The sequence below is a fragment of the Neopelma chrysocephalum genome, unplaced genomic scaffold (assembly GCF_003984885.1).
Source record: "Neopelma chrysocephalum unplaced genomic scaffold, ASM398488v2 Primary Assembly neopelma1_71, whole genome shotgun sequence".
NCBI lineage: Eukaryota > Metazoa > Chordata > Aves > Passeriformes > Pipridae > Neopelma > Neopelma chrysocephalum.
The window spans coordinates 14,841,944-14,954,039 of record NW_020897731.1 but is presented as its reverse complement, the minus strand read 5'-3'; the positions used below and the strand labels follow the sequence as shown (position 1 = coordinate 14,954,039).

General features: G+C 38.3%; 2 protein-coding genes across 8 annotated transcripts in view; one reads left to right on the top strand and one right to left on the bottom strand.

Moving 5' to 3' along the window:
* The first annotated feature begins 18,357 nt into the window (after positions 1 to 18,357).
* Positions 18,358 to 98,591, top strand: PDS5A (PDS5 cohesin associated factor A). 6 transcript variants are annotated; one of them, XM_027686457.1, is made up of 34 exons: positions 18,473 to 18,627; positions 19,416 to 19,586; positions 52,820 to 53,023; positions 53,431 to 53,517; positions 54,287 to 54,384; positions 54,884 to 55,010; positions 58,770 to 58,850; positions 60,307 to 60,447; positions 61,526 to 61,641; positions 62,414 to 62,508; positions 63,410 to 63,555; positions 67,590 to 67,741; positions 70,961 to 71,074; positions 71,500 to 71,581; positions 72,297 to 72,345; positions 72,471 to 72,610; positions 74,063 to 74,178; positions 74,836 to 74,941; positions 76,445 to 76,605; positions 77,762 to 77,885; positions 79,057 to 79,215; positions 79,451 to 79,519; positions 80,158 to 80,294; positions 81,006 to 81,129; positions 81,399 to 81,603; positions 82,121 to 82,235; positions 85,353 to 85,485; positions 86,118 to 86,237; positions 87,381 to 87,443; positions 91,365 to 91,504; positions 92,704 to 92,809; positions 95,299 to 95,651; positions 96,698 to 96,848; positions 97,390 to 98,591. In XM_027686457.1, exons 1-34 carry the CDS (start codon positions 18,601 to 18,603, stop codon positions 97,423 to 97,425), a joined length of 4,248 nt encoding a protein of 1,415 aa, XP_027542258.1. In that variant the 5' UTR covers positions 18,473 to 18,600; the 3' UTR covers positions 97,426 to 98,591. The 6 variants fall into 6 exon arrangements, with proteins under 6 accessions (XP_027542261.1, XP_027542258.1, XP_027542257.1 ...); XM_027686456.1 differs by lacking the exon at positions 18,473 to 18,627 and adding an exon at positions 19,149 to 19,288; XM_027686458.1 differs by lacking the exon at positions 18,473 to 18,627 and adding an exon at positions 19,329 to 19,346.
* An 8,633-nt stretch (positions 98,592 to 107,224) lies between these two features.
* The window catches only part of UBE2K (ubiquitin conjugating enzyme E2 K), a 46,645-nt gene continuing 41,773 nt past the window's right edge, over positions 107,225 to 112,096 (bottom strand). For both annotated transcript variants that reach the window (XM_027686463.1, XM_027686462.1), the window contains one exon: positions 107,225 to 112,096. This exon is cut by the window's right edge and continues 1,136 nt beyond it. The gene's annotated coding sequence lies outside the window, so the exon portion shown is untranslated.

Sequence of the window (112,096 nt, the reverse complement as noted above, 5' to 3'; positions counted from 1 at the left end):
GCTGAAGGGGCAATGGCAGTAAGCGGCAGAGGAGATGGAGAGTTTTTACGAAGTTGAGGCGTGTCTGACGGGATCTGCCATCAGTGATTGCTGTGGAAGTTAAGAGCTGTAGCAGGAGAATAGAGGAGCAACTGGTTAGGAGGAGAGGGCTTCGTTATCTCCACCAAGCAACGGACGTTTGATGAAGATGGACAATGGAAGATTATGGAAAGATGAAAGTGTGTTTGACAGACTAAGATGATGATAAGCAGCTCTTAAATTAGAACTGCTGTGAAGCCACCAGAAAGGGAATTAAGCATCTAGACAAGAGTTTTGAATTTATCAACACGTTTCTTGTGTTGATACACAAGATGCAAAAGGCTTTTAGGGCCAGAGCTCTTATAATAAAATAAAATAATAATTAAAAAACAACACTCGAGGAGGTTCTGCGAGGAGAACTTCCAGGTAGTTTTATAGAAGTTCTGAGAAATTTCACGGTCACCAAACAGGCTTTAAAATCTAGTTGGGAAATTACATATGAAGTTTACCCATTACTGATTTCTAAGAATAGGACTTCATTACATAGCCATAGGCATCCTTGTCAGCTCTGTCTCCCTGCCTGTCCCAGCAAGATAATAGGCAGGGTCTCCACTACTTCCTACTAGTACATCTGATTTTCAGACAGAGATGGGTGCCTTCCTATGCCTTATTATCTTGAGATATCTCCCTGCCATCTGTATGTGACCACCTCCCATCAAGGCACAGCGCTTCAGGAGGACATTAGCTGAAGGTGTCCCACTGCGATCCTCCTAGGGAACAGAAATATGACACTCCTGTGAAAAGGGAGAAGCATTTTCCCCAGAGGGGTGTCACAACCCATGGGTAGGATGTGTGATGTTCTTTATAAATTCTCATCAGGCTGAACAAAGACACCAGTCCTCGTGTCAGGAAACTCTTATGCTTTATTGTATCTTAACTTATTTAACTCCAGCAAATAGCCCACTATTTAGTCTCAAATGTGTTGGCAAACAAGCCCTTAACTTTTACAACAAACTTCAACAACCTCCCAACTCCCGCTGTCCCACCTCTGCAGGACCCTCCCTTCTCTTCCAGTCACAACTTTCCTGTAGCAACAGTCAGAACATTTGAGATAAAACATGCTTAAATTCTTATACCTGGTCCTTCACAAGGGGACTAAAGTTGTCTCCCAGTCCAAAGATCCCTTATATTGTGCTTCATCCCATTCAAAGGAGGGGGCACCCTGAGCCTCATTTGTCATTCATTTTCCTTCAAAGAGGGAAACGTGGAAGGCCTTCAGCAAACTGCTAAAACACTGCTTATTTAGCATCTAATCTTACATGCTTCACAAGACTGAGAAGTCACGGCCAACTTTGTGTCTGAGTCACTCATACTCCCATTGCTGCTTCCTTGGAGGCCTGGAGAGTTCTCCTTCTGCCACCAGGATGCACCTGTTTGCACTAGAAATGTAACTTTAGTTTCAATGCCAGTACTGAATAAACACATACAAAAATAATAGATAGTTCTAGGGTGAACTAAGTATGCATGAGTAGCTCACTATAGTTGTTTTATGAAAACTGTGGAACACTGCACAGAGTAATTGGTCTAGAATTGTAGGGATCAGGGTCCCAAGGTGCTGGCTATTTGGTAGTAGCAGAACGGCAAGTATGTTTTATATATAGGATTGTATACATTCCTCAATAAAAGTAGTGTTAGAAAATTAGTATTCAAAGCATTTAATGTTTTAGGAAATAAATTGATTTAGGTATTGCTAGTTTGCCCATCGCTTTGCTATTTCAGTATCTATCTTGTAGCAATATAGTGTGCAATATTTAAATAAACAAGGACAAACATTTCCATTTCTAATACAATACATAAAGCCTACACATCCACAGGATGTGCTGGTAAGCCTCAAAAAAGCTGTCTCTTGCCATGACTCACAAAAGGAAAATACATAATTATTCAACATGCTGCTATTGTGAGCATCCAAAAATCTGCAAGAAAAGCCTTGATCAGAATTTGTGTGTGTGCATGTGGTGTCAAGTGATGGTTTCATGGACGTACCAGGAACGGTTTCCTTGCCTCATGTGTTCAGTGTCTGGATAAGTATCAGAAACAAAATCGTTTTTCTTTACGGGTGTGATGCTGGTAATGTGTTAATCATACATTTGGAAAAATAGGTCATGTAAATTCCAGTGTAATGACTGTGTCTTTATATTCTTAAGGTTGCCAAAAAAGAGGAAGAGAGAGGTTTTCAGTATGCTCTAGTGTGATAGCCTTCATTAAACTGCACCTCCTGGGATGTTGCTGCTGGCACTTGATGCATGAAACTATGTTGTTCTTTGCCAGTTGTACATATTACAGTATTTGACACCGTAAAAATACCAGACTAATTTGGGTACTGGCAGATTTCTCACTACCACAGTTAAGACTTTAAATAGCAGGGATTTTGGTATCTAGAAAATGATAATCTCTGTAATAGAGTCTCTTTCTAGTATTTGTGTCCTTTTTTTTTAATTTTCACACAACTTTTTCAAACAATACAATATGTTAATCCCCTATTATTTATTTTGTTGTTGTTTTAGTTGTTTTTTTTTTAATTCCTTTCTCTCTCCTTATGTCTCCAGCTGGCTTGTTTTTACTTGGAGTAGTTTGAACATACAGCATGTAATCTGTGCTGTTTGGCTCAAGTGTTTAGTCTGGTCTTCACTGAATACTTTAAGAACAGATTTTCCATTTTACTTTCTACAATGCTGCCTTCTTAAAGTAAAAATACTTTACTATGTTCTTGCTTATGTTAGAAATCACAATAAAATACCAATGTTACGAGAGTTGGGCCATAAAAAAAGGAAATGTCAGTCCCTGTAATGTTTCTGATTATGTACAGCCTATGTCTACTCAGCAAATTGTCATTTCCTTTCTTCTATACTCAAAATGTCTTTATAGTTAAAAAAATTATTAGATTTTGATTTGCAAGAACCATTTGCAGCTAGACTTTTGGTTTGAAGAACATTCTGGTATGGCAAGAAAGACACGTTTAACTTTGTCAGTTTTAAATACTTGTTTTTACTTACAGAAACATGTTGAATATACAATAATAAATATTGTAGGAAAAGGCCTGAGAAATTAGTGGGCATTAAAAATTAATGCCTGCCTGCAGCAAATTTGAAATAAGTTATCTTTCCAGGAACTTAGGGTACAGTTTTTATAATTATTCAGAACTTTACTTTGTACATTAATATACATAATCAAAGCCCCAAATTATCATAGGTTTTTCCTTCCTTCAGAAAGGAAAGATGAAGAGCCCTCATCTAGTTCCTGCAGAAATCATTTTCATCAAAGTTAATCCAGTCCCTCCATGCGGTAACCCCTCGTCTTCTATGGAGTCTTTCATATTCTGTTGTCAGCTTTAAGTTTCATTTACCATTGCAGAAAATAAAAATGTTAGCTTTCCCCCTCTATTTTTTTAATTGATTTACCTTAAAGCTGATTTAAGATGTTTAACTTGGCTTCTTGGAATGTCTGTGTCTCCAGTTAATATTACTTTGTCCATGATCTTAGAGTTTGTGTTCCTACAAAAGATAACTCTTCCCTCTGCCAGAATTTGATTTTCGAAGTACAAATTTAATTCCCTATGGAAAAAAAAAAGAGGGGAGAATAGAAGTTTTATAAAAACAAATGTTTGCAGAATAACTCACATAAGTGTCTTGTCTCCTCCACCCCCTCTAGATTTAAGTCAAATGCATAGTGATTTTTGGTGTTTTATCTCCATAAAGGAACTCCATATCTGGCTTCTATACTTGAAATATATTGATCTTCTGTTCCATATAGCTATCGGTTCCATAGTTAACTGTAGAAACGGATTGGTATCACTGCAGTAATGTTAGTAATTTCACATAAACATTTTTTATTCCAAATAGTACAGTTTTACTGCCTTAATTCCCTTTATACAGGGTTCTATTTCAGCATTATTTTAAACAGGGAAAAACCCCTGTATTTAGAAGCAGCAGAAATCTAGATTATGAGGCACTTTTTGTCCCACTGAAGACAATCGCAAAAATTCTGCTGGTTTCAATAGGATCACATTTTTAGATGAACAGGTCACATTAATTCCAGCATTATCATAAATGAATACTAAAGAAGTTACTTAAGAAATCAGTACTTCTGTTCACATACACATCAGTAAACTATCAAAGGAGTTTATAAGGTTATCACTGAATGTTAATACTTGTAAATTTTCAAATTCTGGTTTAAAGGCGTTCTAAAGCAGCATAATACCAATCTTCATTTAAACCATTTGTACTTTAATGAGATACTCCAGATACATTCCAGAACAAAAATAGAATTTCCTTATTATTCCTGCTATGCTAAACATCTCCAGAATATATGAACTACAAAGATGCTTGGGTTTTAGGAAAGAATATGCAGAGATATGACAATAAACGCTATAATCCAAGAGTGAAAGAATTACACTTAATTGTATCTTCTCTGCAGGCATAGAATGAGGTTTTGCCTATGTAGCTGATAAAATCCTCACTGCTACAAGGACCCTCTGAATTTGGAATAAGCTCACACTTCAGATTCGATTTGTGGTTAATCTGATTCCTGTATTGGATGTTCTCTGCTATGCTGTTTTTATCAATCTGGTATGTCAAATTCAATAGATGTCAAAAATCCATCCTAACCTGTTTAAAGTGCAGAAAGGTAGACTAAACAATGCTTAATATGCTTCCTTGGCATATGATAAAAAGTAATAAGCTGACTTCCATTGTAACTGTCATGATTTTATCTGTTGCATATCACTGTCTTTATTTTTTAAAACTGCACTGATCCTATACCATGGCAAATTTAATATCAGATATCTTAGAAATCCATGTATTTAAGACATGGCCTAAGAACAAAGCTAGCAGTAAAATTGTATCTCTGTATTATTTTTAAAAATCAGATTTCATTTATATCACTGCAGTTAATAATCTAAGCTTACCAGGAAAAAATGAATAATGGTTCACACTTCTGTAATTTCTACCATCCCCAAAAATGCAAGAGCTGTTTAACTACACCATGCAGTACCACAGAGTAGATTATTAGGCAGTTACTATACATCTGAAATTGTAGGAACTCTGTAAGCAGGGCGCTGTTATCTGAACTGGAATTTGACCAGGATGTGAAAGTTTACTTACTGTTTTTAACAAAACAACTATTGTGTGCTGATTAAGAAAGAGCAGGCTTCCAAGGAACGGTATCATTGATGGCCTCCAGTCATTCGTAAAGCCAGAGTTGTAAGAACAAAACTGTCCCTGGACTGAAAATCTCCAAGTTTCCCATCTGCAAGGTATCTGCCTTCAGGCAGTTGTTAAGAGGACAGGCAGAGCTGCAGAAGAAATTGAACTGATTTTGAACTGGACTAAAATTTTCTAGGTTAAGACAGAACTAACATACTTCAAGAATTTGCAGTGACACTTCAGCATTTTATTTTCTTGGATATCTGAGCTTCTCCTGGGATATCTCACTGAGAGTCAAATCCCTAGCGTAAGTGATAGTTACTGAATCCAAACCATTCTATGTTGGACTTTGTCTTCACTAAGGAAAAATTAGGGCAGAGGTAGAAAGGAAAAGAAGTTTCTTTTAGCTAGGACAATAGCATATTATATGTGTTAGAGGGTTAAAATAGTCTTATGCTCCTACCTGTTTGCCTTCATTGAAATAGCATGTAATAACTACAAACTACCTTGCTCGTATTAGGATTTTATCACATTAAGGTACTCTGTATTTCCTAAAGTAAATGTTTTCCGTAGAGCAAGAGAGATGCATTTCCTCAAATATATTAATTCCCAAGTTTACTTAATGTGACCAAATTCATGCTGAGATGCAGAATTAAACACTTGGAAAACAAACCATTTAAAAAGTCAATTTGAAATAAAATTTTTAAAAAAGTTATCAGTTATTATTTTCTTTTGACTATATAATATTTTTAGTAAAAATTTAGCTTATATATTTTCATATTGTATGGGTTTTGTGATATTAAAGGCTATTAGTCCATTTCACCTTACTAAAATACTGGGAAAAAAACCAGTACTTTCATTCCAGGGGAAATTTTGGGATGTCTCTTGTTTGCTTCGATTCAGAAATTTTTAAATGTTAAACTATGGGACCTTGATGCAAAATGGAATTTCTAAGTAGATCTAATGATAAGTACGAGCCTGAATTTTAGGCATGTTTCAGTCATCTATTGATGTTACTTGAATGAACAAACACTTTTACCTGTCGAGACAGACTCTACTTCATTGCCCATAAAATTCATTTACCAACAGTTAATTGCTTGCCAATCATAAGTGATTTACAAACCTGTTTACCTCAGAATGACTGACCTTCAATTAATATAAGATTAAAACCATATAAAAATCTACTTTATTTCTTTCCCAAAATAATTTCATAGAGGCCTTATTTTCAAGTACAGATCCTATCCAGACCTGTGTATTTTACAACATTTTCTGATACCACAACCCAATGGCTTCAAAATTTTATGATAAATATCTTGCAGGTATCCTGCTTGGTGTCAGTTTTCCTCACTCACCATTTGTTACACAAAAGCTGCTAGTTACAGCAATCCTTACACTTCACATCTGTCACAAACATCTGCAAATTATTTCAACTGCTTGTAAAAATAAATCAGGGAACTTGTTATGGTCTAAACTCACTAGCACTCATTTATTAATTAAATTTCACTGAGTAGTTTCTAAACTTGAATAACTTGTACGCTGCACATCTTATGCTGAAACAAGAAGCCAAGGAGATGGGGGAAGGGAGCAAGGAGTGAGTGATGTGCATTTAAAAACAGCTGTATAGTCTACTTCTTTTTTTAATGGAAATCCTTTCTTTAGTATGTGATTCTTTGTAACTGTCACATGATGGAATCTAATTATTTAGATAGGAAACCGACTCCATGGCTATTTGGTTGTTGCTGAAAGGGGAACAAGGCCTTCCTTTGCTTTCCTGTAAATTCTGACCTCTTTGGGGTTTTTTTTTTTGTCTCTTTAAAATCCACCTATCGCTTCTATTTTTTAACATTTCACACCCTCTCTCATTGGAAATGGGGCCACATTCTTTCCTGGTGAATAACTCCAGCAACAAAAGAAACTCAAATTTAGAAAGCCACAGGCAGCTAAGGACCATCTTACAGTTTCAGAGACATAAAAGGACAGTCAATCCTTGTAACAGGACTGTCTATGGTTTCCAATTTATTTGAGGACTAGGCAAAAATTTGTTAGCTTGGACCTGTCAAATTCATGACAATTCCAAGTTGAAAAAACAAGAGACTCATATCTTAAGAAAGCTTTACTCCACCCTGCTCTAGCTCATGGCAGTCAGATTGGTATCTGCAACCAGATTTAGCTCGCACACACAATTCATGATGGAGCAGAGGTGGTGTCATTTGGATCTGGGCCCATCTGTAATAGACAACTTATTAAAAAAACAAACCAATAAACCCAAAATCCAAAAGAGTTGATACAACCAGCATGAAAACATGTTTAAGCCTTCTTAAAATAGATGATGAAACACTGAACTCTTTCAACTGCTTTATTCCTCTGATTACATTCCCCAAAACCTGGAGGAAAGAAGACACTAATTTAAAAGAACATTGAAATAGGAGTAATTCAGATTTTCTGTGTAGTTCTTCAGTTTCTGAGTTAGTATTTCTTTTTCTGTGCAGTGGTGGAGGTTAGGATAGAATGATGTGTACCTCAGCACTAAGTAAGAATTTTATCTTTATACCAGTTTTTATTATGAACTTGCCTATTTTCCATGTACAAAAAATAAACTATATATACTACACAGTACTGTAGAGTAGAAAATTAAAAGCAGCAGAATAAATTGCCGATTTCCCCCTAATTCATTGTGCTGATTTTGGGTAGAGTTAATCTTCTTTGCAGTGGCTGGTATGGGACTGTGTTTTGGATTTGTGCTGAAAACAGGGTTGCGAATACAACAGAGATGTTTTTGTTATTGCTGAGCAGCGCTTACACAGAGTCAAGGCATTTTCTGCTTCTCTTCTCACCCTGCCAGTGAGGAGGCTGGTGGTGTACAAGGAGTTGGGAGGGGACACAGGTGGAACAGCTGACCCCAACTGACTAAAGGTATATTCCAGACCATATAGTGTCATATATATATATAGTGTCACTTAAATCTGGGGGAAGAAGGAGGAAGGGGAGACGTTTGAAGTAAGAAGGAGGAAGGGGGGATGTTTGGAGTGGTGATGTTTGTCTTCCCAAGTCACTGTTACATGTGATGGAGCTGTGCTCTCCTGGGGATGGCTGAACACCTGCCTGCCCAGGGCAAATTGTGAATGAATTCCTTGCTTTGCTTGCGTGCACAACTTTTGCTTTACCTATTAAACTGTCTTTATCTCAATGCATGAGTTTTCTCACTTCTACTCTTCAAATTCTCTTTCTCATTTCACTATGGAGTTATTGAGCAGCTGTGTGGAACTTGCTGGCTGGCTGGGGTTAAACTATAACATCCATACAAATGTTGATAATTATTTTCCTCAGCAGCGTTATGCGGTTTGTGACTCTGATGACTCTTAGAGGCACGTTTTTGGACTTTCCTAATTGTTGCTGGTTATACTTCTACTTTTCAAATTCAGCAATTATAAAAGACACAAGTTAATCTGTATCTGGATTGTGTTTAAACCTACTATAAGAACAAAATAGAAAACAAACAGCATCTCCATAATTTAATCTTGTTTCATTTACCTTTCAAAACTCTACACTGTCAGGTTCACCCCTTTGTGGATGGAAGGTTGTGTCTCTCCCAAGTGCAACTGGAGCCACTATCACATATATGTTCTTCCCCAGGCTCAGCAAGAAGGCTAATCATGGCAGCATCAAAACAGCAAGCAGGACATATGCACACAGAAATAAAAGTTCCCAATATATTTTGATGTAGCTCTCCAGTTGACCTGAAACTCCCCTTTGTATGTAAACAGGGGGCAAAAGAAATCCACAACAATCTCCTTTCTAACTTTGAATTTTAATACTATGCTGTTTTTTAAAAATCTTCTTGCAAGTTTGTTCAGCTAGTTTCAGAAAAGATTATTTTAGTGGCTTCCAAATATGCAAAGACAAAATTGAATTTGAAAGGAGCCCTAATTTTAAGTAAATAGAACTGTAGCTATAACTAGTTTTAAGATATATAACAGAACATTTAATCATATTGTTCTCAGAATTTAGCTTCTCCAATTCAGCTTGAATTTGGCAAAACTGTACTTACAGCTCACAAATAATATTTAAAATATACTTACAATTCACTCAGTGCTATTTATTTCACTTTCTATCTCTGCATTTTTTGTTTGCTCACATGAAACTCCCTAGTGCCCAGCCAGCTTCAGATTCTCTACCACGTGTTCATCTTTGCTCCTCCCATTTCTTCTGTTCATTCATACCTTTTCTTGTGTTCCCATTTCCCACACTCAGCAACAGGCCAAGGGGCAAACTTTTCAGAAAGGAGCACAGAGACAAACACCAAAATAAGGCTTTGGTATGACAGACGAAATATTACTGCAAATTTTCTTAAATTCAGGAAACTATAAAGGCTTTGGGTTTTTCTCGCCCATAGATTATGTCAGCCTTTTTGTACTTCCTTTAGTGTTATTTCATACTTGCTATATGAAGCAGCTTCCCTAGGGGTTTAAGGATCTATTTCTTTTCTCCTCTAGAAGTAGCATTATTCTGTTCTGTCTTACAATATTCAGAATCTGATACACTTAACACATTTTTCATTTAAATCTTTTTTTACTATGAAGCTGTGAGAGAACATATTGTTACCGGTTTTGAAGCAAAAATCAAGCCTAACAGTGCATCCAGGCAATGTTAAGCTAAATGATACTGAAAATGGATGAAAAATATGGTTCACTCAAGTTTTCTTCTCCATGTGCTGGATTAGGGGTGGCTGCTGAGCAGATCTTCAAGGAGGTTTAAAAATTATCGATTAAATATAAATGAATGGCATTTCATAAACAAAAAACGAGTACATCTAAGGTAGTGACTTAAATATTCACATGCTGGCTAAAAGTCTTTGCCTGCCTTATTAAAGGACTTAGATAAATGAAGTTTAGAATTTTAGCAAGCGCTTCCCTGAAAATATAAATGATTAGGTATAAGTATGCAGTGTCTGGATGATAAAAAGCACAGAGATAGACTTAAGAAAGCAAGTGTTTATGTGCTTGATACACTGTAGTTATAGTATATTACACGAAGTACACATGAGCTGCCTTGCCAAATTCAGATAAGATATAAACAGTGGTATTAGACATTGGTGAAATTGTAAGTGGATACATATCAATCTACTTTACAAGCAGTAATCCCTCTGATGGCATTTAATATCATCACCTTCATTGATCACCATCACAGACTTTTTTATATTTCATCATGGAGAATTTTTGGCTAGAAATCTGACTATTGTGAACAGTTTTGGTATTACTAAGAACATTCATGTTTGTCAAGACAATGCTTTTCTCGTATTTCTATTTGCTATTGCCTTGTCTAGGCTACTTCTGTCTTTGTCTACTCAATGCTTGATATTCTATGCTCTCTTTAGACACCAATTCATCATCTGCTTTGTTAAACACTCTAAGTATAGGGTCAAATAACCTTAGTTAGGCTCTCCGCTGCCACATATCCAGAATTTAGGAAAATCTTCTTCCACTGATATTCAGTATTCCCTGCTGCTGGATCACTGTGTTATCAGTGTGCTACTCTGTCATGCTGGCTGATGACCTGCATGGATGCAAATGCCCAGTCCGTTAACTGAAGTAGAATTCTACAGGTGAAGTGACCAGAGGGACAAAACCCAAAGAAGTAATTTTATTTTGTAAATTCAAATGCAAATTGTCCTTTACAAGGGTTTGAAATTCCATCAGGTTCCCAAATAGCGTAGTGGTGTAACATGTTAATGATTATCTCCTCAAGCCATTCACAGGACACATTAACTGAATCATCATTAGTTGCTCCCCTAGCAGCATAAACCTATATGATCAATATATTTCCTGACTTTGTTCAAAGGCAAACTGTAATGGTTCTGTTGCTCACAGTCATACCCACACACTTTGATGCTTCCATGAGTTTGATAAATGCAACCTCTTTTTAAGGCTCTGAATAATACACCAGATAACCTATCCATCAACATGAAATGACCCCGTCATTGCAGTACAGCTCTGAGACTGCACATCCATTCATCAAACGTCTTTCTTTGACCATAATGGTAAATTCCAAGTTCATATTAATTTGTAAAGTTTCATATAATTCTTTTCTGTACTGAGACCAGCAGACATTATATCTGTGAAAGAATTAGGAGCTGCAGCATCACAAATATAATCACAAAGGAACCTCTCAAAGAGAACTTGTTGCTACCACACGTTCTCATTTTTTAACAGATCATAGGACAGTTATCATCTAATGGGGCAGAGGAAGAGACTCATATTGTCTTCCCTCCAAAAAGTAGCTGCCATGGGCTAAATATATTGCCAAACTTTCCCAATATTCTCAGTGCTATTTCCTCCGAGCAGTCCCATACACTCAGAATTTCCCCAAATCTGCCTTGTTGTTTGAAAAAATAACAAGTGAACATAAATAGCCATATGCTACTATTAAAATTACAGGTAACTGTGAATTTCCTTGCAGCCTGGCTGAGACCAAAAAAAAAAAAATCTAGGAAGGACCATACAGAATGGAAAAGTTTGATTTGAAATGGACTCCTTTTAAGTGACCTTTGGCTGATGACATAGTGCTCTGTCACAATGGCTTCTGCTGTGCAGCAAATATTAGAGAGCCAATAATAGGGTAATGAAAAACACAGGGCATTCTTGAGTGTGGCATAAATAAAATAACTTTACTTAATTAATAAAAATAGCATATAAGCTAACTTCATGCTTAATGGTCTAGCTACAGAGACCGTCCATAAATTCAGTTACCTGGGATCAAATTTTTCCAATCAGAACCAGTCCAATAGAAAATGGAAAATTTTGAAGAATAATTGATAAGGCTTCCTTATAAAAGCCTGGGAAAAAAATCACCACAAAAGTAGAAAGATTTGCCTGGTGAAATGCTTAATTTTTTGCTGTAGCAACTTACAAATGTGACTTCTGGGAAATTATTGATAGTGACAGAAAGAAAATTGAAGCTTTTGAGATGTGGTGCAAGCAAAGACTCTTGCATATCTTCTGGACAGAAAAAAGATAAATGCTCATATTAAATATATTACTGGAGAAAAGTAGACTTGGTTGTCAGAAATGAATAGGTATAAATGTATGTGCTTTGGACACATCAGGAGCAGAGATGGAAATAACCTTGACAATGTAATTATGGAGTGAGTGGTGACAAGTCATCATAATTGAGAGCAGCTAGAAAGGAGGTGGATAGATGACATGCAGTAGGCTGCCATGCCTTCAGTTTCTGAATGCTCAAAACTAGCAATGGATCACATAGGCTTCTAAAAATTCTCCTGTGAAGTCACCAGAATGCAGATGCCAATACATTGATTTTACTTCACTTGCAAGCAAAGGAAACAAATGCAATCATTCTGTCAATATAGTGGTTTGTAGATTACAAGTGTATTCACAAATACACACTGTTTCACAAACTTAAATGTTATGTACAATGACAATCCTTCTCATTTCTGAATGTCCCGGGATACTACAGAAGTCTAGTGGCAAGTGTAACTGTCTCTGCAAGTATATATGGACAGACTGGGGAACTAACAGATCGAGAGCAGCCCTGCTGAGGACTTGGGGGTGCTGGTGGAAGAGAGGCTGGACATGAGCTGGCAATGTGCTCTCACAGCCCAGAAAGCCAACTGTATTCTGGGCTGCATCCAAAGCAGCGTGGCCAGCAGATGAGGGAGGTGATTCACTTCCTCTACTTGGCCCTCAGGAGACCCCATCTGGAGTGCTGTATCCAGCTTTGGGATCTCCAGTGTAAGAGGGAGCGAGTTGGAGCGAGTCCAGAGGAGGGCCATGAAGACAATCAGAGTGTTGGAGCACCTCTCTATGAGTAAAGGCTGAGAGAGTTGGGGTTGCACAGCCTGGAGAAGGCTCCGGGGAGACGTATTCTGGCCTTTCAGTACAGATGGGGACAGACTTTTTAGCAGGGCCTGTTGGGATAAGACAAAGGGTAATGGTTATAAACTAAAGGAGGGTAGATTTAGACTGGATATAAGGATTTTTTACAACAAGGGTGGTGAAACACTGGAATAGGTTACCCAGAGAGGTCATGGATGCCCCATCTGTGGAAACATTCAAGGTCAGGTTGGACAGGGCTCTGAGCAACCTGATCTAATTGGAGATGTCCCTGCTCACTGCGGGGGGGGGGGATGGCTGGACTGACTAGACATTTAAAGGTCCCTTCCAACCCAAACTATTCTATGATTCTGTTACAAACTGCCTTATCTCCAAGCATGTCTCAGAATAAGGACATTTTCAGACACCACAGATAAAGCCCTCCTTACCAAAACAGGAGCAAAAAATAACATTTAGACAAATCATGGCTAGAGATCAGTTTCAAGGCAGTTTTTCATCCATACAGTATCTGGTCCTTCCCTTTATTCAGAACTGGGGGTACTCCATGACAAGTCAGTGAGTTGTGGGACTTCCACAGCAGCACTTTGCATCTCCAGGTGATTGTCTTAATCAGATCATACACACAAATCCTCCTGCACCCTTTTACAGATTTTATCTTGTCAGTGTAGAACATGGGGAGACACAAAAGTCCCTGGTTTAGGACAAAACTTGCTTCCTGGTCTATTCTTAAAGTAATTTCACTGCAAATACCCTCTGGAATGGAACACTTCTGGAGCTCTTTTATTATGGCAATGCACATTGTGAAGAAGCCCACCTCTGACCCACCTCAATTTACAGCAGATGTAAAATGCATCAATTATTAAAATAGGCAGTTAAAACAATTAGGTTGTGTTATCAAAGACATGTTACACTGCAAAGTTTAATTAGAAATGTCAGGGATAACTCTGAAGGTCCAGGGTAGCAAACTTAGAGGCTATAATTTTAACTGGACAAGCTGCATGCAACTACATGTGCGAGAGACTCAACAGATGGACTAAGAGGAAAGACAACCAGAAACAAGGACTAATACCATAAATCCATTGCTACAAATACCACAGTCAAAAAGCTATGAGAGAAAGCTTCTGTGTAAAACTGAGGGCAAAAAATGATTTCCCAGGGTTTGCTTTTTACTGAGTTCAGAGGAACTGGTATATTGTTGGAAACAATGCTTATCACTGGAAAAAGTAAATAGGCTTTCATAAGGAGAAGAAATAAACACCAGCATTCATAATCAGGAGACAATCTGACAGAGAGCAACCTTCTAGATACAAAGAACTGGCCAGATATTACAGTTGAAAACAAGAAATTAAGCATTTTTTCCCCCCTCTTGACCTATTTGACTGTGATTTAAAAAATTTAATACTGAAGGACCACACTCCACCACCTGGTTCTGCAAAGCAGGAGCTTTCAAGAGCATAGCTATTATTAGGAAGACAAGTGCTTTCCTAACCTACCGGATAGGATTTCTTACTTGTCTGCCCAGCTGACTGATGGATATTACTTATTCTGCAGTTCCCAACACACTGTCATGCTTTAATATGACTGTTTAGTTCTTAGTCATTGTTACTATCCATGTTTACTGTACTAACAAAGACCTGAGGACAACCATTAAGCAGTTCCTGGAAACATGAGCATAGCTTAATTTAATCAACATGAATTAAAGGATTTTCTGAGCTTAAAGTAATCACTCCATACTCTCTTCTGTTTCACCTGAAAGCTGTTTTTTCTGAAAACCCTGTGCTGCATTATTTCTCCTACCAATAAAAACACATTTTTCCTTTCTTGGTCCTTTTCTTGAACCTCTCCTGTCACGAGAGAAAGAAGCACTTCACAAGTGTTCAACACCCTTTATTTCAGTCTGCTTATAAATTACACTTGCAATCATAGTCTAAAATATATTAATTAAAAAACAAACAACAAGCAGATCAGAATAAATACATCCCAATAAAAATAATGTGAATAAAGCTAATAAAATATCAATGGAAGCAATAAAATCTGGGTAAAGACGAAAAGCACTCAGTCATATTATTAGACAGAGCTATCCATTAAAACTCATGGGATCATGTGAACCTGGCTACAGCTGTACACGAAGCAGAGTCCAAGTCAGATCTCAGCTGCTTGCTGAAATTAGAAGGGTGAAGGTCAAACAAGCAAAAGCAACAAACCAGACACTAGCAGCTGTAATCATATCTTCGAGCAGATTTCAGGACTATACAGATTAAGAGCGCTACAAGTCAGATTACCTGAAGGTTTTATGTTTGTACATTCTGAAAATGCCATGCATATATTCAAGCTAATTGGCAGTTAAGTGTTCATCCATACCTCCCTTCGTTGGTTGTGATATCAGAACCACGCGCTCTGTTTCAGCACTTTAGAATTTCAAATGGTGCAGAAGTACACTGCTTCTCTTCTGAGAAAAGATGGGATCTCTGCCTAATCATCCCATGATTACAGAATTTGCACCTACTCTCAGCCACTTGCTGATCATGACTTGTCTAAGACTCATTCAAAGCACCATATATCTGGCTAACATACTGCTGACTCATTATTACCTGTGAAAGCAGGAGTCTTGTGTGAACCTCTCCTAGACAGTCAACTTTCCGCTGATGCTGTTCAAGACTTCTTCTGTGTTATATGAACTTCGCTATTTATCTGAAGTCTGCAAGAAGAGAAAGATCTTGGTCCACAACCAAGAGTGCTTTGGTGTAGGGATTCACAAACAACTTGCTCAAGATGAAATACAATTTTAATTGAATGAGCAAACTTTGCCTGGCACTTTCAAGTCAAACCTTTGAATTGCCACGTCTAACTACATATTAGTTTCATTGTCCGTATGCCTTAAAATGCAAGACTTTATCTTATTCTTCAGTGGAAAATAAAAGTGATTAGAAGTGCATACTAGAGGATTTGTTTGTCCTTAACTTAGACTAAAATCACGTTGTGGGAGTATAGCCCCTTACCTTTTCATTCTTATTCCCACTTCACAGCCCACTGTATAAACATTTCTAAGATGGTGTCAGTTTGTGAAAAACTTGTAACCACAAGTTACAACAAGAAGTTATTACATTGTAGGTCACACTAATTATATGCATAAAACATTGCTTTTCAATGACAATTAAAGAATACTCAAAAATAAACATTAAACCCCAAGAAGTTCAGAGACTTAGGTGAAGTTTCTGGAATGCAACATCCATACTACTTCAATTCTGCCCGTGAAGAAGCCTGCCCAATATCTTTCTAGCTTTATGCTTGAGTCATGAAAAAAAACTCAGCAAAGGTCACTTTAAATTTATTTCTTATGTCATTATTACTAACTTATGTTCTTTTTCTATTTAAACTGAAGACAGCTCATACAGGTTTTTGACACATGCTTGCTTTATTTAGTTACAGAATAATCTTCCAGGATTTGTTTCTGATTTATTGTGTTAATACAAGTGTGTTAAAATGAGGAATCTACATCAAATGAATTGTTTATATTAGTAATTTGATTTGGGAAGCAAAGTACCTAATGTAACAAATGTAAGGATAGAAAACCTAAATTTGTTCAAAGTATATTAGTTCTGACAGCACCCCTTATTTGATTGACAACAAATTAGAGTTGATAACTAGCCTGAGTACTTCAGCTCTAAGGGAAATCCAATTGGTCCCTTTAGTCTGAATTAGGAAAAAAGATTACATGCTTGGAATTGGCTTTATTTATTTACTAAAATCAGTACAACCTTGTTAAAACTGAATTGTGTATCCCAGTCTTACAGTCACCTGTCCATTGTGAATGCCCAAATCAATGCATCCTTAAGGCTGGAGAGAACCATTTTATTTAAGTCTGGACTCACAGCCAAATTTAAATGCCTGGTCTGATGACACCCTTCTAAATTTCAAAATCAGTGTCTGAGATCTTCAGTGTTCCTTGCAACTCTCAGTCATTTTCCCTATAATCCTTCTGAGCTGGTTTCGTAGAGGCTATGGACATTCAAGGCTTTAACACCCCTAGGACAACACTGCAGGGAGACAAGAACACTGCTGTAGGAGAGCAATTTGCTACCCACATGCTATTACACCAAAAGTTCCAGAGAGTTCCTCAGTCTTTGTACATTTTCCTCCCACACCTTGTAAAGCTGAAATTTGGCATACTTCACCATAATCTTACTTACTTATCCCTTTCCCGTCCCCTCACCCTCCTGCATCTTTCCTGCTGACTGCCAGGCCATCCCAGCCCTTCAGCTGTGCCCAGCAAGGGCCCTGTCCCACATGTGCAACCCCCGCGGAGAAACCTGTCCCTCCACAGAGACTGGCCCTGGCCTTCTGCCTTCAATTTACTCTAAAAAATATTCGTTAGAGATTTTCAAAACTGAGAAAAAATTATACTTTCAGCTGGTTCGAATAACGAAAAACAGTCAGCTGAAGGCCCTAAATTAGACTTGATCAGTTAAAAGTCATCTTCCAGCTGTCATGCACCTTCTCTGAGCAGCAGGGGCATCTGGAAAACACTTAACAGCCACCTATACTTCAGACGTGCAGGGCACATAATGCAGACTCAAAACAGACAGATATATCCCACTCTGCTCCTGAAGACCTTCCAGACATACCCCATCCCCTGGAAATATGAATATTAAATTACAAAGACATTTTACACAGAAAGATTTCCTAAGCTGGCTGGCAAGGGCTCCTTTAGTCTGCATATTCAAGTTTCTCCTGAAGATTTACAAGCAAAGCGTGAATCTCTTTCCCCACATCTGCCTGGAGAAGGGCTGTTCACTCCGGCCTGCCACCCCACACACCGCTTCCCCACGTCTTCCTCTGTCACGCCGACCAGGCCCCAGGTGCCTGAGGGACCGGCCAGACGAGCCCGCGCAGCCATGGGCGGCCCGGGCTCCGTGAGGCAGCACCAGCACGACTCTCGTCCGCCCGCCCTGCAGCCGGGACTCCGCGGGCTCGATCCCTGGCGCTGTCGGCAGCCGGGCATCGCACTCGGCGCCGACCGTGCCCGCGGCCGCCCCGGCGGAGCCCGCCCGGCCCGGCCCGGCCCGGCCCGGCCGCTCCCGGGCTTTTGGCGCCAAGCTGAGGCAGCGCTGCGGCGGCCGCGCCCGGGACCACCCGCCCTACGCGGGGCTCGGCGCCGTGCGAGACTTACTGGGCGGCCTCGCCCCGACCCCGGGGCTAGGGGCTGCTAGCGGGGCGGTGCCGCGGGCCCCGGACGAGCAGGGGAAGGGGAAGGGGCGGGGGCGGCGCGGAGGCTCCTCCCGGGCTGCGCTTCCCCGGGCGGGCGGAGAGCGGCGCTGGGTCCCCGCGGCGCACGCTCCGCCCGAGCCTCCCCCTCTCCCGGCCGCCGCCGCCGCCGCTGCTGCCGCCACCGAGCCGCTCCCCCTCCCCCAGCCAGCGCTCCTGAGCAGGAGCCGACGCGCCGCGGAGCAGGAGGCGGCGGGAGCCCCCAGGGCAGTGGACGGCGGGGTGGCGGCGGAGCGGCGAGCACCACCCGGCACGGAGGCTGCTCAATGCTGCACCTTCCGGAGCTGCATGAGGTAAAGGCGGCTCCGGGTCCCGCTTCCCCCCGTGCCCGCTCCCCGCTCCCCGCGGCCGCGGGGGTGTGTGCGCGGGGCCGGGGCCGCGGAGAGCTCTTTGTGGGCCCGGCCGGGTGCGGGGCGGCGGGGCGGTGGGGGGGGGTGCGGGGCGAGGGCTGAGGGGACATGAAGTTGCGGGAACAAATGGAAAGTGGCGAGTGGCCGGGCCCCCTCCCCGGGGGGGCTCCCGGCGGCGCGGGGGGGCAGGCGGGGGGCTCCGCGGGGCGGGGAGGCCACGGGGGGGTTTTGTTTGCGCTCGCCGCCGCCTCCCTCCCTCCCTTCCTCCCTCCCCCTCTCCTGTTGGCTTCTCTGCCTCCCGATAGTTTTGAGGCCTAACTGTTTAGGCCTCGTCTCCCGGCTCCGGGGCCGCTGTGCCGGCTCCGAACCTCCCCCGGGGCCGGGAACGGCGCCCCCGCCCCCCCCCCGGGCCGTAAGGGGCCCTCGGCCGCGGGGCATCCTTCGATCGGGCCGCAAATTTCATTGTAAAAACGTCGGCTGCGAACTATCAGTGTTGGGCTGGAGCAGCTCCGCAATGAAAGGAGGCGCTGGGGGGGGAGCGGAGGGGCCGGAGCCACGGGGAGAGGCTGCGGGCCGGGCCCCGCTCCCGCCGGGATACGGCGGGGTCAGCGCCGGGGGGCGCGGCCGGCGGGGCGAGCACCGGGGCCTTCAGCGAATTGAGGGTGAGGAATGGAAAAAGAGGGTTAGAAAGTCGTTTCCATTCTGCTGAACTTTTGTTTTCTAACCGATAGAGGCCGGTAGAGGACTGTGGAGAAGGAAAGTTTATAACCAGCAGCGCCAGGATGGACTTCCCTGCTACCCAACCAAAACCTGCTGCCGACGGTAAAATCATCTACTATCCTCCTGGAGTGAAAGAGATTACGGACAAAATTACCAACGATGAGGTGGTTAAACGGTTAAAGGTGAGCATCCCCCCCTTCCCTGCAACTTCTGCTCGTTAAGGTAAACATTTTATCACTGGAATGGAGAACTGCCAGAGATTCCTTGTCCTTGTTGCCTGCAGACATTCATGGGAATACCACTTCCTTGCTTTTCCTGAAAAGAGAAAGACTCGTTTTTGTAATTCACGACTGTTGTCTTACAAATTCTCTCAACGCCAGAGTTGATACATTAAACTGCTAATTTGTACATGAAACACATCCACAGGTTTGGGGAGAGGTCTGAAGTGGAATCATAGGTAATACTTACAGGATGTATTAGCAAAATTTTTTGGCAAGCAAGAAAGTTTTTATGAGTTTCAGCACTTCAAGCAAGTATAGTAGATCTAGTTAAGGATATTCTTGACTGAAAAGACAGGACTGTTCACAAAAAACAAAGATTAATTTCTGGAGTTTTTAGATGGAATTTTGAAGTTGTTTCATGTGTAAAACCTGCCTTAGACTTTGCACTTTAATATAATAAATATTGTTTCTTTCCTGCTGAGTATAACTAGTGTCTGGCAAAGTTGCCAAATTTTCATAAGTAAAAGGGATTGTTATAGAAGCATCCTCTCTGCTTGTTTGACAGCATCCTGGGAGCCTGTGAGGCTTATCTCTGATTTTTATTTTGTTAATCACTTTTTCCGCTGGGAAAAAAGTGTAATGCTGCTGTGATACAGTGGTATTGCTTCTTAACTCTATGCTGAAAATAGAGAATAAAGTTGAGCGTTGATCAAATATTGACACAGCTCGTTTGTTAACACCATGGTCTTTGGACCAGAAAGTTTCTATAACCTGGGATTTGGTCCTATGTCCGCATTGGATATGTAGTAATAATTTTTAGAGATTGGAAATATTCTGTCATCTGATGATATGTGTCCCATCACAACAGTGACCCCACAAAAACTGAAAAATAGAAATCAGAGTCTTGACTAGTCAATTAATACATTAAAAAGTTGTCTTAGCTATAAATGTGAGGAAAATGTAGGCTTTGTGCTTTACTTTCAAAGCAGCAAGGCACATGTCAGTTGTTTCATTGAAAATGAGCCTTGTTGTCCATTTACAGTTTTATGGACAAGTCCTGCCTAGTATTTTTAAGACTCTAGTGGAATATTGCCAGTTACAGGAGAAGATCCTAGATTTGTGGTTATTTAGACAGGCACCTTGAATCAAAGTCTGTGTGGAATGGGGAGAAGTGCAGTTTTGAGGTGCTTGTTGAAACGGGTATTCAAGTTGGAGGACTTGCAGTAGTGAGCTGTGTCATTCCTAGATAATAGGAATAATAGAATTTCAAAATCATGTATATATGTTTTGCTGAATTCACGTGTGTGTGCGTGGATTGAACGTAATTTTGAGGCTAAGAGCAGAATTTTTTGTCTGTTTTTAATGAACTATTGTTCAGGTGGCCAAAAGATTTTAGACTAAATGGAAACAAATACTTTGCTAGTGCACTTACATCACTGAAAAGACAAAGATTTTTCTTACCATATTGGTACTGTTTAATCTGAGTTTGAGGAAGTTTTTTGGTCAGATATTGGCTTTACTGAAGCATCAAGAAAATTGGAAATGCTGTACATTCTAGAACAAAGTAAATTTTTTTTATGCTTTTGTATAGACATATATAATCTTTATGTAGTCTGTTCTTCTTTATATCAACTTGATTTATAAAAGCAAATTCATTTTGGCATCTGGAATATTATGATGATGCAGTGCATGGGATAGAAATGCTTGAAAAAGATTTGTTCAGTTAAAAGATAACTTTCCCGAACTTTAAATATGACTTAATGATACAAGCCAGCTTTAGTGGAATGTACAAACTCAGGCATGAATCAGTTCTTGAAACTGTAGATTTTTTGCCTGCTTGGCCACGCATGAGCTAAAGATGCTCTTATAGAAGATGTTTCTTACACAAACTGCATAGGCAGCTTAACTTAGTGTTTTGGCCACCAGGCTCTGGATCAGTTCCTGCAGATTTTGGTTCTTTTAGCGTGTTGAAGTCATGGTTAACTTAATTGGTTACAAATTTGTGTCCTTATTAGCAAATTTTCTGATATCACATCTGTATCTGTATTTTTGTGACCAGACCTCCTCTCCTAATGAAAGCTTTTCTTATTATTGGAACTTGAGGCGTTCTGGGCACCTGTCCCAGAGTGCCTGAGCAGCAGCTTTTGTGCCAAGGACTTTTAAAAAGAATGTTTTTGTATCCTTTCCCTCCTTCTGCTCGGAGTTGTGGGTAATAAAATGTAGGCCAGATACTTTCAAAGTGTTTTGATATATCTGTATGATAACATTATTACTGTCCTGAAAATGAAATTATTGAGAATTTTAAAATCAACATGCATCTTTTGAGTGATGTAGGAAGGAAAAGCCTCAGGATTGTATATGTATGGCAAATGAAACACAAGTTCAGGTGCTTAATGGAGTCAAAGGTAGTTCCTGGTGTGTTAGATTACATTGATGGGTCGGTGCCTTAGACTGGGACAGCATGTGATGTATAATTTCAGCTGTTGAGGAAGTGATTTTAAGTGTGGTGTGGTGTGGCTGGGGAAAGTGTCCATTTAGTAGATCCAATTACATTTAACCAAACTAGGCAGCTGGCATGTAGGAATGTTGAGGTTTACTGTACTTTAGACTACAAAATGATTTTTTTTTCCTTAGGTCAGTCTTCCTTTTTACAGGGCAGCTCTTCAAGTTATATAGTGATTGGTTTCAGGGCTGTAAATCCAATGCTTGCCAATTTGGGTAAGGCTTGTGGAGAGGTGATAACTTTTATTTAACCAAGTGATAGAAAGGGAAAACAAACAATTCTAAGGCACCCAAGTACCTCTCCTTCAGTTCCAAACCAAGCCAGCAACTAAATAAAAGTTGAGAGCCATTGTACTAGCAATATTATATTTCTTTCCATAAGATAGCTGAAGGTTGAAAGAAGTTTTAGAAACTTGGCATCTGCTTTGCTGTGAAGCTTCTCTACGACTATTGAAATTTTTTCAAAATTGACTTAATTTTACTGCCTTGTTAAAATTCTTGACTTGTATATTGCTGTTAGTAAACTATTACATCTGAGGTATAACTTTGTGTGATCACAAGAGAATATTTTGATATCATTTATATAAAACCATGTAGTAATGATGAATAAGATTTATTGTAGAGTATTTAATTGTCAGATACACTACCACTAGCCCCATCAATTCAAAATGCACAGGGACTGACTTTTTCGGAGACCGATGTAAATAGTCCTTGTAGGCAAAGCCAGAACTGCCACCGAAAGAAGTGGTGCTCTCCGGTGCTTGTCCCAACCCCAGTTCTGTACCCTCTCTACAAGTATTTGGTTTTGCTGCACACCAAAACGGGTGGGTCAACAGATCCACGTTAGCCCTAACTATGTTAATTTTAACCTGAACCATTTTCTTGTGTGACTTATCACGAGAGCTCACAAATAATTGGGCTGGCATAGGGGAAAAAGCAACTTCTTTCCCTGGCAGTCCTACCTTGGAATGTTGAAGGAACTTCAGAGTCAATTTGAATGTGAAAGTTTGCAAATGTTTTCTTTTGAGATAGAGGTGGGGACTTCTGCATTGTTTCTGCAAAACTGTCTTTTCTGCTAGACCTTTTAACATAAAAGAAATACTATAAGATGGTGAGTTCAGGTACAGCTTTGTACTAAAGACTATACAGTTTGGTATAAGTGTATGACAAGTCTGTAGAAAAACAGAAAATATTTGTAGTGCAGGATTTTTTTACCTGTAGATATCAGTGTAAGCAACACTGGTTCATAAAAATCTGTAAAAAGCACATTTAGTCAGACACTAAATATACAACAGTAAAAAAAAAATCAGGTTTTTGTTTTCAGGGGTTTTGGGGGTGGAGGGAGTGATTTTTGCTTTTGTTTTTCTATCTGTGTAGTAGTCTTGTTCCTTTTCCCATGGTGACAGTCTGGCAAGGCATTTTCTGTGGAAAGTTTCATTTGATTTGCACACCCCCCACACCCTTTCATTCTCTCTCCAATAGTCCCCCTGCCATCCCACCCCAAGGCCTAGCTTGTGATCATCTGGGGAAGTTAGCACTCCTGGTGTGCCTTGAAGTCTTCCTTATCTTGTCCCATGGCATTTCTTAGTTATCTGATATGTATTTGTGCCAGAGTGAAACAAACACTCCCTCTCCTTCTTCCCATTGTCTTTTTGTTTGTTCCTCTGGATATTAGGTATTGGCCTCTTTGTAGTTGGACCTGTTACATTTTTATGTTCATATCACTAGAAGTAGCTAATGCTAACAATTTATCTTATCATGCACAGGTTTTTTAGGTATCTGTTACATAATGTTAAAATTGAGACAGGTTTATTGTTGCTATTTAAATGTTTTGGAGTAGGTTGTAGTTCTGTGAGAGGAAAAAAAAGCTACTCTTTACTCACTCTGATACTTCTGCATAAGTTAATGGCTACTCTCTTAAGATTGTGTAATTAGATGGAACTTTGACCTGACCTGGCTGTGCCAATGTAGTTATTTTGAACAAGATTGAAAAATACAAATTAGAATATCATCTGGGAGAAGAGAATCTGTTTTCTCTTCTGTCACACACTAGAATTTGGTATGTTTGAGGGGTAAAGGTATACACTTATTAACTAACACAATCAAACATACTTAATAAGTGCTCTTTGATGGCAAGACTTAGATGACATGGGTATTTTCATGGCTTAGACCTCTGACTTGCATGTATTTACATGCTTATATTTAAGAATTATAAGTAATTTTGTGGAGGTCATATAGCCAGGTTACAGAAATGATCTGCAGTTAATTATTCTAACAATTTTAAAACTTCCATTAATTGTATTTAACTGCAGACTGCAGTTGCAATGTTCTTGAGCTATTGCTAGCCACAGAAGCCTAAAGCCAAATTTCTAATTTGATTTTGCTCATAGTTTAATCTTTTTAATTAGTTTGACTCTTGTAACAATCAAGTTTTTCATTAACTAGGACAGGCCACTAGTCAGAGAAGAAATTGTGTTCTGATTTTTTTTTTTCCAATGGAATATTAACCAATTGCTTTGTAAATGTCCCAGTTTTGTCACTCCTTAGAGGAATAGACCATGTAAGCTCACCCGGTTCACCCAGATGTTACTGAATTTCAAACTGATTGATGATGACACCCTTTGTTTTTTATCTGATAATTTTCTTTTCTTACAAGTGCATCAGTAATTAATGGCAATTTCACATGTACAATATTATTCTAATGGTTTCCCAGCAACAATAAGATAAATGTATTGTGAAAGAAAAAGAAGCCGCGATTTGAAAGGGGGGAAAAAAAGAGGTTGCTAAATTAGAAATGATAACTTCTGATGTATGACCACCAAAATGGACAGACTAGTTCAGAAGTCTTTATGCCCTCATTTATTCTATTAAAAACCTCAAGGAATTATTAATTCTATTCTTATGCTAATGCTTTTTTGTGAGGTGACTGCATGATGTTAATCGCAGTTAAAAGATGTGGAACTGAAGGGCTACTGAAAGGGAAAAAACAAAACCCCAAGCCCAGAAAGACAAGCTGGCTTCGTATGCCTGATTTGGCATTTCTAAATTGTGACTTCTGAAGTGACTGTGCATTCTGTTGCACTCTACATGTTCAGACCACAAGTTCCTTTGATTTCAGTTACATTTCTGAGCTCCTAGCACTTTAGTAAACCAGACCTCATCATCACTCCTTAAAAACACAGAAAATGACAAATGTTTTCTGTGAAAATTGTGTTATAGGCTGTTTAACAAGAGTTGTATAGAAACATTGTAATAGGTGGGATGCTAACATGCAAGTCTTCAGACTGAACTGTTTGAAAATACGGCATAAATATTCCTTTTGTGCAGTATTTTCCTTCAGTTGTAGAATTCCAGCTTCAATAAATAAGAAAGATGGCCTTTGGGCAATATGCTTCTCTACCAACAACCTTGATTAACTCCAGAAGAAGATTTTTTCTGTGAACTGAACCAAGTAATGGCATCAAGTTTTAGGTTGTGGTGGGTTTTTTTTGTTTTGTTTTTTGTTGTTGTGTTTTTTTGGGCGTGATGTACACTTACCAAGTACTATATTAGCATTAGGATTACAAAGTCTGACTAAAAGCTTGAGAAGTAAATGGTTATTTACCTTAGAAAAGAGATGAATAGGAGTTGTGATAACAGCATAAAAAATTACAAATGACAGATAGTAAATTAGGAATTTCTGGGTTCGTCCCCCTCCCATGAAACAGAAACAAACTGTTGAAGGCTAAATATTTCTTAGGGGCATACTGGAAGGCTGCAGCAGACCAGAGCTGTACTAATGTTGTCTTTAGTGTAAGTGACATGATTTTATCATATAAATCCCTATAGGTGGGTGTGTCTGTCAGTATTTATTTTTATGGTATAATGTGGGAGACTTTTTGTGAATTTAAATATTTTCAATAAAGTTTGGATACACAATCCTTACATATTGCTGCACTCTTACGAGGAATTTGCATGCATGAGTTTGCAAAGATTTATAAAGGAAGTGTTCATCTCTCAACGGCAATACAAAGTGAAAGAAAAAACTATCCCTGGGCTTGCAGACAGGAGGTGATGGATAGGAAGGGAAATCAAATCTGAGGTTACTTTTCTGCCTCATGTACTTGAATCAATCCATACTATTTTGTCTGCTTAATGCCTATGTGCGTCTTCTTCTGTGAAGAAGAAAAACAACAGGCAAAATAATTAGCAGATCCTTGGTTCACAGTATATATTATAGCAATTTTGGTAGTTAAAGAAACCAAACTTTTGTCTAGTCCCCAGTCTGTTAAACATTCTTCATATATGATTTTTCTCTGGACTGCAATACCTTGTTAATCACCATTGTTACCTAGAAATCTAAAACACATGCTTATTATTGGTGTCACTCAAAGCAATATGTGTTTGCTGGCTTTGCAGCTGCAGTAAACTAATGAACTGTATTCCCACTGCTGTGCTGATGTCAGAACTTGGCTATTGCAAAAATGTCTTAAGCATGATGAAGTACTGTAAAACCTAAACAAAGATAAAATTGGCACAAAGTATGTTTCTTCTCAGTAATGAAGATTGAAAACTTTCTGATACCTAGATAGTATGGGGGTATTCTAAACTTAGGTTTTATTTATGAGAGACAGAAGATACATACTTATCTGATGGAGATGCCAGAGGTGCAGTGTTAGGATCAGTTTTGCAGCCACAGTGGGAAGAAGAAGTCATTCAAATTTACTGTGAATACTGATCAGCCTTTTTAATGTCGTATTCTGAAGTGAGTTCTGTTTTTTTCTGGTTGTTCAGTTACATTATCTAATCCTAATAGTAATCTGTTGTCTTCCATGGATAGAGCCTGTCACATTTGCTGAAATACAGTTTGGAAGTCATTAGCAATTTTAGACCTTATGTTTTTTGTATTGTATTTTAATACCTAATGGTAGAAATTATGACATCTATCTCTAGGAGATTTATCAAAACTTTTCAGACAGTTTAAACAGACAGAAAGTTTTGTACTGCCAGATTACATTGATAAGCATTAGAAGATACATGTCTTTTCTATTTATCAGTAATTTTTTGAACAGGCACCAATACTGAAGGTGAAAGAGAAGGAGAAAGAACATTTTTAAAGGATTTTGGAGAAGTTTAGAGTTTTGCCCCCACACTATTCTTTGCTGTCTACAGCACTTGAAAAGTGCAGATGCTTTAAAAAAAAAAGTTATATTAGTGCTTAATAGTATTAGCATTTCCTTACAGTCATTAAAGAATTCCCTTTCCTCTGCAATTGTAGTCTCTGTCTGTCTTACAGCTCTCTGTGGAAATAACCTGATTGACCATCAGGGAATAGCTTGACATCTGCAGGTTTACAATATTTTTTTTTTAATATTGCATAACTCACTGATCTTAAAACTGTTCTATCAGTGCATCTAACATGAGAGACCATTGAAAAACCAAGTTGTGCTTACAACGAAAATCTTATTACTGTTGTTTTAAGTACCTGGGAATCATCTCTCAAAAACAGGAGGAAAACGTATGTTTTTCAGTTTCCTTTGTGTAAGTAATAATTCTTTGCCTGCAAAAATGTTTTTAGCTTGCTTTTCTAATGAAATAAGTTTAATTTCTTTGTTATTGATCTAAGTTACATTAGTTCAAAACTTTGTGGCAGTTTGGCAGAGGTTTCAGAGATGGAACATTTGTCTAACTGGTGCTGAGCAGAACGAAGACATCCGAATCCGATTTACACAAAGGAAAATGGACCCAGCACTGTGAAGTGTTTCAAAAGGCAGCAGCCCCTGTGTTAGCTGGAAAAATTCAACTAATTACTGCACAGGTGTTTCAAATGTTGTAGGGCATGTGCTGCCCACTCCCCAGTTCTCCAGGCACAGTGCCTAGGGGGAAGTGGGCAGGTAGTGCAGGAGGATGAGAGAAGGGCGGCAGAAGGGAGTGAGTTGGAATCCCACTCGGCAGAGAGTGATGGGGAACAGATCTGTTGGAAATCACCCAGTGGTAATTTTGCTGCTTATGATAAAATTACTTTCATATTGCAGAAGTACAGAAGGTGTAAACAGGTAAAATAAAGCACAAAAACTTTTTAATACTCTTTAACCCATGAACTGGTACTTGGCTGTGCATGGTTTTAGAAAATATTGCTAGTTTTTAAACTTAAAGTGGTGGTTTTTAACAATTGAAAATGATACCTATATTCTTTGATCATCTTGATGAAAATTGCTTATGCAATATGCTATTACAGAAAGGGTAAAGCAAAAATAAAAAAAGAAAGCCAACCAAAAAACCCAAAGGACTCGAAAGTCGCTAAAAATCTCAAAAGCTCTTTAGTTGTTGTTTTGTGTAGTACTTTTTTACGTAATTAACTTTTTCAGGGCTTTTTTGGCTACTTAGAATCATGATGATGGTGCAAATGCTGAAGCAAAATGTGTGCAGTGAAAGTAGAGTTGAAGTTAGGAAGTGCTTAGTATAAAGGAATTTTGCAATTTGAGCGTTATGATGATGTCATAGTGTGGATGTGAAAATAAGTGTTATAATAAGTTGTTCCTTGAAAAAAATAAACTAACTGGCTTTACTTGTACCAATTCAATGAAAGGAAAATGTGGTTGCATATTTCCTCTTAAAATTTTTACTCTATCTTCTTGTAGATAGAGTAGTGAAAGTATGGTAAATCCTGTTATTTTAATGTGATTTTGTGTTTTAACTATGTTTTTCTTCTACTGTTTGAAAATATATGCATGTACTTAATTATCTAAGATGCATTAATGGTTCATAATGAACTCATTGAAATTTAATCAAAATATATTAATAATTTATTAGGAAATTATTTGAAAGTAAATTTTGAGGAATATAATAATTGTTCTTTTCTTGTGATTTAAAAGTGTAAAACCTGATTTTTGATCACTTAGCTCTGACTGCAGTGCCTTTTCGTGGGCCTGCAGGTCATAAAGGAAATAATTTTTGTTTAAAAACTTTGCTTACATGAAATAGTGAAGAGTAATAATTCAGAAATTATGCTGCTTTGTTTGCACAATGGCACAATGTATCGTGGAGTATGTGAAGGGAGGTTTGATTCTTAAACTGTTTCAGTCATAAGAATAAAGTAAGTAAGCTCATTGCTTACTACTTTTGATGGCAGAAACTTCAGCGTTCTGGGGGGAAGTGAAAAAGGTGACCCTATATGGTTGCTTTTTGACAGGTGGTTCTTACTCACCACTGAAGTGCTTCAAAATTAGCATTCATTCACCTACAAGGCAAAACAAAGAAATGCAAGGCAGCTTTAAAGCTTTTCTTCTGAAAATACATGTGTATTTAAATTCCTAATTCAGTGATCCTTTGTAAATGTAGTTGCCATGTGTCACTATTCCTGAAAAACTTCTACTCCGTCTCTTCTCAAAAGCTCCCATTTCTGCTATTGCCAGTAGAATTCCAGTAGCAAGAAAAGAAGTACTATTTTTGCTCATGTGAAGTCACTAGAGGAAGGTCTAGGAGCTGTTAGTGACTTTTTTCCTTAGAAAATGCATGTAGACTATGAAAGTAGGCATAACTCTGCAGCCTAAGGGAAAGTGGGAAATCTGGAAATAAGATTTCAGCTTTGTTCCACTTGGAACTGGTAGTCTAGACTGCTGTTAAATTATGAGAATTTTGCTTTAGGAAATGGGAGGGTTCACCAAGTACAAAAACTGTATCTTTGATAGAATATATACACATTGATACAACTGGAAGTAGGTCACTAGAAAACCTAATAAGTTGTTAAAAAAATAGAAGTGAAAATCAAGTTTAATGTCTGTGTTTCTAAACCTCAGCTTCAGGGAAGTGGAGGTGGCATGTAATGTTTTCCAAAGTAATGGTCTTTCAGTCCTAGCCTATGTTTCCCCTTAAAGGTTAAATCACCTTCAGTCAGATTACAGATTAAAAAGGCTACCATTTAATTTTGTTTTATTTTGACACTTCTACCTGCTGTTCTTAGTTTACATTCCTGTGCAAATTGGATTATTCTCTGAGTTGGATATGTTATGTAGATTAAAGCATACACATCCTAGAATTGCAGCTCTTTGTGTCACTCCATGTCTGATGCTAAAATTGGTTTCTGATACCCATATACATCTGTGAGGATGGCGTTCTCCACTAGCAGTGGAGCTGGTTTGAGAGACACCTTCAGGGACTCTAATTCGCAGGCTCTGCCTCCTGAGAATTCATACCATGGACCTGTGCCCTAATTCACATTGTCTTGAGACTCTTCTGAGTCACTCTGACTTCAGTCTGTATGAGGGCTATCGTGCTTCTCTTTCTGTATACTATCTGAATTAATGCCTCTCAACCCTTTGATTAAAAGCCTGGCATCATTCAGCATCCCCATAAAACTAATTTTAAAAGTAGTTTCAAAATTTTAGAAATTAAGTCAGTATTAATTGCTAGTGCCTTTAGAGGATTTGTTGAGAGTTTCCGCACTATTTTTCATCATCTTTATCCATTTTCTGCTCAAAAATGAAGCTATGGGCAAAAATAATTTCATTAGGAAGGTAAAGATGTAGAGGGGTAAGTAATGACGGGTTACTTCTGCAGAATATTGCAAGTCAGTTTAGTAATTTGAGTTGACCTGTATAATGGATATTTTAACACAGTCAAAAGGAAGTTAGTTTACCTAAAAATAATAAAAAAAAAAAATGCTAGTTCTCTTTATAATCTGTCAGAATTGTGTTCTGGAAGCTTGTCATTCTGACACTGTTGTACCTGACTACTTTGAGTACTCTTAATTTGCTGCTACTACTTAAGGGGGAAGAGTTGCTCGTCTTCACTGCAGCTGCTATTGCTGTTCAGAGTCGTTTTCCTCCTTTGCGTCAGCAGCACTCTTTAAGTCATAGAAAATGAAGTTTATGAAGACTAAGAGGAGAAAAAGTGAAAAATAGAGGCATGTAGAGACTAGGGAAGGGAAAGTAGTATAGGTGGAAAGGATGGAGTTGCTACAGCAGAAGCTGGAGAATTGCACTGAATCAAACCCTAGTGTGTGGAAGCACAAACACCAAAGTCAGCATTTCCAGCCAGTGAAGTACTCTTGTTACTTGTGGGCCATCCTTTTCCACATGCCAGCCCAGGTGTGTCCGTGGCCTGCAGGATACTGCATTGTGGAAGTGATCCTATTCAAAAGCAGTCATTTTTTTCCACATAAGTTTTCATTTGGATTAGTGTGACTTATACAGTCACTTACTACCCCCTCCTTGCGTTGGCAGAAGCTATATGACAATCTTGGGGTGGCAAAACTGTTACTTGCGGTGGCAGCCTAATTTGGAACACTATGTTCATTGGGTCTGACCTTACTAAATCAACTTTAGGTTTCATTAAACTGCACCCTGAGATTAGGCTGAAGTAATGTCACCCTTCCCTATCCATTTTTACAGCCATGTAGTGAGCTGGTTCAAGAAGCAGATGAATCCGAAAAGTAACCTGGCCAGAAAATGAAATTTTTCGGTAGTGTCACTGATCAGTCACATACAGGAATAATGGAGGGACAGATCTGACAGATTTGGGTTGACTCACACAGCCATGACACTGCACCCTAAGAAATTCTACAAACATCCACCCACCCCCCTCTACTTGTGAGGCAGTATGTGTAAAAAAAGAAAAGTGTCTCTTGTTTTGGGGAGCTGGAAATGTGTGTGCAGTGAATGATGTACTGGCCTTCCACGTCTGAAAAAAGAAACTAAGAAACAGAGGAGAATATTCTCTGGTTACAAACAATGGAAATCAGTGCTGCGTTTGTACTCAAATGTGTGTATTTTGCTGTTGTCAGTAATTTTGAGCTAATGTGAATGTTGTGGAATCCACATGAATTTTCTAATGTTTATCTGTCTGCTGTCATAGATCATACCATTCATCCTAGTACATGATTACTTTAAAAATAAATTGATTTTTATATTGGAATTCAGACTTGATGTAGTAGTAAGTAGAGAGAGATACTTAGATACACCCCCCCTTCCTCTAGGATTGTTAGGTTTCCTCCTTTTTCCCTTTATTGTCTTTCCCATTAGTACAGAAGAAGCAACTTGAGGTTTCAGTGTTTTTGAGGCCTCCCTACACCTGATGGTTCACAGTTCTGTACCAGTATTATGAGTATGAGATGTGGTCTGTGATGTTTAGGCTGGTCTTTTCCTGTTCTGCAGTCCAAACTACTGAGTCTTGTGCCATGACTTGAACTGGAGTAGGCGGTACAGGCCAGTACTTGCAAACAGATTTGTCTTCATGCCAGCTCTCATTCTTACTGTTTTTCTCTTCCTGATCCCTGCTGTAGTTGATTGTTCTTTAAACAATGACATGTGCTAACTTACAGGATATGTATCTGTCTGTAGGGGAATATGTGTGTGCATGTGTACACAGAGATGAATCTTTTATTTCCAGATAATCATACATGCAAAAAAATTGTACTACCCACCAGATAGGCACCATGAATAGCTTTCTCCCCCTAAGCATGAACTGATGAAATGCAAGTAGTAGAATCATTTCATGTGTCATCCCAAAGCCAACATTATTAACACTCCACAGGGCTCCTAGCAGGAATAGACCATGAGTTTACTCCTGCACATGAAGCTCTTCCAGAATAATTATTATTCTTTAAGTCATTTAACTAAAAATATTTTACACTTCAGGGCCTGAGAGTTGAACAGAACGTATTGTTAAGGACTCCTTGATAGGCCAAAAATCGAGCAGCTGTTGAAAGATGTCACATAATTTTACTTATTCTTCAAAGAGACAGTGTTTACAAGGAGCTTGCACTTTTGTGGTGGTTATATGCATTGAAATTCTGTAGTTGCCAAACTTCATCCAACCTTAGAACTGAATTTTGCCTGCTTTTCTGGTAGTAATGTGTTTGTATATGGAAACTTCTGTGAAAATAGCTGCATGGGAATGCTGCCAGAAACTTTTGGATGAAGTTATATGGATAATTTTGATTATACAAATCCTCCCTTTGAAATAATTTGATTTCATGTTATGGGGTTTGTGGCTTGTTGGTTTTAGTTGTTTCATTTTTGTATTATTATTAAAGTAAGCCTTTGCTTGTACTCTTTAATGTAGAAAACTTAAAAGTAATGCTTAAGAAATGAATGTGTGGATATATTCACCTCTCAGTAGCATATTGGGATTCCTGGGTTCAGTCTTTTTGTTTGTCAATGGGTTTTGAGTACATTTATGGGAAGCTAGATGGAGGCTAATACCAATTTTACTATAAACTGCCTTTGTGCTGTCTTAATTCTGACCAGAATGCTTGTAAAACCATCATACTACAAAGGAGGGGTGAAGATGTTCTGGGTTTCCTGGGCTTCTCTGAGGTTGCTGACTAGAAGATACTCTTTTCTCATCCTAGAGAGGTGATAAACATACGGGATACAAAATGCTTAAATTGGAAGAGTATCTTTAGTGATGGAAAACTACTTTTCTACCGCTTGGTCTCTCAATACCTGATTCACATGAGAATCAGCTGTCTTCTGATATCTGAAAGCAGCTCCTAAGCAAATTCAAAACAAATCTTGTAGACACAGTGTCAGCAATATGCAGGTGGCCAGTACCTGATTTGAATATTACTCTATGATATTACCATTTTTGAACTCTATGTGTGAGCAGTCAGAGCTCTGGCAAGAGAAGGATGGTTGAAGTTAAAGCAGAGCAAGGCAATGGTTTCAAGCAGGCAGCAGGAAGCATTTTTCTCCATACTTCAGTTTTCTTTGCTGGATGTTTCCCGTTGGTACTTCTTTTTGGTCCTTAGTACAGGGTAGTACTTACCTTTAATGAGGAAAGTGCCAATAGTGGTACCTGGGAGTAACACCTTTTCAGCTCTCTACTTGGTCAGGAATTTCAGCCCTATCCAGATTATGGTTATTTGCTCCACTCTCAACATCTGGAACAGAATTCTGTGATTAATCTCATAAAGAATGTTATCAGTATTTCGAGACTATCGAATATAAATTCTGAAGCATTTTTGTCAAATAAGTTACTTGGTCAGCAACTGCTTGTTGTTTCCTCCTACACTAGTTTTCCATAAAATTTATTGTCCAGTATTAGGTCTCAGCCATTTTCTTTAAGGTGCTAAATGGCTTCAGCTTAATGCCTGAGTTTTAGACACTAAAGATTGTAGTTGACAGGTTTTATTTCCCGATCATAAATCTTACCCCACACCATTTTTCATTTTTAGGATGTCTACTGAACTCTTGCAGCTATTGAAGAGTATTGCAAACTTTCACAATCTGTAGGTCAAAGTGCATTTCTGAATTCCTTCTTCCTCACTGTGAAGATACTCTGCAAAATGTTTTGATTTTGAATTAAAAAAAACAAGACCACCAATTCAATCAGAATAAAATATTGCAGTGCTATACTTTTCTTTTTAGGATGGGAAGAAGAGAAAGCAAACATAGCAAGGTACATTCCATAGGGGCTTTTTTTGTAAACAAGTTCAGTATAACAGTACATGGTTTGCATGCTATGATCATGAGAGTGATTAAAAAAATACACAAAAAACCAGAAAAACAAATTCCAGAACAGGAACGAAGAAGTTTCATCCTGTTTTGGCTTTTGAAGCATAATAACAATGGAGCTTCATGTATTTGAAGTCTTGTATATGCAAACTTAGGGGAAACATAATACCTTTATGTGGGATTCAGGATCAAAAGGCAATAACTATACTATCTACAGTGTTTTTAGATAAGAAAATTTAAATTTTGTGCTTATGTGTAATGTCTCATGTATACTTAAGAAAGACTAAGTGGTTTGTTTTGGCAATCACCTGGTCAATTAGTTGTCATTCTTCTGCATAGTATGTGAAAGAGATCTGTTGTGTCCTTTTATAGGTAATGTTTCCCCTCCTTTTTCAAATTTCCCAATCATTGTTTTTTAGGATATTTTATATGTGTTAGCTGCATTTTGAATCTTCAGCATATGCATGTGGACTACTGTTCTGAGATCACTGCAGCTGAGCAAGTGAAGTTGTCTCTGTCATTTTTGAGTCATAAAAACAAAGATAATTTTTAAATAAGGTGTTATTTTGGCTTCAGGCTGCTTCAGTCCAGTACTCTTGATGAAGTGTGTGCTTTCTTGTGTGTTCTGGACAATCATAATTTTTTAGGCTGAGGCTTGCTGTCTTCTTTGTAAGCTTCTCAGATATCTCTTTGACACTGTCTCTTTGTCACAGATGCAGATGTTTGTGAAATGACCAAATCTTCTGCCACTGGGTACCAAATTTGCGTTCATGCTTCAGCTTGGCATTGTTTTGGATGTCTAATTTCAATATAAAGGGAATCAGCTGCATCTTCCAGCTATTTAGAGTGAAGGCAAAAGTTACCAGGCAGTGGTACTGTTGTAGTGCTAGAATTTATTGAGTGAGTTTAACTGTACTATGAGACTCAGAAACTGTAAAATTTAATGGGTAACAAAACATTTTATTTCTAATAAAGTATTAAACTAGATGCTAAAGTAACTTTAGGTACATAACCTCAAGAACCTCTCTCTAGTCTCACCTCCACTGTGGTTTTGTACATTGAAATTTCTCAAATTTTGTCATGGAGATAAGTGATTTTTCTCAATGAACATGCCAAAGTGTTTTGCCAGTACAGAGCCACTATTCCTTAAGTGCTTTTTAAAGTATGTTGGACCTTTAAAAATTTTGTGTGATTTTGTGTGATTCCTGTTCTTTAAGGATGTTGCTGGCAGCTATTTAAGTTAACTTTCTGTCATGGTTTGAGACAGCCCAAAATCCAATTCCCTTGTTCTAGCCCCCCTCCCACATCTTGACCCCATGTGAGATGGGTTTTCCAGACAAAAACACAAGACTCAATATGGGGGGAAAGGAATATATTACAAAGACTATACACATAAATAAATACTATAATACACTGCATATAATCTTAACTCCATTTCTATCTCTACCATGACAATAATATTTACAATGGGCCAAATCTCTTCTCCCTCCAAATAAAAGTCCCGGAGAGAAGAAGAAGAAAAGACCCCTTCCAGTCTCTCAGCAGCAGGTCTCTCTAGGCAGCAGGCTCTCGGTGTCTTTTTCTCTTCCATCAGCAGAAGCAGTTGCTGGCTTTCTGCCAGCACACACGAGGGAGGCCTCCAAGCCTCTCTCGGTCCCTCGTCTCCAAACAAGAGGTCTTTCCGTGGGCTGCGGTACCCCAGACAAGGTTGCTACACCACGGTCATATCACGAAGCACAGGGGTCTTCGTGACGGTCTGGTATCCTCAGGGGAAATCAAGCCCCTGTGCAGAGCTCCCATGCTCTGACTCAAAGATGGCTACCAGCTTCTCTGAAGCTGCAGCAAGGGGGGCCAAGGTCACCCCACACACACACACATTCCTTTGGCCGTCCTTGCTTATCTCTCAGGAGGCCGGAGCTTCTTAGCTCCTCTCTGTAGTGCATACTGCACTCCAAGACTCTTTCAAGTGAGTCCAATCATCCTCCTCTCTCTCAGAGGAGTCTCCAGGGAGTTTGGGGGTGTTGGTTGTTCAGTTCTTACCCCACGAAACTCTGTCTCTGCAGTGGTCTCGGTTCTCTTCCTGCTGCAACTTTTCCTTTCTTCAAACAACTCTGTGCCTGCCTCGGCTGCATGCTGGCTTCTGCTGCTCTTTCGGTCCTTATCTGTTGGCTCTTTGCCGCTGCTCTTCGGACGCTGCTGTCTCCGCTGCTGCTCCCAGCGTCTCCTACTGCTGCCTACCGGGGAGAAACTCCCCCAGCTCCTAGCCACAGGCACTCAGCCCAGCTTAACACTGTTCCGAGTCCCTGCAGCCCCCCAACCGGGGGCTGGGGGGGGGCAGAGCCCCCCAAGGGGCCGGAGCCCCTTCCTCGTGGCCTCTACAACATGGCCACTTCTTCTTCAACAGCCAGTACCACTGCTTCTTTTCCGGTCCCGAAAGATATGTTTATATTTTGCAGGAGCACTGATTGGGTCAAACCCCAAGGGTCACCACCCCCTCGGGGGTTACCACTTTCTAGTTTCAGGGGGAAAACCTGGCTCAAACCACTACACTTTCGTACTTGCAGGTTGCTGATTCCAGCAATGTAGTTTAGTGAAATGTTATTTTCAGCTAGATTCAGCATGATCAATTCTGAGGCTGGACTTAAATGGTGTATTTAAAATATATAAATTAAATATTAAACACATAAGTAGTGTATTTTCTAATAAAAAACAGTGAAAGACTTTCCAGCCTTTAGCTTTGAGAAATATGTCCAATTTGATTTCTTTGTTACATAGTTATACGATTTTATTTCTCCCCCGAAAATTTATTCAGAGATAATGAAATTGTTGCACTAATTGGAGAGCTTCAAAGCAAATCAGAAATTAATGTAGAGGTCAAAATGAGAAAACACTGCATGATGCAGGTGATGTGAGTAGATTCACCAAGAATGGATTGGGAAAACTGTCTAATGGTGGATACCTGATGTCTGTAGTGACAGTGGTTATACTGTCTCTATAAGTCTTTATCTGAACTCTGTTTCTAACACAGAAAGGAAATTGAAGTGCTCACTATGATTTTTGAGACATTGGTGATCTTTATATATTTCACAAGTGAAGCTTTAATACAAGAAGGCTCCATAGTGGAACCTTTTAAAAAACGTCAGTCATGTTTTGAAAACATTCTTAAAAAGACAAAAACAGCCTTGCATTAATGCTTTATATCTGATATATCTTATCTTAGCAAAATCAGTAGCTATAAAACTGTGTGATTACATATGAGGAATGTTGAGGGACAGGTACAGCATTATGGTCATTCTCTAGCTATCCAAGGGAAGGAATTTGATGGAACTGATAGGCAAAATAGTTGCAGAACTCTTGTGGTGGAAACCAGGAGTTACTTGAAGTTCTCAAAATATTAGAGAATTCCCAGACAAGACTTTAATAGCCCATAATTAAAATAACTACCTAAAATCAACAAAGTCACCACTACTCTGGGATGTGACATACTGTCTTCTAAAACGGTATTCTAATCCAGAAAGGAATAATAGTGCTCTGTAAAAGCAGTAATTTGATTGTTTTTTCTTCAGTTCAGTAAAAAGAGTCATGGTTTTGTAATCAGAGTACATATTTTGGATGGGAGATAACTTTCAATCAGCTCAAGGTAGCAATATTGCTTGAAAATATCACTAAAATGTTTAGCATTAACATATAAAATGTTAGAAACAAGTGAAAACATAGTCCTCTTACTGGTGATTGGGTGTAAATGTCAAGACTCAGCAAATAAAAATAGGTATGAGATTGAGACATGGTGGGAAAACCTGTTTTTTTTCCTGTCTTCCTTTCTTTTCCTTGCTCTCCTGCCTCTGTCTTTCATTTTTCATTTTTACTTTTTCCTTGGACATACAAATGCAATTACTCTCATACCCAAAATGGAAAAATCTACATTTTAGTTTGAGATACTATATCATAAAATGAACAGTGAAAACATTAAAAAACATTTTAAATACTGTCATATAAAGTCCATCAAAATGCTTTCTATAAATATATTAATTTTGAAATATTTATCTGCTTTTAATATTGCCAATTATGATGGTAATATGAATTTCTTGAAGAATTTTCATATTGTTCTTTACTACTTACATTATAATAAAATGCACAGACTTATAATATTAATTTTAGAGGCTTATTTCTCAGAAACTGAATATCATACACATAATTATTCTGTCTTTATCATCATCCTGTTGCTGAGCACTGCGGATTTGGCTTTCCTATCCTTATATAAGCAATAATAGTGTCTTATTTTTCCTTTAGTCTCCCACCTCATTTTAATGACAATTTTTAAAATGGAAAATTTCTTTAAAATATTTTTAATTATTTTTATTCATTTCACATGTATCAGAAATCAGTCTCCTACTTAGGGATACTTGTCATTATTCACAGTAAAATAATTAGACTTACTAAATGAATTCTACGAATACAATACTTTCCATACACTTATTAGACATAATTTTCTTCCTCCTCATTAAAGAATTAAATAAGACTTACAGACAGGAAACCATTCCAGATATGGTTTAGGTCCAGTTTTTTAGGCATCAGTTTTTTCCTGTGCTTTAAGAATTTCCAGAAACTTTGTTTTTAATGGGCTACTTTAAAATAAAATGAAACCACAAGATGCCTGCAGAGTAAGGAAATTGTTGCGTTTTGCCTTCAGTCCATTCTGTAGTGCCTTAGTTCTGAGCTTGGTACCTGCCTGAAGGCAAAGCTGTGGGATTTTTTTGTATTTCTAATACAGATAATTGTGTGCAACAGGTAGCCAAATTTTCTGGTAAAATAATGCTTCATTGGAGAAGGATAATTCATCTGAATAGAAATTCTTTGCAGCAGTGCATCTGGTTTGGTAGGTGCAGTAGCTGGTTCCTCACCAGCTGCTGGCAGAAGTTTGCTGCAGTGTCCACGTCAACCAGTGCCGTCTGAGGAGCTTGTTCTAGTTTGATGTGCTGTTGGTTAGGGTTTTTTTGTGGTTCTTGCTGGTTGGTAGTCTTAGTTTTGATTGTGAAAGATGAAGGCTTTTTACAGCTTTACAATTCTGATTTTTGTCCAGCCTTTCACATGGGAATGAAAACTCACAGTTTCTGCATTCTATGTAATCATATGACAGTTCTGTACTATGACTCCAGTAGGTGACAGCAGCATAGCCAAAAATCTTTAGTGCAGTTTTGTCACTAGGTATGGTTCATGCTGGAGTTTCACATTATTTGTCTCCTGATTTTTCAGTCCTAAGGTGCAGTGGAATCTGGCTCCTAAAGAAACCAGAAAAATTAGTATTATAGCTAAAAGAGTATTTTCTTGTTGACCATGGTACCTTCTGGTGCTACTGTGTGTGATGGTATTATGTGTAATTGCTGGACATTGAATGAGGTCCATGAAAGAAATTTTAATTCCTTTTTTCTCTTACTGCCACAAACTGTGCAATCAGAGTTAAAGATTGAGGTACAAATATTTCACAAAATTTTATGCTTCAATAGGTATAGCGAGTTTTCAACTCAGCACAATTTACAAGATTGCTGAAATAGAAAAACTCGGTTTTCTTAGAAAAAAATATCTTTTTTTTGGACTCATTTTTTGGTTGTGTTGAAACACAAGCTGGGAAAAGCATGATGTGATTTATACATGCCCCACTTTTGGATGACTGAGTCAGGAAGACTATATGATGTACCATGGTATGGATCTGCACCGCAGTGTAGAAAAAGACATGGTTATAGTCTTTAAAACATCAGTATTGCTGGCAGCATAGCTCTCTAGTTGTGTTTTAATGTGAAACTCTAATGCATAATTGTGTTGTGAGAATTGATCCTTAAATACTCACTTCAAAATGAATCCTTACAGTCAATTCACAGTAGAAATGCAAATGCCATTTTTGTTCTTGTCCAGCACCACCTTCTTTTTGGAAGAGGAAATGAATTATCACACAGCAGTGAATTGGTTATAAAGAATTCTCTCTAACATCTGGATGCTATTATCAAAGTACTTGGGAAACTTCATATGGAAATAGAAACTACTGCACCATGAGGATACGATTTGAAGAATTTTTGGGGTTTGCCCCAGCCATATATAACACTTGCCAGTATACCTAAGGAAAAAGGACTAGTTAATGAAATGCTTCTAACTGATGATGTCTTGAATTATCATTAGAATGTTTAAAAAATAGACTCTTTCAAGTCCCTCTGCAAATACTCTTATGTATCTACGTATGTGGAAGTGAAGTTTCTGAGAACTTAGATGACTTTCAGTGTTTTAATTTATGAACCTTCTGAGAGTATTTAAGGAATTGTTAGTCTTTGGCAGGAAAAGTGTAAAGAATTCCATGACAAATCTTCCCAGTAATAAAGACTGGTAATAAATACTGCTGAAAACAGAATTGCTTAAAAAAATTAAAATAAAAATTGGTGCTCTGGCACTACACTTAAATCATGGATGTGTAAGTGATCAAGAATAGTATTAATATTAAGAGATCATGTGCTGATAAGTATATGCACTGTCTTTTCATTATTTGAGAAGTATACACACATTGTTAAAATGGGTGATTTGATCCACAGTATTATAGTTTGTGTCATAGAAAACTGTGTGAAACAGTTTAAAACTGGGATAATAAAATACCTTCAGGATTTCAGTATGGGTAAGGCCAAACTAGGAATACTTCTCAATGTTTCTTACACTAAAACAACTTAAAAAGGTCTTGAATTGAGTAGCCAGGTATTGTCATGCATTAAAAGCTAATTGTAAGCAAAAAGTAAACATCAATAAATAATTTTTGTTATTGACGAACCATACAGTGACCTATGCTAGATAGTACTCTGCACACTTGAAGACCTTGTGGCTGTTTGGGAAGTGTGATGAGGTGTTCATCACAACCAGGGAGAATTTTGCAGAATTCCTATTAAGTTAGATAATTTGAGTGGGGCGAATCCAAGTGGAAGCTTTTAGGTTCAATGTTGATTAAAGCAAGGTAAGAAATAGTGAGAGAAAACAGAACTCTTTACTGGCTTCATGAAGTTGTAAAGGACTAAATCAGGGGATACTTATGTATCATTCGAGAGTGCTTAGTGAAATCTTTGACTCAACAGCTTCTGTTGAAAAATCTTACAGAATTTAATGCTGGCTAAGGAGCCAAACGGTAAACACTATGGATGTTATGCATCCCTTATATAAATAAAATATATGTGCAATACTGAAGTTACGGTAAATCTTTGCCTCCAAAGCTGTGAGATGAGGTTGTGATGAGAATAATAAGAACCGGGAAGGCAAAGCAAGTGGTGGCCTAGAAAGGTAAATGGGGAACCTCTGCTGTCTCAGGTCATGATACAAACTCAGGAAATACATCATTAAATTAAAACGAGTAAGTTAGTCGATACATTGCATACGAGTTTTGAAAATTACCATAACAACATATTTTTGAAACCTTGAATTTAAAATGATCAATGATCACATCTTATAGAGGTACAGGTAAATTTTCTGGCAACCTACTAGGATTTGGATATAGCTGCCCATTTCAGGCTTCGTGTGCTTGCTGCTATTAAGTTTAAGAATTTGTGTCACTATTAGATTGTTTGTTAAGAGTTTGTGCACTGGAAGACTAAGTAATTCTTCCCTTCCTGGTCTTGGCCATTGAATTCTATCTACCTTCCCTTCTACTAACTCTGGAATGTATCAGATCTGTCTGTGATCTAACTGTGCCCGTCAGAAAACTATCCAGAACTTTTTCCAGGGAGTTTTTTAGACAGATTAGTAAGTTAAATTACCTCCTGAAGTTATTCAGCAAGTGTTGTGTCCAGTGCAAAGTGTGCGGTGGCACTACATGGCCAGAAGCAGAACAGGGTGAGTAATGGGAAAGGGAGGAGATAGTGGCTCCAGGTGGTTAAACTGGATCTCCATGTCACAAGGAAGCAATACCACAGCTACCTGGAGACTGGTTTGAGCTGTGTACCGATGTGACTCCTGGTTGGCACATAGGTCTGAATTCCTGTCTGTGTGTCATCTTCCTTGGGTATTTTTTACCCTGTCAGTGTGTACAGAATTGTAAGAAAGGTAAAGCTCCAGCCAGCCAGTTACAAGGGAAGTTCTGTTAAATTTCAGGCCTTTAAAGCTGATTGTAGGGGTTGGGGGTGTTTTGGTGGGTATGTTTTTGTTTTCTTTTGAATTTCTTTTAACAGCTTCAAATAGTCCTCATTTTGAAAGAAAGAGATGATGAAGGTCCCATGTTGTTGCACCAGTGTGGATATAAATGAACTTACGGGATGTTCTAACGTGAAGCATGACAGTACCTGCTTAAAGACAAAAAATATAGACTTGGCTTTTAAGTATCATCTGACTTGAAGGAGAAAGCACATTACTATTATATATAGTAGTGAAGGGGGTACAAAAATGGTTTTGAATATTCCAAATACTTCTGCAATAAAATATAATGTAATATTTTTATATTTAACTTATAATTTATAATTTAATAGAAATATTTAATATAATAATAAAAAATTAAAATCAATGCTCTTGTCTAAATTACTCAGTTCTAAGCAAAATGTTGTATTTTGCCAAAGCTGTAGTGATGAGAAAGGGCGTGTAGTATTTTCTTTGCACATCATGAGTTTGATTTTGCCCATGGACTTGTTCATAGTCAAAGAATACAAGATACATTACATGCAGAGATAATAGTATTAGGATTATCTTCTACTGGACAGGAAAGACACTGTTTTACTTCCTTTTGCACTGTTGTGATCTTGGGAAGCATACCTTTTTGGAAGCTTTCCTTGCATCAGTCCATACAAGTGGCTGATGTCAGTGTTACATGACTGATTTTGCAGGGCAAGATATTCCACCACTATTTAAAAAGCATGTTCTAACCTGTGCCATGAAAAACTTTGGGATTAAGGCATGTGATTTTTTTCATTTTATTTGCCTTTTCCTCCTGCATCTGTTGCATTTATTTTACTGTGGGGAATCTTCTAGCTTTACAACAGAACTGGAATTCTGCTGTGTGTTGATTATGAAGATGTAAGATGTGGGTAATTGAACAACCTCTCTCACAAATTGGTAATATTACTTGTCCTGTTTTGATTAGGATGCTGTATGTGTGTGATGTTTGGATTCATTATGTAGTTACTTAAAAATGTGTATCAAGGAAGTTACGTCATAATCCCTGAACTAACTGCTCAGTATATATGGTTTTATTACACATAGTAGCCAGTCTTTCTGCTTTTTCATACATTAGATAAATTTAATATTTGGGCTCTTGGAAAATAGTTGGAGTTGCTTGATGCAAGGAAAATAATATGGAATATGTTGTTTTACCAATGTGAAGATAGTGGTAAATTACAGATCTGTGACTTCTTTGCATGTGATCTGTCAGTTGGCCAAAGCTCTCAAGAGAAGCCTAATGTAGGTTAGTCCCCAGGGGAAGGATAGCCAGTTAAACTGTTTGCCCAGTCAGAGGACTATATCGCTGTACAGACTACCATTGCTATTCCTGCATCACCTTTACATGTCCTATGATACGTTTGTAATCACACCTGGAAACCCTGGTCATTGGCTTCACTTAGTGAGCAGGATGTAAAGAAGGAAACAAATAGTCTTTGCCCTGAAGAGTTTAGAACATGCTTTATATAATCTTTTATTCAACTTTTCATTTCCCCCCTGCCCTGAGTCACTCAAAGCTGCTTAAACGTCTTGTCAGAGAGCATAAAGACTTTGTAGTGAAAATCAGGCAATAAAATTTATTTTTCAGGGGTTACTAATAGTACCAGACAAGGGAGTGCTACTTTTCATTTTACAGCTGCTATGACAGCAGCAGAACTTCACAAGAATGTATCAGGTCCTTTCCAGTTCATTGATTCTATGATTCTCATATCATAGAATCATGGAGTGGTTTGGGTTGGAAGGGACCTTAATGATCACCTAGTTCCAAACCCCTGCCATGAGGGACACCTTCCACTAGACCAGGCTACTCAGAGCCCCATCCAACCTGGCCTTGACCACTTCTAGGGAAGGGGCATCCACAACTTTCTTGGGCAGCCTGTTCCAGTGTCTCACCACCATCACAGTAAAGAATTTTCTTCCTAATATCCAATCTAGACTTTACCCTTTCTCAGTTTAAAGCCATTCCCCGTTGTCCCATCACTACACGCCCTTGTGAAAAGTCCCTCTCCAGCTTTCTTGTATGCCCCCTTTAGGTACTGGAAGGCTGCTATAAGGTCTCCGTGGAGCCTTCTCTTCTCTAGGCCAAACAGCCCCAACTCTCTCTACCTGTCTTTACAGGAGAGGTGCTCCAACCCTCTAATCAACTTGGTGGCCTTCTCTGGACTCACTCCAAAATGTCCATGTCTTTCCTGTGCTGAGGACCACAGAGCTGGATGCAGCACTCCAGGTGGGGTCTCACCAGAGAGGAGTAGAGGGGCAGAGTCGCCTCCCTCAACCTGCTGGTCACACTTGTTTTGATGCAGCCCAGGATACGTTGACTTTCTGGGCTGCAAATGCATCTTTCCAGGTCATGCTGAGCTTCTCATCTACCAACACCAAGTCCTCAGGGCTGCTGTCAATTCATTCTCCACCCAGTATTTGTTTCTGAAATTACTTCAACCCAGATGCAAGACCTTGTACTTGGCCCTGTTGAACTTGAGATTTGCACAGGCCCACCCCTCAACCTATCAAGGTCCCTTTGGATGGCATCCCTTCCCTCCAGCCTGTCGACTGCACCATACTGCTCAGTGCTGTTGGCAAACTCGCCGAGGGTGCACTCAGTCCCACTGTCTGCGTCACCAACAAAGGTGTTAAACAGCGCCAGTCCTGATACCAACCCTGAGGAACGCCACACTCCAGTTCAGAGACAAGAATGTTTTCTGGGACAGTGTCAAATGTTCAGCACAAGTCTAGGTAGATGACATCATTTGCTCTTCCCTGATCTACCAACACTAACCCCATTGCAGAATGCCACCGAAATTGTCCCCTTAGAGAAGCCATGTTGGCTATCACCAGTCACCTCCTTATTTTCCATTTGCCTTAGCATAGTTTTCAAGAGGATCTGCTCCATGATCTTAGAGGTGAGACTGACTGGCTGTAGTTCCCTGGGTGGGCCCTGAGAAGGAGTTGTTTGCAATGAAGTGAACCCTGTGAGCAGGTGCTGCTCCATGACACATGCTTCTATGGTCAGAAAGCAGCCCCCATTCTGAAGCTGGAGATCCTGCTGGCTCGTTTCTACCCATTTCTACTTGCAGTGTTTTTCCAAGATGTGAATGGCACTCCTGTATTTAAAGCATATTAAAAGGATTATAGAATCAGTAAGGTCAGAGAAGACCTTTCAGATCATTGAGTCCAACCAGTGCAACAAGTGGTGAACTGTTGTGTTCACCACTAAACCATGTCCCAGATATCTACACACTTACAAACAGTTCCAGGGATGGTGATTCCTGCTTGACCGCTCTTTCAGTAAGGATATTTTTCCTAATATCCATCTGAACCTCACCTGGCACAACTTGTGACTGTTCTTCTTGTCCCTTTGCTTGTTACCTGGGAGAAGAAGGTGACCCTCAGCTCACTACAACCTCCTTTCATGTAGTTGTAGAGAGTGATAAGGTCTCCCCTCAGCCTCCTCTTCTTCAGGCTAAACAACCCCAGCTCTCTCAGCTGCTTCTCATAACGCTTGTGCTCCAGACCCTTCACCAGCTTGAACTTGGTGTTGTCTGTGAACTTACTGAGGGTGCACCCAATCCCCTTGTCCAGATCATCGATACAGATACTGTCTATACAGGGCTGGCCTGAAAGAGAGACCTTCAGCTGTTGTTTCAGTAGGTTAATTAGCACAGTCTGGTAAATATCCTCTTACAAGAAAAGGCTTTTACGACTCCTTTGGTAGCCACCTTCTGTACTTTTCAATTTTTATTTTTTTTAATCAGTGAGGGTAATCAGGCCTAAGTAATGTGTTTCAAATCAGCATTTAGTATTTTTAGCATTTCATGAGCTGTATTGCTGTTTTTTCCTTTCCTTCTTCTGTCATATCCTGCAATTGCATTTTCATTGTTTTCATGCACATAGCCTGTTGTTGGCTCATAATTTCCTTACAATTGCTTAATAAATGTCCATCTTTCCTCTCTCCTGTTGTTTCCAGCTGATAAGCTCTTAATAGCATAAATTCTTGGATTTAAGAGCTAAGCATGAGACCATTTACCAGCGATCAATTTTTGGTGTTTCTGTTCTCATGTAATATCCTGTCCTTTATTGCCAGTCTGTAACTGTGTCATTACCATCCATTCCTACCATTCCACACGAGTAAATTCGTTCAGGTCCAAAGTGTCCTTTCAGTTTAACACTGAGGAGCTAAGGAGAAAATGTCGCACTAATCTTCATCTCTTGCAGCATTCTTATTTTCCATGTGGCTCAGTGTAATACTGTTCTTGACACTTGGACAAATTTCTTGTCATAGTTGGTGTTGTGTAGTGTTGATTATCTTATTGAAGGCACGAGCTGTTACAAGATGAGGGTTAGCAGAGTATGTGCTACCCTGTTTTTCTTCTTTGTTTATTTACCCTTCCAGATTTGGTTTGTATTATGAAATTCTGTTGATGTCAGCCTGTTGGATGTATTGGCAAGATCTCTTTTCTTGATCATTATGTTAATATTTGATAATTTCTGGCTAGTTGGTATCTTCCTTGTTTGGGGGTGGTGGTGTGTGTGGTTTGTTGTTGGGATTTTTTGGTGGTGTGGTTGGGTTTTCTTGTTTGGGGTTTGTTTTGTTGTGTTTTTTAAGAAAAGCCAACAAAACCTGTGGTGCTAAGTTTGTGATATCATTTGTCAGGTATTTAAAGATTCTGGAATAACAATGATCTGATCCTCCTGATTTGAATACTTTGATATCTTTTCTTTTTGTTTCTATCCACATAATAATGTCTCTTCCATGCTTGTTTGGTATCTCTTCCATGCTTGTTTGGTACTTCTGGCTGACAGATAGGGCTGTATCTGAGGGAGACCAAAATTTCTCATCCTAAATATGCACCATGTAGAAGTATTTTTTTCAAAAATGTATGTCTGGATTTTGTTGTGTTTTACACGGAGATCTTAAACAAAGAATATAATTTATTGTTAATAGTTAATGGCAAGAATTGCCTATAGTACTGCTTAAATCACGTGAGGAAAAAATGTAAAAACGCTCTGATGGCAGTTGAAAATTGCTAGATTTGGGTGTACTGTAATTTTAGCCTTTTCTTGGCATCTGTCACAGAATTGTCTGAGCTCTTGAAGTGTCATCCGGGCTCACATCCATTTGGTTATGTTTTACTTTCAAATATCTTTTGTATTTAACCTTAGTACTGAAGTTAACTTCTGCTAGTATTCCCATTATAACAAATGGTATCAAATTCTCTCAATTGCTAAATTTCTTCTTTTGATGATTACAAAATTTTTAAATACTGAGTATCTTTTCCTGGTCTTTTTACAAACTGATGGTGGTTAAATGTTACTACTTTTGGAATCCTTCGAATAAGCTATTGTAAGAAGAGCATAACAAGTGCAACCTGCACACACCTTCCCCCTGCTGTGACTGGCTTGGAGGTTGGTGTTTGGCCTGCAAGCTGCAGCAAGACTTTTGTAGATCTGCCTGCTGCTTCTTCTCTGCAAGCACTGGTTTGTCCTCTGTTGGGTTTTATGTAACTCTTCTCCCTGTAATACTGGAGTCATCAGTAGGTTTCAGCAGCAGCTGATCTTCCTGATCCCACAAACCATGTGCCCAAAGCTACAGGATCTGAACAGCAAAAGTTAGTATTTCCATCCGAGGCATAGATCTTGCACAAGAGCCACATGCAGCTGAGTCACATGAGGGCAAGCTACCATGCTGATTTAGTGTCTTTGAAAACAGGCTGCATGTAAGCTGCCTATGAGGTGTGGGCAGTCTGTGAGCAATGCTTTGGCAACCTCTGGTATATGTTTCGATGCAGTTGAGAGGCCGACAGCCTCACAAGAAGCTGCAAGTGTTCATCTCACCTCTTTTCAGGCATCTAGTCACACTGAGCTGCTTTCATGGTCGACGCAGAGTTCCAGGGCAAAACTGAGGTGACATCTGTAAATGTCATTATAGACATCTGTCCTTGAACTCAGTCAGGGTCTGTGCATTTCTCTCTGATGGGTGAAAAGGTAACCCAGAGTGACTGGCTTGCACACTGCATGGTTGATGCAATCGGATGAATACCTCCCTGAAAGCTTTAACTTCTTTAATTTTCAATATGTTTGTAACATGCTAAGAGTGACTTAAGCAGTCTTCATTTAACTGTTCTTGCTATTTTGAATGAAGGCATTTGCATTTCTTCAATGTTAGATTATTTCACTTAAATGTTTGCAGATCCTGGGAGAGTAAAATCTTTTATCTGATAGTTAGAATTTCAAGGTAATATGGTAAAAATGCCAATAATGAAAATTTCTAGATAGTTTTAACAGTTTCATTTTTGCAAGCTAAGTAAAGCACACGTATGTGACAATTTAATGGAGATGCATTAAATCAAAAGCAATACAGAACGAATTTAGTAATGAATGTGCTTAGCTGTATTTTGTTTACATTTGTCTAGCAGTTAGTGCTTTAATTGAGTCCTTAACTGTTTGGAAAAGAATTGATGATGTTACATTAATGCGTTTAAAGAATACTTTCTGTCTCCTGCTTTTTGCACAGAGAACAGTAACAGTTTTTTGTGGTGAAAGCTGTTAAGTCTGTAGGTTTTTATATGAGTGAATATTAGTGTTCTAGTTAGAGTTGTTTTGATTGTACAGCAGTTAGACAATAGTACTGTAGTTTGAAAAAGTAGTGAGTTCCTGTTACAGTTTGATCACTTTTTCTAGGAATAGAAACTGTCTTAGCATGATAAGGAGTGCTTTCCAGTTTGGAAATTTAAAACCTTAAATTATTTGAACCTTTAGTCTTTTTGTATCTGTAGAGTTTATTTTAGGTTTTCAATTTGTGAGTAAATTCTTTTAGTGGATAAATTTCTAACTGTCACAAGTAATACTGGTATTGCAGTTTTAAGGCTAGAAAAAATTTAACTAAAAATATTTCTAAACCAGTTACGACCAGTTCTTCATAAGATGTTAAAACTTCCTTTAAGAAGTTATCAGTATTTGTTATGCATCATGCAACTTGCATACTGCTGCTTTTTTTCTTTCTTTAATTTCTTTGAGAAAGCTCATAATTTGTAACAGGAAATGTAATGGAGTTATAGGAAATATACAAAGAATAGGACCTATGTGCAATACAATGTAAGGAAGGTTTTTGGGCAGGGCTGGATACATAGGCTGAATTTTACGCGTTCCTTCTGAATACAAGAGCAAGATAGGAAAATCTGTAAGACTTGGTGTGTTTTCAAACAGGCAAGACAGTGTGAAAGACTAGTTTCTTTACTTTAATCCCAGAATATCCTAACATTTTGTTAATCAAATGGGAAAGTTGTGTGAATTTTCTCAGCACCGTGCTGCTTTACCTTGTCTGTTTTGGACATATCAGAGAAGGGATAAATGCAAGATTTATGCATTCTGTCTTATGAATGTGAGACTTTAAAGAAAGATCTCAAGGTATGGAGATCTGATCTAGAAGGGTATAGAGAAAGGAGATTGGTCTTATGGGGAAGATCAAAAGTTTGCTTATATAGGTAATCTATAAAATGGGTAGAATGACTGATAAGAACTTTGGTGAGATAAATTGATATGGGACAGATACAGTTTATCAGGATCTACAGATCTTTTAGACCTTTCTACCATTTTTGTAAAGCCTTCCACAGTAGTTGTCTGAATCCCATGCTGCAAGCAGAGAGAGCATGTATGGTGTGGGTTTTGTTGTTGGTTGGGGTTTGGGGTTTTTTTCATCATGTTTTTTGATTTGATGATGGTATTGGGTTTTTTAATTTGATTGTGATTGGATTTTTTGTTGTTGGGGTGTTGGGTTTTTTTTGAGGGTTTGTTGTTTGTTTTTTAACACCTTTCTGATTGAAAGAATTTGGTAGGTTTTGAAGAGTATGTTGTCTGCTTTTTTAATTCTTGAACAGGACAGGTGATCTAGGAAGGGAACAGGTGATCACAGAATATACTGACTTGAATGGGACCCATCAGGATCATCGAGACCAGCTCCTGTCCCTGTACAAGACAACCCCCAAAATTACACAGTGTACCCAAGAACACGGGCAAAATGCTTCTTGGACCTGTTCCAGTACCCACCCACTCTCTGGGTGAAAAACCTTTTTCTAATATCCAACCTAAACCTCCCCTGACACAATTTCAGGCCATTCCCTTGGGTCCTGTCACTGGTCACCACAGAGAAGAGATCAGTGCCTGTCCCTCCTCTTCCCCTCATGAGGAAGTTGTAACTGCAATGAAGTCTCCCCCTCAGACTCCTCTTCTCCAGGCTGAACAGACCAAGTGACATCAGCTGCTTCTCATACAACTTTGCCTTTAGACCCTTCATCGTGTTCGTGACTCTCCTCTGGTCACTGCCTAATAGCTTTATATCCTTCTTAAACTGTGGTGAGCAAAATTGCCCCCTGCGCTCGAGGTGAGGCCAAACCAGCCCAGAACAGAGCGGGACAGTCACCTCCATGGACTGGCTGTCGATGCTGTGCTTGATGCACCCCAGGGCACGGTGATAAGTGGCCCTGTAACAGACAGACTTGTGCTCTCAGAAGGGTGGGTTTGTGCTTTCAGCAGAAAACACAGCTTAAGAATATTTTTAGTGAAACAGACCAATACAGATAAAATTTGTATCTTTATGGGCTGTGACTGTAAAGTTCTCTTTTTTTCTGTTTGTTGTTGTGTGGAGTTTTTCTCCTCTCTCTTCCTTTCTTGAATTTTGTCTTTGTAGTAAGTTGCTTCATGAAAGAGTGTACTTGTACATTTATAGAAGTTAAAGAAGAGTTTTAAGTAATGTACTGTAGGAAAGATTGCTGTCAAACATTTCATTTGTAAGATCTACTGAGTTTGAAACTATTTTAAAACTCAGAAAGGAGGTGAAGCTGAAAGACAGCATTTTCATGGTGGAAGCAGGGACATGCTTAATAGCAGAGAAACAATCTTAGTGTCATTTGAATGACACAATAACAAAAAAATTCTGGTTAGAGATGTGTTTATTAGTTGTGTGAGCTTAGTCTTCTCTTGTGTTTTACTGTTATTATTCTAGAGGTGAATTTGACCCATCAAGATTTATCATTTTGTGTTATCTCATGAATCTCTTTAATGTGTGTCTGTGTATACTGTGTCTGTAGTAGGTATGCTACTGGTATGCAGTGTGACTGTCCTTCAGAATTTTTACTCTAAAGATGCTCAGGTGACCAGGAGGAATGGAACACAAAGACCGATTTCACTAACATCGTACTAAGACTCTGCGGCACATTTGCCTGTTCTGTGCTGACATCCTAGATGTCATTCTCATCCTTTAACAAGCCCTATTCCAAAATTAAATCTGCAACTTTGTATTTCTTCAAACCAAATTTTCGCTTTCGGTTTTGCCAAATCATTATGTTGAGAAGTTTCTACTAACTGAAGTTGTATAATAATTAAAAATAAACAATTTTGGTGGCATTTCTTCTTAGCCATGCTAGAAGAAACAAGGAAACCACATAGTTAATTTTTTCATTATATTGATAAGGATATAGATGCAGTTGTCAGTATGCAGAAAGAAAAGATCTGCAGCATTAGACTTATTTTACATGAGGGATCAAATTATTGTCTGGTATTATAGTTTATTTAAACCAGATAGAATGATTGTGCGTATATAAAGTACTTCTTGAACTCTGTGCCTTGATACAGGCAGAGTATTAAGAGTGTCCTCTTAGGGTCCTCTCAAGTCTTGGCATAGCTCTTAAGGCAGCAGTATTACACTGTAACCCTGTGTTAGGCCAGATGGCATCCAGCCCCTTGGAGTATTTATGCTGAGGTGAGTGGGACTGCTTTGAGGAAGAGATGCTGTCATGTCCAACCTCATTGGTGTGCAACTTCTGTGCTCTACCTCAGACCAAGATTGGCAAAATGAGTAGAGCTGCAAAGTGATTTTCAGTGTCTTAATTTAAAATACCAAGTTCAACAAACCTTTGCATATCAGATTAACGCTTCTCTTCTTCTGATACTTGTCCTAACAAAAAAATTGTAGTACTAACTGTGATTATGCAGCGGAACATGTATTGATAGCACTGCATTCTTTTAAAAAGTATTGTTTAGTAATTAGGAATAAAAGCAGAAAGAACTCCAATTTTTTTTTCCTTTGATTTTCAGATGGTGGTAAAAACATTCATGGATATGGACCAGGACTCAGAAGATGAGAAGCAGCAGTATCTCCCACTAGCCTTGCACCTTGCATCTGAATTCTTCCTCAGGAATCCCAATAAAGATGTGCGCCTCCTTGTAGCATGTTGCTTGGCTGATATCTTTCGTATCTATGCTCCTGAAGCTCCATATACTTCCCATGACAAACTTAAGGTAAAAATGCTTTATAAAATAAAGGCTTTCTTCCTACCCCATTCTCTTACTGAGGAAAATAAAAACCACGTCCCTCCTCCTCCCTCCCAAAATGAAACCAACCAACCAACTCCCCTCTAAAAAAACAAACAACAAAAAAAACCCAGAAAAATAAACCAAAAAAATTGGTTTTACTCCTATTTATACTGATGTTCAATTTTATTAAAGACATGTTGCTTTAATCCTGTGAGTCAGTGTAATAATTAAGGGCCAGGCATGTAAAGGAACACTGGATGATATGACCAGTGTCTGTGTTGGTGATAGCTTTCTTGTCAGTGCCTAAAAAAACCAATTTAATGTTCTCATATCATGAGTTTGAAAATATGGGTAAATGTCACTACTAAATGGTTGTATTGTTTTTTTGACAGGACATATTCTTGTTTATTACAAGACAATTGAAAGGCTTGGAGGACACGAAGAGCCCTCAATTTAACAGATACTTTTACTTGTTAGAGGTAACTCAGTAGTTGTAACTTTCAGTAGCTGGTATTTGCTCTGCAAGCCTAAGAAGTGTAATCAGTATTTTTTCCAGTAATTTTTCCAGATGTGCCAGTATGCCTGGGAAATTTATTCTGTAAATCACACCAGTCTCACTGAAGTTCATTTAATTGCTTCTTTTAGTAGTTATAATTCTGTTTGCATTTAGTAAGTTCACTAGCCTGCAGTTGAGGACATGTTGAAATGATTGGTATTTATTAGCATTTAGCCTTTATCTTATAAATGTATACACTGTTTTTTGTATCAAGAGAGAAAATTTCAAATGCTGATTAAAATGCAGGTGTGATTATATTGATGGTGGGAGAAGAGATATAAGATTTTTGCTTTGAAAGCGTTGCAAAACAGTACTCTTGACAAGAATGGGGGGAGGGTTCAGTGTGCATTTAGAAATAGTATCTTGTTTGTAAATCTTTTATTGATACATAAAATTGTCATATGAAGAAAAAAGTCTAGAAATAGGAACTTAATATATTAACAATTTCTGTTAATCGGGTTTTATACATAAGAAATCAGATTATTATATATGTAGTTTTTTCTGGATATATCTGGCAAAGCCCCTTTGTATTAGGAGTTCTTTATATGCAAAGCAAATATCCGGTCTCTTTCCCCAAAGGGAATATTGTATATTTTTTTCCTTAAATAGAAAAAAACTGTAGCTAACATGATTATATTTATGTGATTTAATATGAAGTTATAATAGCCTGAATATCCTATTTTTTGTTTTAGAATTTAGCTTGGGTTAAATCTTACAACATCTGCTTTGAGTTGGAAGATTGCAATGAAATTTTTATTCAGCTTTTTAGGACTCTTTTTTCAGTTATCAAGTAAGTTGAATTACTTCCATTATTTTAAACTGTCAAAATATCATCAATTTTGGGGGTAGACTGAATCCTGTCATAGTCTACAGATAAATATGTCTGAACAGAACTAGTCTTTATTTGTCCAAACAAAGAGATACAAGGAAAGCAAATGAGTGTGAATTACTGACAGTGTGAAGGGGTGTACATCTGAAAGTAGATGTGTTTTAAAATTTGTTGTCCATGTTATAACTATACTTCATTCTGATTCATTTATCTACATTTTTACTTTCGTGGTTGTGATTGTCTTTTTTATTTTGATTCACTTAAAGCAGAGCTAGGTTGTTCTAGGTTTTTGAACCTTCCTGTAAGAGAAGAAAGGCACGTAAAATGGTTTTGAGTTTTGAGATGTGGAGAGTGTAAGGGAAGGCAAGCTGGACAGTGTTAGACATTGTTTCTTGACCGTACTGTTAATATTTGTCAGGGTCTGAAAATTTAGTGTTGATAATATTCTTTATGATCTTAGTAATAGCCACAACCAGAAGGTACAAATGCATATGCTGGATTTGATGAGTTCTATCATCATGGAAGGCGATGGAGTAACTCAGGAGCTGCTGGACTCGATTTTGATTAACCTCATTCCTGCACACAAGGTCTGCAAAATAAAATATTATAGTAGTATACCATTATAACAACATTAATTTTTATTGCCTTTTGCATGTTGTTTATCTCTTCACGCACTTAAGCTATCACAACTGTTTTATTTTCCCCCAGTCTTGGAAGACTTGATTGAAAATTTCCTTTGGGAATTATTTGGTGCTGTTCATTAACTGTGTCTAGATTATTCGTTATCAAGAGATTGTGCCTACTTGCTGCCTCAGGATCTCTGTACGGAAATAGTGTTTTCAAGTAAATGCAATAGGAAAACATTATAGCTTAAGGATCGTGCATTGTCGGTCATTTTACTTTTTGGATTTGATGCAGGGTTTATGATTGAAAAGATGTGAAGTATTTTTAATTAAAAAAAAGGAAAAAAAATACTTCCCGAGGCTTCTGTGGTGTCTTGCTGCTCCCCTCAGCTTGCCAGTCAGACTTTCCTCCACCTCCCTAGCTGTGCTTCCCACCCCTTCCATGGGCTTTACCTGCTTAACTCACTTATAAGGGACCAAGTGACACATACACACATCTCCTTCCTAGAGGAATTTTATATGAGCTCCTCCTCGAAGAGTAGGTCAGTGGATCTGCAGCTGAGCTTTTGAAGTACCTTTATTGTAATGCCAAAATAAATTTGAAAGGAGAATGAACACAACTCCATTAGCTGTGAAATAAGGGAAAATGAGTGCAGGCTGGTGTTGCCTTGCATTGACCAAGAAAATTTCCTTTCTAAAACACTTGTTCTTCTTAATGAAAATTGTATGGAGTACAAGAAGTTTCACTTATTAGTTGGAGTAAATGAACTGTGCTCTGATTACCAAGTGTGTTTTTCTGTTTGTTCATTTATTAATTTAAAATAATGACAAAATTAAGGCAGCTCCATCCATGACTACATAATTAAAGTTAAATTAGCAGATAAAAGTTAAGTTAGCAGGAATTATTCATTTAGTTAAAGAGGGAGAATTCATGGGAATGCATTACACAGGAGTGTCTAAGCTGTGACCATTGTCATTTACCTGTGAAATTCTGTTGTCTGAGATGAGTTTGCATTCCTTCTGTCATGACCATGAGACAGAAATACCATTCTGTTAAGTCATTTTTATTGACAGCAATGAGATAATGTCTTATTAAAACTGCTAACAGAGAGGCATCTTACAATAATAGAGTCCTTTTGAAGATACAATGCACTTTGTAAGTTGTTTCTAATTATAGGCAGTAGATATCAGGAATGGAATAGAGGAGTGGTGCTGTGTGTGTCAGGTGCTGGGTGATGCTGTTGGCAGTGGTGGGCATTGCTCTGACAATACAAACACCTGGTAAACCTTGTACAACAGAACAGTGTGTTGTGACTACTTGGTTTAGGCAAAGTAAAAGTAAATATGATCCTTCAGCATTAACATTGTTCACTTAATCGTATAGTTCTGCCTAATGAAGGAAATGCTTAAGCAAGGCTCTGATAAAGAGGGAGGTAAACTTGGTGTAAATATTGGGTTTTACTGCACATTTGCTGTCTCTTAGAAGACTGGTGCCAGTCCTTACCAACTCTTGGTCATGACTGAGCAAATAATATCCCGTAGTCAGTGCTCATATCGTACTTTGGTCAGTATTTTGATCTATTTTAATTTGTTTGTTTCCTGTAACAACAGAACTTAAACTACTGTTTTACCACGGTAATTTAAAAAAAAACCAACCAGAAAGTTCTTTTGTCTGATCTGCCTAGCAGAGTTTGACTGTGGTAATTATGTTCTCCTTTCATGAACAGATCTCCTAGGAAATTCTGTGATTATATTGTTTGTCCTTAGGTATGTAAATCAGAAGCCCCATAGTTTGAAAAACTTATTTTCTTGTAGAATACATACAATAGCAATACTTTTAGGTCTGTGCAAAGCAGTCAAATACCAGTCATTCTCTGCTATGACATAATAAAAGTAATAGTGTGGCAAGAAATAGTGGAAATTTGTCTTTGTAAAGAAGCTGAAAGAATGTGTTTTGGAGAATGTAGTCTGTTCCTTTTTTTTTTTTAATTAGACATGAAGTAGCATCTACCTCAGCATCTAAATTATATTCATTTGTACATCCATTATCAATAAAGTGGTGGTGGTGTACATTGTTCTCTGTGTGTGCTATTGTGATTCTCCTGTAGTAAATCCAGGTTTTCAATAGCAGTATCATAAGTCACATTTAGCTCAGGTTACCTATGCCATCAGACTGTAGTCCTTTTTATTAACTTTAAAAGCAGTACTATTTAGTGAATATTTTTCTTCACATTCTTACAATCAAAATTATTCCTTAAAAACATATTCGTGTCTTCATATATTTTATGTGCTTAAAATCAGTAACTTTTTCTGCATCCTCTACAGCAGGGCTAGTCCAGTCCTTCAGGGTTTGTTTTCCCTAACAGATGAATTATTTTTTTATTATTTACTAATAGTTGTTTATTTTATCAGTAGATATATTACTTTTCTAGGCTATTTTGATGTCTGGTTCTTTGGTACTGAGGGGTTTTTTGTGTGTATGTATTTGGGTTGTTGGTTTGTTTGTGTGGAAATCTTTGAAGCTGTGTTGAAAATCCAAAGAAAGTATGTTTTCTGTATGAGGTTGGCAGTCCTTTAGTTTAATACCGGCATACCTGCCAAAAAGATTTTCATCATGGTCTGGTTTGGAAAGAAAATGTTGGGATTATTATTTATTTATTTATTTATTTAAAATTTGAGATGAGTTGATAAATATATGTCTGTATTTTGTAATGAGACATCAGTTTAGTGCTTTGGTGATTGAGGACATACTTATTTGAGCCTTTGGCCATTTGTTTCTCTTTACTATCAGTTCAGGAACTGTCTTTCAGTTTGTCATCTCATTAGTTAAAAGTACATGAGAGAGTCGTTCTCAATGTGGACTTGCCAAATACAGTCTTCCCAAGAAGCAGTCATCCATAGGCTTTTCCTGCATTTTTTCTGCAGTGATTTGTAATTTTCAGGGCAATCAGCTAATCTACCTTTCTTTTTTTGCCCCCTCCAAGCATCATTAATCCCTAGGTGATATGAGATACTGTGTATTGGATTTGTGCAGACTTGGACAGTCAGATTTTTCAGATGTGCAGTTACATTCCTTATCTTGCTGAAGAGTAATAAAAACAATGTTCAGATTTGTCACGTTGCAATCAAATGTTTACTTGGAAAGTTGACAGCTAACTCTGCCCAAGTGTAAGTGCTTTCTGTGGGCTCACTGTGGGCTGTCCCAGAGCATATGGTACAGGCCATGGAGACATCAGTGCACAGTTTTACTCTCTAGACAAGGCTGAACTTTGCTGCAGGGTGTACCTCTTATGGGTATGTGAGGGAGAAACGAAACTACATTTAAATATTAAGTTAGAGTTGTTCATTTTTCAGTGGCAAAGTTTGGTGCACATTAATTTTCAAAGTATGGTAATGTTTCTTCAAAATTTTTAATGCTATTGCATATGAAAACTTTTTATAGATGTGAATGCAGTGCTAAAGGTGACAGCTGATAAAGTCAATGTGCAGGAAATTATGGGTTTGGGTTAGTTTTCTTAAGTGTGTGAAAAACTAGTTTTAAGATTTCTCTACGTATGTAGTTGTGGAATTAATGTAACTTAATTTGGATAGCTTTGAAAACAAATAGATTGGTGGTGAAACATACCTTTCTAAAGTCATGGGTCTTTAAGGTTGGGAGGGAAAAGTAAAGTCATCTGAAATAGTTTGTCTCTATAAAATTTTATTATGTTTTCTTTATTTCAGAACCTTAATAAACAAGCATTTGATCTTGCAAAAGTCCTGTTGAAAAGGACCGTCCAGACCATTGAACCTTGTATTGCCAATGTATGTAAATTAGTTAATCCATGTTACCTACAAGTAGCAAGTGTTCTTGTACTGTCTTGATTTACTGCAAATTTGGTGGGATTCTTTTCCTTGTAAATATTGTTTATAAAAGCCACATTTTGTAATGCAGCTACAAGAATACCATTTTCCAAATAGGGTATTGTTAACATGGTTGTTAAGTATGTGGGATGTATCAAATAAGTGAAGAGGAAATTAATTTTTGCCCATCTCAGTCTAAAGTTAAGCCTAAATCTAGGTTGTGAAAATAGGTGACCACCAAAACTCCTGTTACAACAAAAGGAATTGTTAGTACTTTGTATGTCCAGTAACCAGACAGCCTAATTTCGTACCAAGCTTTAGGATGAAGCATTTCAAACTGCCAACTCTTTGCTAGAGGTTTTTTTTTTTCCCCCTCCTAAACTTGCTGTAGTCATAAAGACTGAAAGAATTATGGTTTTCACTTCTACTGTAATTCCTCTTGTTGAATGTCAGTGTTGTGTGTTCTGCCTATTAGTACAGCTACTACAGTCTTTGGGGAATGTGGTCTGATCCATTCTGTTGCCTTTCCTTGGTGCCGAAGCCAGTAGAATTCGTAAAAGTCAGAGTAGTTTAAAAAGGAAATTAGACTAATTCATAAAAGATTAATCAGTAAGTATTTAAAAGTGAGATCAGGAGTCTCACTAACAAGTACCACTTTCCAATTCCCCTCCTTCTTTAAACTTTTTAATTAGTCATAGCTGGAAACAGGATAGTACATAGAGTAATGTTTGAGTTGATTTAATACTTTTCTTCTTACTTTCTTTTTCAAGTGTGTAATAGCTTTGTAGCATTTGCACTGCTCAAATATTAACCCACAGAATCTAATAGAGAGTATATAAAGTATATTAAAATTTAACAAATCCAAAAGAAATAGTTCATATTTTAGCCTACTCTTGGTTTCTTTCTGTTAGATCACTAACAACCTTGATATATTACTATCAAATATCACAAAACATAACATAAAGCCATTTGATGTTCTTTAAAAAGGCTTTGAGGTGGAGAAGCTTCATTTTCAGTATTTGATGGTCTTCAATTGGATTGGTTTTAAATGAAAGAAAATTTAAAAAAGATACTAATTTTTTTCCTCAATGTTTACTGGATGAATATGCATTTTAAATTAATTCTTTTATTACCTATTTATTTTGCTTGGGAGATGGTTATTGATATTTTAAATTATCAAATTATCATGAATTAAACTGTCTTGACTGAAGTATTAGAACTGAACTAAGAAGGATGTTTGTAATTTGTCTGAGCCTAAATTGTTAAGGGTGAAATGCTTTGATTTAATGAAGACATCGTGCATTGAGTATCTTCCATTACTATAAAAATATTAATGATACTATGTTAAAATAACTTCTAAAAATAGTTTTTGCTTTAATGAGGGACAATCTACCAAATAATAATGTTTGTATTCTAGTTTTTTAACCAGGTTCTGGTACTGGGAAAGTCTTCAGTAAGTGACTTATCAGAACATGTGTTTGACTTGATACAAGAGCTTTTTGCCATAGATCCTCACTTACTGCTGTCTGTCATGCCACAGCTTGAATTCAAGCTGAAGGTAGGTTACAATGTAGCTTTGGACAAGCAGTAAAATTTGTGCAGATATTAAGAGTGCAGAGATGTAGATTTAATAAGTGTTCTACTGGAGGGATAAAAAGTTTATATTTATTACTTTATTTGAAAGATAAATGTAATATTGAAGAAAGGATACTGGCAATTTGTGTATATTTATACATATGTATATAATTATATGCTTTTTTTTGCTTGCAAACATATTATGCACACAAAATATATACTCATAATGATAATGGAGTCTAATACAAAAGTTCTATGTACTTAATCTTTTGAATTCACCTGAAATTTATGAAGTAATTAGGCTGTAGTCGGCTTATCTCATGAAATGCCAATCTGTCAGCTTGGCAGATTGTATTGATTTGCAGAACTTTGTTTTATGAAATGTTTTAATAATAGAGGAAGTATTTCCTAATATTTTCTGAGATTTGTCATAGTCGGCTAGTAAGTCAGCTGACATCTTCTGAATCCTTGAAAATAGTTAATTTATCCTGATTTGGGAATTTGTGGGGCTTTTAATTATAAAGCTATTTGTCTTTCATAAAATTGTAAGTGAATGAGAGAAGTAATTTTATATGTGTGCATGTACATGTAGGCTATGGTAGCAACAAACAAAAGTAACCAAGAAGTAGGTGTTTGATGAAATGACGTATCTCTTTTATTAGTGCAGATTTGTTTATAACATGTTAGTTGGTGTCTTTTCCACACACATGGAAACATTCTTAAAGAATGTTTTACAACAAAAATATAATGAATTGTTGAAATTGTCAAAGATATGTTATTCAGACTACTGTGTATGGGTTTTTATTCCCAAAAGAGAAGGAATTTTCAAAGCACAGCCACATATTCAGTGTCTGTAATATGTTAACTTAATAGGTATTTGTATATTTTCGCTCATATTAATCTAATATTCTAATTAGAGAGACTGAAGATTATCAGAAATTACTTCAAACTCAGTTTTTAATCTAACTGTTACAGGAACAGAAAGAAAAGGAAACCAGAAATTATTATTAAAATATTATGGATAATGATTTACAGTTTCTTTTTCACGTTTTGATTTTTAGAGCAATGATGGAGAAGAGCGTTTGGCTGTTGTTCGACTTTTGGCTAAACTCTTTGGCTCCAAAGATTCTGATCTGGCCACGCAAAATCGACCTCTTTGGCAGTGCTTTCTTGGGCGGTAAGAGAAATGGGATAGAATTCTAAATTTCTATTCTTTTTGTTCTGAATTTTCTTATAGTATTGCATTTGTCATTGGTTTTTTTAGAGGATATAACTATGTGTTTATATTTGAACAAGTTACTTTGTTAAATCTTGAAAACAGAGAATTGCACACAGTTACATTTTGGAATGAAGAAGCCTGAAGAACTGCTGCTATTTTGCTGTCAGCTACAAGCATATAGCTTAGATAGACAGTACATTACACACACGGCAAAAATTATACAGTAGCTATGCCAGCACTGTCTGAAATTTCATACTGTTCAGCTGTATCTGCAACTGTATCTGTTTTGTTTGGCATTTACCTTTTTGAGTGAAGAGGTACTTCCTTTTCAGTAAATATAGAAGTTTATAATTTTTAAAAAGGTGAATGCTTTCAAGTGGTACATATTACGTGACAATTTACATTTTTATAATTTTACCTGTGTGTGTATATATGCACACACAATATTGACTGTGTATGGAGAATTATGTTCAAAAGTCAGTGGACAAAATCTGTTAGTTCAACGTTGCCTCCACATACAGCATATTCATACTTTAATTTTAGTCCTGACTTAATTTCACAAGAAATAACAAAAATTTGTATGAGGAACATTTATATTCTATTATTTTGCCACATAGAAGTATTCTAATAGTTAACAGAACATACTATCAACGCATGTTACTACATAGAGAATAATCATGATTTGAAAGGCTAATTAAAAATTAACATTCATCATCTTCTATCCCTCTAGGTTCAATGATATCCATGTCCCTGTGAGATTAGAGAGTGTGAAATTCGCCAGTCATTGTTTAATGAACCATCCAGACTTAGCAAAAGACCTCACTGGTGAGATGCTCATACAGGGGTTTAGAATAATTTATGAAATGAGCAAGGAAGTGTATAATTTTTTTTGTACGTAAAAGTGTGGTTCTAAAATGTATCAAGACTGATGCTTGATGCTGGATGGAAGAGCTAACACTGAGTAATTGATTTCTACTGAAGACAAGTGCTAGTTATAGTAAGAGAGGAGTGTGTGACTTTGTATGGACTTTGTCCATACACACATTGTGTGTGTGTTTAAGAAGCTACCCATTGCAGAATGAATTTTAAAGTAATTTGAAGTTCTAAAGAAACTTTTGGCAAGTCAAAGCAAATATTGGTGCAACATCTTGACTTGTTTTCAAGAACAGTCACTGTGTTCCCCAGTACTCTCCCACTGAGTTCAGAAAATGCTGTTTTGCTGATCTAAACGATGAAGTGTCTTCCTACACTACAGCATTATTTTAACTATGAGCAGATTTTCAGGCTTCACTGAAAAACTGTTCTTTTTTTGATGCAAGCTATCCTACAGCAGTTGTCAATATTTTTCATTTATTATTTAACTTTTTAGCTCTTTGGGAATGAGAGTTTTTTCTGGTCTTATTTCTTCTCATTCCCTCACCCCCCTTTATTTTCAATATATTCTAATCAGCTTTTTTTTCACTTTCATTTGCTTGTTGCAAATGAGGTAATCATAAAAGCTATTCACTTTTGTATTCTTCTGATATTTACAGTTATCTAATTGTTTTGTATTTAACATAGAAAACATTGGAACAGATAGATACTTCCTGTGAGTAGCTATAAGTTTAATAGATAACATGGTTGTGATATATGACTGACATTTAATTGTTTTAACATTATTAATAAATCAGAATATGTCACACCTACATAAATAAGCCAAGTTTTTCATTGTTTCTGATCGTAACAGAATATTTGAAGGTTAGATCACATGACCCAGAAGAAGCCATTCGACATGATGTTATTGTTACAATTATTACTGCAGGCAAGAGAGATCTTTCTTTAGTCAATGACCAGCTCCTTGGCTTTGTAAGGGAAAGAACGCTAGACAAACGGGTAAGTGTTAATATTGTATTTTCAGAAATTATCTGCTTCTAGTATACCTTGGTAAAAGTAAAACCAAAAAACCAAAGCCACAGAATCAGAGAATCATAAAGAGTTGACTATCAAGAAGAATGCTGCAGGGGAAAAATAATTTTGCAAGAAGATCTTAATGTAGATTCCATAATATGGTGGCATCAATCGACCCAGTTATCAAGCAAATAGGGTCATTGACTTGTGAGAAAGACAATCATATTGTAAGAATAAGAATTGTCACGCATGTTAAGGCCAAAGGTCCCTATAACCCTTTATAATTCTCATAGTGGTCAGTTTTGGCTTCCAGCAATTTGTGATTTAATGATTTCTTGAATCTGCTTGATAACGTACATTATAGCTTTCAATGGAACTTCATTCCATGTATTAATCGAGTTCTTTCTTGAATGAACTTGTACTTTATAATCATACATGGTATACATCAGCAAATTCAAGTTTAATGCACATTTGGAAAAAATAACTTCACTTGTTTGTTTTTAAACTTGTCTGAGAATTTCACTGGATATCTCATAGTTCTTGCATTATGTAAAATAATGAATATTCTTTGACCCACTTATGATTAATAAATGTGTATAGCATATCTTTTCCAGCTATTTGCCTTCCAGTTTAAAGAATCACCTGATTAACTTCCACACAAATTATTACTGCATTCTTCAGATCATTCTTGTCTGGATGTTCTATATCCTGTTTTAACTAAGGTGACCAGAGTTGGCAATGGCATTCACGATGTGCACCATGTTGTATACATATTTTGTGATAACTCTTTTTCCTTATTGTGAAGCATTCGATCTCTTACACTGTTTCTGAGCACTGAGCTGACAGTTTTGAGTACAGTGTCTTTCCTGAATAATTTTAGATGATCTATTGCCTAATACTGTACGTGCAGAGTTAATGCTGGTGGGAAAACCTGGCCTTAATCTGAAGTTCCTCCATTTCACATTGTAACAATTCAGTAGTGTGACATATTTCTGCAATAGTTCATTAAAATGTTAGATCCGACTACCTCAGTAAATTTTATACCCTCTGTTCAGTTCATTTTCTAATTTTTCTTTATGTTAAGTGTCAGAGATTTCTTTCTGACTCTGTCTGTATGTTCCCTTTGTTCCCTTCATTGTGAAAATCAGTCATTTATTTCCACCCGTTGTCCCCTATGTTTACTTAAAAATTAATTCACAACAGGATTTTTATTTTAAGATCCTGTGGTGTGAGACTTTATTGGAAGCTTTTTTTGGATCCTAATGGATTCTACTGATGTACTTCTGGGTCTGCTAAAAGTTATTTTTTCTTAGACAAAACTTCCCATTCTGTAAAGTGCAATGACTCATTTCCATAACTTATTTTTCAGTCGTGTCAGCTCTTTGTTGTTGTTACTGTTCTGTTTCAACCTGTTTACCCATTCAAAATAAGATGTTCTGATGAGTGGTGCAGTGTTCCTCTTGGAACCCCTTGGATTCTTTCGCATTTGCTGTCTTCAGTCTGTTCATTGATAGATTGCAATAAGAGGATAATTAGTATTTGCTATATCATTTCTAAATTCCTATAAAAGTCATGGATGGGATACCACCTGGTCTTAATGATTTTGTTACTGCTCATTTTATTAATTTTTTTACATGTCTCCTAATGACAGTTTAAGAAACCTCTTCAGACCTCTCTCCTGGAATAAATCTTGTTTGTCTTTCAGTCCTACAAAAAGGGTCTGTCTGGAAGTCTTCCTGCTTCTAGAGGCTTTGGTGAAGATGTTATTCAGTATGCTTTTCATAATTTGGTTTTGAAACTTTTGCCCATGCTTCATCAAGGATTTACTTTCAACTTGACAGAGTTTATACTCTTTCCTGTTTACACTTTTTCAGATGTGGCTCCGTGGTCTTTGGATGGTGATGTTTAATAGCAGACTTCTCTGGGCTGTGTAGCCACATTGATTCTTTTTTTTTTTGTCCCTATTGTTCATTTGTGATAGGGGGTATCCTTTCTATAGCCTATGTCATTCTACCTGGTTACTTTACTTCTTTTAAAATAATTGTATCTTTTTGTTTAGTCCCTTTTTTAAATGGGAATGTTGCTATAATGGATTTTGAGAAAAGAGTATTTTCTTTGCACAGAGAAATACTGATTTTGAGTATCTTCACTATTATAAAGCAGCTCTTCAATTAGTTCTACCTGCAGCTTGACCTTGCATGTTTCTCAATAGTGATTAAGATCACCTTCCTTGTTTTTCAACCACTAAACAAACATGTCCAAAAAGTCATTTATGAGATGCAAAAGCTTTTACTTCCCACTGGGACTTCCATCTAGTGAGAATGGGATGATTGTTACTGTGTCTTCTACATAGTGTCTCTGTTCTCCTATACCATGTTGCCATCAGTAAGAGGCTGTCAGTTGTGCAGCTATAGTACTAATTTCCACAGAGCTAGGTCTTTTCAGTTCACATAGCTTTAAATCTGGTGTAGTGGTACTTAATGTTCCTAATATGTTTGGCGAAGTCATTTCACACCGGTCATAGGTTTGATGATACATTGCATTTCAAGGTTAGGTGCTTTTTTAGGCAATCCTCAGTGAAGAATAACTTCATCTGTACATGATGTTTCTCTTATAAAAATCTCTGGAGAGAGCTTTAATGAAAATATAACCTGAGGAGAGATTAAAATTGAGCACTAACTAGAAATGACTACAGAAAATACTTAGTATTTGAAATAGACCTTAACAATATAGCATGTCTTTGCAAATATTGGCCTTTCCTTATTAACCCCTTGTTAAGTACTCTGCTTTCATTTTAGGCTTAAATTTGCTAGAATAATTTCTTACAATCCTTTTTTGTTGTCTTCTGACAATAGTTTTGCCATTATTCCTGTGTCGTAGATGGTATTTGATGAAGCTATCAATTGCATTGGAACGGTATATCTGAATGCAGAAAAATATTAATACTTTTCTGAAAATGTTCCTCCTTCAGACCTTTATTTTTTTAAAATATGCTTTAGATTGCAATGGGTGTGAACAGATTCCTGCAGAGAAGTTAAACAGCAACATCTGTTTATAGCTGAAGTTGGGGTTTTTTGTGAAAATTAAGTATTAGACTGTATACTGGCGAAGTCAGTACTGTCTTGACCTGTTACTTGTTTTAACACTTAAATATGCCAAGCGTGTCTGGGGGAACATCAGGCAAAGCGTTGCCAGCCGGTCGAGGGAGGTGATTTTCTGCTCTGCCCTGGGACAACCTCACCTTGAATATTGTGTGCAGTTTTGGGCACCACAATATAAGAAAAGTATTCAGCTATTAGAGAGCGTCCAAAGGAGGGCAATGAAGATGGCGAAGAGCCTTGAGGGGAAGCCGTATGAGGAGCATCTGAGGTCACTTGGTCTGTTCAGCCTGGAGAAGAGGAAGGAGACTGAGGGGAGACCTCATTGCAGTTACAATTTCCTTGTGAGGGGAAGAGGAAGGACAGGCACTGATCTCTTCTGTGTGGTGACCAGTGACAGGACCTGAGGGAATGGCCTGAAGTTGTGTCAGGGGAGCTTTAGGTTGGATATTAGAAAAAGGTTCTTATCCAGAGAGTGATTGGGCACTGGAACAGGCTCCCCAGGGAAGTGGTCACAGCACCAAGCCTGACAGAGTTGAAGAAGTGTTTGAATGATACTCTTGGGGATGATCCTGTGCAGGTCTAAGGGTTGGACTCGATGATCGTTGTGGATCCCTTCCAACTCAGCATATTCTATGGTTCTGTGAAAATACAAGTTTATTTTTTCCATCTTCTTGACACAGCTTACTCCAACAGCTAGTGGTGTCTAAGGCTCTTATGGTGACATAAGCCATATTTTCTTCATTACCCTTTGTGAAAAGGAAGTCACTCAGTAAAACTGTGAAGAAATTAAATGTACAGAGACCAGAAAGTGGCTGTTCTGTCTTTCACGCTTCTACATCTTTACTGTATTTTGAGTATGTTTGATATTTATTTACCAAAATCACTTCCCCACCTCCTTTTCATTTCTTCCCCCTCAAGTGGCGAGTAAGAAAAGAAGCTATGATGGGTCTTGCCCAGCTATACAAGAAGTATTGTCTTCATGCCGAGGCCGGAAAAGATGCTGCAGAGAAAGTGAGCTGGATAAAGGATAAACTTTTGCACATATATTATCAAAACAGCATTGATGACAAGTGAGTCAACCTAAGCCTTCCTAATTTTAAGTGTATAGTGATAAGAAATATTCTAAAAATGTACTTATCCTATGAAAGCTGTTATATTCTGTATGTGTGGGTTTATGTATGTGTATTTAATTAATGATCATTAACATATATACTTATATATTCAGGATGGTTGCATTATCTGTTCATGGATTCATTTTATTTACTGATGGAACTAGATCTGATTAACTAACTACTGCATAGAAAAAAATTGTCAAATTTGGTGTTTACTCTGCCCAGTTTTTGTTTGCCTTACTGCTTTCCAGAGGCCAGCATGTTAAAATCCATGATCTGTGAGTGTCTTGCATGTACACACCAGAGTACATGCACAGACCTCTCCTTTTAGTATGCTGTGTAGAAAATGGACCTTTAGATAGAACTAAAGCTGAAGAAATATCGGAGTGCTTCCACTGTTAGCTTGTCTTCCTTGTTTTGTCACTCAGTCCCTTTAACTTTTGAAGTACCATTTTGGTGTTGGAAAAGGTATTTTGCCCGAGGTTTTGGAAGATAGTTTTCAACTCTCACTATTAATTGCGGAGAGCCACATGGTGAGATCGCATGAAGATAGAATTTTAGCCTAGATTTTTGATGTGGCAGTCTGGAAAATTCCTTGCTTATACAGTCTGCTACCTCAATATGTGTTGTTATCTTGGTGACTACTCTGAATGGGCTAATAGCCTCGGTCAATTGCCAGTTATGATAGTGAATTTTTAACCACTGCAGTGGTGAACGCTCTTGCTTTGTTCTTCTGGCTGATCATAACTGGGCCGGAGTTATATCTCTGATTAGTTGTCACTTTTTTTTTTTTAAAGATTATTAGATTACGCACACAGAAATTACAGTGAAAGTCTGCTGAGATAGGAGTATCAAATAATGAAAAATTAGGAAATCTTCATATAGTTTATACAAAGCTAATTTAGCATGTGTACGTGCATAAAAATACACTTCAATTTGCAGTGAGAGGTTTGTTTTTTGTAGTGTCTCACTGTCACTACACAGGTTTGAGAGCAAGCAGAGAATGAATCGAAGTTGTATAGTGAATAGGGCAGATGTTTTCTGTATTCTTGTTCACAGAAAATGCAGAACACTGACGGAAATAAGGCAAGGAATTTCTTTCTCTGACATTTCTTCTGAAAGTCTGATTAAGCTATTGAAACTAGTCTTTTCATGAGTAGGCATGGATTGTATGCTGTTTGTTTTCTGGGTATCCACACTGAAAGATTGGTGGCTTGATTTTCAATGTTCCTATAGTTCAGTTTGGTACCCTGAATTTTTAATTCAAATTTTACTGGTTTTTAAGGCCGACATTTAAGTTCTAGTTCTGTCACGTCATTGGATTGGTTTCCCAGTCCCAGTGGAGAAATAAATGCATTTCAGTGTTAATATTGTCAGAATTGTAAAGTTTTAGCACCTAAAGAGCTGTAGAAATGCTGTGATATTTTAAGACGGAGTCTGTCCAACTCTTTAAACACATAAGAACAGGTCAAAATTATCCAACTCTGGCCTGTTTTTCGTCGATAGTGAGGGAAGAGGATAAAAGGTAGCAATAACAGCTCTCCGAGCCTTGGAGTATGTTCCGTTGGGTGCATGGGATAACACTAGTTCTTTCAAAAGATAGTAGCTCAGTATCACACAGAGTTCAGACATGAAGTGGAATAGAACAAATTTTCTCCACGTTGCTAACTCAGTCACTTGATAATGTTTTTGTTTTTGCTTGAATACTGACATACATGTCTACTCAAGAGTGAGAACTTCTAACCATGGAGATGTTTATCACCTGTGTGCTCTGAGCTGCTTTGTTTTACAATACATGCGTAGGGAATGGAGTAAAATATTGTCATCTGAAACAGTGCCCTGTTACCCATTCTTGATGTGCTTGCCAGCGACTTTCCTCACAGGGGAAAAGTGCGTCTTGGAGTTATTCCTGATTTGTAAATCTTGACCCTAACCAAAAGGAACCAGGGACAGGATGATACAATCTCTCCATTTGTATAGACAGCTTTTCTGGAACATGTTTCTACAGAGACATGGGCTAGAGCCATGTTCATAAATTGGGAAGAATTCTGATGCCTCCAGTATCCTAGTATGTTAAACAGGTGGAATCCCCTGAGATGTGAAGATCTTGTTCCCCAAACAATTTAGTTCTTGGATTCATCAGTAGTAAAATGTACATTTAAAGAGGGAAAGCCAAGTTTTCTTGAATACTAATGAGGTGTCTTGAGATAATGGTATCCATATTCATGATCATCCTTTATTCCTCTGCCTTGCCATCATGTGTTTTGGAATTTTCTTTGAACAGAAATGAGGTGTGTTTGATCTGTGCTGCCTTCTTGTGGTCTTTGCTCAAGGCACTTCCAGAGTACTTACTAGTGTTAATGTACTAGTGTACCAGTACATAGTGGAAAAAGTTTTAAAATTCTAACACACACAATATTTGTCCATAAACAGCAAATTGTATAGCTGAACGTTGTGCACAGCTCTCATTGCTATGAATTAAATTAATGGCTGAATTTTCTTTCATTTGACAGGGCTATATTTTGTTGTTCAAGGTTGATATTTTATGTAAAACTTTAAATATGTATTTTTAAAAAGAGATAATTGGAGAATGGTTTTACTGGTTTGATTTGTTCTCGCTTAGTTTTCCTTTTGCTCCTTTAGTTGTATGTTTTAGCGTTCCTTCATCTCCACTGTTTTAATGCTGATTTTTACCTTGTGTATTAGAATAACAAGTAGTTTCTCAAGTACTACAGTTCTATCTTAACTGTTCCCTTGAAGATACTTCAGATTTTTACTTTTTCTCCCCTTTGAGTTACATTCCTGTATTCTTTCTCCTTTATTTGAGCTTTTTACTGTCTGTATTCCTTCCTTATATGTGAGAGTGAACAAAGGGAGATTCTCAGATCCTCAAGAAAAAGGATAGGTTGGATGGTGACAGATAAAGCAATTGCTCCCTCTTATATGTGAAAGTGAAAGAACATGGAAAAGCTCTTAAGAAGCAGTTCTTGCTAATCTTTCTGTCAGCAGTGGAAGGGATCTTTATAGTTGAGATAGAGGCCACCACTTTTTTGTCGTCTTTCTTTGTTGAAAAATCTAGTTTCAGTGACTTCCACTATTTATTTCTTGCCTTTTCAGCTTGTCTGAAAGGTATCACCACTTCTGGATATGTACAGTTTTTTTCTTCTTTACCTGCAGATTACTGGTAGAGAAAATCTTTGCGCAGTATCTTGTTCCACACAATTTGGAAACGGAAGAGCGAATGAAGTGCTTGTACTATTTGTATGCTAGCTTGGATCCAAATGCTGTCAAGTGAGTATAGTTTGTATTCAGCAAATACTTGCTTTCTCAGGCTTTTCTAACATCTATGTCATCTTACTTGTATTATCAGGATTTAAATAAAAATATTTAAATAAAATGACTTCTAGATTTGCTCTATATTGGGGACCATGATGAAGATATCTGTAACTGAATTCTGGTTGATAGTGGCCTGTTTTTTATTTGGGTGGTTGTAAGAGATACTATAGCCATCCTGTGTATATGAAATTGTTCCAAGAAGGATAAGAGAGAGATGATGTTCTGTAAAAAGAAAAAATAAGTTCAGCCTTGTTTTGGAAAGTTATTTTTAATAGTTGTTAGGTTTTCACTGTAGCTAGCAGGTGTTGCACTTGTAGGATAAATGAATAACCAATGAATACATTGGTAAGCTTTACTTTTATGGTTTTGCGTTTTTGCAGAGCACTGAATGAGATGTGGAAGTGCCAGAACATGCTAAGGAGTCACGTACGAGAACTGCTAGACTTGCATAAGCAGCCCACTGTACGGTTCTGAAAATACTTATACTTTATGCATTGGACCCATTAGACTAATTTACTGGGGAGTTTTAATACTCTTATTTGTTCAGTGTGACTTCATTATTCTGCTGCTTTCCATATGTAGACAATGTTCTGTTTTCATTAGGTAAAGTTGCTTGTAGTAATGCTTAAATGGATATGACCTCCTTACATTGGATCATTCTTTTATAGTATTGCTCAGTAATTTTGGAAGAAGTTTTTAAAAGTTTATTTGCTTTTGACAGACCTTTTTTCTTTCTCATGTTCTAATGTATGTTGAGAATGGAATATGGTGTAACACAAAGCAATGATTCCTTGTTGGTTAGAAAACACGAGTTTCTAAGTATTTCTACTGGAATTTTACTTACAAGCATATCTTCAGACTAGTAGAAACTTTAAATAGAAGGGCATTGCTTCGGGGTTTTGGTGTGTGAGTGGGCTTGGGGGAATTGTTTCACTGGGGGTCTTGGGATCTCTTTTATATCTGTTCTGTGAATTAGTCAATCTTGCAGTTCTTCGATATTGCAAGATGATTTTCCTGCTAATGATAGTGTTGCACTATTCTAGTATCTATTCTTAAAACAAAAGCATAAACCATAAGATTCAATAATACTGCAGAACAACTAACAGATCGGCTTAAAGATGTATTTTATAAAGGAGATATTGCTGATTTGTTTGTTTATTTTTGCTGTTGTCCTCAGTCAGAAGCAAACAGTGCTGCCATGTTTGGAAAGCTGATGACCATAGCAAGTAAGTGTTAATAACTTCTATAAACTGTTACTACAGCATTCCTGGACTGGAAACTGTATTTCTGTGAATCTTGGCATGCTAAAGTGGCAAATTTATCTTATCTTAAATTGTTTTTAATCATACAGAAAACCTTCCAGATCCTGGAAAAGCACAAGATTTTGTGAAGAAATTCAATCAGGTTTTGGGTGATGATGAGAAACTTCGGTCCCAGCTTGAACTGTTAATTAGCCCTACGTGTTCTTGCAAACAGGCAGATGTCTGTGTGGTAAGGAAATGGAAAAACAAACTTTTATGCCTTAAGTATCTGTGCTTAAAACAGTTATTTGGAAGTAATGGTCTCTTTTGCTACCTAGACATGGTTTTCGCATAGTTCCAATTTTTATAAAATGCCATTTTACTTAACATGTAGTGATTATGGAAAAGATAGTTTATGATCATCATCTTGCTTCCTAAGAAAATGTTAGCTTTAATCCTTCCTGGGATTGTGAGCAGCAAGCATAAAGTCTAAAAGATTAATTTGCTTCTTTAAAATATTTTATTTCAAGTGTCTCTTTTGTGGTAGGGTTCCTAAACTGTCTTCTCACACTGATGCAACTTCTGAGTACCAGCAAGTCAAATATTACACCCTTCGCATATTATTAATTTGTTTTTCATCCTAGAACACTATTTTGAGATAAATCTTTGTCATCTTATTTAACCTCTGATGAAAATACACATCTTAATATTAAATCAGACTTTTCCAGATTCTGCCAACAATCACAGGTTAATTTTTTTTTGTATGATCCCAAAGTAAAGTAAGCAATTTCATTGACAGAAGTCACAAAGATCATCTATAAACAAGCAGAGGCTTATTGGGTTTTGTCTAATGGCTTGGAAATTGTGTGGGGAAGGGAGCAGGATGACCTTCAGAATTACGTCCTAAACACTTGATGTAGAGAGTGTGTTTCCTTCTAGACTAGTAAATTTTGTACTTTGCAAATGCAGTATTGCAATTTCAAGAGAAAGGCTTCTTCCTTCTCCCTGAAGTTATTAGAGCATAACAGAATGTAACAGCAAAAGAGTTTGTAGGTCTGCAGCATCTAACCCTTTAAGAAAAGGAAGGTCAAGAAGTCATTTATTTGAGAGATTTTTGTAGACTTTTGTTCGACACAAAAAATACCTTCTCTGAGTCTGCAGCTGAACTTAATGCACTTGAAGTTTGTACATTCAGAGGGGAAAACAGATTTTTGGGTCCAGAACATTTATAGGCAAGTACATACCATTTGAGATCTGTTGTAGGCAGGGTAGTGTAGTGCTTCTGCACATCTGCAGTCATGTAGCTTTTAGTGCAATTTTTTTCACTATTATGAAGTCTCATACATACTGCAGGGTTACCCGCAGTTTTCTGGATTGCACTTGACAACCTAGTTATTTACATCTTGTGTACTGCACTTAGCTCTTCCTTGATTCTATTTTAGATCTGGCCTGCAAATTTCTTATGAACCCCTGAAGAACTCTTAACTTGAAACCAATTTAAAAAGTTTGGTAAAAGATGTCTGTTTTCAATATTAATACGATAAAAGAAAGACTTGGAGATAACAACAGCCCCCCTTAAAATATGTTTCACTGATTATATAGACAATCTCTGTGGCAAAAAGAAGTGACTATATATAGCTTCTTCAACATGCTTAAGAAGTGAAATGAGTGTAATTCTTGTTTGTATCTAACATTCTTATAGAGAGAGATAGCCCGGAAACTTGCAAATCCTAAGCAGCCAACAAATCCTTTTCTGGAAATGGTCAAATTTCTTTTGGAAAGAATTGCCCCTGTACATATTGACTCAGAAGCCATTAGGTAAGTTTGAAAGACCATGAATGATTGACTCATGAATGATCATAGACATAATGGAAATTACAAAAAAAAAAAAAAAGAGTTCCTTCGGATTTACATTGGTCTGTTCTAGCACTAAATATGTACTTTTTAAAAAAAATTATGTAGAGTATTAATTTCCAGCAACCTGGGGGATGCAGCTGTTTTTGGTGCTGTCTGCAAATTATTTTAAAAGTATAGGAGTTCACGATGAATGTTCACATAATAAACTGCAACACAATCTTCCATGTAGCATCTGAATTAATTAGCTTTTGTGGGATTGTGTAAGAGAATGTTTTGATTTCTTTTGAGAGTTCACTGGCAATCTAATTACATTCTGAAACTACTGCAACTATGTGTTGATCTAATGCCGCCAGCATGGTGGGGATTTTTTTGTTGGATTTTTGTTGTTGTTTTTCCCTGAAGAATTATATTTGCAGAAAGTGAAGTCAGAAGGAAAAGGAATAATGGAATAACTTAAATGAAAAATAACAAAAAACAAACAGCAACATCAACACCAGCACCAAAGTTCTATTGCCTTCCCTTTATTTATTGTCAAAACCAAGTAATCTTGCTTGTATCTCCAACCTTCAACGTTGTCATACTTATAAGTTTGTTTTCTTTTTGTATCTCTTATTTCAGTGCACTAGTAAAACTAATGAATAAATCCATAGAGGGGACAGCTGATGATGAAGAGGAGGGTGTAAGTCCTGATACTGCTATCCGTGCAGGACTTGAACTTCTCAAGGTAAGCTACGTTAATGCAGCTATAGTTTGTAATGGAAGGGACAAAAGTGATATGACTAACAAGCTAATGTTAGCATGGCTTTAATAGTTATTACTTAGATATTTACTTTTTTAATGTATAAAACTGTTTTGTTATGAATTCTCCCTTGCAAAAAAAAATAATTAAAGAGATGGTTTGTTGGAAGAAGTATGTTTTGAGAGTTGAAATGTGCACGTTAAAGCAGAAATTGTTTTCTGCTTAGAGAAGTCATATAGAAGGTGGTGCAGAGGTAAAGTGGGAGGAAAAGGAGTGGGTAAATTGGGAGAGACATCTTTTGGGCCTGTATGGTACTGGAAGGGAAAGCAAACAATTAGCTCAAGAGCCAAGTTATGTGGAGAAAAAAAGGGAATTTGTGTTCTCAGTGGTGCTGTGAAGTGGCAGGGGGAGAAAGAAGGATGTCTGGCAAACATATATGATGGATTTGGATGGTCACTAATGAGACTATTTTGAATATGTTACGAAGGGGAGCATAAAATATAGGAAGGAATGGAGGGCAAGGTTACATAATTAAAGTGTGATATTTCAGAAGTGTGAATGAACAAGGTGGAGTTTATGGAGTTGTATCACACCAAATTTGGTAATGGCAACCTTGGTAGAAATAGTAATACAGAGGTATGCAAAGAAGTAATGTCTGTCTGCTAATGCAGCTCAGAAAAGAAATCTGCCAAAGTTGAAGATTTTGTTGCTGTGTTGTGGAGAATGTTATTTCACACACTAATAATCACACAAGTGGGCAACTCTGGTCAAAGAAACCAAGCTAAGATATATCCAAAGAATTCACAATATACATGCAACTTTTCATTGTTCTCTCTACCTTGTGTTACCTTCTGTTATCTTCCTACCTTATGTTCTCCCTACCTTATGTTATCTTATGTTATACTTAATATGGTTCTGCTTTGGGATAACCTTTTGTTATCTCTTATTCTGCCTTGACTTTCTGTATGTTTAGTTTCTTGCTTGCTGTTTCTCCTGTTTAACAGATTGTGTTATGTTTCATTAGCTTTAGATTAAAAGGACAGTAGCCTATGTTTTGTTTTATCTATATTTTGTAGATATCTTAACATTCTAGGTTTCTTTTCTGCTCAGGGGTTACAGATTCTGGAGAAATCAAAATTTGAGTTCAGTTAAATTAAGTGAAAAGAAGCATTCTTAAGTAGATTGAAATACAAACAAATACTCTTGAATAAGTATTCATTTTAAGAAGTATGTTTATATATTCAAATAATGTAGTGTCCTATAAAATATTTGGAGGAGGGGAGGACCTGAAGAACAAAACATATATGAATTTATTTGAAAATTTATATATAACCTTCTCAAAATGCAGCTGTTGAATGTAGTAATTTTATATGAGCATGTAACAGCTATGTATGTTGATGGTAATGCTCATAAACAGCCATAATTTTGTTTTTCTGATGTTTCATTTACCATGAATAAATATACCTTTGTTTTATTGTGTATCTACAGGTTCTGTCCTTTACACATCCTACCTCGTTCCACTCTGCAGAGACCTATGAGTCTCTGCTGCAGTGCCTCAGGATGGAAGATGATAAGGTAGCTGAGGCAGCCATACAGATTTTCAGAAACACGGGTCACAAAATAGAAACAGACTTGCCACAGATAAGATCGTGAGTATTCCTTTGCGTTCTGCTTTTTAATGTACATTTATTTACAGCATGAAAACTGTAGATTAGGCATTGAAACTTATTTTAACTCTAGGTTTTACTGAATTCTTTACTATTTTGGTTCTTACTTAATCTAATTTATGGAATCTTAGCAGATTTGAGAAGAGATGTTCTACTTCAGGATACTGTTAGTACATTTCTGGTGGTCTTTTGTTTGGATTTGGATCTTGTGTAGGTTTTGAGGAAGATGTTTGAATTTCGGTTCTTTGAACCCTGCAAGCTGCTCTTCTGCCTCTTGTTGCTGATTCTGATTATGTAGAATGTGTCAGTGAATATTGGGTACTAAATAATCCATGTACTGAATGCTGTATTGTTACAGAGCTTTTCAAGAAAGCAAGGAAATTTTTTTCTTAGTTGTTCTGTGTTAGACTCTTTCTGGGCAATTTTGTTTTTTCGTGTCAGTAGCTGGGTGAATTGCATGGCAAATGTCACCAGTTAGTGTCTCAGCTGATGCCCTCGCAGGGGCCAGGCCTGCCTGCCAGCACTGTCTGGGCAGTGAAACTGAACACCTGACCAACCTGGACCTGGGCTCTGAAGTGGCTTCTGCCCTGCTCTTTCCTTCAGTGGCCTCTGATCACCAGATAGATTTTGGGGGACTCAAATTCCAAAGCTCCTAATAAAGCAGTTGTTTACTTGGGTATACGTTGCAATTAAAGACCAAAGTTACAATAGTAAAGGCCTTGTAAACACACTGCTGTTTAATGGTTATTCCGAGCTTTCATAGATTTTCTTCAGCCCTGTCACTTCCAGGCTTGGAAAACAAGTCCAGGAATTTACCCTAGCTGAACCTGTCAGGTTCTGCCCACCTTATATTTGGCTTCCTAAATGGCTTTATTTTGATCATTATTCTCTTTCATGTTTTGATTTTTTTTTTCCTGTGGGCTGCTTCCTACCTGTGTGTGCACAGTCAGACGTTCAACAAGTATTACTAAATACAATTCCATCCTGCTTTTTACTTTATGATTGTGATCTTTCCTGAACAGACTTCAAAGGAATGCTTGATTTATAAGACAGTGAGGATAGATTTGTATATGTGCAGATAGTTATTTTTTTGTAGATTGCAAATTGCATTTTGAAGTATTCTGTTTAATGTTTACAGAACACTAATTCCGATTTTGCATCAGAAAGCAAAAAGGGGCACTCCCCATCAGGCAAAACAAGCTGTTCACTGTATACATGCCATATTTTCAAATAAAGAAGTGCAGCTTGCACAGATCTTTGAGGTATGTCTTTTTTGTTTTTAAGATTTGCTTCTATTCTTAACTGATACTAGTAATTAACATTAATTCCTACTGTTTATTAACAGTTCATGAGCTCAGGAAACCTACAAGTGTATGGTAGTCAAGATAAGTCATTAATTTTACAGTAGCAAGTTACTAATGTTTGTCTTAAAGTCACGATTTCGTAATATTCTGATGTCTGATAGATAAGGTATTCCTTTTTGTCTACATGGGAGAAGCTTGGGGTAAATAAGCTAAATATGTTGGAATGATCCACAGCAAATCCCATGGGGGCACATTTAGCAGATACTAAAATAAGAGATAATATCCTCTGCTTTCCAGCTGTTTTAAATTATTGCGCTTTAAGGTCTTTGCACATACACCGTTTCCTCGCTGAGGAGGTTAGTGCAGAACAACTGTTGCCTGTAAGCTTAGACACCAGCTTACTGCTCACTTACTGGTTGCTTAGACAAGTTGTTAAGCAAAAAGTTGCCTTATACAGAGTAGAGAGGTTATTACTTCTCACTGTAGTCTCTTAAATAATAACATTATTAAGCTGTACTTGTAAAATATCTTAGGTTCCTAATCTTGGCTATCTTTGAGCCTATGCGTAATTTAGAAGTGTGAAAAGCTTTGAATCAAGCTCTCAGAGTTTGATCTCTCCTTAGACTTCTGTGAGAGTGCTTGTTCCCTAATTGTCCCTAATACCAGAATATGATGCAGTGGTGTGGGGTGATAGAGCAGCATGGAATTGTCCTGGTGACTGTTACCCAGAAGGGAAATACTGATGGCTAAAAGAAATGTCCCTGGTGGTTTCCAGGCTTTTGGGTGCTGTTTTCTACCATTGGCAGTTCCAATTTACATTTTCACAACTCCTGAACAGAATTCAGTCAGAGTTTTTTCCCATGTCTCTCAGGTCTGAATATGTTTCACGGTTAAAACAGGAAGAGAATACAGCATTTGTTTCGCCCTTAACTCATGTGAGATTTTTGATTATTCTGTTGATTAGAAAATTGTATTCTTTCTCCATTTTGATTTGCTAACTTTATTAATTCTTATGGAAAAACAATGAAACTCATCAACACTCCAGCAGTAAAATAAATGATTTTTAGACATGCTAGCTTACTTATCTGAAGTTGATTTTTGAGTTTGTTTTTTTTTTTTGCTTCCTCAGCCTCTTAGTAGAAGTTTGAATGCTGATGTACCAGAACAACTTATAACTCCCTTGGTCTCTTTGGGTCATATTTCTATGTTGGCTCCAGACCAGTTTGCTTCTCCAATGAAATCCGTTGTTGCAAATTTCATTGTGAAAGATCTCCTAATGAATGACAGGGTAAGATTTTCTTTTTTTGTTAAGTGCTAACTATGCTGTTTGCCTATTACTAACTCTGTGGGGAATAGAGCTTTTCTGTTAAATGAGTCAATAAAGTAAAATTCTATACAGTGATAATTGTGTTATAAAAGATATTTTTGTGAAAGAAAGCCTAGTCCGTGACTTTTTTCCATTTTTACTTCTGCATTTTCTGTATGGGTTGAACCAGTTCGTAAACTTACATGAATGTCTGTAGTCAACAGGTGAGAAAAATGGAAAATTGTGGTCTCCAGATGAAGAAGTCTCTCCAGAAGTACTAGCAAAGGTGAGTGTTCTGCTGTCAGTAATAATGTGTATATCTGTGATTAAAAATTTACTTTTTTTTCAAGTTGTGCAGTGGGGAATATTAGGATAAATCCCTTTGAGTACTTTTGTATTAGTCTCATTAGTATGCATTGGTTTTGTGGATTGTACACACAATTATAGGACAGAGGGAAACTATGGATTTTGTTGTCTTCACTTACTGATATTAATTATGCTGATTGTTGATAAAATCAGGAGATTCAAAGTTTTCGTTTTCCATACAAGAAAGGTAATTTGACTTTACTGACTTACAAACAGATTTGAAATAAATCAAGACCCTGATGAATGTGACTCTAATTATGGCCATTTCTAGAAATGTTTATCTAGTTGCTCTTATTTTTAATCATGTAGCAAGTATCCTGCGTCCTCTAAATGCACTTGTGCGAAGACACTGAACCGTAATTGAAATGTCCTGAGGTCACAAAGACTGCCTCTTCCTTCTTCACTCTGTAAATATTTACTGCTTCATTCTGTTCCATTAAAAATGTATCAGCTGTAATAAATAGGAGTACATGGAAATTTCAGTTTGCCAGCAGTAGGTTTTAGTGCCTCATCGACTTTGGGAAGTAAGCTGATTGTTAATATGTTTGTGTTCGTTAGGTGCAAGCAATTAAACTTTTGGTACGCTGGTTGTTGGGTATGAAAAACAACCAGTCGAAATCCGCGAATTCCACACTCCGATTATTATCAGCTATGCTCGTCAGTGAAGGAGACTTGACAGAACAGAAACGGATCAGGTCAGACTTTGTTCCTTTCAGGCTTCCATAAATTTTGTTGTAGAATTTCAAAGAATATTGGTTCTTTTAGAGTGCTTTTGGAATGTTAAGGTCAGCACAGTGTTGGCTAATGGGATGATAGAAAATAGATCTGATCAGAGTTTTAATATTAGGAGTGGAATGGCAGTATAAAATTATGCTTGATACTCCTCCTTTCTTGTAATTTACTAACAAGCCAATTCGGAACTCTGTAGGTATCTTGATAGTAAAAGACATTCTAGAGAGTAAAAGACCTGCAGGAGTGTCTTTGAAAACAATTGAGTGATGAGATTTAACATACTTGGGAGTTGGTGATCTTGGGTGGAGCTTCTTCATTCTATGAGGTAACTGCACCTCAACTTCATTTTGAGGGTGAAGGAAGGACAGAAAATCTGTGGCAAAATTGTTGCTTTCATTTAGATGGTGATAGGAAAACAAGAAACTTGACTCCTGTCATTTCACTGTTTTACTGGAATCAGGGTTTTTTTGTGGGAAAGTAGAGCACCTTACTTTCACAAGTTTAGCTGGGTTAATTTAGCTTGATCTGAAGCTATAGAACTGTGACCTCGCCTGACAGAGAAAAACCTTGCTTGCTCATTGATCTTATAAAAAGATGAAATTGTGACATGCAGGTAATTTGAGGGTAGTTGTGGTGAGTTGTGGTTTGGTTTTTTCTCTCTTGTGTTCGTATAGTAAATCGGATATGTCTCGACTACGATTAGCTGCTGGTAGTGCAATAATGAAACTTGCACAGGAACCCTGTTACCATGAAATAATTACCCCAGAACAGTTCCAGCTCTGTGCACTTGTCATTAATGTAAGTAACTACATTTGAATTGAAGTGACTAATTAATTGAGTTCAGAGTCCTTACACCTGAGCTTTGGTTGCTGCTTCACTAAGTATATTCTAATCCTCACTGCAGCTTTCACAAGAGTTATTGAAGTTTTAATTTCAAATATTTGTTGTGCTGCATCTGTTGGTATTTTTAAAATGCCTCCTCATATTTCCACCTTGAATGCCTTTTTTTTTATTTTATTAAGACTGGGATTTTGATGGTTGCACTTTTATGTTTTGTGTTGCTGTAGGATGAGTGCTACCAAGTGAGGCAGATATTTGCCCAGAAATTGCATAAGGCACTTGTGAAATTACTGCTCCCTTTGGAATATATGGCAATCTTTGCTTTGTGTGCCAAAGACCCTGTGAAGGAGAGAAGAGCACATGCCAGGCAGTGCTTGCTCAAAAACATCAGTATACGAAGAGAATATATTAAGCAGAATCCTATGGCTAACGGTTAGTATTTCAGTAAAATTGTTAAGAATACAATAGTCAAATACTAAACTGGAAGGAGTAATTTTTAAATCGTAAGCAATTGGCTTTTGTAAAGAAACACTGGATAAGTTTGTTTCCTCATCTTTGTATTAGACATATTCAAATCTGAATTTACTTAGTTCTGTATTAGCATAAACCATAAGATACTTCTTTTTACATTGCTGAGAATTATACATGTAGAATATAGTGCTGTTATAACTATGGTTGTTTTGCTCAAAAAATAAAATTTTGTTTCCTGATATTTTTAGGCTTTATAACCCTCTTCCTGAAGCAAAACCAAGTAGTTTTGTAGTAGCAAAACTTGTTAATTTATTTTTAATGATGCATTAAAAATAAAATTTGTAGGAAGAAAACGCAAGTCAAAATTTTACAATCTGTATTTGAAAAAGTGTTACTTTGAAGAAATTTTTCTTATGATGCATGTGTATGTGTGTAATACAGAGGCAACTTTTTCTGGTTGTTGTTGTTGTTACTGTAGAAAAATTGCTGTCCTTGCTGCCTGAATATGTGGTACCGTATATGATTCACTTACTGGCACATGATCCAGATTTCACAAAACCTCAGGATGTTGATCAGCTTCGTGATGTCAAAGAGTAAGTGTCAAGTGATTCTAGAACTGTTACGCTGAGAATTTTTCTCTGCTTAGAAAAAACTGATTAGAAAGAGGAAATATTTGTTTTATCAGCAGTTTTTTGCAAAACAGTAATCTTGGAAATGTGGAGCGCTTTAACCAAGGGAAGAAGGCATCAACGACTGCTTAGCAATATATTCTGCAAGCCTAAATGTTAACCTGTAGGTTGTACTGTAATATACCAAATTAGCGAGTTGTCTAGGCTTTTCTAAAGTAAGCAATTATGTTAGAGTCTTGGTTTTGTGCCTAGGAATATCTGTAGGACTTCCCAACACACTTAAAAGATGTCAAGTAATGTCAGTTCAAATATTTTGGAACTTACAGAACAGAAAGCTTCTCCAAGACTTAAAAACACAATGCCACTGATGCTGGGTGAGAGTCCTGCCTCATTGAAAATTTTTTTCCCTCTTCCTATGCAAACCCACTAGAACTCATTCTAAGTTTGCTGCTGACATTTCATTTGTACTATACATCAGCAGTGCAGGCTTAGTGCTTCTTAATGTATTCAGCAGAGATTATGGTACACAATCCTGTCATACAGAAGCTTGTTTTGTGCTATTTCCAGTTTCAGACCTTCTTGTATGCCTCAAATAATATTTCATATCTTAATTATAACTTCTGTGTTCCTTATGTCTTGTAATGAACTTTAAAACATAGCTACATTTTAACACTTTTAAAAATTGTTAAAGCATGTTTTCTCTCTCCACCCGCACAGCTTTGGGTTTTGGTCTTTTCTTGTTTTCATTTTTGGTGGAACTGAACTATGTTGTTTCTGTATTAGAAAGGCATGTATGACCACATACTACAATATACATCTTCCAAAAAGCAGTTCATTTTTGGCACAAATAGACCACATCACATCTTAAATTCTTTTTGCACCTTCAGCTGTGGCAGTCCAAGTCTGATTCTTTCTCTAAATGGAAAACTTGGTTTGTTTGGATTTCTGAGTTCCTTGATTCACACCTGGTCAGACCTGAAGTCAGTGAAGACTTTTTACCTGATCAACAAGTCTACATTTTGTCCCAGGACTCCATGTTCCTGGTGACATCTGAAAGCATCCTCTAGCATGTACTTTATCCAAAATGCATGGGAACAAGTTCTGATTTGCAGTCACAGAGTTAATACTTGCTTTGAGAAGTGTTTTTTCAGTGCACAGAATTTTTTTGGACACTCATTGTATAGCTTTCCTTTGTTGTCAAATTTCCTCCCTTAAGTTTGTCACAGACTGGCTGAACTAGCCAGAAAGGACTGCTCCAAACAAAGAAATACTCTGTATGGGAATTTTGGCAGGAATACTTCTCTGAAGAGTCTCCTGAGATATATGAGAAAAATGTTTCCCATTTAATGTGGTACAGTGTTTTCTTTCAACAGTTCTGAGAGTCCTAGTGTTCACTTTTAAAGTGTTAATGTAGATACTTGCAAACTTGGAAAAGACTTGGCAATGTCTTTTGTAGTTGTCTCCCTAGTTCATCTTGGTTTACATGGCCTAGATACAGTCATGTAAAGTAAATACATGCTTAGCAACTTCCTTAATCATAATCTGTGCAACTTACTGTTGTGAAGTTTTTAAAGCTTGTCCTACAGAGGTGTGTTTGGTTGTTTTTTTTTTTAAATCTTGAGACCGTGTCTTTTTCTCCCTAATTCATATTCCAAAATTACTGAAATGAATATGAAGAATGACTTGACTTTATGTGACTGTTCCTCTAGGTACATATTTTTTTCTACATAAAATCCTACTGTTGTTTTGGACAGATCTTGTTCAGAGTTGATAATTATTTATTTCATTTGCTGTCTTAGTGAGAAAGTCAAGCTATTGAAGTTGACATAAGCTAACTGGTAGAGTATAGTTTATTCTCAGTAGTAATTTTTAGGTGACACTAGATTTAGAGAACAGGGATAAATGTGCTATGTTACCAGTTCTGTATTCATCCTGTTCAAGTTCTTGAGAATAGGGAATAGATGGATGTAAATCTGTCTAACAGATTGATTTGCTGTCGTCTTTGTAGCTCTTGGATGCAAATCAGAATACAAATGTCTTTTTTTTTTTTAACACCACATAACTCTTTAAGTGTTTTGATGGAGCACAGCCCTCTGAGTTTTTGAGAGAAATGTACCTTCATCCCTTTCATTACAGTTTGTATCTATTAAGAAGATTTGGGCTTTTTTGGACAGGGAATGCTAATGGTCAGTCATCCTGTTTTTCTAGTTTTTTATTAGCCTATTTCTACAAGATAATCTCTCTTCCAAAGCTTTAGAATTTAATTAGCTACTGGCAAAGCCTGCATTTCTCAGAACCACCCGTATGTATTTCCCAACTAAGAATTATTTTAACATATTGTGACTGTTGTTGACCTTTTAGCCACATGCAGCTGTGGAGCTTGATAGCAAATGATAAGTGTGGATGGACCAGTTGTGCTTTATATCATAATGAAAATTTTTTAAAATAAACTTTTAGTCAAAGTATAATGTATTCTCACTATAAATAAACCAGATTTAAAGAAAGAAACCTGATGAAAGCTAATTTCATTATATTTGTCTGGGAGAATTTACCTCCCATATGGAAAATTAACAAGAATCTGACCTGCTCAGTTTTTGGGACTCCTCTTCGGTTTGAATTGCAGTATTAAACCATCTGAGGCAGGCAGCTGTCTAGCAGTAGTATGATTTGTTCAAGCCTGTTTTGACTCTGATTATGGTACATAGTTGATAGGGACACAGACAGTGCCCAAGGTGTAGTGATTATAGAATTTCATTTGGGTGATGGCAGCAAAAGAATTCTTGTTTCTATTCATGTATGGAAGAGAAGATGTTGATTAGTTGGGCAGTTTTTACAGATGTAATAATAAGGATATTAATTTGGTGGCAGGTTTACTCCAAGGAGTATGATGAAGATTGTGTGTGTTAAAGGTCTAGATGCTGTTTACACCTTTGGATGATGTTATCTGTTTATATCTTCAAATTGATTGTGGTTTCTTAAGAAAAAGCTAGTACTGCTGACAAAAGTTTTTTACTTCTCTGTATGTAGGAGCTGCAGTATAAAACCTGGAATGTAATTCCTTGTGTATTTATGACGTTTTAGGTGCCTGTGGTTCATGCTTGAAGTTTTAATGACAAAGAATGAAAACAATAGCCATGCCTTCATGAAAAAGATGTCAGAAAACATCAAGCTTACCCGAGATGCTCAGTCTCCTGATGAGCCAAAGGCCAATGAAGTAAGAAATGCAATTCACATTAGTGCTGGGTGGTGAGCTGAGGGTTTCACAAGCAGTTGATGAGCAGGATTTGCAGGAAATCTGAGAGCACTAGCTCAGACATTTTTATGGTCTTTTAGAGAGACTGTTAATTGCGAGCATTGTCTGCATGTTTTCAGTCTCATTCTTTCAGGACTTTGCTGACCTTATCCAGTACATAACATGTAATAAAGTTAATAAACAATTTTAAAAAATATTTCTGTTATTGCCTTCCTACTGTCTAGTTCCCTGCATACGTTATCTTCTGCTGTTGGGGGAGGAAATACTATATTAGACAGCTACTGTTAAACCAATTAGTTTCTAGAAGAGATGAGAAATCACTTATGGTGATTCAGTTGAGCAAGAGCTTCAATTGTAGAGCATAGGCATGTAAAGTATTACTAGTTTTTATAAACAGTGTCCTAAGAAAAATGAGGACTTCTCTATGTGTTTTAAGAGCCAATTGTGTGGTTAATGATGTGATTACAAAATACATCCTTAGTGGTGGTTATTTAAACACATAGTTTAAACTTTTTAAAGAACTATATTCTCTGCACACTGTACAAATAGTAAGGAATTCCTAAAGCATGCTTTTCTTTTTTTTTTCCCTTCAGAAACTTTACACAGTATGTGATGTAGCACTGTGTGTAATCAACAGCAAAAGTGCTTTGTGCAATGCAGATTCACCGAAGGACCCTGTATTGCCAACCAAATTTTTTACACAGCCTGAAAAGGTAAATTTGTAAGTTTAATTTCTGAAGTAATAAGGGGAAATACATTGATTTTTATATTTGAGAGCCGGTTATCTCCATAACATACTGAGTGGGAAAATACATCTTTTATCATCAACAATTAATTTTTTAGCATCTGCTGTATGTTATGCTATCTGTTTATCAAGAACGTGGGGCAGAAATGTTTTTAACCAGGTGAGAACTGATTGAAATAAATACTGATATGTTAGCACATATTGCTGAATCATTTAATTAATGTGTTTTACAAGTGCATCTGAATATGTGAGCATATATGTATATTCTGAATGTATATCTGAATTGGAATGCCAATCAGACAAAAAAAGGGAACTTTTTTAATGTTATCTGTGATGTGTTTCTGTCTGTCAGTAGCTTGTCAGTTTGGCTGTTTTGCTTGCTGTATAAGTCAGTCCTCTTATTGCTTAGTAATAGTCTTGGCAAGTGCAACTCTGCTGTCAGCAATGGCACTACTGCTCTCCAGGAGGCACACTTCTGAAAAGTAGGAGTGGAACCCAAGTAATTCTCTGGATCAGACCTGATGTTTTCGTTGTCCAGGAGAATATACTTGCTGACATTTTTCAGTGCCTTAGATTTTTTAACAGCCTTTCCAGAGTCTGTTTAAGCTGAATCTGGTTGCCTGTTTAATTATGAAATGGCAGGTGCCATGTGACAGTGAGCTGGTATCTCTGCTAGCCGCCTTCATTGAGATTCAGGGGTTTGGTCTGTGTAAACTGTACTCAGGGTGACAAAGGTAACAACTTTCAACTTGTTTAGAGAAAATGCCACCTCTTTTCCTCTGTTTGGACTTCTCATTGAAAACATGCAAGTGAACAGATAGGGCAATTTTGCATCATCTCAAACAATTCGTGTTCACTTAAGAAGGAACAATGTTAATCCTAACTTCAGGTATGACATACTGTCATTCAGTAATGCTCACTGCAAATCTCCTCCAAAGTACTAGTTTGGCCTGTCTTTAGTAGATGGATTCATTTGTCAGCAGGTTGCATGGTGTGAAATATCTTTAACACTTGACAGTAGCATCTAATTTGATAAGTCAGTTGGGTGTATATAAAAAAACAACAGCAAGATTGAGACATCAAATACAAACTGATTTTTCCTTTTATACAGGATTTCTGCAATGACAGGAATTACATTTCAGAAGAGACAAGGGTTCTTCTTTTGACAGGAAAGGTACTGTATTTTGTCAAGTTACAAGTCTTTGAATATTACTTGTGATTTCTAAAATGTTCTGGACTGCCATAGTTTAAAAATTATATTAAGAGTTTGTGTACAGTAATTTTTTATTCTTTTATTTGATGACATAATTGATGCCTTGAGCATACTACCTGGTGAGTACACAACACCAAGATTGTTAACTGTGCACTGAGACACCGGTTCTTGATTACAATTTTTTCTATTATTGACATAAGTGTGGCCTTAAGTTAGGATGCCTATACAGAATTGTGATACCACCAGCATTAGAGGTCTTAAATTTTCAATCGTAATATTTTTAATATAGCTATTAATGCTGTTAAATTCATCTACAAATGTCTATACTCTTTTGAACATCTGATTTTATTTTAGGGAGTCCCTTCCAACTGGAGATATTCTATGATTCTAACATCCTGTATTTGCATAGCACCTCTGGGAGAGGCTTTCCAAAACATAATGCAGAATTAGGTTCAATACAACAGTAGGAAATATAGAATTGTTAAGGTTGAAAAAGACCTCCAAGATCAAGTCCAGCCTTTGGCCAAACACTACCCATATCAACTAAACCATAGCACTAAGTATTTCTTGAATACTTCCAGTGATGGTGACTCCACCATCTCCCTGGGCAGTCCATTCCAATGTTTGACAACTCTTTCAGTGAAAAAATTCTTCCTGACGTCCAGCCTGAACCTCCGCTGGTGCAGCTTCAGGCCATTTCCTCTGGTCCTGTCACTCGTTGCCTGGGAGAAGAGAATGACCCCCATCTGGCTACAGCCTCCTTTCAGGCAGTTGTACAGAGCAATCAGGTCTCCCCTGAGCCTTCTTTTCTCCAGGATAAACAACCCCAGCTCCCTCAGCTGCTCCTCATAGGACTGGTCCTCCAGGCCCTTCACCAGCTTTGTTGCCCTTCTCTGGACTCACTCAGCACCTCAGTGTCCTTCTTGTAGTGAGGGGCCCATAACTGGACACGGCACTTGAGGTGGGGCCTCACCAGTGCCAAGGATAGAGGGACAATCACTTCCCTGTTCCTGCTGGCCACACTATTTCTGATAGTGGCCAGGATGCCATGGGCCTTCTTGACCACCTGGGCACACTGCTGGCTCATGTTCAGCAGCTGTCAACCAGCATCCCCAGGTCCTTTTCCTCTGGGCCACTTTCCAGCCACTCTTCCTCCTGCCTGTCCCAGCACTTGGCCTCGTTGAACTTCATACCATTGGCCTCAGCCCATTGATCCAACCTGTCAAGATCCCTCTGCAGTGCCTTCCTACCCTCCAGGAGATCAACACTCCCACCCAACCTGGTGTCTTCTGCAAACTGACTGAGGGGATATTTGATCCCCTTGTCCAGATCATCAGTAGAGGTATTAAATAGGACTGGCCCCAAAGAGGGCCCTGGGGAACCCCACTAGGGACCAGCCACTGCTGGATGTCACACTGTTCCCCACCACTCTCTGGGCCTGGCCATCCAGCCAGTGAAGAGTGCACCTGTCCAGGCCATAGCTGCCAGGTTCTCCAGGAGAATGCTTTGGGAGACAATACCCAAGGCTTTACTGTAGTCCAGGCAGACAACATCCCCAGCCTTTCCCTCATCCACTAGGCAGGTCACCTGATCATAAAAGGAGATCAGGTTGGTCAAGCAGGACCTACCTTTCCTAAACCCACACTGGCTGGGCCTGATACCCTGGTTGTCCTGTACATGCCATGTGATCATGCTCAGGATAATCCGTCCCATAACCTTCCTGGCCACCAAGGTCAGGCTGACAGGCCTGCAGTTCTCCTGGATGCTCCTTCCAACCCTTCTTGTAGATTGGTATCACACTGGCTAACCTCTAGTCATCTGGGACCTCCCCTGTTAACAGGACTGATGATAAATGATGGAGGGTGGCTTGGCAAGCAATTCTGTCAGCTCTCTCAGTACTCTCAGGTGAATCCCACCCAGGCCCATAGACTTGTGACCATCTAAGTGGCACACCAGGTCACTAACTAGTTCCTCCTGGGTTGCAGGGGATCTGTTCTGCTCCTCGTCCCTGTCTACTAGCTGAGGGGCTGGGTAGCCTGAGTATATCTGATCTTTCTGTTAAAGACTGAGACAAAGAAGGCATTAAGTACCTCAGCCTTTTCCTCATCCTTGGTGATGGTGTTCTCTTCCATGTCCAGTAAAGCATGGAGGTTTTCCTTGGCCCTCCTTTTGTTGTTAATGTATTTGTAAAAACTCTTTTTGTTATCTTTCATGGCAGTGGCCAGATTGAGTTCTAACCTAACTATTATATTTACATATTTGTGATATATTTAAATATTGTATTTTTATAGTTATATGCAGAAAGCTGCTGTAGAAGTAAACACTATCTATTCGGGGTTCTCTGATACAGTGGTGGTGGTGGTTTAGATCTTGCTATGGCTGGTGCATTGACTGATGTGATGAGGCTGAGTAGGCAGCAGTAAATTTTTTCTTTTGTCTCTAGAGAGGAGTCAAGGAAGTTTTCATAACTGGCATGTCACATTCTTCATGTAATTTTACATTTCCTTAGAGACACAAGGTAATAAATTAAGACATTCCCACAAGAAAAAATCATTCCCATGTGTGGAAGTTATGATGGAGCAGGCAGGAGAAAGAGATTACAGACACTGGAAAATATTTGGCTAACAAAAAAAAGCAACAATCTCTGTAGAAGTGACCTGTTACTGGGTGCAGGTTCAGTAGCTGCACCATTCTAGTGCTAATTTTGTGTAGCATTTACTTAAACATATTGCTCTTATAATGCAATAATTTATTTGTTCAGTTTACTGAGTAGCTCAGTTTACTGCATGTCCAAAGAAGGACAACAAAACGAGTGAAGGGTCTAGAGCAAGAAGCAGCTGAGGAGAGCACAAGTCTTACAAGGAGCAGCTGAGGAAACTGGAGTTGTTTATCATTCCCCTCTTTTAACACAGGGCTCCCTGGGGGTCCTAGAGCCCATCATCAGTGTTGAAGACAGAGGCAAGGATGGTGTTAAATGTTTCTGCTTTGTCACCTTCTGCTTGTGAGGTGATCAGCCCCATTCAGTAATGGCCCAGTGTTATCTCTGATCCTCCTTTTGCTATTAACATATTCGAAAAAGCCCCTTTTGTGTCCTTCACAGCACTGGCCAACTTGAACTGTAATCAAGCTTTAGCCATGTGAATTTTCTCCCTATGGTGGGTCGTGTACAGCATCTCTGTAGCGCTCCCATGTTGTCTGTCCTTGCTTCCAAAGGCTGTACACTTTCCTTTTCTGCCTAAGTTCCAGAAGAAGATCCCTGCTCAGCCAGGCTGGCCTTCTGCCTCACTTGCCTTGACTTTTTAGACTTTGGAATTGCCTGCTTCTGCACTTTTAAGAGATGGTTCTTAGAAAGTGTCCAGCATTCATGGATCCCAGTACCTTCAAAGGCAGATTCCCAGAAGACCTTACAGAAGCCCAAAGTCTGCTGTCCCCATATATACAGGGCCGAAGTTGGCCATAAGGCCAAGGGCAGTTGATCCAGAAAGATCCTGTAATTCATTGTAGAATTACTCATTGGTGGTGGTGTCCTGGCTGGGTGGTTGATAGTAGACTCCCACAATATCCTCTTTGTTTGCTTTTCCCTTCATCCTTACGCAGAGGCTCTCAACTCTATTACCTAACATTTTGGCTGTTGTTGAAACTTCTCCAGCTGCTATCCCTTCAAAGCATGGGAGAGAGAGCAAGACAATTGATAAAGTGCTGTTAAATTATGAGAAATAAAAGTAGGATAGACAGTGGGTTTTAAGTAAAGATGAGGTCTGTAGCTTTAAACTGATGGCATTGTGATTAAGACTTTTAATCCAGAAAAAGTATTTTAAAATACTCAAAATATTTTAAAAATGGAATATTGTCATTTTTAAAGATGTAAACATTTTCTTCCAGCCCAAACCAACTGGTGTATTAGGTACAGTAAACAAACCATTATCTGCAACTGGAAGAAGACCATATATTAGAACTACAGGATCAGAGACTGGAAGCAGTGTAAACTCTGAGCTGAGCGCTTCTGCAGGAAACAGGTCAAGGTAACAGAGTTTGAAGTTTCTTTCATGAGCTATTTACTTCCTTTACTTGCAAGTTTTAGGACAGAAGATGATTTGCTTTTAAAAAATATGTTAGTTCTCAATAGGTAAAGTCTCCATATTAGCTTTTTGGTTCAGTTTATGGGGTTGGAGTCTTTTTGTTTTGGATGGTTTTTCTAGAAGACAAAAATTCAGTGCAGTGTTTAGCTGTGTCTTGCCTGTAATTGCATATAATACCACAGAGGAGACACTATACTGCCTGAAATTTTGGTGGCTAATACTCATTTTTACATCAGAAAATGTATTAATTGAAGAGAGCAGCCGTTATTAGTAGTAAAAAGATTTTGCAACTTGCATATTTTTTATGTATAAATTCTGATTAATCCTGATTGCTAACAAGAAGCTTTTTTGATGAAAACTTTGTAGATTAAATATTCTGATCTATTTAAGATTAAGAATGATTAAGAATGATCCTGGCGAAGCAGACCAGGATCTCAGTGGAAAGATGCAACATATGGTTGCAATAATCAGTGTTTCTTTTAGTAAGCATTATTTTTATGTGAATCCAGAGTTTCAAAATTTATTGTAAATCTGGAGAAACAATTTGCACTCTCAGATTTTAAGATTGTTTCATTTCTTTTGCAATTGGCTACCTGGCTAAGATAAAGGGTTAAAGAAAGCAGGGGAAGTCAGCTCTAGTTGCTACAATTCATAAGGCCAAAGGGAAATGTAACTCCATTCAGAATTTGTTCTGTAAGAATTTGTTCTGCATGATATATATTGTAATAGTCTTGTTTATTTTTTTAACTACTTTGGTTTTAAAGCTATTATATGTTTGTGTAAATTAACTTGAAATTTTAGCACTGTTGGTGTTTATTCTTCTTCACTACGTTTTCTAGTATTGGCTTTTTCTATCTGGAAAAAGAAACACGGCCTCTTTTAGAGCTCTGGTCTTAAGTTTGCAAAAAGCAAGGTGGTGTGTCTGTAATGAGAGATTTGGCTCAATGAGTAGCCAATTCCTTTCAGACCTTTCCCAGTTCTGGGAAAGAAAATGTAAGTGTGGTCTCTGGCAAATTCAGTTCTTTTTAAACTAATTTAGCTGGTTTGTATTGATTTCCCCCACCTTTTTTTTAAATAATTCCAAACATTTTTCTTCTTTTCTGTGTATTTTGGTTTTATTTTGTATTCAATTATGCTTCCAGGGAACAAAGTTCAGATATATCAGAAACCGGGGTCAGTGAAAATGATGAAAATCCTGTGAGGATTATTTCAGTCACACCAGCAAAGACAGAACCTGTGAAAAACAAGGTATGTCTGGGGATTTTATGGACTGTATGTCTGTAGTAAGCTTGGCATTGGGGGTTTATTCAGTACACATCACTGCAGGTGGTGTCTGAGGAAATGGTCATATCCAGTTTCATTTCATATAGTTCTGTCAGTTTCCTAGCCTGAGAGAAAACCCCTTAGTTTTAAAACTGCTGTTTATTTTATCTAGAGTAATTCCTAGAGCTCATGTGAATAGACTTCGTTCTGTTCTTAAATTCCAAAATATTCCCACCTTTATTCAGCGTTTTCCAGCATAAGTAATAGTAAAGCTGGGATTCAGAGTGAAGGTTCACACCTGTAGTAGCTTTAACTGAAGATACTGCCAGGAAAATGTCAAGTGGTCCTATGGCATGAAATAAACATCTAACTTTTGGATCTAACTGAAATGTTACTTAAACTTTTTAAAATATTTTTATGCTTCTCCCCCCTTCCATTAGAGAGAGAACAACATGTGTAAATCATCATTTTTTAACTTCTAAAACATACAGTAGAATGAAGTTTAACACAGTTGAGTCCTGCACCTGGGATAGATTAAGCTCAAGCAGCTGTACAGCACGCTGGATCTGCCTGGCTGGAGAGTAGGTTGGCTGGGAAGGACCTGGGGGACCATTTCCCGTGGACAACCAACAGAGTGTGGGTCAGCAGAGTGCCTTGGCAGCAGTGAGGGCAAGCTGAGTCTGGGCTGTGTCAGCAGGAGCATAGCCAGCAGAGTGAGGGATGCCGTTATTCTACCCTATTTGGCATTCAGTAGGCCATGCCGGAATGTTGTGTCTGGAATACTGTATCCTCTCCAGTTTGACACATATATTGAAAAACTGGAGAGCTTTGCAGGGGGCCACCAAGGTGATAAAGGCTTGGAGATGTTGTAGTATTGAAAGGTTGAAGGTGTTGGGTTTGTTCTGCGTAGAGAAGTCTTGGAGAGGATCAATCAGCCTTTTAGTATCTAAAAGGTATTTATGGAAAAGATGGAAGCATTCTTCTCGAGGCTGCATGCTCACAGAACAAATGGCTACAGCCGGAAGTTGCTTCAGGGGAAATTCTATCCGGATGCAAGTGAAACAAAAATATTAAAAAAAAAAAATCTACATTGTGATAGTGGTATAGGCTGCCCAGAAAAGTGGTGAAATGTCACTGTTCACAGCTTGCCTTGTCAAGGGCCCTGGATAACCCCTGAGGCCCTGCTTTTATCAGAAAATTTGACAAGATGGTTTCCAAAGATCACTTTCAACCTGGATGATTCAGTGATTTAAAATAGATTTTTGTAATAACGTAGGGATACTTAGATGGATTATGCTGTACACATTTTAAGAAGTTAAATATCTGGTCGGTCTCTTTTGATTAGAAGAAATCAGAGTAATAAGCAGGTGTTTTGGATTTATACCATCACATAGAAAAGTTAGGGAAAGTGTATAATAAAGTAAATTTTCAAACATGCTTTCCAGGTTCTTCAAGTTGAAATTTCAAAGAGTGGTTATCTGTAAAGTTCTTATGCATAGCAATTGTGAATGTCTGCTATGAAGCTGCTAGAACAGTAATAAAGATTACAGAGACTGCCTGACTCATTCAAACACTTAAGAAATAATGATAGAATGTTAAACAAAAAAAGTCCTTGGTTCAGACACAGTGCTTAGAATAGTGAGTGACATTAATTGGTTTGTTTGAAATTTCTAAGTCATCCCAGCCATACTTCTTTAGTACCCTTTTCTCTACCCCTTCTCCTAACTGTTTTGGAAGTCAATGTTCAAATGAAGGCTTAGCATCCAGTTCCTTCCTCTTTGTTTCCATGTGAATACTGCTCTGTGTAGAGGTGTACATTGCCACCACCCTTTCTGTTTCACATGTACAGACGCGGCTTCATGGTATTTAATCATGTCCATTACCTTATTCACTATATTGAGAAAAACGTGCATGTAGGCCATACCTATTCAGGCATGACTGAATTAACAAAGACTGCAAGTTTCATTTATGGTTTGGTCTTACTTCCTTTATTCCCTGTAAGCCTTGAGGTTTTTTTACTGGCACTTAGGACTTTGGTAATCTGCACCATTACTGAATATTGGTCTCAAAATTTGCACATATTGAAGTAAATATAATTTGCTGTATTGGAATAATTGTTTTTGTTCTCAGTTCTCTCCTGTCATTTGACAAAAAGGCAGTAAAAGGAGCTTGTCCAGAAGAACCATCATAGGAGGAGCTGAAATTATTAGTCTTACCATAATCTCTCTCTCAAGCAACTGAAACGTTCATTGGGTGCAGATATTACAGACAATTCAGGAAATCTTTTTGCAGGAAGAATGTCCAAAATCCCATCTAGTAAAAACCTTCTTACTAGGTTTAAGACCATGTGATGTGTTTTATAAGAACACTTATAAAAGTTTAAAAAACCTCTTATTTCTGTTGGAGGGAGGTCGCAATTTGAGTTTGCCTTTGGGAATCTTTTTTTCTTCACATTCATGACTTTTATTTTCTAGGAGATTAATTCTGATCAGGCTACACAAGGAAACAGCACTGAACGTGGGAAAAAAAGAACAGCAACAGCATCTGGAACTGAGAATATTCATCAAAAAACAGAAGAAAAAAATGTAGATGAAACAGGCCCATCACTCGCAGCAAAAACCAGAAGAGGGCGACCAACCAAACCGGAACCTCAGGGTACCACTGCAAAAAACGAGGAAACAAACAAACCACCTGTCAGGGGAAGGAAGAGAGCAGCAGCCAATCAAGAAAGTCCAGGGAGTTTAGAGGCAGGTAATGCCAAAGCACCAAAACAGCAAGACACAGCGAAAAAGCCAGCGGCAGCACAGAGACAAATTGATCTACAGAGGTAAAAATTAATAAATAATGAAATGCATCGGTGGGGTGGTCCTTTCCTGTCTCAAGACCCTGAATTTGCAATTATAACAAATCTAGAGTAGCTGAGGGCACAACTAAACCACAGTGGACACCATGATCCACCATGTGTCATGTTGAGTTCTAACTTTCGAAGTAAGTAGGGGAAGGCAGCTGGAATTGGAGAAATGAATTTGCTTAATCGGAACAAGATAAACTTACCAGTTTGGGTTTTTTGTCTGTTGCATCCTGGTTCCCCTTACTAGCATTGCTGTGTAAAAGAGCAAAGAGCTAAAGATTTTTCAGTGCATTCATTAATGCCAGGTACACAGGCATTCAGGTACTGTGCTCTGCTTCATCGATAGCAAAGACTTGATAAATTACTATCTTTAATGAACAGAAAAAGATTGTAATTCTAACTGTAACTATTTTCTGGTCTTTTGGGTCCATGCTTGTTTAATCTTAACAGGATTTTAATATCTATTTTAAGTAAATCAAAATTTGAAACTGCATAAACTACAAAACAGCTCTTGGATGATAATTTATTGTTCTATATTCTAGTGTTTAAATGTGTTGATTTGATCTCCAATGTAAGCAAATTATAAATGTGCACAAACACTGAGAAGTTTGTTTTGCTGGATCTGATACATTAATAACTTCAATGCAAAAGTGGTAGAGCAATAAGGTCAGCAAACCAGTGTGCTGTAAAAAATCACAAATTATTCTAAAGAAAGTATAATTGGAATAGTTTCTTTCTGAAGATTTTGTAAGTTCAAGATCTTGCAGAGAACCTTGATCAAAAATAATTACCTTTTCTTCTCAAAGCAAGGTTTATACAGTAGTAAAATGTTCAGTCTGTCAAGAGTGTAATGTTTGTGTACTGCTTTGCAATGCTTGTTTTATACATCAAATTAAGTCTTCAGAACAAATTGCACTATCTATAGCCTTTAATAAGCCACCTGTATCAGATAGCATCTTTAAAATATGTAATGTCTCAGTGTTTCTTGGACAGAATACCAAAACATTGTTAACGTTTTTCAGAAGCCAGGTGCTTGGAAGTGATGGAGATTCACTGTTGGAGATAGACTCAAGTCCAGAATACTCCCAAAATGCAATGGATCTTTTTAAGGCCTGTGGGAGCAGCCAGGAAGATACTGAGGATACAGAGATAGCGGAGGGAGGCTTCCTTAAGGTGTAGCAGGCATCTTATACAGGACAATTCTCTGGGTTTTTTATTGTAGCTTATACAGTAAGAAATCAAAGAAATTTGTCATCTAGAAAAAAATGTGTGTAAAAACAGCTGTGTCTGATAGGTTTACTGTAAATACTTGGAAAACATTTGAAGTAGTGCTTGTTCTGAAATAAGATGGGCTATTTTTATAAACCTGGGTAATTATAGTTAATTAGAACAAGTTACTGTTCTTATTCTCAATTCCAGTGAAAGCAATGGATAACTGTATTTTTATTTATGCTGAAAAAACATTACTCAGTTGTGGAATTATGAAATGCACAATTTGACTTGTCTATTTCAGAGTTTATCAGGAAGTTGTGCTGCACAGTAATGAAATTCAGCTGTATTCAATAATTATGTAATTGTGGAGGAGATATAAGATAGAGTTGAAAGAATCACAGTGCCAAAATGTAAACAATATTTGGTAGGATTTGATTCTGAATCAATTGTAATTTCAATGTCCTTACAGTTAACTTCCATTTTCCTTTCTGCCCCCATATAGGTAAAAAGAAAACTTGCTCGAAAAGGGAGGAAATGAAGGCCAAATAAAGGCATGCTCCAAGCTTCTGCAAAACTAGGATTCAGAAATTTCCTGTACAGGAACTGAAATTACTTCAAAACACACAGCTTTCAGCTCTGAAACCAGAAGGAAAACTATGCTTCCCTTTCACATGAAATTAATCCTTCTCAATGGAAATGTAAAGCAGAAACTCTTGAGAAAGAGGCTAAAAGCATCTGTACTTATTTCCCCAGAGACTTTTTTTATGAAAAGTCAATAATTAAGCAAATTGCTTAACACTTGGTTCCAGTTCCTGCATTCTGGAGTTTAAAAGTGTATTTACACCATTAATTTTCATGCTGCATTTTTTTTTTAAAGAAAGTCAGAGAAAGTCCTTACACTGACATTGAAAATTCATGATCCTAGAGCCAGGTATTCCCATGTTTCACAGAAAAGGTAGAAGTCTACTGAATGGATTTTAAACAAGACTAGAGGAAAAAAAATCACAAAAAAATTTTTTTTGCTTTACCTTTGGAGACTGTTTTATGTATAATTCTTTCTGCCTGCCTACTTTTCTGCAAAAATAAGATGTACAGATTTCAGTTCCCTGCTATGAAAAGTCATGTGGTGGCAATTTTATAAATGTTGCTTTCTGATTTTTATCAGAGTGGGAAAGTAATCACTTAAAATTATTATTAATTCGCAAGTAGACATTTCATTTTTTAATTTCCCCCTCCATTTTAGTTTAATATAATTTGCAATAATTGTACATATTGATGTTTGTTTTATAAAAACATATATCACTTTTAAGTGTTTTTACTCCTGCGGTTCTGTTGGAATATTCTAAATTTTAAAGGAGTAAAGACAGTCCAGCATTTGATTTTATAATGTTTGTCACCAGATTTTTATTATTGATGTAAAGAAAAAAAAATCAATTTTTAAAAATAGTTGGACTTTGGCAGCTTTGTAAGGAAAGTTGGAAATGTTTAGGATTGCTCTCAATTTTAAGCATTGTGCTGATTGGAAGTAAGTCTGTTTTGCATTTTGTCTTCCTGTCCAGGCTCATTTTTTAATGTTTATTTTAGAAGATTGTTGCATCAATATTATGTTTCCTGGCATTGTTCAGCATAGATACAGTGTACACTTTTATGTACACATGATCATATTTAAGTTTGTTGCATAAAATAAACGCTTCTAGGTGTCACGTGGCGGTCTTTTTTTAACTTTTTTTTTTTTCTTTCACAGAAAACTAATTGCTATATCTGTGCATAGGTAAAGTTACAGTGCTTTATTGTGTAAGGGGGTTGGTCTGCAGAGTGACAGTGAAGAGTTTGCTTTGTTTCCCAGTGCCTCAGTTCCACATTTCTCTTCTGCTAATTGTTTTGAAATCCCTGGATTCATTATAGAAGAGCTGGATGCTGGTGACATGAGTTAAGGATTACTTGTCCTCCTAAAATGGGTTGTGTGCTCTTGAACAATGACTAAATCTTTCTTACCGAGTGTAACGTGTTATTTTTCCTGTCTGACAGAAAATGAGGCTGTGCATAAAGTGGTGTGTGCAGCTCTCCTTCTAAAGCAATCTGTGATGCTTTGACTTGAGGGATTTGAAATGCTTTTGACAGAGGGAGACCAGGAGATTTTAAAAGCGTTTAATTATGCATCCATCAGGAGTTTGATTTCTAAAACTGAAATCATTTCACAGGATGGATTTACTGATCATAATGCAGTTTCTTTTTAGGCTCTGGTCAAATACTTCTCTCTCATGAAAGTTACAGCACTTTGATTTAAACTAATTTTAAAATGTTTTAGTTCGAAGTTTTTAGGAAATCTGAAAAAGAAACTTGCTTTTAGAAATGAGTTCTGGTACCTAATGGTGTGCGTTTAACAGTGATTTGAAATCTGGACTTGACAAATCTTGCAAATATTCAGATTTGTTTTCAAAAGCTTTGATTTTTGTGAAGTGGATAATTTTTGGATTTTTTCCTTTTTTTCTTTTTTGTTCGGTTATTAATCAGTTCAAATGTCAAGTTACTCAAGGAATCATGATAGAATAATTTAGGTTACAAGGGGTTTCAGAAGGTTCAGTGCCGTGCTCAGAGCAGGGTTTGCAGTTGTCTTTCTGCAAATGGAGTTTTGTAGAGTCTCTTTCTCCTGTGTTTTTTTTAAGTGGACATCTGAGTTACTTCTATATGTTCATTATCAATGGAATCAGTTGGTACATTCATGAAGCAAAATATGCTGGGCATAATTGACTGAGCCAAAATGCGGCTTACAAAAACTATAGGAAAGGTCTAGTGGTGATCAACTGGGTTCTTTTAAGAACTTACCCCAGACAAGGTTATGTACAGAATTTCCCTGCCTGCCCCCACTTTTCCCTTGTCAAAGTCTTGAGAGCAGCCGTGGTGCTGTTCAGAGTTGCCTCAGTGATGAGCACCTTTCTGTCAGAGCAGTGTCCCCGAAGGCCAGGGGACACTGAGCAGTTACAGCACATTCATAGAATCACAGAATGTGCTAAGTTGAAAGGGACCCATAAGGATCATCAAGTCCAACTCTTGCCCCTGCACAGGACCATCCCAAGAGTCACACCATGTGCCCAAGAGTATCATCCAAACACTTCTTCAACTCTGTCAGGCTTGGTGCTGTGACCACTTCCCTGGGGAGCCTGTTCCAGTGCCCAAACCCCCCTCTGGGGGAAGAACCTTTTTCTGATATCCCCTGACACAACTTCAGACCATTCCCTCGGGTCCTGTCACTGGTCACCACAGAGAAGAGATCAGTGCCTGTCCCTCCACTTCCCCTCACAAAGAAGTTGTAACTGCAGTGAGGTCTTCCCTCAGTCTCCTCTTCTCCAGGCTGAACAGAACAAGTGACCTCAGATGCTCCTCATACGGCTTCCCCTCATGGCCCTTCACCATCTTCATTGCCCTTCTTTGGACACTCTCTAAGAGTTTCATATCTTTCTTATATTGTGGTGCCCAAAACTGCACACAGTATTCAAGGTGCAGCTGCCCTAGTGCAGTGCAGAGCAGGACAATGCCCTCCCTCGACCAGCTCAGCCTGGATACAGAAAGCACAGACATAATTTCTATACATACGTAATTTATGCATTGCTACTACTTCTGAGGCTTTAAAAATAAACTCTATTGAAGAGCAATCAGAATAAAACTGGAGAATGGGAGGCAAATTATTCAAAAAAAGGTATGTGGGGTTGTATGTGGCCATACATGGGTTTTCAAATGTTTTACATCAGAGTGAGGATTTTCTCATTGTAATAAGGAAACTGATGCTCAGAGTTCTTTACTTGTTAATGTGCAATAAAGAGAAACCCCGATAAAACCCAGTCTTTATGGCTTTTACCCAGTGTAGGATTTAGAGGTGCTGAGTTTCACATTCAGTTACATAGTTAGAGCCAAGTTCTTACCATCCTTAAGTTCTCATCTTCATAAAAGTGTGGCTGTTTCTTAGCAGACATACAGTTCTTTCTGTTTCTTTGTGTTCTCTGATGCCTGGAGTGCATGGCTTTCATCACAGTAAGACAGGAAGGCTCTTCTGAGAACATACTTTGTAACATACTAAATTAAACCTCTACTACTCAACAAAACTAAATCTGAATAGTTGTTTTGGATAAAATAATAATGTTGTCTAGAGCAATCTTAAATGGGAAAAACAATACGCATTACAAGCCTTTTCTGCACATGCTGACAAGCCCTGTAAGTTTTAGAACTGATGAATAACAAAACCTTATCTAAAATGTGCTTCCAGCTGTTAGATACTTGGCTCACATTGTTGGACCAAGTTCAGCATTAAACTGGCTCTTGAGTGTCAAGTTAACTAGTGGGGCTGTCACAGCTGAGCTGTTTCTTCTAAAGATACAGAAGGATATGGTATCACCAAACATTTGCAATATGTAAGAAACTTGCTTCTTAAAGAAATCATCCATGTGGAACCTAGTTCGCTTGCATGTGTGCTCCATTACTGTATTTATCAGCAGTCATAGTTCTGTTTGTGCAGAGAAATCAAGTCCCAAATTGGTGGTCCAGGAAATAGCCCAAACTAAAACTGGACTATGAAGTCTACTTTCCAGCCAGGCTGCAGGTGTGCATAGCTGATAACCAAGCATTAGTCACAGACTAACTGGTCTCAGCCCAAGGAACAGTTTTGCCCAGGGAATAGCAAGGTGTTAAAAGGCAGTAGCAAAGTTCTGTACAGCAGCACTTGGTGGGTCCCTTGAAGCCTTCCCCTGCTTAAATTACTGATGAGGAGGGAATCATCCTGCTGATGAGTACCCCAGGTAGTCAGACGGCCAGGAGAAAGCTTAAACAGTAAGATAAAATACTCTTCCTGGAAGGCAGCAAACAAGACCAGACTTCCTCAGGAGAAGAACTTGGAAGTCTGGGTACACAAGCAGAGGTGATTGCTGACACAGCCTCTCCCTTCCCTGCTGCACAGCATGAGTCAGGAGAGTGGGTCCAAAATTTCCTGTCCCTGTAGTTTACTACATGAGAGACCAAAGGGTGTGAGTGACCCAGTTTCTCCCTTCAATCTCACACTAATCTGCTTCTAACTGCAGGTGGCCAGTTCCACAGCTCCCATCAGAGATTCCTTAGCACCGAGTCAGTGTGGTGACCCGCAGGATGACTACTTTCACAAATCTGGCTCCCTGGTATACTCAAATTCAGAGTAGGAACATCCCTCACTCCAGGGAAGTTAGCAGCCTTACTTTTTTGCAGTCTAAAAGGAGATGAGCAAGTTTTTGGCATGTGCACCTGCTTGTAAAGAAATGAGTGGGACCACAGGCAAAAGCTTGGTGCAGTTCAGACAACCTCCTGCTTGCCTGGGCTGCAAGAGCCGAAGGCACAGCCACGTGTCCTCCAGTAGTTGGTAGGAGCAGCATTGCACCTGAACTCAGACAGCATCACGTGCCAAAAGGTGCTGTGAGCATGTTCTTTCTCGCCTTGGTATCATATCAGGCAGTGTGCAGTCATCATACCACTGCCCTGGAAAAAGTCCTGTTAACCTGATGGAAACACCTTTCTGACCTGCAACAGGGCATCTTCTCCCTGCCCAGTGAAAGTCATGACAAACTTGTCAGGGGAATGTAGGATGGCAGTGGCAGGTGTTACAAGCCAACAGGAGGAAGTCAGGCTCACAGTGACCCCTTCAGCTTTGGCAAGAAATGATTCTAAGAAGCCGTTCAACTTTGAACCTGGAAGATTCCTCAACTGCACAGCTACATCCATGGTCAGCAGAGCGGAAACATCCATGGGCAACAAAAATGGACAGCCAACAGGAGACATGTCTGTTTTTCAGTGGGAGCACAGAGGTTATCCAAGCTAATTTTTAACTTGCTGAAGTTGTGCTGGCAGCAGTGCAGTTTCAGCAGTGTGCCAGCTCAGGCAAGAAGCATGACCAAATCGCTTTGGTACATTGAGCGTCCTCCTGCCACCCTGCAGCCGTGAGAGCTCAGATGTGTGTGCATAACGCTGCAAGACAGGTGTGTTCCAGAACAAGAAATACATGTTTTGCTCCTTAAGTTCAGGCATTTAATTCTTCTCTCATTGATGTGTTGACTATGATGCACCAAAGCTTCCAAAGAAAGAGATGGTAGGTGATTATGGCTGAGTTTCTATTGGGTCCGATGGCTGTAAAGCAGGTGGGGAGTCACTGCGTGCTTTAGAAACTTCATAGGCAATCATCTGATTTCTTACCTTGGCATGGCACAGTTGCAATAGCCAGCGTCTGGCGGGGCAGCGGGCACATAGTCCTGCACCCTACCCCAGGGAAAGCTGGGACACTCAGAATATTTTGCTCTGTGGTATGAGTGGAAACTCAGAATACCATTTACTTTGGCATATATTCAGGTGCCTCTATATCATTCATCTCGGTACTGCCCCCAAACCAGAAACAAGCCAGGTTTGTGCTGGTGGCCAAGGTCTGAGCCATCAGTTATGTGCTGTCTCCAGAGTGCATGCAGGGTGCCCTGTGCTCCCTGCTGCCCACGGATAAGGTCTTCTCCACTTCCTGTGAAATTAGCAGAGGCTGTCACTGCTCAAGTAATTCAGGACATCACCTCCTTCCATCCCTGAGTGTTCCCAGGAAAGGAGAGAGCAATTTGTAGTCTGGATAAATTATTCTGGATGGTGGTAGCAGCAACCATTGTTTATCCTTCCATATACTGTTACACCAGGACAGGATTCAGGCTGGGACATGGACAAGGAGGCTGCTATGCACACTCTTGGTGTAGGCATGACCACAATAGCTCTGTACCTTTCCTCAGTGCCCTTTGTGATCCCCTTTTCTCAGTCTTCCAGCTGCAGTACATTGCTTCCCAGCTGTTCTTCCAGACTCCCTTTGCTGTATCCAATCATGCCTGCACATTGATCTTCTGCATTACCTTCTCATTTCCGTCTACGTGAGCTTAGTTTTGAGCATAAAAGGATTTGGGGAGAAAGCAGACTCCATGCCATGATTCATTTCTGATGCTTGTGGGGAGCCTGCACTTCACAGTTTATCAGGCTCTGCTTTAGTAACAGGCTTTTTAACTCTGCTTTTCCCAGAAAGACCCGATGTTCAGAGCAGGTATCCTCCCTAGGTCAGCACTGGTTGCTGCTGTTACACCCTTTGTCAGGTGGGGTGTTTCTCACAGTGCACCTGTCTTGCAGGTTCTCGTAACTTGTGTGTTACTGTGCTGTCATCCAGCCTGTGAGCCACACTGTCACCTCAGGAGCTGCCTTAGAGTCTGTCAACATGCACTGAATAGCCAAATCTCCAGATGCTTGAGGAAAGTTTTTCTGGTCGTCTGGACTATAACAAGCTATCACAGGAGATCCAGCATCCCCCCACCCAGAAGGAGGGTGTATTTTCAATCCTTTCTGGTTTCCACAGTGTGTGAATCACCGAACCCTCATACACTGTACATAGAAGCTCACAGTGGCATTTACAGTCCTGCTGTGTTGACCATGATGTAGATACGGTCATCTCTTGTGGCTTTCCAAGTTTCAAAGCCATTTTCCTGGTGAGATTTTAGAGTATTTCCAGGCCAAACTTACTCCCAACCACTTAATACTAACCTGAGATCATGTCCCTTGTACATGACCTGGTCACAGCTAAAATGCCGGTTGCTGCATCCACCCCCTTGACTCATCCTCCCCCCAGGCTGTCTGTAAACTACTGCTCCCTGAGGCTTGTTTTGTGCCTGTGGAAAGGGGGATGGGCACCACCAGTGCTGTGGCACCACTGCATCTCCTACACAGTTTCTCCAAGCATGTTGTGTCTGACCAGCACAATGCTTTCCCACATAACCATCAGGTATTAGATACTGTTTGGCTGTTTGTGAGGGCACTTCCACCCCCAGAGCTACAAGCACAGGTGGAGGGGCCTTCCTATGAAATTTAGTAAGACTGACTTGCCGTCTTCTTCAGATCTCAGGAGCTCAAATCTGTTTTTTATTTGGTCACTCTTCAGCCTTGATGGTAATGAGTTCCTCTTCCAAAAGACCACTTACCCAAGTGCCCAAGCCCCTTCCCCCACCACATGGGAACCGCACCACATGCCAAGGATACTCTTTGTCTTTGCCAGGGGAGCAGGGCAGGGTTCCTGCTCTAAGCATTTTCCTTATGTGACTTGTTTCTTGAGGATGGTTTTGGATGCTGCCCAAAGCAGTTGGTCAAGATGATACCAGAATGTAATTTGATTCTGCATCAATGAGCTGCTTTCTTTCCAAAACATCGTAATTTTAAGCCAAAATGTGGGTTGGTTTTTTGTTGGTGTTTAGGTTTTTGTTGGTGAGGGGTGTTTTTTAACCTTTTGCTATTGAGAGGGCTTTGTCATTTCACATCTACAGGATGTGGCCCTTTTGTGTCTATTTGCTTCTTTTGCAGCGACATTGAACAGACACAGACCCCTTAGTCCACAGTTGCTTGTGTGGACAGCCAGCTGCCTCCAGCCCAACTCATCAGAGCAGGACCTGGCACTCCCACTCCATGTGCCCTCACCGGGGCTGTGCAGAGGGGCAGGATCACCTCCTTCAGCCTGCTGGTGACACTTGGCTTAATGCAGCCCAGGACAGTTTGCTGCCTTTCTCACGAGTACAGGTTCGTGACTCATGTTCAACTTGGTCCAGACCCTGAATCCCCAGGTTCATCTCTGCAGAGTTGCTTTCCAGTTGCCCCAGCCTGTACTGGTGCCTGAGATTGTTCCTCCCCAGGTGCAGGACTCTGCTCTTCCCCCTTGATGACTCCTCACAGATGAGAACCTTTCTCAGGCAAAAAGAATGGCACTTGAACAATACAAAGAACAACTCTTTCCCTCTGTTTTTAAGAACCTTTTGGGGTTGGTTTGTGCTTTTGTTTTTTTCCCCCTCCACCTCAGTATAGTAACTTTTGGTAACTACTTTGTTCATACATGTCTGCTTCTGAACAGTTCTCTCTCCTGACAAGTATGGCCTGGAGACAGTTTACCCTAGTATTTTTGATGTGGTTCAGACCACTGAAGGACTTCAATGTGGAATAAGTTATAGAGGGCAACATGTATGCCAAGCAAAAGAGGGAGAACATCTGTCCCCCTTGCCCCATCCCAGCAGGTCATTCACCTCTAGGAAGTTCATATACAGGATTAATTTCTTGTTTCCTCTTTAACAGTAAAAGCTGTAAATATCAGGTGTTTTCATTCTATTTGAACTGACAGTGTTTTAAACCACTTTCTACACAGATAAATCACACACCACGGTTTTTCGCAGCAAGGTGAAAATGTGATGGCCAGCACATCCAGTAACACCTGGGACCTGCTTTGTGTCCGCTGTTTGCTCTTCAGCCTTATGCTGAGGGAAACATAAAGCTGTGGCCATTACATGATTTCCAGTGCTCGCTCTTTGTTATGGCTGACTGCAGTGTGAAATGGGACCAGCCAGTTCCAGGCCTGTTTTTGAACCAAAATCCATACTGGAGCATAACTGGCTTTTATCTTTTTGGGCTGTAACCAGTAAAATGTTCCTGCTTTAAGAAAGCCACCCTCCTACCCACCTCTGCACCTGGGCAGCAGATAGATGTTTAAAAATGGGGACAGCCAGATTTGCCCTGAAACAGTAACATGGCTGAGCTGCAGGGAAGTTCCCAAACCTCTTAGGATCAGCAGGAGCTTTGACTACTCACTGTCTATCACATTCTTAAACTGCCAGCTGTGAGAAGAGGATTTGGGAAAGATGGAGGAAGGGAAGAAACCAGGGCAGGGAAAGCAAAGCACTCTGGTGCCCTGCACCACACTTGCAAGCAAAGGCAGCTGTACATGGAGGACTTGGGTTGCTAAAGGGTCTGGTGGCTTAGATAACATCAGCATAGAACAGCTTCTCTCCCCCCTTTCCCCCCCAGCACCACCACACTCGTATTGCCTCACCATCCCTGCTGATTACCCTTTATTTTATACGAGGTTGTCACAAACCCACCTAAAGGCTTCATGTATTTCAACACAAAGCAGCCACTAAGTGAAGCAATGTAATTTATTTGACATTATACCAGACACGGGTGCTCCAGATCCAGACTTGACCTTAAAAACAATTTAAAATCCTGGATTTGCTGTATTGGAGGTATCAGTTACCCGCCTGAGAGCCAAATGTGTCAGTATTACAGCCACTGAAACAGAAAAGTAAGTACAGGACGAGTCAAGCTAGCAAGCACCATCAGTCCATTTCAGCTGTGAACTCGCTTCCAGTTTTGGGAGGCTGGAAGAAATGACAAGGCTGTTGAACAACTTCACAAGTATTCCAGTATAAAGCAGCTCTCAGTTACTCATGTCAGTGTCTAACTACAGGAATTAGGAAATATGGGTTTCATTTTTTTTTTTCATTTCTCTGAATTGATGTCAGGCTAAGAGAAGCCCCCACCCACAGGAGAGGGGGGCTGGGGAAGTGCTCCTTCTCCCTCACCCCTCTTAAAAAATGAGGTACCACAATACGACACAGCTCCCGATGACAGTAAATTAAACAAAAAACCCAAACATCATCTTACACCATAAAACTGTGCAGCACTATCCCAGCTGTTAGAGCCTGCCCAAAAACCTGCAAAACCTGCCCAGGGACAAAGACACACCTGAAGATGGGACGTAGATCTGAAACAGAATTATAACCAGCTCCACAGCAAACTCGCTGCTCGTTGCTTCAGCTGCACAGCCACTGTCTTCAAACCGCTTTACTCCATTTAAGAAATGCTGACAAACACCAAAATGAATAGTTTGTGCTGGTAGCAAATCCACAGCCGTGATCTCTACTAGATTCTTCTACAGCTGAACACCAGGGCAGTGTTATTACCCAACAGGCTGTCACCTCCCAGTGCAAGAACCAACTGCAGTTTATATGAGGTACACAGTTTAAAATGCACAAAGATGACATGAACATGAGTGGTGCTGGAAAATCCAAAGAGAAGTTTTTCCTCTGTGAGTTATTGGCTTTGTTCCTTCAGATGCAGCCTTTGAAGGGATACACAAGGTGTTGCAGCTGTACCTGTATTTCCCAGACCATCACAAGAGGCAGTCCTCGCTGAAATAACACACCCTTCCGTTACACAACTTATATTTACACAATTTTCTTCTTCAAAAACTATTAAGATGCACCATGAAAATGATCATCCCTTTCTCTCTTGTTACTGACATGGAGGCAGTAGACCCTGTAATCTCAAAATAATCTAAATTGCCAGAAATAAAATGAAAACTGTTTTCAGGGAAACATGCATTTATTGTTAAGCATTCCCAGTGAAAATCAACATCTTTTAAAATGTGTGTTTATTTTAAAAATTATTTGTGTACAAAAGTGTTTGTGTAGTTTTTATTTTCAAGACAAAAAACACTGATGCTGCATTCCAGCCCCCCTCCCCCCTCCTCTTCTACAGGAAGTCTGATGCTTAGGAAGCAACTTCCTGCAGTATTTATTGGTAAATATATATTTACTAGAAAAGTCAGAATTTAGGATGGAAAAGGTAAGAAAAGCAGGGTTCTTCAGCAGTTGACATCAGCATTCCTATGATGGCAGCCTCCTTCTGACACTGCACAGAGCACCAGCAGTTGCCGCAAATTGCAAACCAGACAAGTACAGCATTTTCACAGTACATTTCCTCGTCTGTCAAGTCATGGACCTGAACTTACATTATTGATGAAGGGCTCAGCACCATGAGCGATCCTGTAGTTATTTTAATGCCTACAAAGCAGGTAACAGCAGAGAAGGAACATCACAGCACAGTACAGGGCAAATGATTCGCAAGAGTTTGTCTAGTGAGAACAAATCTGAAGTCAAGTTGCTGCCAACAGAGCACTGCAGCTGGAATAACCAAGCCAGAAGCCAAATGCGTTGATGGCAGTTGGTCTTGTGAGTCTGATGATGAGTCAGCTGATGACACTAACACCACAAGTGGGAAGAGCAAGCTACATCATTCACAGATAGGTTTGGAACAGATCAGAAAACTAGCAAGAGAGAAGCAACTGCCGCTTTGCCTAGCCCTAGGAGAAAGCTGTGCCTGGAAAACGAGGATGGTACCTATGAAAACGTCTATATGGTCTTCCCAGAAGAGGCCTTAGGCACCCAACAATCATCTTGACTTCCATGCTTTAGTTCTGTGATGCAACAGATGATGACGAAATGCACTTTTGCTATCTCTTGTTGAGCCAAACTGCTCAACAAAACCATACAAAACCAAGCACCTGATGACAAATCAGTGGCCACACTCATCAACTCCATCAACAAACCAGAGCAGGAGAGGACACCTCATCTTCCTGTTGCCTCTGCTCATCAGCAGACACTAAGTAAAACCAACTTTTTCTGCTAAATTATTTAACATTTCCCCCTCTGGGCAAGCCTCCAAGTCTAAGCCAGCTTTTGTTGGTGTTTTGGAAGGAAACAGGACATGCACAGTTAGGTTTCCCCTTGCATTAAAAATGGAACACTTACTCATCACAGTGCATGACCAATGCAGTAAACAAGAAGTCTTGCTTGAGCATGTGTTTTGATTTCCCCCCACTCCCCTTCTCCCTTCCCCGATGACATAAGCAATCCATATACTCTGAAGTGCCTAGTCTGAGTCACAGCTGTTAAGCTTAAATTTGCATAGTTTAAATGTTTCTGTTACCCACACCATCTAATGCAGATTTGGTGTTACAAGGTAAGATTCTTTCTGGCTCTTTAATTCCTCCTTTTAGACAAAACAAAAAAAATCCTATATTCCTTATGTCAGCGTTCCAGTACTAATTTACATGGAAAACAGTTGAATACAGTGATAATTAAAAAAAACCCTAAGACACATTTGTAAGCCAGTAGTACCTAATTACTCGGATAAATACTACCAAACCAATTATAGTCAAAGCCCCATGTACTCTGTGGTAAGCTTTAAAAAAAAAAAAAAAAGTTGGGAGTATGCAGAATAAATAGCACTAACATATCTTTCCAGAAGGGTATGTATCTAAGTTTTTTGTCTTCAAAATGCAACGGTTTGTCATGCTGAGAACACAGCTTGTTCACAGAAGCAACGGGAGGAAGCTGTGAATTTGGCAAGGGGGTGGGATACAGTCAGGGCTTTTGGTACTCATGGGAAAACAGAGCTTTTGGCAACAGGAAAGGGCATTTCTCTACCTCTGAACAGAACTCTACTATGCTCTTGGAGGAACTGGATGAGATAAGATAAACCATTTTGCTGGATGCATGTTAAAATGTTCAGCAGTGAAATCCAATGGACGCTCTGGCAATCCATAAGCGTCATTACCAATATTTTGTTTAGAAAAATGGGGCCATTTAAGCTTCAAAATGACTGTTTCAAGCCATCTTCTGGCACAATAGAGGAAGACAATGGAGGGTTTATCTGTACTGAGAAAGCAACTGTACCCATGTTTCGTGTTCTTGCTTTAAGGAAGTGGTAAATGTGCAGCCCAATTGCACAGCTGGAGAGGACTGCACGGCAACTCCACGTCTGGCAACTCCACGTCCTGTGGACGCACAGGGCCCTGAATATAGTGACGTTCAGTGATACAGACAACAGAACTACCATTTGTATGTACAAACTCACAATGATAAACTGAACACTAAAAGCAAAATTCCTAGGGCTCAGCCCCAGCTGCAGTTAAACTAACCTTGTACAACATTATCCCTATATTCAACTCTGATAATTACCAAGAATACAAAAACATTCCTTATAAAGGAGTCACATGTCAAAATTCAGAGGGACTTCAGACCACAGGTGTCTCCTTTATGCTGGGTCACATTTCTTTCCCAGCTCACTTCTTGAGAAGCTTCCTGCCAGCACCTGAGCTAGCATTAAGCTACCGAGCACATGGATGGAGGGGAAAACCCACAATCCAACATTTATACATAAGGGGGAAGGGAAAGACAAAAGTATTTTGCAGTAGAGAAGAAAATGAGGTAACTCCATGAGAGAAGTAAAACTTAACAGGGCATTCTTTCAGAGGTGACCATACTCACCTAAGAACCATTTCCCCTTTTCTCCCTCTCCCCCTTTCCCCGGCTTCATTCATCCCTTTACATACTGTTGGAAAAACCTGCTGTTCTTAGGAGACTAGTCTTATCAAAAGACAAGTTCAGAAGCCCATAACTGAGAATTTTTATGTCCCCAACAATGATTTCCAAGTTCTTTCTTTTGATAAATAGCAGCGAAGAACAAAGGAAAGTAGTAAGCGATTCATATTTACCACCAGGGTAAAAAAAAAGGTGTTGATGTAATCAAAAAGTTCTTAGCCTGTATAACAGAAAGACAGCAACTTGAGATTAACACAAGTGGCATTTTGCCAGTTTCCTACTGTCCCTGGTTTCCACCTAGCAAACCAGCTGGACAGTAGCAGCTTTTTGTTTAAAAAAAAATAAATAAATACAAGGAAAGTCAAAACAACTCATTTCCTTTGGCATCATTGCAAATGATTTACACTAACTCAAGAAAACTGGTCACTGACTACACCTTAAAAAGCAGTAAGTATAAAGACTAAGCAAATGCATTTAGTATTGCACTGATATGAGTTCAAAGTATTTACTGTCTGTGCCCTATTTTAAGTTTGGACACATCAGACAGAGCAGTACAGGGAACATCCCTGAACTAGCCAGGTCTCTACAGCTCTGTTTTCTGGTTCTGTTCCCCTACCACTATGCTCCAGGTATTTAACAGATACCATAATGTTCCTGATTTCCTCTAGTATGAGTTATAAACAGACTATGAAGTGTGAAACTATTTCAACTTGAACTTCATAGCTCTAGAAAAAACCCGAAACGGGCATATATTTCCCCACCCCATTAGTCCACAGTTTAGGAGAAAAAAACCCCAGCAAAACAAAACAGTCATAGAAAAGATGACTTATACAGTACTCCATTATCCACAATCCCTATTCTCTAGTCTCAGGATTTCTCTGAACTTCCTTGTCAGATATATTCTCAAAAGTTAGCATCATATTCACAAAGACATTACAGCTCTCTTTAAATAGATGTACTAGTGTTTGAAGTTGCAAAACTAATAATTTTCAAGCTTTTGCACTCAGGATGAAATGTCATTTTAATACAAATAAAAAGACTGACTGTATGTACAAGCCAAGGAAAGATTTCAGTTCTCGTTTATCAGAAACATCAATCCAAAAGAAAGCTAAATTGAGAACACACTTCTACTTCTATGAGCATTTGAAGTATGTACAGTAAAAACACCACCACAGCCTCCATGTGTTAACCAGAGAAAAATGCAAG

Bases quoted from the DNA above. Each gene is read 5' to 3' on its own strand.
- PDS5A (XM_027686456.1), top strand. From the start codon at position 19,199: ATGAAAGGAGGCGCTGGGGGGGGAGCGGAGGGGCCGGAGCCACGGGGA. The intron at 71,075-71,499 runs GTGAGTATAGTT...GCGTTTTTGCAG, and splicing joins TTGGATCCAAATGCTGTCAA to AGCACTGAATGAGATGTGGA. The intron at 74,942-76,444 runs GTAAGCTACGTT...GTGTATCTACAG, and splicing joins CAGGACTTGAACTTCTCAAG to GTTCTGTCCTTTACACATCC.